General features: G+C 53.6%; 3 protein-coding genes, 1 long non-coding RNA gene, 1 other non-coding gene and 1 pseudogene across 9 annotated transcripts; 3 read left to right on the top strand and 3 right to left on the bottom strand.

The window, feature by feature from the left end:
• Window positions 1-909: 909 nt before the first annotated feature.
• Window positions 910-13,349, bottom strand: CAPN11 (calpain 11). The gene is made up of 22 exons (XM_043449515.1): window positions 13,331-13,349; window positions 12,997-13,244; window positions 12,562-12,631; window positions 11,334-11,452; window positions 10,348-10,481; window positions 9,979-10,147; window positions 7,431-7,514; window positions 7,252-7,337; window positions 6,999-7,073; window positions 6,713-6,873; window positions 6,329-6,498; window positions 4,509-4,520; window positions 4,012-4,223; window positions 3,664-3,703; window positions 3,492-3,560; window positions 3,349-3,406; window positions 3,171-3,235; window positions 2,820-2,888; window positions 2,181-2,259; window positions 1,969-2,085; window positions 1,469-1,527; window positions 910-1,351 (listed from the first exon to the last, which is right to left on the bottom strand). Exons 1-22 carry the CDS (start codon window positions 13,347-13,349, stop codon window positions 1,325-1,327), a joined length of 2,142 nt encoding a protein of 713 aa, XP_043305450.1. The 3' UTR covers window positions 910-1,324.
• On the top strand, window positions 13,348-13,571 carry LOC122429359 (annotated as a pseudogene).
• A 9,961-nt stretch (window positions 13,572-23,532) lies between these two features.
• On the bottom strand, window positions 23,533-48,879 carry TMEM63B (transmembrane protein 63B). 3 transcript variants are annotated; one of them, XM_043449594.1, is made up of 25 exons: window positions 48,609-48,879; window positions 44,918-45,058; window positions 42,166-42,348; window positions 41,808-41,887; window positions 41,484-41,522; window positions 40,421-40,511; window positions 38,721-38,758; window positions 37,633-37,775; window positions 37,483-37,534; window positions 36,658-36,766; window positions 36,022-36,092; window positions 32,194-32,274; window positions 31,608-31,731; window positions 30,875-31,008; window positions 30,657-30,794; window positions 30,362-30,515; window positions 28,993-29,099; window positions 28,668-28,754; window positions 28,429-28,494; window positions 27,053-27,215; window positions 26,361-26,466; window positions 25,200-25,367; window positions 24,848-24,963; window positions 24,648-24,728; window positions 23,533-24,348 (listed from the first exon to the last, which is right to left on the bottom strand). In XM_043449594.1, the coding sequence occupies exons 3-25, from the start codon at window positions 42,322-42,324 to the stop codon at window positions 24,163-24,165; spliced, it is 2,493 nt and encodes an 830-aa protein (XP_043305529.1). In that variant the 5' UTR covers window positions 42,325-42,348; window positions 44,918-45,058; window positions 48,609-48,879; the 3' UTR covers window positions 23,533-24,162. The 3 variants fall into 3 exon arrangements, with proteins under 3 accessions (XP_043305529.1, XP_043305528.1, XP_043305527.1); XM_043449593.1 differs by lacking the exon at window positions 44,918-45,058; XM_043449592.1 differs by lacking the exons at window positions 44,918-45,058; window positions 48,609-48,879 and adding an exon at window positions 48,003-48,153.
• MRPL14 (mitochondrial ribosomal protein L14) lies at window positions 48,211-61,137 on the top strand. 3 transcript variants are annotated; one of them, XM_043449597.1, is made up of 3 exons: window positions 48,211-48,347; window positions 58,000-58,091; window positions 60,495-61,137. In XM_043449597.1, the coding sequence occupies exons 2-3, from the start codon at window positions 58,021-58,023 to the stop codon at window positions 60,859-60,861; spliced, it is 438 nt and encodes a 145-aa protein (XP_043305532.1). In that variant the 5' UTR covers window positions 48,211-48,347; window positions 58,000-58,020; the 3' UTR covers window positions 60,862-61,137. The 3 variants fall into 3 exon arrangements, with proteins under 3 accessions (XP_043305532.1, XP_043305530.1, XP_043305531.1); XM_043449595.1 differs by having other exon boundaries at window positions 48,292-48,445; XM_043449596.1 differs by having other exon boundaries at window positions 48,326-48,449.
• Window positions 52,392-52,464, bottom strand: TRNAP-UGG. The gene has a single exon. It is a non-coding gene; the product is annotated as a tRNA-Pro (tRNA).
• A 24,590-nt stretch (window positions 61,138-85,727) lies between the features above and the next one.
• On the top strand, window positions 85,728-88,657 carry LOC122430133. The gene is made up of 3 exons (XR_006266237.1): window positions 85,728-85,900; window positions 87,362-87,509; window positions 88,523-88,657. It is a non-coding gene; the product is annotated as an uncharacterized LOC122430133 (long non-coding RNA).
• Window positions 88,658-122,540: the final 33,883 nt, after the last annotated feature.

Below are 122,540 nucleotides of genomic sequence, written 5' to 3'. Positions count from 1 at the left end.
AAGGAAGTCTCTGGCCTCTTAGTGCAGGAGGAAACAAAGCCAGCTACCCTTGGAAGCTGAAAGTACACAGAGCCGGGACGGATTCCAATTCATTGGGGGTTTGGATTCGTTAGACCCTATTCTAAAGGAATTTACAGGCTGTCTCTATGCAAGAGGCTGCAAAGCTCCCAAGCAGAGTTACCCGGGGCGGGGCGGCGGGGGTGGGGGGCGCGGGGGAGAGCCACGGGGAGATCTGGAAGGTCGAGAGAAGTGCAGCTGGGGGCACGGCTGGTGGTGTCAGCCTTCCCGCTGCAGCAGGAGGCTGGGGTCTAGGGGCGGGAAGCTGGAGGCATCTGAGGCTGGGACTCCAAGGTCAAGGACTGGTGGACTAAGGATCCCGCCATCCTTCCGATGAGGACAATAGCCAGGCAGCAGTTTTTAAACAATAAGGGTGATTTGAATTTGAATACCTTTTAAGGTAGGAATGAAACTAATCTGTGGCCACAGTCCCCCACCCATCCCCAGCCATACATCCAGGAGGCTCCGTGCATTTCTTTGACTGGCTGACTCCTGTAGGGTTTTTGAACTCTGAGACAGCAGCAGTGCCATCTTTGGCGATTCCAGTCTGAGGGAGGAGATGGGAGGGGATGCTCAGTGTCTGGCGGCTCAGCTCTCCCCTAGGATGTTGCTCCGGGTACCACGCTGTGATAGGGCATTCCTTGCCTTTAGCATCCCCGACACTGTCCATAAATGCCAACAGCGCCGTCTAGCTTCTGTGACGATATTGCATTTCCAAACGCCTCCTGGACAGGGGAGTGGTACCACCCCAACCGAGAGCTACCGGGTTCCCCCTTTTTGGTGCTAAGGAAACGACTTACACCCCTGCCAGCCTCTTCCTGACATAGAAACACAGAGACACAGAAGCCAGTGGCAAGCGTTGTTCATTATAATAATGCCCCCCACAGCCAGTGAGGGGGAGGAGGGAGGGGCTGTGAAACAGGGGAGCCTGAACAGGGTGGAACGCGTGGACCACCTCCCCAGCCGGGGACACTGGGGAAAGTGTCACTTAACCTGTAGTGAAATATGCTTGGAGAGGGAGGAAACTGTGGAGTAAATCCAGCCACCGGAAGTCTGGTTGGGGTAAAAGAAAAACACTTTGAATGGGGAGGGTGGGCCCGGAGGCCCACTGGTGGAGTAAGCCTGGCATCCGGGGTCCATTCCATCAGCAGAGACTGCAGAGCTGAGTGCCGCAGGGAGCACACCGATCCCAGGCCAGAAGCCCTGGGGTCTGGTGGTGGTGCTGATGGTGCTGGTGGTGGAAGGAAGTCGGGCTCCTGCCGTGACTCTAACCCCACATAGTTATTTGCAGCCACTGTGGGGTGAGAAGAATGTCAGAAGATGGACGAGGTGGGGGTGGGGCACGATGTCCGTGGAGAGGGAAGGGTCAGCGGAGCCATGGGTGGGGGTGCCTGAGATCCCTTCCATGTACCTGGTTCAGGTCCAGGGAAATCTGGCCGGTGTTCTTAGGGTCCATGGTTAGGAAGTACGCTGTTTCGGGGAGGAGGCAGAGGGAGGAGGGTTGGGAGGTGAGTCAGTGGTCACCCATTCTCAACTAGGGCAGAGGTCAGAAAGGGTATCCCCCTCTCCAGCTACATCCCCAGTCCAGTAGGGAGTTAATGATAAGGACTCCTTCCTAAAGCCTTGCTCTGAACCACGGCCAGTTCTGAGTGCTCTCAAATACTATCTCATTTAACCTCTACCATGGACCTATTCAGGCAGCACTGTTATCTACGCTTAAAGGCACAGAGATACAGTGACTTGGTCAAGGCAACAGAGCCCACAAGTGGTGGGGCGGGGATGTGAACCCAGATTGTCTGCGCCCTGTGGAGGGGAGTGTTCTGGAGCAGTGCTTCTCGTGCGGGTATGCGGGAGAAGGCCGGTGGGCCAGTGGCCCGGGGTGGGGTGTGGGCAGGTGCCCGCCTGACTCACTGAACATGGCCTTCAGCCTCAGGAAACAGCTGATGAAGCTGTCAAAGTCCATGATCAAGTCGTCATTCGCATACCTGGCCACCAGCACCTGTATCACCTTGTTGTTCAGTTTGATGCCTGGGAGAGAGAGGGGTGCGGAAAGAGAGAGTCCAGCCCTTTGGCCGCTGCCTCCCCCGTCCCAGCCCCCAGCCCCTGTCCTGCCCCTAACCCACCTGCTTTCTCAATTGCCAAGCGCATCTCATAGGTGTTCAAGGTGCCTGACTGGTCCTGGTCACACTCTCGGAAGATGTCCTAAAGGGACAGGCAGTTGTGGTAGGGCCGTGTGCAGGGCCCAATGCTTCGCAAGGGATGAAATGCTTTACGACCACTAGGCAAGCCCCCAGGGACCCCCTGCCCCATCCCCCGCTGGCCCACACCTGAGTGCCCATATTCCTACTGCCTGGTGACCGCCGAGCTGGTTCCTGGCACCTTGCTCAGGGCTCTCTGCCTGTATTCTTTATGTTAGTTGATACCTAGACTCTGCTGGTTATTGAACATTTTTTTTTTTTTAGCCACATTGCAAGGCAGGGATCTTAGTTTCCTGACCAGGGATTCAATCCACACCCCCCACACTGGAAGAAGTCCCAACCACTGAGACTGTCAGGAAAGTCCCGGGAACTTTTTGACTATTTCATATGGCAACATGTCAACAACTCCATCCCAGGGTGTATGTGTATGTGTGTGTGTGTGTGTACATGTGCACATCTAGTGAGGGGCTCCTGTTATAGTTTCATCTTTGTTAGACCTTCTAGTCCTCATTCCTCACAAGGACCTCTCTCACCCCCATAAACTGCCCCTTCAATGCCCTTTACCGTCCATTTCTTGATTTTTCTCCATAGGACCTGAAACTCCCGAAGCCCCAGTTTGCCAGAGCCATCTTTCTGAGAGGAGAGGCAGTCAAGGATATCAGAGGAGGGGGTGGGGAGGACATCCCAGGGGCCAGGAAGCAGAGCGGCTCACGGAGGTGGGGACCAAGACCGAAGGGTCCTGTAGGTAACTGTGGTAACAGCCAGAAGAACTGGCATCTTTCATCATCCCAGAGCCTAATCCCCATCCAGGAGGGCATGGCTGGCCAGAGAGGTGGCCACCTTGGAGCCAGGCTCAGGGGTAGGGTGCTGGGGCGGGATAGCACTGGGCAGGCTGGCCCACTGACGGGAAGATACGTCCAAGAGGTTGATCATGCAGCGGCACACGTCCAGGCTGAAACCATTGGTTTTGAAGTTTTTGACTGTGAGGGAGGTAGGGGGCAGAAAGAAGGGGAGGGGTGAGCTGAGTGTTGCTGGGGTGTGGGGAGGGACAGGGGTTGATTAAGGGAATGATTGTAGGGGGTGGAAGACTCACATCTGGAGACCACCTTGTTGAGCAGCTTCTGTAGCTCATACTTGCCTATCTCCTTGCCCTAGGAAGGGGGACCGTAAACGCCCGCTCTGGCCCCTTCAGCCCCCAGCCACCTCCTTTCAGCACCCCAGACCTCTGCCTCTCACCTCTCCACCTGCCACTATGTGAAACAAACGTATGAAGTCCGGGTCTATGTCATTCTCAGAGGTCCTCTCCTGGAGGGAAAGGGGTGGGAGAGGGACACGGTCCAGAGTGCTCCTTCACACCCCAACCCACACATTCTGCCTCGAATCCCCCAACCTCATGGCCTCCCCTCACCTCTTGGAGAAGCTCAGCGTAGTTGGCTTCATCCAGTTCCCTGGGCAGAAGTGGATGAAGGTGTGGAATTAGCAGGGGTTCAGGGAAACAGGGACTTCAGTGGGAAGGGTGGGGAGGTCATGTGTGTCTGAAGCAATAGGAAATGGGTGCCATAGGATTGGGGTTCCAATTCTGACTCTGCTACTACCTTGGACTTCCCTGCCTCGTGCCTCAGTTTCCTTGACTGTAAATTAGGGACAGAGTGTCCGGGGTGGGGGGTACTACCAGATGACTGATCCCTGAGCATGACATCCTACAGCTCGGGGTGGAGGGCAGGTGGCCTTGGAGCAGTGAGGTAGGGCCCCTCACCAGGTCTCGCTGTGCTTCTCAGTGAAGACCCGCAGCAGGAAGTCGGCGTCCTTGTGTGGCTCGAAGGTGGAGGGGATGATGATGTACTCCCCTGGGGGCAGTTGGAACTGGCTGCTCACCTCCCGCGAGTTGGTGAAGATCTCCGAGAAACCCAGGTCCTGGTACTTGACGAAGAAGTCCTTTTTCAAGTGGACATCCTGGAGGTTCTGAAACTGTACGTGCCCTGCAAGTGGGTCCAGGGTCCTCGGGGGGAGGGCAGGGAGAGAGGGACCCCCACAGTGAGGCCCAGCTGGGCAAGGTTAGGGGGAGCTGTCCGGCTGGCAGGTAACCCCAATGTGGTCGTTTCCTCCCCTGACTCCCACCCAGGGCCCAAGATGGCTGGAACCCTGACCCAGTGGCCCCCAGAGTCCTTCACCGAATTCCACCCCTGGCCCATCTACACGCAGCCAGGTATGGGGTGGGTGTCTGCCAGGCGTCAGGCCCCTCGTCTTCAGTACCTCCTTTGGGATCTGGGAAGGGAAGAGAGAGGAGGGTCAGATTCCCAGGATGGGTAAGGGGTTCAGGTCCGTGGAAGCCAGGCTGTATGTGTGTGTGTTGTGGGGGCTGCTAATAAGGGTCCTGGGACACCAGTGTGGGGAGGAGCGTGGGATCTAAGAGCTGTTAAGTCCCAGCTTTAATAACCTTTCCTTTTGCTTTGGACAGCAAAGTATGGTTTACGCCAAGTTTTGCCAAGGGGATATTTTATCACTTCGGGTTAAGGATGGGAAAGGAAATCCCCCAGAGGTGGTGAACTAACTCGCCCAGCCTCACACTTCTGAGCAGTTGGAGAACTGGGAAAAAACACGGGAAGAGCATTTTCCATGGAGTGCTCATTTCCCCCAGGAAGTTCATAGAAACCCAGAAATGAGCACAGAGAAGTCTATAAAAATGTGACTTAAGCCAAGATAAATACGTTGCTCTCCTGCAGAAATATAGGTTCCTGCAGAATTTATATACTAACGGCCCAGGGGAGCTCTGGGTGGGTGTAGAGAAGGTAGCCTTTCTGGGAGGGGTCGCATCTAACCTTAGAAATGGCTTCGGGTGTATCTGTCAACCTGGGGGACACACAGCCTAGGAGTAGGGCGGGCCTCAAATCTGCTTTTGTTCATGATTGAGCATACAGTAGGTGCTCCATGGATACTGTTGACTATGTAAGTGAAAGGACAAATGGGCGTTTCTAGGATTTTGCAAGGCACAGTTTGGGAAACACTTGTCAGGGGTTTTTCCTGGCCAGACTCCATGCTCTTGGTGGGGTGGCTATGCGGAAGTTTGGGGGCTGTGGAGAAATCTCTGAGTGTGTCGAAACCGGTATGAGTTTGGACTTGACCTTGCCTCTGGCTCCCGGTCTCCTTCTTTTTTATTAAAGGCGTTACCATTTGAAAAGCCCTTGGAACAATGCCTGGCACAGAGGAAGTACTCCCTAAGTGTTTTTTTTTTTTTTTTTTTACATTTTGGTTACACCACGTGGCATGTGGGATCTTTGTTCCCAACCAGGAATAGAACCGGTGCCCTCTGTGCTGGACCACTAGGGAAGTCCCTACTTAAGGGTTTTCGATTTAAAAAATTTGGAAAGAAAACTGTCAGCCCTGCCTTAAAAGCTCACACACCACTCAAGAAAAAGCCAGAAAAAATAAAAATAAAAAAAATAAAATAAAATAAAATAAAAAGAAAAAGCCAGGGCAGGGGGTTGGGGGGAGGGATAAACTGGGAAATTGGGATTGATATACACACACTACTGTAAATACAATAGGTAACTAATCAGAACCTGGCTTCCCCAGTGCTCAGCGGTGAAGAAACTGCCCGTAGCGCAGGAGACAAGGCAGGGGTAATGGGTTGGATTCCTGGGTCAGGGAAGATTCCCTGGAGAAGGAAATGGCAACCCACGCCAGTACTCTTGCCTGGGAAATCCCATGGACGGTCCACGGGGTCACAGAAGAGTCAGACACGACTTAGCAACTAAACACCACCACCAATAAGGATCTACTGTCCAGCACAGGGAACTCTACTCAATACTATGTAATGACCTATGTGGGCAAAGAGTAGGTATGTGTCTATATACAACTGATCCACTTTTTTGTACACCTGAAACTAACACAACGTTGTAAATCAATTATATTCCAATTTTTTAAAGCGGGGGAGCGAAGAAGAAGGAGAGCTAGGGGTGCGGAGGTGGTTGAAGGGAGGGTGTCCTAGTCCTGGGGCTGTGGGGTGGGCAGTGGTCCGGGGGGGTGAGGCCACTGCGGGAGCAAGAGTGGCCAGGGGCCAGCTGAGCGCCCACCGAGTAGATGACAAAGCCGATGGTCTCCAGCTGGGCTCCGTGGGGCCTTGTCCTTCTCCAGTTCTTCTGCATCAGGGCCACCAGGCAGGTGCAGACGGCTTTGTCATCCTCTATGTCGTCATCCTCCTCGGGGAGACAGATCTTAAACTGGGGGTTGGTCCAGAATGTGTCTGTGGAAGAAGCAGGTCAGGATGGCCCTGCCCTTCCCGGGGTGGACAAGCTTCCAGGCCACACGCCCGCCTCCTCAGCAGGGCCCAGTGGCATCTGATGGACCTTGCCCCGGGCCCCTGGGCCCCTGGCCCGGCTGTGCAGTGAGTCAGTGGCCCATCACCCACTCCCTGCCCCGAGTTCCACCCCCCACCCCCCGCCCCCCTCCCAGCCCACCCAGGTAGCTCCGGCAGCCCCCTGCGGTGCTGCCCCTCCGCCAGCTGCCCTCATAGAAGGTGGAGTGCCAGCAGCTTTTGTAGTCCCCGGAGAGCGTGTCGGGTATCACGTTGCAGATTTCCAGGAGGGTGAAGTTGCCAAGGAAATCTTGGTAGGACATCCTGTGGTGGGGGGGTGCGCAGAGCCATCAGTGGCATGCCACACCCACGACCCCCCCACCCCAGAACCTCCCCATCCAAGGCTCAGGTGCAATGGGCGGCAGGAGGATGAAGGGCTTGGGACTGACCAGAACTCCCCGTCCTCTTTCCGGTGCAGCAGCTGCCTCTGGACATCTGGGGCCACCTCCTCCCACTCCTTGGCGCTAGAGCAGAGACAGGTGGGGGGCAGAGCTCGTTCCCCCCCCAGGGCCCCCCTCACCCCTGAGCTACTTGAGGGTCCCGGTTAGATGGAGACTCTCTCGGTGGCCTGGCCTTGCTCCGTGGGGGTGGGGCCTGCGGTGTGCTCTGCCCCTCCCCCCAGAGTGCTGGAGGGCCACCTACTTGTCACTCCAGGCTCCATTCCACTCAATCCGGCCCCAGGGATTCCGGACTCGGATCAGCGTTTCTGTCCTGCCTTGGTAGGAGACCTGGGTGGGTTGTGGGCAGAGGTCAGGGGTGTAGGGTCAGAGAAGTTCTCCTTCTCGCGCCCCTCCGGGTGGGGTTGCAGGGGTCAGACTCACGTCCTGGAGGCCCGTCACTGAGTAAGCATGTCCTTTCACCAGCATACCCTGTGTCAAGGACTCCAGCTCACATTCGCTGGTGACCTGCAGAACACAGAGGGCTCGAGAGGAACTCAGGAGCTGGTCAGGGGGACAGGGGCGCCTGAAGACAGGTGACAACTCTCTGAGCTCCCTGTCTTAAAACTTATTTTTATTAGGGAAGAGTTGCTTTACAATGAATGTCGTGTTCATTTCAGAGGTACGGCAAAGTGAATCGGCTAGACGTGTACATATTATCCCCTTTTTAAGACTTTCTTCTTATTTAGATCTGGGTTCACTTTTTTTTTTTTAATTAAACTTTGCCTTTTCTTTTTTTTTAAACTTTGCCTTTTCAAATGCTTGCAGACTCACAAGCAATTTTAAGAAACGATACAGAGAGATTCTGTGTGCCCCATGTCCAACATCCTACAGCCGTAACATCTTCTAAAACTATAGTGCAGGGACTTCCCTGGTGGTCTGGTGGTTAAAAAACCCACCTTCCACTGCCCTGGACCAGGGTTCAATCCCTGGTTGTGGAACTGAGATCCCACGTACTGTCAGGCAACTAGGCCCACACCCTGCAATGAAGACCCAGCGCTGTCCAAATAAAAAAAAGTAATTAGTTTTTAAAAACTGCTAAAAAAAAAAAAAAAAGCTGTAGCATGATATCAAGGTTTTTTGTTCTGTTTTATTTTTTTAGCTATGCCATACAGCATACAGGATCTTAGTTCCCCAGCAGGGACTGAACCTGTGTCCCCTGCAGTGGAAGCGTGGAAGTCCCTATAGCACAATATAAAAACCAGAATGAATATGTTGACACAATTTGTTGATCTAATACAGATGTCTCTACTTTTACTAGTATTCATTTGTGTATGTTTTATGCATTGTTATCATATGTATAGTGTTCTGTATCTATCACCATCGTCACAATACAGAACATTTCCGTCACCGCTAACATCCCACATGTTGCCCTGTTACAGTCAACAATCACCTCTTATGACCGTCTTCCCTAAACTCTGACAACTCCTAATCTGTTCTCCATTTTTCAAGAATTTTGTCATTTCAAGGCCTTTCCTAAGTGACTCAGTGGTAAAGAATCCATCTGCCAATGCAGGAAACACGGGTTCCATCCCTGATCTGGGAAGACCCCAAATGCCTTGGGGCAGCTAAGCCCGCCACCACAACTATGAAGCCTGTGCTCTAGAACTGCGGCTACTGAAGCCTGGGAGCGCTAGAGCTCATGCTCTGCAGCAAAGAAAAGCTGCAGTGAGGAGCTTGTGCGCCACGACGAGAGAGTAGCCCCTGCTTGCTCCAACTAGAGAGTAACTTGCACAGCAATGAAGACCCAGCACAGCCAAAAATAAATAAATTTTTTAAAAATTTTGTAATTTCAACACTGTTATATAAGCAATCATACAGTATGGAACCTTTGGGAATTGGCTTTTTTCATTCAGCAGAATTCCCTTGAGACTCATCCAGGTTGTTGTGTGTGTCAATAGTTCATGTCTTTTTATTGCTGAGTAGCATCCCCTGAAATGTGTTCACTGCAGTCTGTTCAACTGTTCACCCGTTGAAAGACATCTAAGTTGTTTCCAGGTTCTGGTTATTACAAATAGACCTGCTTTGAACATTTGAGCACAGGCTTTTGTGTGGACCTAAGTTTTCATTTCTCTGGGATAAATGCCCAAGAATGCAACTGCTGGGTCTTACAGTGACACCCTTGTGCTCAGTCACTCATTCATGTCTGACTCTTTGTGACACTTTGGACCATAGCCTGCCAGGCTCCTCTGTCCGTGGGGTTTCCCAGGCAAGGATACTGGAATGGATTGTCATTTCCTCCTCCAGGGGATCTTCCCCACCCAGGGATTGAACCAGAGTCATTTGTGTCTCCAGCCTTGCAGGCAGATTCTTTACCACTGAGCCATCGGGGAAGCCTCACAGTGGCACTCTGGGTTTATTTATTTATTTGAACAAATATGTGTTGGGAATCTATTGTATGCCAAGTACCACCTTAAGTCCCAGGACCAGCAGTCAAAGAGACAAATAAGGTCGCTGCCTTCATGGAAGGGATTCCCTAGTGGCTCAGATGGTAAAGAATCTGCCTGCAGGGCAGAAGACCTGGGTTTGACCCCCACTCCAGTATCCACTCCAGTGTTCGTGCCTGGGAAATCCCACGGACAGAGGAGCCTGGAGGGCTACAGTGCATGGGGTCGCAAAGAGTTAGACGCACCTTCGTGGAATATGGAAACTGTCTGGAGAAGTTTGGTCATGAATATACACATTAAGAAGTATGACACCTTCTGACTGTGATAAATGTTGGGGAAAAAAATCAGAACAAAGTAGAGAGGAAATCAGGGGTAGGAGCAGCTAACTGACATTGAGAGGCAGGGAAGACTAGCCTGAGGGAGAGGTACTAGCGCCGAAATGTGAATGAGAAGGGGCTAGTTATGCAAGTATCTGGAGAAAGAACATTCTAGGTGAAAGCAACAACAGGTGCAAATGCCCTGAAGCGAGATCAAGCATGGTTTACCTCGATGGAGCAGCCCATGAGGGAAGATCGCTCTACGGCCTTCCTAAGCATCCTCTGCAGGTTCCTAGGGGGATTCTGGAGTTGGAAGCTCTGCGTCACGCCCCCCGTGAAGTCCTCAAAGCCCTCCACCGTGTTGCCCCCCGACAGCGCTTCATAGGACCCGTTCAGCCTGCGGGCACAGAGAAGGCACTGTCTGGGCTCTGTCTGGGAGGCAGCTGGTTGTGAGCTTGGACCTCAGAGGGGGCGGGGAGGGAAGTGAGGGATGCCCCGCGGTCCCCCTGCCTCTTCCCCTGATTCCAGGTGCTTCCGTGGCTGCCAACGGTCGGGGCAGGCTTGGAGGCCAGGCCCGTCGCTTGGCTAGGCACTCACTTGGCGTATGCCTTCTCCAGCAGGGCGCTCCAGAACTCCGTGCGTTCCGCTGAGTGCACAAACACCAGCTTGCCATTCTTTGTGGGCAGCCGGTCATCCACCACTACGTCCATCCACTCCCCAAACTGCCAGATCTGGGGGCAGCAAGGTGGGTGTCAGTGGGGTGTGAGCATCTGTCTGCCCCAGGCCCCCTTCCAAGGCACGCACACACACACACACACACACACACACACACACACACACACACACACACACACACACACACACACACACACACACACACACACACACACACACACACGCATCCTCTCCTTGCAAGAGGACTGTTACACAAGTGCCCCCTGGTGGCCAATTCAATGACATACCAGTGACAGAGAGCCCACCCACCTCAAGAAAAGCAATGAAAGACCTGAAAGGCCCTCCAGCCTCTAGTCAGGTTCTGCCATGGCCTCCAGAGGGATCCACCCGCCTTTGGACCTTGGCTGGTCTTTTATTTCTGAGGTCTTGTGATTCAGAAAAACTCTTGTGACTTTCAGAAATATTTTTATGGCCCGAGGAATTTGTCCACATGTTGCATAATTTAAAGAGCAGATTACAAAAATTATGCGAAACTCCCATGTCATAGATGTTGACAGACAAACACACACACATACATGCATATATTGATACATATATGTGTGTTTCTACTGAGAGAAGGAGAGACAGAGACACAGTGAGAAGCAGGAGAAAGAGAAGGAGGAGGAGGGTCACAAACCAATACAGCTGTTTTCTTTTGGGGCTTTAAAAGCTTATACGATTTCTTTAGTGAGAGGGTATTTCTCTAATAATTAGGCAAAAATCCACCCTAATAAATATAATTTTTTTTTCAAAAGGAAAGGGAAAATGTAAGCTTCAAAGTATGTACTAATTCTCTCTCACACAGCCTCCACACACACATGCACACGCCTCAAACACAAACCAACTCTGGCTTTCAGATCATCCTTCACCTGAAAATGGAAGATGCCAGCGTAGTTCTTCTTGAAGCTCTGCCCCTTGGGCACCACGCGGGACAGCAGTTTGGGGTACGCGGTGAGGGAGCCAATGGCGGCCAGCAGCCAGCAGTCTCCTGAAAAGACAGCAGGACTGCCCCCCTGCGCCTTCCCCTGTGTGTGGCCCCAGAGTCCAAGCCGAGGATGGGAACCAACTGTGAGAACCCATGCGAGAGTGGCTCTCCTTCACCTAATACCTTAGACTGAGGAAGTCGGAGCACCTGCAGGGACTTTAAAAATGTGTCCACAAGTCCTTCTACAACCCCAAGAGCAGAAGGCTAGTTTCCCCCCCTTCCACGGGAGTTGGATTGCACGCATGCAAGTTGTTTTTGTTTCTGGCCAAGTGGGCACGTGGGATCTTAGTTTCTGGACCAGGGATCAAACCCGTGCCCCTCTGCAGGAGAAGTACAGAGTCTTAATCACTGGACCACCAGGGGAGTCCCTGCAGGTTCGTTTGCTTTTACCAGCAGAACCTGGGGGAGGTCACTGCCTGTTTCTCCTGAGACCAGCTGGTGACGTCAGTCTAGCCTCCCCCTTGTTCTGTCTCAGGCCACTCACTCTGGGGGATGCCAGCTACCATGTGGGGACACTCGAGTGTCCTACGGAGAAGCTACGTGGCAAGGACCTGAGGCCTCCTGGCACGTGAGCGTGCCATCTCAGAAGGGGACTCTCCAGCTCCCGTGGAACCTCGTGAGAGACCCTGAGCCAGACCCGCCCAGCTCCATTGCTTCCTAATTCCTGCCCTGGAGAAACTGTGAGATGATAGATGTTTGTTGTTGCTTTAAGTCACTGAGTCTTGGAGCAATTAATAACTAATATGTTGCTGTTCAGTCGCTAAGTCATGTTGGACTCTGTGACCCCATGGTCTGTAGCCTACCAGGCTCCACTGTCCATGGGATTTCCCAGGCAAGAAAACTGGAGTGGGTTGCCATTTCCTTCTCCAGGGGATTTTTCCCAACCTGGGATTGAACTTGCGTCTTCTGCAGGCAGGTTCTTTACTGCTTAGCCACCTGGAAAGCCCGATAACTAATATAGCACCCTACTTATTCCCAGACCCAGATGGCAGCAGGTGGGGGGTGGAATCTGGCTTAGGGGAGGAGCAGGGAAACAGAAGAGCTGTCTGAGCCTTGGGCTCCCAGTTCCCCAGCCCCAGAAGACACCCCAGGCTTTCCCACTCCCCACTCACCGAGCACCCCCTGGCAGATGTCAGTTGGGCTGACCCCATTCACGATGAATTGAGGATTGCTTGTGATTTGCTGCAGAGAAGGCAGAAAGGTTTCAGAGAGCCCAAGCCATCCCCTCTTCACCTCCCTCCTACCTCCTCGGGGAATGCTGCCTGTGTCTTGGAGTTCCAGGGGAAACATGGATGGGGGAGATGGGGTGGAGGGAGGGAAGTTGGCATAGTTGTAAGCCGTGACAGCAAAAGTCAGTGAGTGACCTTCCCAGGGTCATCTGAGAGATTTTACTTAAGCACTTCCAGAGCTGTCCTTAACCCAAATGGGGGTGGAATCCAGGGCAGAGCCAAGAGAGGGCGGTGGGGGATTGGAAATCATGCAAGCGACTGGGGCATCACTACATGCCCCATCCCCCAGGAGTCCACGCCTCCCCTGCCGGTGCCCACACTGGGCCGCTGCCAGCTGATGTTCTGCACGTGTTTGGAGTTGGGTGCCAATTCCTTGAAGCCCAGTGACGTGGGTTCTGCAGGGAAAAAGGGGTCCTCGAACAGCTCTCCCCTCCGTAGGCAGAGTGCTCGCAGGTCCTCAAAGCTCTGGTTGTTGTAGTTCTGGGCGTTGTGGTGCTGGCCCATGCCCTTGGCCTTGAGTCGGTTCTGGCTTATGTGGGCTGCAATCCCTTTGTCAAAAACGGTCTCTGCTTAATAATCAAAGGACAAATAACCCATTAAAAATGGACAAAGGAGTCCAGCGCTCCAATCTGCTCCAGCCCAATTGCCTGACCCAGATCCGGCGCTACCATGCCCAGGTGCCCCGTGTGCAACAAAGAGGTGTACTTTGCTGAACGGGTGACATCCCTGGGGAAGGACTGGCATTGGCCTAGCATGAAGCGTGAGAAATGTGGAAAGACGTCTACCTCGGGGCGGGGGATCAGGTAGAACATGAAGGCAGGCCTTGCTATGTGGCCTTGCTCAGACCCAAATGTTTTGGGCATGGTGGAGCTGAGAGCCACACTTTCAAGTAAAGCCAGGTTTTGGAGACCTCTCTCTCCAGCTGCCTGCCAGGCTGCTGCCCTCCAGACCAACAGCAGGCCTTCCCCACAGGTACTGGGCTTCCCTGTAGACCCCCATCCCTCCATAAACCTGGATCCTTAGGAGGAAAAAAAATGGACAAAGAATCTGAATCGGGGTCTCTCTGAAGAAGATATACAAATGACCAATAATCACATGAAAAATGCTCAGTTATTATTCGTCACCAGGCAAACGCAAGTCAAGTTCAGTTCATACCCACTGAAAGTCAAGTGTTAGTTGTTCAGTCATGTCCGACTCTTTGCGACCCCATGGACTATAACCTGCCAGGCTCCTCTGTCCATGGAATTCTGTAGGCAAAAATACTGGAGTGGGTTCCCATTCCCTTCTCCAGGGGATCTTTCCGATCCAGGGATCGAACCCGGGTCTCCCACATTGCAAGCAGACTCTTTACCGTCTCAGCTATCAGGGAAGCCTGCTGCTGCTGCTACTAAGTCACTTCAGTCGTGTCCGACTCTGTGTGACCCCAAAGACGGCAGCCCACCAAGCTCCCCTGTCCCTGGGATTCTCCAGGCAAGAACACTGGAGTGGGTTGCCATTTCCTTCTCCAATGCATGAAAGTGAAAAGTGAAAGTGAAGTCGCTCAGTCGTGTCCGACTCTTAGCGACCCCATGGACTGCAGCCTACCAGGTGCCTCCATCCATGGGATTTTCCAGGCAAGAGTACTGGAGTGGGGTGCCATTGCCTTCTCCGGGGAAACCTGCTAGGACAGCTCTAATCCAAAAGATTGGTAATGAGACGTGTTGGTGAGGATGTGGGGAAACTGGCATTCTCAGACACTGCTGGTGGGGATGTGAAAGGGTGCAGCCGCTTTGGAAAATAGTCTGGCAGCTCCTCAGTCAAACACAGAATTACCACACGATCCAGCAATTTCACCTCTAGGTATATATACCCAAGAGAGCTGAAAGTATGTTAATACGTCCAGGACTTCCCTGGTGGTCCAGTGGTTAAGAATCCACCTGCCAATGCAGAGGACACGAGTTCAATCCCTGATTCTGGAAGATTCCATGTGAGTCGGGGCAACTAAGCCTGTGCGGCACTAGTGAGTTCCGCAACAAGAGAATCCACTGCAGTGAGAAGCCTGTGCGCTGAAACTAGAGGCCTGCCCCACTCGTCACAACTAGGGAAAGCCTGCGTGCAGCAACCAAGACCCAGCGCAGCCAAAAATAAATAAGTCAATAAAATTAAAAAAAATCTGTCCATACAAAAACCTGTACACAAATGTTTATAGCAGCAGGATTAGTCACAATAGCCAAAACGTGGGGGGAAAAACCCAAATGTCCCTCAGCTGATGAATGGACAAGCAAAATGACGGATACATGGACGATGAAAATAAATCAAGCAATGAGATGAACCTTAAAAACACTTGGCTAAGTGAAGACAGTGGTCACAAAGGACTACATATGGTATGATACCAATTATGCAAAGTGCTCCAAATGGGCCAATTCATATACAGACAGGAAATATAATTATGGTTGCCTAGGGCTTAGGGGGTTGCAGGGTTGGAAATTGATGGCTACAGGGTATGGGATTTCTTTGGGGGCAGAATGAGAAGTTTCTAAAACTGACTGTGGCGATGGTTGCACAACTCTGTGAATGTACTGAAAGCCATGGCATCCTACACTTTAAATGGGTGAATTATGCGGTAGGTGAATCACAGTTCAATAGAGCTGTTTTTTTTTTTTTAAAAATGATCTCCAAACCGTGCAGACACTGCCTTTTGGGGAGAGGGGAAATAACGGAGGGTAGAGGGGAAATAACGGAGAGTCGAGGGCAGCAGGGCAGAAGGAAAGGAGCGACTCAGGGGTGAGAGTCAGTTAGGGAATGACCCCGCGACTGAGTCTCTGAGAGGAAAAGTCAGGCCGGCTGACAGACCCTGGGTCAGCGGCAGTGGGGGGACCCGGGATCCGTCCTCCTGCACAGGGACTGCAGGCTCTTACCCGCTTCCTGAGGATTCCCTAACCATGGGACTGACTCCCCTCTGCCACCAACAGTGAACCCCAGGGCAGAGCACGGAGGAGGGGCAAGAGGCACTGAGACCTCAGAGCGAGACCCACTCTGAACGTCCAGTCCTACCCCCTGGGCACCCAAGGACGGTCCTCCCATCTCCCCATATTCTCAGCTGTTTCTGAAATAAGGAAGCACTTAGCGGGGAGGCTGGAAGGATGTGGTTAAACTGAACCCAGTGGGGCCTGGGGTGACGGAGGAACCCAGAGTGAGGGAAAGAAGGGGGCAGCTGCAGAGAGAGGCGGGGGTCCTGGGCTGTCCAGAGGGGAGACCGGATTGGGCCCCGGAAGGGGCGCTGCGTTCTTCAGAGGTGGGAGCCGGGGGCTCAGCTGTGTTTCCTCCCTTGAGCTGGTCAAGAAGAGTTAGAGCAGCTGAGCTGACGGGCCTGAGTGCCTGCTCTGTGCCAGGCACACCAGGCCCGAGAGAGGGCCGTGCGTTACCCACAGTTATCAGAACAGGAAGCCGCAGCACCAAGGTCAGTGGTTGGCCCAAGGTCTCAGAGTCAGGGTTGGATTCAATCTGACCGCAAACCCCAGGCTAGGCTCGTGACCTTCACGCCACACTGCCCTGGAGGGAGGCATGTCTCCTCGGCCGGAAGGCCTGGGGACACCTCCCCATCCTCCTCAACTAGGGAGGTCACAGGCTATTTGTGGCTGAAATTGCCTAATGCCTCCTTACTCTTCCCACCACCCCACGCAAGCAAACCCATTCTTCAGTCCCTCATCAGTGTCTCCTGGGATGTCCGTGGGTCCAGAAATGACCCCTATTCTCTCCGCTTATTAGCCTAACAAACCCACCCAGACTGCCCCTAACCAGCCCAGAACCTTGGACCACAGGCTGCCTCGGTGCCTCTGCTTGGACTCATTCCTGACCCCACGCTCACATCTGTCCACTGGGAAAAGTCCTGGCTCAATGCCACCCACTCGGTGAGGCCACCCCCCCAGACATGCCTGTGCAAAGTTGGGACTGTCCTGATGTCCAACACTGAGGCTGGCGGGTTTCTGTTTGTGGAAGACCAGAGTGGGAGCCAGGGGAGAGGGTAGGTGGGTGGGGCCAGAATCTGGGACTTATTCCCTCCACCCCCTTTCCCTCAGGCCTTTCGCTTCCAACCTAAGCCCTCTGGGCTTCTCTTAGGAATGATCAGGAAAGAGTTGTTTGTGTGTGTGTGTCTGTGTGTCCCGTGTGTGCATCTGTGGAGTGTCTGTGTGTGTAGTGTGTCTGTGTGTGTGATGCGTGTGTGTGTGCACATGTAGTACGTGTGTGTATCTGCGGAGGATGTGTGTGTGTGTGTGTCTGTAGAGAATGTATGTATGTGTGTCTGTGTAGTATGTGCAGTATGTGTGTATTTGTGGAGAATGTGTGTGTGTGTAGTATGCGTATGTATATGTCTGTGCTTCTGTGGAGTATATGTGTATCTATGTGTGCGTGTGTAGTATGCGTGTGTTTATCTGTGGAGTATGCATATATGTTATATGTCTCTGTGGAGAATGTGTGTATGTGTCTATGTATTGTGTGTGTCTGTGTAGTGTGTCAGTGTATGTGGAGTATGTGTTTCTGTGGAGAATGTACATGTGTTGTCTATATACTGTGTATGTGTCTGTGTAGTTGTGTCTCTGTGAATGGAGTATGTATGTATGTATATGTGTGTGTGTATCTGTGTGTGCACATGTAGTATGTGTGTGTGCATCTGTGGACTACGTGTATATGTATATGTGCGTATCTGTGTGTGCACATGTAGATGTGTGTGCACCTGTGGAGTATGTGTATATGTATATGCGTGTGTATCTGTGCATGCACATGTAGCATGTGTGTGCATCTGTGGAGTACGTGTGTATGTATATGTGTGTGTATCTGCGCGTGCACATGTAGTATGCGTGTGTGCATCTGTGGAGTATGTGTGTATGTATGTGTGTGTTTCTGTGTGTGCACATGTAGTATGTGTGTGTGCATCTGTGGAGTATGTGTGTATGTATGTGTGTGTGTTTCTGTGTGTGCACATGTAGTATATGTGTGCATCTGTGGAGTATGTGTGTATGTATATGAGTGTGTATCTGTGTGTGCACATGTAGCATGTGTGTGCATCTGTGGAGTACGTGTGTGTATGTGTGTGTCTGTCTCCATGGAGAATGTATGTGTGTATGTCTATGTAGAGTGTGTCTGTGTGTCTACGTAGTGTGTGTGTGTCTCTGTGTGTAAAGAGTTATGTGTGTATCTGTGGAGTATGTGTGTGGGAGGAGGATGTGTTTTTTCTTTTGCCCAGAGATGAAGAGGGTCCTGAGAGGAAGGATGAACCCAGAATTTGTGCTCGTTTCACCGCCAGGCCGGTCCTCACCCACTGTCGCCATCGCTGGCAGGAGAGGCTGTTCCTGACTGGGGTGGGTGGAGCCCAGGGCCCCCCGAAGAAGGTAAGTCAGCTCTCCTCGCTGAGGGGCGGGGGGTGGTCACGCCCCAGGGAACAGTGCCGTCAAGAGGTGCTTTGGCTGCCTTAACTGGGGAGCAGGGTGCAGGGGCTGCTGGCGTCCAGTGGGTAAAGGCCAGGGATGCTGCTAAACAGCCACAGTGCACGGGACAGGTCTTACGACAAAAAATTATCCTGTCTCTGAACGTCAAGAGGGTGGAGGGTGAGGAACCTGGGTTAAGTGAAAGGCCTAAAGCCCCCCATAGTGAGGGAAGCCTCTGTGCCCTTCCTCCAACGGGGCTCTCCAGAGGCCTCTGCCTGGCTGCCCCCAGGAGTGGGTGTGCTGAGCTCTTGGGATGGGGGGCGGTCTGGGAGGACCACAGAAGGTGCTGGTGTCCCAGAAAGCTGGAGAACATCAGAGAGGAAACCAAGGCGATGAGTCTCCCTAATCTCCCTGGAGCCCTCCCTCCAGTTCATCACCCAGCGGAGAGGTCATGGCTCACTGTCCTCACTCCAAACCTGCCTAAGGTCCTCGATCCTCAGTCCACCGGGTCTGTGCTCCTGACGCAGCAGCTGGGCTGGCAGGGAGGGCTCACACACAAACACACACACATGCACACACACACACACTCCACCACAGTTATTCCCCAAATGTCTCAGGGCCAGGCATGGGGGAGCTCAGACAGACAGACAGACAAGGCTGGCTGGAGGAAGGCGAGGCGGGTGGCCAGAGCAATATGTGAAAGCAAGGCATGAATAGATAGGTTGATTTTTGTCCTAGGTGCATGTCTTGTTTCTCCCATCAGATTGGGGACTTGTAGATTTAGGGGCTAGGTCATGTCCGGCTCTTTGCGACCTCATGGACTGTAGCACGCCAGGCTCCTTGGACCTCCACTGTCTCCCGGAGTTTGCTCAGATTCATGTCCACTGAGTTGATGACGCTGTCTAACCATCTTATTCTTTGCCGCCCCCTTCTCCCTTTGCCTTCAATTTCGGGAAGGGACCCCGATGCTGGGAAAGACTGAAGATTTAGGGACACCACCCTAATTCCCAGAGCAGAGAGTAAATGAAGTAAATGAAGATGTTGTCTAGATTGGGCTTGGGTCGCCCCTGGGCCTACACTTCCCGAGAAGCCTGGAGACTGAGTCTAGGGTGCCTTTTATTTCCCTATCGGCCACGGCCAAGGGGGCTGTCCTCACACAAGCCCGTTCCCCGGACGGCTTTGAGAGCAGGTCCCTCTCCTCTCCCCAACTCAGTGGAGACAAGGAAGTTGTTCTCCTGAGGGTCTGACCATCCGTGGTCTGTTCTTTCCCAGACTGGCTGAGGAAGAGGCCCAACTCCTGAGCCTCGGGAGCGTCCAGTCTGATGGAGGAGTCACCCCCAAGGACACACAGCCCCTTCCCGGGGGGAGGCCCTCATCTGCCAGGCACACGAGTGGGACAAACCCCATCAGCGCCTACCTGGAGGGTGCAGCATGCTGGTAGCCTGCGTGGTGCTTGACAGTTGAAGGTTCTGGGGGTGGGGCATCCGCAGAGGACCCCTCCTCCCAGAACTCTCCCAGAATCCCCTGGGATTCCTAAGCTGCCTCCTTCCCACTTGTCCCCCGCAGGCTGGTGCTGGTACTAATGGCCCCTTTCTATCTGCCTGGTCCCCACCCACCAGTCCAAGGGCCATCTCCCTGCGGGGACCGGAGACCCAGCACTGCCACTCTGGGGGCCACCACCAGGCTGGCTGTCCTCTCTCCATCATCTCAGGATAAGTCTGAGTCCCTCTTTTTTCGTCCAAGACTGCCAGGTAGGGGCTGTCCCTGACACTCCAATGGGATCTCTTTTATCTTGAAAGCCTCCTCGATTCCAAAAGCCACTGACATGGCGTTCACCCTGTGCATCTCTGACTTCACATGGCCTTCGCTGTGCCTCTCTCCTGTTCTTATAAAGACATCAGTTGTATTGAATTAGGGACCCATCCTTTTCTAGCATGACCCCATCTTATCTAATTGTTTCTGCAATGACCCTATTTCTACATAAAGTCACATACTGAGGTGTTGGGGATTAGGACTTCAATATATCTTTTCAGGGGATGACATTCAACCCATAACATTCTTCTTGGCATGGTTAGGCCACTGGTATGCCTCAGAGCAGGCGAGGGGGTGTTCCTGGCTTAATTCCATAACCCCAGAGGAAAGGGTCTGGTACCACGCCAGTCATTTTGGCCTATTTTGGGGTCCTTGACTAATTACTCTCCTTTCCGTGTCAGTTTTCTCAGCTGAACTGTACAAAGTTTGAATGAGGCAAGATGTCCTGTCTTTAAGCTCCCATAGCATCCTAAGGGTTTTTCCATCCTGCCTTAGCTCCACTGTGTCCAGGTTGTGTTAGCTGGGGCAAGGGACATCCTGGTCATGGGCCTCACGCTTCTCATCTATCAATTGGAGTTGATAGATGGGCTCCTCTGAGGACTCAATGACAGGTCCATCTCATTTCACTGAACTTTGAAGATACTGCATTTTTTACAAACTGAAGGTTTGTGGCAACCTTGCTCTGGTCAAGCAAGTCTACCGGGGCCATTTTTCCGACAGCATTTACTCCTTTTGTGACTCTGTCATATTTTGGTATTTTGAACTTTCCACTAGCAAAAACATTACAACTTGTTGAAGGCTCACATGATGCCTAACATTTTTTAGCAATAAAGTATTTTTAAACTAAGGTATGTGGATTTATTTTTTTTTGGAAATAGTGCTGTTGCACACTTAACAGACTACAGTGTACACGTAAGTTTTCTGTGCGTTCAGTTCAGTCCTTCAGTCACGGCCGGCTCTCTGCGAACCCATGGACTGCAACACGCCAGGCATCCCTGTCCATCACTAACTCTCGGAGCTTGCTCAAACTCATGTCCATTGAGTCACTGATGCCATCCAACCATCTCATCCTCCATCATCCTCTTGTCCTCCTACCTTCAGTCTTTCCCAACATCAGGGTCTTTTCCAATGAGTCAGTTTTTCGCATCAGATAGCCAAAGCATTGGAGTTTCAGCTTCAGCATCAGTCCTTCCAATGAATATTCAAGCCTTATTTCCTTTAAGATTGACTGCTTTGATCTCCTTGCAGTCCAAGGGACTCTGAAGAGTCTTCTCCAACACCACAGTTCAACAGCATCAATTTGTCAGTGCTCAGCTTTCTTTATGGTCCAGCTCTCACATCTGTACATGGCAACTGGAGAAACCATATCTTTGACTAGATGGACCTTTGTTGGCAAAGTAATGTCTCTGCTTTTTAATATGCTGTCTAGGCTGGTCATAGCTTTCCTTCCAAGGAGCAAGTGTCTTTTAATTTCATGGCTGCAGTGATTTTGGAGCCCAAAAAAAGAAAGTCTGTCACTGTTTCCGTTGTTTCCCCATCTACTTGCCATGAAGTGATGGGACTGGATGCCATGATCTTAGTTTTTTGAATGTTGAGTTTTAAGCCAGCTTTTTCACTCTCCTCTTTCACTTTCATCAAGAGGCTCTTCAGTTCCTCTTCGGTTTCTGGCACAAGGGTGGTGTCATCTGCATATCTGAGGTTATTGATATTTCTCACAGCAATCTTGATTCCAGCTTGGGCATCATCCAGCCTGGAATTTCTCATGATATACTCTTCATAGAAGTTAAATAAGCAGGGTGACAATATACAGCCTGTGCACTGGGAACCCAAATTCGTGACTTGATTTGCTGTGATATTTGCTTTATTGTGGTGGCCTGGAACGGAACCCAGTTATCTCTGAGGTGACTGATAGAAAGTGCTAGAACAGTGCTAGACCTAGTGAGCGCTCCCGTCTGTCTGTCTTGTCCTCTGGGTTGTGGATGCCCAGGAGGCAGCCTTACCCCTTACCCCTTACCCAGCCTTACTGGGTCACTGGTGCATAGTAGGTCCTCAGGATGGTTTGATGGGAGGATCAAGGATGAGATGCCCTTTGCAGCCTCAGGGGACTGCTGGAAACTGCACCCCTGCTGGAAACTCAGCGAATCTCTGCTCATCCAGCAGCTGGCTGGTTGGTTTCCTCAAACCCTCGGCCCAGCAGCAACTCCAGCCTCAGGACTTTGGGATATCCCTGGGGTACACATTTCCTAAGTTTGCGGATCTGACATACAGGACACACAGGCAATCTTTATCAGGCTTTCCGCTGTTTGCTGTCCTCACTGTTGGCCATTTCTTGGTGACAGTCTGCAGGCCCTTGGGGGTACTCATTTCTTCCTCCTTCTCCGTCTCCTCTGAGATCTCCTCTCCCCTCTGGGAGTTCTTTGACTTGCTTTCTTGCTTTCTGGGTCCTGCTAGTGGGCAGTGGCTGGCAGGTGTGTAGGAGGATGCTTCAGGGCCTTAGGGGTCACCTGGTCATGCTCCCTAAGATTACTGATGAGGAAAGAGATTCAGAGAGGAGAGGCAGGTCCCCTGGGGACACACAGTGAGTGAGTGACAGAACCAGGACTGGAGTCCAAGTCCTCTGGAGGGGGTGTGGAGAAGAATGCTCACGGGAAATTTGCTAGAGAAGGTGAATTTGAGTTGGATCTTAAGAGGATGGATCAGCTTTGAACTGGAGGGTCTGTCTGGGGGTACTACTGGGGCAGGGACAGATGGGCTGGGGGTCAGTTCACTGAGATGTTCAGGAGAACATTTCAAGATTCCTCCCAGTCTGGCATCCCTGGGCAAACCCCACACCCTCTCTGAGCCTGCATCCTTTCCCATAAAATAAGGAAAACCACACCTGCTTTGTAGGTCCTATTCATGAGCATAGTATTAATTACAGTTGACATTTATGGGGTGTTTACCTTGTGCTAGGCGCTGGGCCAAGCGGGCACCTGACATATATTATCTCATACAGCTCTCAGAGCAAACCCACGCCTGACCTCACCGCAAGCTCTGAATAAATGCTTTAAGAAGCACAGAAGTCACTTAGTGTAATTTCAGGCACATTAACAACCACTCGGTAAACAGCATCAACAATGACAAGAATGACAGTATTTGGTCCTTTCTTGTGGCCTCATTTTCTTACTCTTCCTCCTCCAGAGAAGCCCGCTAAGAATCTCTTTTTGGAAGCAGCTGTCCTGGAATCTTCCTCCTCCAGGAAGACTTCCTGGACCAGCATGGAATATGTGGCTCTCCCTGGCCTTTCTCCCCTAAATCTCTGTCCTATTTGTGTGGCTCTTGGTGATTCAGAGTGTGGGCCTTGGGTCCCTGTTCCCCAGTCTGAAAGGTTCCACAATTTCCTCAGGGCAGGTGGCAGGGGCGGGGTGGGGGGTGGACATGGGTGCAAGGGGAGGGTGCTGGGGAGGTTGGCATGGTGAATACAGCATGCCTCTGCCGCTACCCTCTCCTCTCCCTGATGGAGACGCCGAGACTACACACAGGAAGTCTCTTGCCCAGGTCATGTGGGGATGCTGATCTTGTAGGTCCTCCAGACCAAGAGAAGGTGGTTGGACCCCAGCCACGAGTCCAGGGCAGCATCACAAATCAGACACCTGTCTCGGAGCTTTTCATTTTTATTTTAAAGGAAAGAAAAAAAAAAAAAAAAACAACAGTGCAAAATCCCATTTTCCAGTGTCAGCCATGCCCACCCCCCACCCCCAGGTCAGTCCCCCTGGCTCAGGGCTGGACTCTTTTCTCCCACTCAGCACGCTCTCCCCTCTCATCCCACCCCGTAGGGGCTGGAGGCTCCACTTCCCTGGGGCGCTAGATCCCAGCGGGACTTGGGGGGAGGGGAGGTAAGAGCTGGGGGGGCAGTCCCTGGTCCGTCTGCCCCCACCAGGTCTCCAGCCGTGGCACAGGTACCCCTCTTGGCTCTCATTAACCCTTTCCTGATCATACTACTAGCCCAGGGGGGTACTGATCTGGGGGAACCCTGTCCACACCCCTCGTTGCCCCGGGGCCGGCTCGGGGCTCTCCTCACTGAGGTTGGGGGGGAGTTCCCACCCACCCTCCCTCCGTGGTGGGGGAGAGAGCGGTGAAGTCCCCAGGTTTAAATACCTTAATGAAAGCAGGGGATGGGGAAGGAAGGGGCTTTAGATCTAATAAATTATTAGCGTTTTGTTTTTAGTGTCCGTGGGGGGCCGGGCGGGCGGGGGGCAGGGCGTGGCCGCCAGGGCCCTCCCTTCCCTTACTGGCGGATCTCGTTCTCTATGAGGCTGTCCTCACAAGACTGGAAGTCTGTGTCCGTGAGGCCGTCAGGCTGCATCAGCAGCTCCTCGTCTTGGGAGGAGGACGACGGGGGCTCGTCCCCCGAGCTCCCGGGACCCCCGTCCCCGTCAACTTCTGAGTCCTGCAGCACCTGAGCGATGTATTTCTGAAGGGGGACAAGGGGGCGGTGTGAGCGTGGACAGCGGGGGGCCCCTCGTGGGGAAGGCGGGGGCGGGGGGGGGGTCTCCCGGCCTGTGGGGGGAGGGGCAGCAACTCTCCTTCCAGGGGGGACATGGAGCAGAGCCCCCACCTGGCAGAACCAGATCCCTTCCCTGCCCCCGGGCTCTGGGACAGGCTCTCCCTTTCCTGGATGACTGACAGGACACCCAGCTTCGTGGGGAAGACATGCTTCCCACCCCCACTCCCACCCCCACCCCGCGCTTGGCCTTGGGCGGGGGCACTCACCGCAGATTTGGGGACAGCGGCAGCATTGGGGGGCCGTCCATTGCTTCTGGGGTCCACGGAATCTGTCTCCGTGTGCTCAATCTTGAGGGGCCCGGAATGAGTCAGCGGGTGAGAGGGGAGGCCCTTGCCCTAAGCTCCCCAGCCCCACCCCCAGCCCGCAGATTCCGCCCTGGGCCGCCTCCCTGCCCCCTGGCTCCCACCTTGTAGTTGTGGGCACTGAGGTATTTGAAGTGTCCGAAGCAGACGTGGCAGAGACAGACGACAATGGTGATCACCAGGACGACGAACGTGAACATGGACGTCGGGGCTAGAAACCCTGGGGAGGGGGGGAAGGCAGAGAAAGGGCTGCGACCTCTCCTCCGGGCCCCCCTCCCAGGGGCTTCTGCTCCCTCCTGAACGCAGGCCCATGCTCCCCTATACTGCGGCTTCTCCCAGGCCCCCAGCCTGCACCCGCCCTCCCCGGGCCTGTGGTCTGCTCGGCCTGGATCCTGGCGGGAGTCTCCTCTGCCCCCTGCCCCCACCCCAGCCCCAGACGGTGGGGGCGGCCCTCACCCGTGCGCATGGTGGAGAAGAACAACAGCCAGAAGAGGCAGAGGATGGGCGCAGCCACCACCTGGTTGACAGCCCCCGAGTGGATCTTCTTGTCCAGCTTGGCCGGCAGGTAGGCGTAGTAGAGATTGTACCTGTCTACCAGGTGCTTCAGCAGCATGTACATGAGCCCTGGGGGAAGCCACACGCGCCCTGACCTCGGAACCAGCGCTGTCGGGCCTGCGTGTGTCTGTCACGGCTTGTCCCGGGCCTTGCAAGGTCACTGGAGGGCTGGCCCCCTGCTTCTTCTGCCCCAGGCCCAGTAGAGAATTGAGCCCCAAGCCCCTCGCAGGATCACGGAACCTCAGCTTCCCCTGCTTCAACCCCCTCACTCTGCAGCCCCTCACCAGGAATTCACTGTTAGAAATCTACTGGCTTGGGTCAGCAAGCACCCTCCTGCATGTTGTCTTTTTCCTATTCCTGACCCTAAACAGAGGAGTATAAGTTAGGCGGTAAGGTCTCTCTTCCTGGGGGTTGAGGGAATGGGACGTTTCAAATGGGGACAAGGTGGTTAGTTTGGGAGTCTGGAGCCTTCAATAACCAGGGAGGGTAGTGAATGGATTAGAGTGTTAGTGGGGGGGGTGGGGAAGGACAGATGGGGGGAAGGATGGGGGTGAAGAGAAACTTTGCTTAATTTTTTCAGAAGGAAGAGGGACTTGCCGAGGTCACATGGTGCAGTGACAGCAGGGTATTTCCAGGAATGGTAAGGACCCGAACCCTCCCTGAAACCCAAAGGTCTTTCACGAGTGTGCGGGGCTGTGTACAAGTGTGCCCATGGATCCTGTTTACGACTGTGTGTGTGTGTGGACTCCTCAGTGGGCAGGTGATCTGTGTCCAAATATAGCCACTTGCGTGAAGGCACTGGTGTGAAGGAATACGGCCGTGTTGGGGAGATGTGGCCCAGGGACCCGCACACGGGCCGAAGCCAGCCTGAGCTGAGATGGCTTTACCCTCCTCCCCCCCAGGCCGAGCCCCAGACTGAGCCAGGGACCAGGCGGGAGGCCCGAGGGGCCGGTCTCCCAGCCGGGGCCCTGTCCACTCGGGTGGCCTGCCTTGCTAGAGTGGAGCGGGAGAGGTCCTGGGTCCCCCCGAGCAGGGCCCAGGTCCCGGCGCGGCGGTGCCTACCGAAGGGCACGATGATGGGGCAGGTGATACTGTAGGTCATGACCACCGTGAAGACGCACATCATCCAAGCGTAGGCTGCGCCAAACTGGAACTCGTAGGCCTGATGCTGGGGGGGAGATGGGCAGGAGGGTCGCTCAGGGAGGGGAGGGGAGGGGGAGACTGGAGGGGCTCAGGCAGGTGGGAGGAGGGAAAGGGACAGGAACTCTAGGGCCAGGAAAGAAGCCGAGGGTGGGAACGGAACCCAGTGTCCAGGGCAGGGCAGGGCGAAGCTGATGGCGAGGGGGGCTGTGGCTGAGTCGGAGGTCAGGGGGGGTATGGTGATGGGGCCTGGGGAGGGGCCTTCCAGGGGTAAGGGGCTGGCTGGGTGGTGGGTTTGGGAATTGGATGCCCAGAGCCCTCTGTGTAGGATTAGGGCAGAGGGACCCTGGGTCTAGACCCAGACCTCCCCTAGTTCCCATCACAGAACACTAGACTGTCAGAACTAGAGGGGCCTTCAGGGTTAGCTACGCTATGTCACTGTACACACGGGAAAACTGAGGCCCCAGACGGGAAGGGGGTGACTGAGGGCCTTGGAACAAGGCTCCCCAGGTCCCGGCCCCCTGGGGCCCCCACGCTCTAGCACGGCTGCTGCAGTTTTTGATTGGGCCACCAGGGGGTGCTGTGCGGGCCGCGGCAGCCCCGGGCGGCCCTACCCGCTTCACGTTGCGCCTCTCGGCGGCGGAGCGCGCCAGGCAGAGCCGGATCATGTACATGAGCAGGCCCGGGATGCGCAGCAGGTCCATGGCGTTGCCGATAAAGGCGGAGGCAATGACGTAGTTCACGAAGAAGGCGCCGTTGTCGGGCAGGAACACGCACCTGTGGGCACCAGGTGCTCCAGCTCTGCACTCTTGGGGGACCCAGAGGCCCCCTGCCCACTGCCAGCGTGCCAGCACCCCCAAGGTGCCATTTTCCACGTGGACCCTCCAGCTGAGCCCTCAAAGCACCCATGTCTCAGGGACCCCTGAATATGAACGCCCAGATGCCTCCAAAGTAAGCCAAAGATAACCTCAGTGTGTGTGAGCCCAGAGGCACTGCTAGAACTTGTGCCACATAAGGACCCCTGGAGAGAGTGGAGAGACCCCTAAGGAGACCAGTATTCAGGGTATGATTCTGGAGATCTCCACGGCCACCCCTCTCCCTGTGAGACCCTGAGGGTGTGAGCCCCAGAAACACCCTGAAGGCTCCCTGCCTTAGATCTTAATTTAACCAAGAGTAACCCCCAGAGTATGAGCCTCTGACAACCTCCAGAACTCAAGCTCCAGAGACCCTCCCCCAGAAATCTTCAGAGTGGGGGAGCCCAGGGACCTTTGTCAGTACCCATGACACCTCAAATGTGAGCCCAAGGTGACTACAGATGGCCTAGAGCAAGACCCCTATAGCCTGCTCCCACATAAACAGCCATGGCATGTGTCCCCCAAGACCTCCCTCACAGAGATTCCCAGGGAAGGGGCCCCATAGAGAATTGCACATTCACACCTCTGGGTGATAGCCTGAGACTTCAGTGGTGTTCCCAGAGCTTGTGCCCCAGAAACACCCCAAGGTGTGACCCCCAGAGTCCCCCATGGTCATTCTGAGTGAGGTGTAAGCCCAAGAGCCTTCCAGAGAGACTCAAAGGGGTGATACCTGAGACCTTCAGGGAGCCCCCTAGGAACCCTCACATCACTCCCACAGCACAACCAAGATCCCACTATAGACCTTTCCAACCCCCCCAAGTGAAGCTCCAGCTCCCAATTAGTCCCACGATACAAGCCCCAGAGCCCACCATAGAAACCCCCCCGAGTGTAGGCCCCAAAGCCCCAAATATACCCTAAGGGTGACCTCAGAATCCAGAGAGGTTCCCAACACAGACCCTCGGACATCCCATGTATGCACCCAAGACAGCCTGTGGGGGCGACCTCTGGGATGCCTGACCATGATATAAGCCCCTCCTCCTCCCCACCGCAGGGGTGGGTGCTTTGCTGCACCCTTCCATGGGGGAATACTCCCCCCCCAAATCTGGTCTCCTTCCCTGGGGACCCTGGTCACTCACTCAAACCGGATAGCTGCCTCAGCCAAGAATTTCTTGTCAAAGAGCCAGCGGAAGAAGAGGTCCAGGCTGGGGAGGAGAAGAGAGGGGATGGAGGTGTCAGGGGCTGGAGTAGCCAGAACACCAGAGGGGACAGCGTCCCATCCAGGAGCTCTGAGGACGCGCCCCAGACCTGGGGCCCCTGGCTGCTCTTCTTCTTGCCGTCCCCCACCCCAGCTCCCACCCCTTCCTCCGAAACCCACCTGCTCAGTCCCAGCGAGGGCAGGAGCAGCACCATGAAGATGAGGAAGGTGTAGCACTTGTGCATGGTGGTCCTGTTCTCACCGGAGCTGGGGTGGGAGGGGGGCACGGATGGGGGCAGAGGTCAGGCGAGCCAGCCCCATGCCTGCTCCCCCGAGCTCCTGCAGTCCCAGGAGGGTCCCCTGGGAAGGAGGTGGCCTTCCCAAGGTGAGGATCCCAGTCACCATCCCTCCCCTGCCAGCTCTGGGACTGCCCGGGGCGTGGGGGGTCTGAAGGTGGAGGGTGTGTGCCCAGGAGTGTCAGTGTGTGTGTAGGGGTGTGTCTCACCGTGTCCAGTGGGCTTCAAAGAAGGCAGAGTAGTAGACGATGGTGGGGAGCAGGGCCGAGAAGCACCACAGCAACAGGGTGGGGAAGAACTGGGTGATGATGGGGTTCTGCAGAGGGCAGCAGGGAGGATGTGTCAGGCAGGGGTGGTCTAGTGGGCCCAGCTGGTGTGGCTTACCTGCCCCCCTCCTCCACTGAGCCCTGGGGCCCCCCAGCTCCCAAGGCCTCATCGGAAGTCCAGAACATTGGGACTTCCCTGGTGGGAAGTCCCACCATGCCTTGCAGTGCAGGGGTAGCAAGTTCAATCCCTGACTGGCGAACTAAGATCCCACATGCCTCAGAGGAACTAAAAGCCTGCATGCTTTGTGGCATGTGCCACAACTAGAGAGTCCACATCCTGCAACTACTGAGTCTTGTGTGCCACAACGAGAGAATCTGCGCACTGCAACGAAGGACCCCACGTGATGCAATGAAGCTCCAGTGTGCCACAACTAAGACCCAAGGCAGCCAAATGAATAAATAAGCCCAGAAGCTCGGGGCCAGGGCCATCTGTACAATCCCTGCTCGAATTGTATTAGTAGTTAGCATTTATGAACACCTACTATGTGCCAAGCACTGATGATGGACTTTTTTTGGATCATGTACTTTTCATGTATTAATTCTTACAATAATGATATTACCCCATTTTAAAAATGAGTAAACTGAGGCAAAACAAGGTTCCATAAATGAGACAGTGAGAAGTAGGGGTGGGGGTGATTTGAACCCAGGCAGCCTGGGTCTTATCTATTATGCTATTACCACCCAGTGATTTTCAAAGTGCCTTCTCATGAACTTTGAGGTTCCCAGGAGGCTTGTAGGGGGAGTGAGGACAGAGGAGCAGAAGCTCCCCCCTACCACCAACCACTGCCACCTGAGCAACCTTGCTTTTCCACACTGAGTTTCACGTGAGATTTCCTTAGATAAAGGGCATCAGAATCCAAGTTTGGAGGCCAAGGATCTGGTCTGGCCCTTCACGCTTTGATTGGAGAGATTGAGTGGTTTGGAGGAGGGCCTGGTTCGAGGTCACATGGTCAGTTAGGGATGGACCCAGGCGCTCTCTTCCTGGGGAGCCCCTCTAGGTGAGTGTGAACCAAGGGAGGCCTCTCCCAGGGAAGGGTGGCAGGGAGCCCGAGGGAAGAGCACAGAGCGGGTCTGCAGCCCACGGTGGTGTGGGACCTTCTTAGCGGGGCTGGGCTAGAAAAGCAGAACAAGAGCTCAACTGGGCAGCAGGGAGCCTGGCTCCACGCCCCTCACATGCCCTTGGCCGGGGGGATCGGGGGCCTGGGGTCTGTGCCTTGGTGCACAGTGTGGAGGGTTGGGGTGTGGGCCTTACGTTGAGGTACTCCACAGGCTTGGTGACGTTGAACTTGTCCATGGTGGTGATGATGATGGCCGGGGTGGTGAGGAAGAAGAGCAAGATGAAGAGGACGACATTGATGACCAGGCAGCGGAGCCACCAGATGAAGCCGCGGATGGAGAGGTGCTCCCTGGGAGGGTGGAGGCGTCACCCCGGGGCTGGACGCCTGACCCGACCCCAGAGACACCTAGGACCTCCGTCTTCTCCCGTGCCCCACTGGTGCCCCTACTGGCCCCACGGAACCACCCCAGCGCCATCCCCCTCTGCTCACCAGTAGATGTTCTGGGGGTCGGGGGCGTAGGACACGGTCCAGTTGGAGATGTGTAGGGACTCGCTGCAGGACGAGGAGCGGGGCTCCCCGCGGCAGGTGCAGCCCTGGCACTTACACACGTTGAAGTCCTTCAGGATGCTGGGGGAGGGGGGCATGGTTACCGGGGACCCAGAGCCCCGGCCGGTCCCTCGGGGCTGGGGCGGGCGGGCAGGGCTCACATGGCCGTGATGGTCTCGTTGTGGAAGGTGACAAAGGCCATGCCGAGGGGCTTCTCGTTCACTTTCTCCTTCTCCCGCTTGTAGTCCTCCTTCAGCTTCTGCTCCAGCTTCGTGTAGTACTCGATGGCCTCCACCTGCCAGGACGGACGGGGAGGTGGGGACTGGGTCAAGCTGCTGGTCCCCTCCCTTCACCCAGCTGGCCCCGCCCGGGGCCGACTGCAGCCTGGGCACTGCTTAAGCTCTCCGTTCACCCACTTCTCCTCACAAGCACCCTGAGAGGTGGGTACCAGCAGCCCTGTATTACAGATGAGGAAACCGAGGCATGCAGTGGTCCAGAAACTTGCCGAAAGCCACAGAGCTAGTAAATTCAGCAAGCTGGCCTCTTGGCTGACCTCTTCTGATATGGGTTTTGAAAACTTGGTTGCTGTAGGTGTAGGGAACAGACCCAACAGTGGGACTAGGGCTTCCAGGACGTAGGAACAGAAGGGAGGGGCTGCCCCTGCCTGTGGTCCTCACCCCAGCTCTGCTTCCTCGGGGGACCCCTCGACTTTGTGGTATTTATGTGTAAGGCCTGCTTGTGTGTGTGTGGGTGTTCCTGAGGTTGTGGGACAGGCTCAACTGGGGGGTGCATCCGTCTCCACTGTGACCTGTCTCCCCAGGACCCCCCATCCCCCCCCAGCCACGGGGAGCCGGGGGGCCCTGAGGCCTGAGCCGAGCCCAGGACGCCCCATACCTGCTCACAGCCACGCACCACACAGCAGCACAGATGACCACAGGGCTTGGGGTTGATCATGGTGGGGACATTATCCTTGCTCTGGAGGTTTGTGAAGTAGAGTTTTCCCCGCTCGGCCTTCTTTCTGTGGGAACCAGGCGCCTGGTCACCCACCCCCCAGCTGGGTCTGCTGGAGGATGGGTAGGTGACCCAGCTCGGGGGTCATGGAGTCCACTCCCCAAGGACAAGAGCCACTGTGCTCTTGGGTTTGCTTAGGGTGCATGGTTCAGACATGTCCCCAGTCCAGGGTCTCCCCATCATCCCCTGAGGGCCAAAAGTTCTTCCCATAGCCTAAATTTCTCACACTGTAGCAGAGGAAGGGTACATCTTCAAATGGAGTGGGGGAGGGACAGTGGAACCCCTTCCTCTAACCTCCAGGACTTGCTCTTTCCAGAGCTGAACTGACAGGCGCTCCGGGGGTGAATTAAAATCAAACGCCCTGGGAAACAACTGGAAGGGGAGCCAGACTCCTGAGTGGCAGCCAAGATGCGCCCCACAGTGGGCAGGGGGCCCTCCAATGTCGCCCTCCCACCCCCAGCCCCACTACCTCTCTGCATCGAGGAACATCAGACGAGCCACGTTGTAACATGGGCGGGCTTCCAGAACCGTGCAGTTGGGGTAGGCCTCCCTGAAACACAGTCCACTATCACCCTTGGCAGGGACCCTGTCCCTCCCTTGTCCCCAACCTTCCTCCATGACCCCATCACCTTTCAAGACACACAGCCCCAATTCAAGCTCCCTCTTTCTGAGTCTGCAAAGACGACAATTCCCAAGAATAAAACTTTGAAATTGCTCCTCCTGTTTATCCACATCGGGGGGAGCGTGCACAGGTTAGCCTGGGCATGGACCCAGATGAGAGCGCGTACTCACAGAGTGCTGGGGACATCACAGCTGTGGTCTGATGCCTGTGTGGGGCTGGGGATTTTACGTGCAGAGAAACTGCCTTTAGCTACGGTCGTTCTCTTAACCCTGCTCCCAGGAGACCTGGTGACCCTGAGTTCAGCACTGAGCCGTGACCATTGACTGATCCTAACTAACCCATAGCCCTGGGCTACAGAATGGTCTCTGGCGCAAGAATGACCAGAGGTTGATCCTGAAACCTGACCTGAGACTGACCTCTAAACACTGACCAGAGACTGATCCTTTATCCTGACCCAACTGACCCATAACCGAGACCCAAGACTGACCTCTAACCATGAGCCAAGGTTGACTCCACCTTGACTTGAGACTGACCAGACAGACTCTCAGTAGCTGGTACCCAGCAGGGCTTGAGGGAGGCTTACAGCCTGCATGGAGGAACACTTCCGTTTTCATCCTGATCACACACTGCTCCCTGATCCTAATCCCTAATCTAGATAAGAGGTCCTGCCTTTTTTTGGTTTGTTTAATATTTAAAGAAGGAAATACCAAGTGTTAAAGATGTGGAGACATGATTCTAAAGTAACAAGATGGACCTCACAAGCCCATGAGAATTTGGCAACTTAAATCTGGGATGGCGTCCTTAAAAGGCACTTCCCAGGAGGCTCCGGACTCTTCCCCTGACACAGGATGTAGGATACGAATAGTGGGTGTGTGCTCAGTTGTGTCCGGCACACTGCGACCCCACGGACTACAGCGTGTCAGGCTTCTCTGTCCATGGCATTTCCCAGGCAAGAACACTGGAATGGGTTGCCATTCCCTACTCCAGGGGATCGTCCCCACCCAGGGATTGAAGCCAAGTCTCTTGCATCTCCTGCACTGGAAGGCAGATTCTTTACCACTGCGCCACCTGGGAAGCCCCCTGGAACTGCCGCTGCTCAAACCATTTCAGGTTCCTCTTCGGAAGGGCTGTCAGCCCTGTGGCAGGCTAAATCCTCATTTTCACCCAGCTAATCTCTAATCCCCTAATCCCTACCACACAGGTTCCCTGATTTTGCACACAGGTCCTCCCCTGATTCTTCTGGGTTAGTCCTCCAATCCAGACAGACCCCAGGCCTGGAACCCAGACCCTGGTGGGTACTGACAACTAGCAGGGGCTCCACAAGGACAAGGGCTGCCTCCTGCTCAGCACCACGTACCCAGGTGCTGGGTCAACAGCCCTCACATAATCAACAGCCTTCGCGTAGTAGGTGCTCAGCAAACACCCACTGTGCTGTGCTGAATGGATGGGTCAGTGAAATAATGCTCACCATGACGCTAAAAACGCCAACGAGGACTGCAGTCTCCCCAGCCCCTGCTTATAGGCTGATCGCTAGACTTTTTTACATTATTTTTATTTATGTATTTATTTGGCTGCATCGAGTCTTTGTTGCAGTGTAGTATGAGGGCTCTCCAGTTATGGTGCATGGGCTTAGTTGCCCCATAGCACGTGGAATCTTAATTCCCCAGTGAGGGATTGAACCTCCGTCCCCTGAACTGGAAGGCGGATTCTTAACCTCTGGACCACCAGGGAAGTCCCCCTGACCGTTAGTTTTATTTTATTTTTAAAAATAAATTTATTTATTTTAATGGGAGGATAATTAACTTCATAATATTGATTGGGATGGTTTTTGCAAATGACCGCCAATTTTAGTCGGGCTGTCTCCTAAACAATACCACAGACGGACCCCTGAAACAGACATCTTGGACTGTGAGTTCCTCACGGACATGACTCAAGCCTGGCTCTTCTTTGTCTCCCTGGGACGAAGCTCATAGTAGGTGTAGGACAAACGTGTGCTGGATCCATGGATGCTCAACTCCCAGGGTTCATTCCCTCACTGCGCACAGGGCTCTGTTCTCAGGCCACCCTGTCAGAGCCCCCGCCGCCCACCCCATCGGAAACAGCAACCCTCCATGACCCCTCGATCTGCCCCTCTGCCTGCTCTGGTTTTCTTCTAGGTACCCACCCCTACCTGCCAAGGTCATTTCTTTGCCATCTGGTTCTCCCTATTAGAATATAAGCAGATGAGGGCAGGTTTTCTGCCATACCCCCAGGTTCCTGCTCCAGTGTAACACAAGATGCTCAAAAGATACCTGTTACTGGGACTTCCCTGGTGGTCCAATGGCTAAGACTCTGCGCTCCCAATGCCTGGGGCTCGGGTTCCATCCCTGGTCAGAGAACTAGATTCCACATACCACAACTAAGACCCCGTGCAACCAAATAAATACATAAATAAAAGAAAGGGTCAATTTAAAAAAAAAAAAAAAAGAGCTATCTCCTTAAAAAAAAAAAGATACTTGTATAGACAAGTTACCAGAGGACTTGTCTGTATAAGCTGACAGCTGACTCCATTTGGACAGTAACATTAAGATGTCACTTAATTCTCAGCACACACTGTCCTTAATCTTGACCCAGCCTGCCCCCTAACGCTGAGTACAGCTTGAACTCCAGATGGGACCCCAAATTGTTCTCTCATACTGACCAATGATTGATGAGCTAATTATAGCTGTTGTTCTGTAAACTATGGGAGGGCAGGACCTGTTTCTAATTGATTTATGCCTGGTACACAGAAGGGGACCAATAAATGCACGTTGAATAAAAAAGAGGATTCACTCAAAAACCCCGGTCACAAACCAGTCATTCTGTAACACAGAGGCCTGGGATCCGACCACAATCCCATCCTAACAGCTGACTGCTCATCCAGGCCAACCGACCTCACTAAGTCCTGATCCTCACTAGAGACCAAGCCCTGATCCAGACCACCAGTGGCCCTCGTCAGGACCACCGACCAACTCCTAATACTGTCCCCAGACCAATCTCTAAGGAGACCATGGACTGGCCCCTAAAGCTGGCCTCTGCACTGCTAAGCCCTGAGAACTCGATGGTCTTGCATTCATTTCTGTAGTCCCCAGGCCACCACATGGACCTCAGCGTGCCTGAGAACATCCGCTGAGTGGACAGATGGACAGATGCTGTATACAGACTGTTCTGGCCACTGGAGGTGGATTTCCTTTGCTTTACTAAGACAGACTTCTGGCTGAAAAGCACCTCAGAGAACATGCAGCCCAGCTCTCCTGGGCTCCCTGAGGATGCACTGAAGGCTGAGACCCTTCTCCCTGCCAGTCCGCGTGCACACAGTCTCTAGAACAGCACGCACAATTCTGAGAAGACCCAATCCTCAAGGGCCTGTGGACCCGGGGTACATAAACCATGAGCTGGTTCAAGCCAGGAGGAGGAAAGGCCCAGGGACTCACTTTTCAAGTATTTCTCCAGCTCTTTGAGGGACCTGAAGTCCAGCCCAACTGCTAGACCACCTTGGAGTCGGAGAATTCTTCCTTAGCATAACTCCCTACCCTGCACCACAGACCCCTAAGCCCCCCCTGGAGAGAGAGGCCTCTGATGATGCTCTTGGAGCTGGAAGAAGGCAAAGAAGGGTCCACAGGTCCTGGGGTTGGGGAGGGGGGAGGAGCTACTCACTCAAAATGCTTCTTGATCTTCTCTGACTCTGCATATTTGGAGATTCCATTGATGAAGAGAGTCCGCTTCACCTGGGGAGTGAAGGGGGCCAGTTTGCCTTCCTGAGGCTTGACCCTCAGAGAGAGGGTGGGGAACGGGGGAGCAGAGAGGGGCAGGTGGGTAGGAGCACACCTCGGGATAAGCCAGGGGCAGTGTTTCTAATAGAAATCAGTGAGCAGAGTGAAAGCCCCCTGGCCTCTTGCCCCCTGAGGGCTTCTGGGGGCATGGAGCGGGTGCCACTCGCAGATCCTCAGGGAGGCCCCAGCCCGGGTGGCATGGAGTGCCTGTTCAGTACTGGTTTGGGGAATAAATATAGGAGAAGAGGGACAATCACTCCCACAGTCATTTCCTGCCCCAGGGCCTTCTATGCACCGCCTCACTTCACCGCACCCACCCTGGGAGAGGGACCGTTCTCTCCTCCTACAGAGGAGGGGACTGAGCCTGGAGGAGGTGACTTAACCGGCAGGATGGGGGCTCCTGGGCTGCTGAGCCAGGATTCAAAGCCAGCTGGCCTCACCCAGGGGCTGACCACACCTCAGACAGGAAGAGTCCCTGGAGGGTGGGCTGGGGGGGCGGGCCTGGCTCTGCTGCACTCACCAGGTCGTCCTCCTTGTAGCGCATCTTCGAGGTGTGTCTGCGCATGCTGTAGACGGTCAGCAGCAGGTACAGGAAGGCGAAGGAGGTGTGCAGCCATAGCAGGTTGTTCCTGGCGGGACAGAGGGGTGAGTGGGGTCACCGGGGCTGGGAACACTCTCAAACACCCCCAACCTGCCAGTGTTCATGAAACCCTGGTGGACTCCCCTGGTGGTCCAGTGGTGAAGAATCCGCCTGCCAGCGCAGGGGACACGGTTCGATCCCCGCTCTGGGAAGAATTTCACATGCTGTGGGCCCTGCAGGGCAATTAAGCCCGTGCGCCACACCTACTGAGCCCACATTCTAGAGCCCGCGCTCCTCAACAAGAGACGCCACCGCAGAGCAACTACAGTAGCCCTTGCTCGCCGCCACCAGAGAAAGCCCTCTCGCAGCAATGAAGACCCAGCACAGCCAAAAATAAATAAGTACCAAAAACAACAACCCTGGTGCAGGGCCCCTTTAGAGACTCGGGTCTTCTGACACCCTCCCAAGGCAGGCCCCACACCCCACATCCTCTAGACCCCGAGACTGTCCCATTCCAACCACACTGTCCCCAAGAGGTCATCTCTTCACGCCTTCCCTGCTGGGTACACTGCCCTCCAGCCACCACCAGCCAGTCCTCCCTGGGATCTTCTCCTTCTTGCTCCATCCCAAGCCCTCAAGGCCCCACCGTCATCTCTGCAGCCTCAGTACCTCTCCCCCGAACACCCCCCTTTTTCCTTGCTCCCCATTCCTGCCCAGACTCTGCCCGCAGACCCAGGCCTCGCTTGACCAGCTTCCCACTCTTACCCTGATTTCAAGTTGGCAATGGTGGTTCTCCCAAAGCTGTAGGCATTGTTCTCTGGGGGGTGGGACGAGGGAGAGGATGACGGAGGGATCAGGGCACTTCCCCTTCCATCCCCTCCTCTTCCCACTGCGCCCATCCTAGCCCTCACTGACCCAGCAGGTCCCCTGAGAAGTTGACGGGCAGCACAATGCCTACAGAGAGGACACCCACGGCCACCAGCAGCCCGATGATGTGCCGCTGGAAGGACAGGTAGTGCACGGCGTCGCCTCCACATTTATCCCGGATCTCGTCATCCCTGCGGGCATGGGGACAGGGGGATGCGCTGAGGACCAGCGTGCCGGAGGGGCCACGGCTCATCTGCCCTGGCCCACCTCAGCCCACATCCACCCTAGCCCTGGCTGATCCGGCAGCAGGATGGGGTCGAAAGAGGGGAGGGGGGCTCTGGGTCCCCCATGTCCTAGGAGGGGAGAGAGGAGGGAGAGGGAAGGGGAGAGAGAAGAAGGAAGGATGCAGGGAGAAGGGGAGGGAAAGAGAAAAGAGAGGAGAAGAGAGGGGTTGGGGGAGAGAGACAGAGAGAAGAAAAAGAAGGCAGACTGCAGAGAGGAAGAGCAGCAAGGGGTGGGGAGAAACGAAAGGGAGAGGACCAACCGAGAAGGGTGGATGAGGACAGAGGCAGGAGGAGACAGAGGCAGGAGGGCGGAGGGAGGTCTGGGAAGCAGTGGTGCCTTAGTGGTGTTCCCCCTTAGATTTGGGGAGCCCTGGGGGCCCAAGAGCCAGGGCGGTGGCGGTGCTGACCTGTCCCGGCTTCCTGCCTCTCTCAAGGCTCACTGCCTGCCTGCCGCACTCTGGCTCCATCTCCTGACTTCTGCCTGCAGGAATACTGGCTCCTGCCTGCAGCTGGCTGGCTGCCCCCAGCCTGCCTGTTGCCCCCACCCGCTGGCTGCACATGGCTCTGAGGTGGCAGCGCCAGCCCCTGCTTGCACAGGGCGGCAGGGGCGGGGAGAGCTGAGGGCAGAGCAGGCCCTCCAGGCAGGGGCGGTGGGGCACAGGAGACTGTTGGGGGGTAAAGTGAGGCCAGCTCAGAGGAACAGCAGGGGCCTGGGCCCCCGGAGCAGGGAGGGGGGTGCTGGCTTGGCTAGGAGCGCTAAGGCCCTCAGAGATGCCGGCCTCTGGACTTGGTAGGGAGATGACAGGTCTGTTGTTTCTCTCTTTCTTTAGAGCTTGAAGACTGTTCACTTACTTTATCCTGAAGATGGCTGTCAGCCAGGAGCAGAAACCCTGGGGGGTGCAGAGGGCTGTCAGCTGCTGTCCCCATCCCACCATCCCCCGCCACCCCCGAGCCTCCCTTCCCCCTTCTAGCCTCCCTCCTTCCCCGACCCCAATCTCGTGACCACCTCCAGGCTGTGGCTCACCTTCCCACAGCTCCCACAGCCCACACGGAAACCAGCTCATCCCAGAGAGGGGCGAGGAGGGTCGCCCAATCTCAGGGAGGAAGAAGGACCAAGGCCACATGGGGTCACCTGTGGACTCCTGGGCTCTGATTGCAGGTCCCCGCAAATACCCAAGGGCAGCGGAACCAGAGAAAAGGTCCTGCAGTTGTGTGGGCCAGGGTGGGGATGGGTGGGGATCGGGGTCCGAGGAAGGGACCTCAGACCTGCAGCTTCTGCGATGTGGAGAGTCTGCAACATGGCTGCCAAGAGCAGAGGAGTGGGCCACACTGCCCACGGTCCTGCCACCTACCTTCTGTGTGCTCAGTTGCTCAGTCGTGTCTGACGCTCTGGGACCCCATGGACTGTAGCCCATTGGGCTCCTCTGTCCATGGAATTTTCCAGGCAAGGATACTGGAGCGGGTTGCCATTTCCTTCTCCAGAGGATCTTCCCGACCCATGGATCGAACCTGCATCTTTTGTGAATCCTGCATTGGCAGGCAGGTTCTTTACCACTAGCAGCACCTGGGAAACCCCAAGAATACCCCAGAGGGACCATCCCAGGGTCACTGTGAGCTGTGATCTCTTGCTCTCCAGCCCCCAGGCTTGTCTTCAGACAGAGACCCCACTCAGGGCAGGGTGGGACTATGTGGGGAAAGGCTGGGCAGAGAGACCCTGACCCAACTTCCTACTGGGAGACTTCCAGCCAAGATACAGGACCGTGCTATCTGTTGCCAACATCACCTAAGTCTGGGGACCATCTGGACAGCTCTGGCTGGGAGGGGTGATACCTCTGCTTTGTCACTTACCAGTATGAATCCAACTCAGGAAGCTGACAGGCTTCTTCTGCTACGGGGGCCACAGGAGCTGCTGCTCCCGGGGCCCCCAGCCTAAGCTGGACTGACCAGGGCCACCCTATAGCCTGAGGATTAGAGTTCTGACCAGGGTTAGAGTTCTCACCCTGGCAGAATGACACGGGGCCAGACAGGTAATGCCAGAGTGTTGGGTCTGATCTAAAGGGGCCTGGGGTCTGCTATGCCTCCCCAAGTACATGCCTTGTCTACAGGGGCCCCGCCCCTCAGTCCAATCTACAAGCAGGTCAGCTGGCCCCAGATTGCCAGGGGCCACCAGCCTACAACCTCTGAGCAGCACAATGGATTCTGCATGTTTTGCTAAGCAGGCCTGGAAGGTTCATGATTACTTCCAGGAAAATGTCTAAGGAAAAGAGGTCCCTAGGATTGATCACTGGAGAGGGGTACAGAACTCTACTGGGGAAAATGACATTTAGAAACCACAGATGTTCAACTTCTGCTGGTTTGGAGGCTGCCGTGGAAGACAGAGCCCCGAGTTCTGGGTCTGGGGGCGACCTTGTGGCTCTCGGATGAGCATCACCCTTGCTGGGCAGAAGGCCCCATCACATAGACCCCTGACTCCATATCACCTGAAGCCAAGGCTGCTGAGCCCACGTGCCCTGGAGGAGGGGGTGCTGAGAAGCTGGGGGGAGGACACTCACATTGTCCCTTTGGTCAAAGTCGACGGAGCTGGAGACAGACGTGAGACGCTCATACCGGTCGTGACTGTCCCCGTGCATAGCCGAGGCCACACTGGGGGTGGGGAGGCGAGAGATCAGAAAGAGTTCCTGGGGAGCCGGGGAGAGTGGGTGGGCTCCCACTCCAGAGCTCCAGACAAGGCACAGAATGCTCAGAGGCAGAAGCGTGCAAGAGTGACTGCCCTCTCTCTGCCTCCCTTGAACCCGCACCTTACCCTCAGGGGCCCCGGGGGGATGTGGGGGGCACTGATGCAGGGATGGGGGAAGGGTGGGAGGGGGAGTCTTCATCAGCACCCCATGATTGCTGAACGAAGGAAGTCAGCAGGGCCCTGAAGTTCTGGAGCTGACCAGCGGGGGCTGGGGGAGCAGAGCCCACCCTGGGCAAAGGGCAATGGTGAGGAGGGGGGCACGTGGTGATGGGGAAGGACAGGCTGGACCAAGAGAACCCCAGAAGGGCCGGGGGCTAGGGAGGCTGGGAGGTGTCCCCCACCCTCCCCCTTCCCTGACCCCAGCAGCTGCCGCAACTCCAATGCCAGGCCTATAGACAGAGACGGTGACGGACACAGAGGGCCACGCTCAGAGCTTCTCTGGCCGACCCCCTCCCAGGCCTCCAGAGCAGGTGAGCGGGGAACCCTGGAATAAGAAGAACTAGCTGTTAGGGGATGAGAAGCCACTGGAGACACCCAATCTTGTCTCTGCAACCAACAGGGTGACTGTCGGGTGGGTTCCCAAGGAAGATGGTTCCTCCGCCCCAGCCAACCGGGGCGGTGGACGCCCACGTGCGCGGGGCACACAGGGAGCCACTTCTCCCAGGCCGGGAGCCGGAGGGAGAGACGGGGGAGAGAGGCAGAGACAAGCTGGGGAGCCCCCTGCTCTGCGAAGCACACCACCTGCGTTAATCCGAACACGAGCCTGCAGAGGGGAAAACGGAAAAGAGACACCGGCAACGTGGTAGGAAGAGAAGCATGAAAGAGAAGAAAAAGGAAAGCTGGTTTAGTGGGGGCGAGGGGGCTGCTGCCCCACATACTATTCCTGTTCCACTCGGTCTCTCTCCTGCCGCCGGCGCCTGGGGACAGAGAACAGACAGGGTTAGCGGGGGCTGGGATGGGTCTCCAGGGACTGGCGAGGGACCAAGGCCCAGCTGTGGGCCCCGGTGCCCGCATGCCCGCTCTGGGACCGGTCCCTCTTCATCCCCGCCCCTGCCGCCCCCACCAAAGAGGATGAGAGTGGGCTGACTCTCCTCCTATCCCTGAGGAGTGTGGACAAGGTATGTGTGCATGTGTGTGTGTGGGCGTGCGAGTGCGCACACCAGCCTGTGTGTAGGGGTAAGGGGAGGGTCCCAGAGCCTTACCTGTCTGCATCTGTCACCAAGGCCAGCCGCCCGTAGTCCCAGGCCACCTTCCGGAGGATGGAGAACAAGAACAGCAGTGCCTGAGGAAGGAGGGGGTGGTTGGCAGGAGGGGAGGCCATTCACCCCCTGGACTAGGTAGGAGGGCAGGGCAGAGGGGCAGGATTTTTGTCTGAGAAAAGGATGACTCTGGGTGGGATGAAGGTCCGAGGCTGGACTTGGGCTGGGTGATGGGGATTCCCACCTGCAGCCACACGTGGGGAGTCAGGGGCAGGTGGGGGAGTGGTTAGAGTGGCAGGTGTTAGCCAGCTGTGATGCAGGGTGTGGTGCCAAGGGTGGAGGGGGGCATGTGGGCACTCACAAGGAAGCACATGAAGTCCAGAGCCAGCACGGTGGGGACGCCCCCGAACGGCAGGCCCTGCAGGACGGTGCTGCGGATGCGGGCGCTGTAGCAGTAGTCCTTGGGGTTGCTGTTGTTGAGGGCCATGGTGCCCAGTGTGGCCAGCAGGAAGGGCAGCATGGCTGCTACTGCCTCATGGTTCTCCTGGGCAGAGGGCGGAGCGGTCAGCCAGGCTCAGCCCCTGTCCCCTTCACGGTTCTGCCTGGGGCTTCAGCAGGGTGGGCGTAGGGAGGGGACAGTGAGGACAGATCACCGGGCTGCCTGGGTGGGTGGAAGCTCTGGCCTCTGGAGATAAGGGCCCAGGAAGGGAGGGTTGAGTCACACGGCCTTACTTTCCCTGGCTTTTGGGCTCTGGGTCTGGGGAACTCAGCCTGGGTCTGGACTGGTTTTTCTAAGCTGGAAGATGTCTCTGAGTCTCTAGCAATTTACCTCCCACCACGTCCATATACACACATACACACACACACCCATTCTCTCCAAACACAAACTGGCTCTCTCTGTCTCTGTATCTCTGTCTGTCTCAGGCAGGGGGCAGAGCTGAATCTGAGGGAAGATGGAGAGGGGTCTTAGGTCTGAAGATCCAAGACTAAGTGGAAGGGTCTCCAGGCCAGGGGAGGATGGGTCAGGAGCCAGTTACCTGACCCTGATTGTCTCTTCCTACCCCTGTTAGAACAATGGCATGGTTTCATCTGCTCAGTTTTCAACTCAGTTAACCACGTTTCCAGTATAACTGGCTTCAAAGTGAGATATTTAACTTTAAAGTTGACCCTCTGTCCTCAGAGTAGGGGTCTGAGGATGGGGTCGGTGGGAAGTCTGTTAAAAAGCAGGACTTCTGCATTTGCGCCACCTGTCTCACTCAGCCCAGCCACACCTGTTTACCCTCATTCTTTTTCCTGGGCCATGGCAGCAGCTACACCTTTCTCCCCTCCAGTTTCCTCATCTCTTTCCAATTTTCTCTGCACCTGAGTTGTAAGGACTACGATTCCCAGCGTGCCCTGCTCCTGCCCCCAGAGCAGGGCAGGCTGGGAATGCCATGCCCTGCAGCGAGCTTTTCCATTGATTGGCAAAGGAAGGAAGAATGAGCCAGGGGCCTCTTAACCAGCCCAAGCTCCCTGCAGCCAGGGAAGTGCCCTCTGGCCTGCTTCCCTGACACTGCCAGGCTTTCAAGCCTTCAACGGTCCCAGTGGACGGGTGGGGGGGAGGAGGAGGGATGGGGCAGCTAGTCCTGATGCCTGGGTTCTGGAAGTGCCTGGGGACCAGCTGGGCAGGGCTCTGGGGAGGCTCCCGGGGTGGAGGAGATGTGTGGGCGCGGCTTCGTGGCCCCACCCCCTGCCCTACAGGAGGGCCCCTGGGGGCCCCTTCTGCTGACAACACAAGCTCTGCTTTGTGGGGGGGGGGTCCCCAGGGAAGAAAGGAAACCAGACAAAGAAAGAGAACAACAAATCTGGGATGGGTGACTGCAACTCTGGGAGCAAGCATCCCCTAGCCCCCTGGGTGGCTCAGAAAGTTTCCCCTGCCCACCCACCAATCCCAGATTTTCAGCTGCCTCTTCCTAACATTTCAACTGCAGGGCAAGAGGCACCAGAGGAGAAGCTGGGGTTGTCTGTGTGTCTCACTTGGTTCCAGGGACTGAAAAGCCTGGGTTAAGAAGGCTAAGGGAATAACTGCCCTGTGTTGTATGTCCTCCCTCTTCCTTTCCAGCCCATGTTGCCTTAAAAAAAAAAAAAAAATTAATTCAGTAACTGTAGCAGGTGCCATGTATAGAGTGCCCAATGTTTCAAGAAGACATACATTTTTCATTTAATCATTAACTCTTTGGAGTTGGAATGTCATTCCCATTTTAAGATGAGGGCATAGGACTCAGAGAAGTTAAGTAAGTTTCCCAAAGTCACACTGCTCATAAAATAATGGACCTGGGCATCAAACCTAGGTCAACTTCTTTTTTAAAGCCTGAACACTTTTCAGGGCACCTTGATGCTTTTCTGACATGCTTAGAACAGGATGCTGCAGAAGCTTTGTGAATGCTCATTATGTGTTCTCTGGCTAGGGAACACCAGAGCACTGAGAGAATGTGTGTTTAGGTGTGTAAAACTTGTGTTGATATGTGTATCTGTGTGTGTGGAGGTGGGGAGCTGGGTGACTACACAGCTGTCTTTGGAAATGAAGAGAGTTGTTAGTGTCTAAGTGGAGGTGTGTATGCAGGTGTGTCTGGGAGCCTGGGTATGTAAATACAAAAAGCCCCAGGAAAGGTTAAAGGTAGGTATAGGTATCTTAGGGCTGTAATAATTGGGGAGGGGGGCCCTCTATACTAGTCTCCCCACCTCTAACTCCCAACTCAAACACATTTCAAAAATCAATCCAGCCCACACATACTCCTTGCCTGTTTGTCTCTGAAATTCCAAGGCTCCCCCAGGTCAGAGTGTAATGGGTACAAACCCCTAGAGTTACATGCCCCCCCTTCTAGCCTCTCCATTCGGAGGAAGGTGGAACATTCTGGGAGCTCCTACAGAAGGGAACCCAGGAGAGTAGTGAGGGTCAAGGTCTGTGCTCCAGTAACCGAAGTCACCACGTCCATCTGCCACCTCCCTCTTTAGAGTCACAAATCACTCCCTCCTCAGTTGCACCGCTCTTCCCACCTGCACCCTGAAGTAAGCAGGGCACACTCCCCATCGGCAGGGGAGGAAGCAGGGACCCGGGAGGAGAAGCCACTCACAGGGAGGTCACAGGGCAGGAAAGGGTGGAGCCAGGGCTGGTGGCTCAGCTTGCCAGCTCTCCGACTGGGTTACTCCAAGCTCTTAATTGTGGAGGCGGGGTTGCTGGGCTGAATTTCACCCTGGGCAGCTGCTCTCAAAGCCTTCACAGAGAGCAGCTGAGAGAAGGGAAGAGACTGAAGCAGAACATTTGGGGGAGAGAGGGACATTTCATCCACTCTACAGGGTTGTCTGAGCCAGTGGTATCCCAGAATTTCTCTGGTCTGACACTGAGGCTTTAGCTGGAAAGGTGTAGGGAGAATGATGGAGGATTTTATTTCTAGCTCACTGAAGGTTATTTTATCATCAAGAAGTGTGTGCATGTTGCTGGGGGGGGGGGGTTTAGGAAGCTATAAATTAAAAGTTTTTTTCTTAAAGAGTTACTAGGGAAGATTTAATTTAGGACTTGGGATCATAGGAAGGCAGTGTGGTCTGTTGGGAGGAGATAAAGATGGAGACTAGTTTTGTTACTATGTAACCTGGGCCTCAGTCTTTCACTCTGTAACAAATAGATATTAATATCCTCACTCCATCCCTACCAACTTCTGAGATAGGGGTAAAAATGTATCCACAAGTGAGGATAAAAGTAGTAGGAAAAGAATGCATTTATCAAATACCTTTTTAATTCCTATTTTATGCCAGCACTGTTTCAAGTGCTTTACAAATATCATCTCATATACTCCTCATCACAACCTTAGGAGGACGATGAGGTTCAGAGAGGGTATATCACTTTCCCAATGACACACAGCTAGTCTGTGATAGATCTGGATATGGACTTAGGCAACCTGGCTCAAGTCTATGCTTTTAACTACAGCACTTTGCGGCCTCAGCTAACAGAGGAGTCACTTCCATCAGGAGGCTGGGGGCTGGGGATTGTCAGTTACAGCTCTGGAGAAATGCCATACCCTATTTCTACCTGTTTGCCTTCCCTCTTGCTTCTAGCTCCCTGGGTTTGTGATTTTGAGTTCTGAGGCAGGTGGAGGGGACAGGCAACAGAGCCTGGTGGCTAAGAGCATGGGCTCTAGGATGAGACAGATAATGGCTTCTGACCTGAGCACATTACCTCACCACCCTGGGCCTTGGTTCCCTCATCTATAAATGGGGATAATAATTCAGTCACGTGGTTGTTTTGCGAATTACACAAGATGATTTAGGTGAAGCTCTTAGTACAGTTAAAGGCGTAAATGGATTCTAAAACAAAAATTAGCTATTGTTATCAATAAAGTGTAGAATGAAAGGGATTGGTTTAGTGGAGAACTGGTACAGATCAAAATAAAACTCCTCAGTCTAGCTGGGCTTCTTGTCCAGACTTAAGAGCTTAGACTGCTTTCAGGACTCAGCCAGTGAGTGACAGGGGAATATTTCTAAACTCTTCAAACAAACTGATCCATCCCCAGCAGGCTGGCCGGGGTGGGGGGTGGGGGGTGGGGGTGGGGGAGCATGGGAGGGTGATGATACACCAGGATGGGTCAGAAGTTCAGAGAGAAGAGCTCGTTATTGATCAACTACCAGGCAGGGTGCCAGGCTCTTTACCTGTACTATCTAGATTGATCCCCATAATTAATCTTGTAAGGAGGTGGTAGTGAGCATACTTTTTATTTATTTATTTATTTTGTGAGCATACTTTTTAAATTGACACTAAGGTTCAGAGAAGTTAAGTAACTTGTCAAGGTCACACAGCTAAAGATTGGCAGAGCTGGAATTTGAACCCACATCTCCAAGACTGTTATAATTGGAGGGAACTTGTAAGATGTCTAAAAGGGGCTTCTTCCCTACTCACCATCTGCCTTCTGCCTTGCCACATCCCTCCCCACCCAACCAGAGGCCAAGACCCAACAGCAGGTCCCAGCATGTGCCGCCTGGGGCATGCCAGGGCCTGGACCCTCTGGTACCCTGGAGGATAGTCATGCCGCCAGTACATCCCTGCTGATAGACCCCGCTGGGAGGGCCACTCCCTTCCTCACACGTGCCTGGGACTCCTCCTCAGGAGGGGCTGGGGATGCAGACCCAGGGAGAGGCTGGAGAGTGGTCTTAGGTACGGAAGTTCTGGTCCTCCCCATTGTGCACCCCCCAACCCCCTCGCCCCCTTCCAGGAAAGTAGAGTGCGGAGCGGCCAGTCCTCCACCCAAGGGACCCAGGCAGGTGGCAGCACAGAGCCGCAAGGGCAGCCGGCCCTCTGACCTCTCCTCTCCACTTCCCAAGGGTCCTTATCTTTTGGGGGAAGAAGGCGCCAAAGCTTTGGGACTGTCCTCCCTAGGAGGTTAAGGAGGGTTAGGGACAAAGCACGCCCCCTCCCCTCAGCAGGGCCTTTGCCCCTCTCCGGTTCCGCGAACCAATCCTTTCTCCACCGCACCCTCCAACGCAGGCCCGGGCGGCTCATGAATGAACTGCACTGTGTGGGGCGCAAGGAGAGGACACGCTCCCGGGGCCAGTCGCCTCCCCAGCCGTCCGACCAGTCCCCAGACCGGCCGAGGACAGCGGCCGGCCTCGCGCCAGCTCTCGCGAACCCTGCCCTTGCCCGAGCCTGAAGCCCCTGCCCCGGGCCGACTTCGGGGGTACTCGGCCCCTGGAGCCGGGGAAAAGATAAAAAGACGCCGAGGGCATTGGACTTGGCGACCCTGGAATCCAGAACTCGGGGGCGGGGGCGGCAGATTCCCTACCGCGGCGGCGGGCTGATCCGGCGCAGCTGGAACCCCGGAGGGGCGCGGAGGGGAGGCGCACCTGGACCGGGCAGGTGGGGAGGAGAGTGGTGCTAGGGGGCCGGGGGCGGAGGTCCCACCCCTCGGATCTCTCGAGGGGTGGGGACAGAGGGCGGTGTACCTCTGGACCCCAGGCAGGGGTCGGAGGACTCACACGATAGGCTCAGGATGGTGCCGGGGTTGGGGGCAGCGCGCGGCACCCCTGGGTCCCGCGGGCCCCGGGCACCTCTGGGTCCCGCAGGAGGTTGAAAGGGAGGGGACGCGCAGCTGAGATCGGGGTTTTTCTTTAGGGTGGTGGTGGGATCCTCAAAAGAAAGGAGACGGGGCTGGGGAAGGGTCGCGTACTCACCCCCAGGCGCAGACTCGGCTCCGGCTCCGAGCCCCGGGTTGGGGCGGGGCGGGGCTGGGGGAGGGGGAGGGGGAGTCGCTGGGCGGTAGGAGCTCCGGGCTCCTGCGGCGGCCGCGGCAGTGTCTGGGGGAGGGGGAGCGGGAGGAGGGAGGGGGAGCAGGAGGAGGGGCGGGGCCGCGCAGGCCACACCCCCACGCCAGGACACGCAAGGCGCGCGCGCACCCTCAGATCGCCGCCCTCCCGGCTGGGTCCGCCGCGCAGGCGCAGAGCGAGAGGCCGCGTGGGGGGGAAGGCGGCGCCGGGCCAGTGGGGCCCGCGGCGGGATATTCCTAGGCGGCGAAGGCGGTATGGAGTGTGTCTGGGGGGAAGGGACGTCACGCTCCTGACTTTCTGCTTCCCGTCTTCCTTTCTTCCCGGCTGGAGCCGTGGCGCGCTCCCCCGGGGTGGGTGAGGAAGGGCCGGAGTGCGGGGATCGTGGGCCTTCCAGGGGCAAAGGGTCCCTACGGGGAGGGAGACCTCTGACCCGGACCCTGCTCTCTCCCACTCTCCGAGGGCGGCCCCGCTCTCTGGGGCCTCTGAGACCCCGCGCCCCTGGCCCGCGCTCACCTGCTTTTTCTAGGGCTGGGGCGGGTTGCCGCCAGGCTTCACGAGGTGGCCTAGGCCGATCAGTCTGGCGCGGCTCCTCTGGTTTGTCTTATTTCTCTCCTTCTCCCTTTCCTTTCCCGACTTGGGTCTTGAGATGACGTTGTGGCTCTTTTGCCAGGCGCTTCTCTGATTTGGAGAGTGAGCCCACCGCTTTCACGGTCATGCCGATGAGTGGCTCCCCCGGCTCCAGGGGGTTCCCTGGTTTCTCATTTCACCCGAGGCTGCATCTGCCAGGGATTAAGACTGGAAAGATGAGAGAGAGGGGGGTGGGGGTGTGTGTGTCTGCGCGTGTGCATAACTCCTGTATGTTACCCAAAAAATAGACGACAAAGGCATGCGGAATACCAACTTGTTCGTTTAATTGTGGGCTCATGGAAGGCTTTCTTCTCTTCAAGCTTGAGAACAGGCTTGCGGACAGAAGGGAAATACTGCTTTACATGGTGGGCAGTAAATGAATTTTGCCACCTTAAGAGATTCATGGACTGAATTTATAAAGAGGTTAATAAAACAGCATATGATGGAGTCACTGGGTTACTGGGGAAAACCTGGAAGGTTGGGAGATACTTGTGGGGTTGCTGGACAGAAGATGGGCACTGCCTATTTGGTTGTGGTTGGTTAGTGTGTCTGCTCTCTGCTGGGTTTTTCAAGGGCTCAGTAGCAGCTTGTGGAAGGCACTGGTAAGGTTTACATACAGTTCAAACTGAATTCCCATTGCAACTGTGCCATTGGTTAGTTGGAAATCAATTTAGTGGATCATGGCCATCATTTAAGAAAAAGTAAAGTAGAATAGAAAATATTAGTGCATTGTACCTAGGGAGGGTAAGTATTGTTTTTGGACACCTGCTTCAAGTATACACACGTGAAAGTGTGAGTATATTAGGAGTTGTGATACAGTGTGTTTCTGTGCATCATGAAAGTTTGAAGTGCGTTGATTTCCTGTGTTCTCCTGTTTGTGGTCTTACCTTCATCAACCTGAGTTTTCAGTCATTTAAAATTGTCCGTGAGGATGCAGTCAGGACAATAGGGATGTATAGTAAGGAGCAGGGTAGGTTGGTTTTTTCAGAAAGGGCTGTGCTAGAGGAAAGTTCACTCTTCACTCATGGAATTATGTACAATGGAAGAAAAAGGATTTTGTTGGAGTAGGAAATGTTACTTAGGAAGGATAGAAAGGGAGATGGGGTTAAGCTATGTTTGGCAGACTGCCTGGTGGGAGAAGTCTTTGCAGGCTTGGATTCTGGGAGCTGTTTTGGGTAGGAGCAAGCAGTTTGGATGACAAGGAATCTGTTCTCTTTGTGTTGTTGTTTTTCCCTTGTGTAGAATTGTCCGTTTTACCCTTAGCGCTTCTTGGATGTGTATTTCCTATGGAACTTTTTACATATTGTGTTGATTTTATGGTAGTAGAGCTGGTATGATCCCTTGCCGAGTAGCACTTGTAATGGGGTATCTGGAAAGTGAGAATAGAACCCATGTTACCTGGTTTGGGGACCCCTGAGGATCACTGAAAGGTATTTCTCATGTATTATTATCTTTTTAATAATGCAGTTAGGTATGTTAACGTGTGGTGGATTCCGGATCGATTTCTGCCTGTGCCTAGTTAAGGGTCACCACATATTAACAGAGGAGACATTTCAGAAAGCCTGAAGTGAGAATTGAATTGAGTACCCTGTGGAATACATGAAGGGACGATGGCCACAATGTTTTCTTATTGCCCCTGAATATGAATGGTGCAAACCTTCCCTGGAATTCATATTTCAGAAGGGAGCCTGTTGGGCACCGAACATGATTACTTAGACTCTCCTCAGCATTTAGCATCTTACATGATGTAAGAGTCCTTTGAAGCCTGTCTCACTCCACTCTTGTCTTGGTGTTATGACACCTGGACCCACATAAGATGGATTTTCCTGTTGTTTTGTTACTAGAATAGTTTTTATGGCCATGAAGGGGCTGGGGAGGGTTTCAGAAATCAGGTTACAATTGATCTTCCTTTTTAGAAGCTGACGGTTTGTTCTGGGTTGTGGCTCACCCTGGTGCAATTTTACACCATTGTGTGTTAACAATGACAACCAGCTTGTGTGAGAGAGCTATGATTCAGATCCCAGAAACTGCTCTGGGTCAAGTAATATGCTCTCCTTTTAAGAAAGGTGCCAGGGGACTTCCCTGGTGGTCCAGTGGTTGAGAATCTGCCTTGCAATGCGTGAGACACTGGTTTCATCCCTGGTCTGGGAATTAGGATCATGTGTGATGTGTAACGACTAAGCCTGTGTATGGTAACTATGCAGCCAGATAAATAAATTACAAAAAAAGGTGCCAGGTAGCCTGTTATTCCCCAGTGAAACACAACTCAGAATGGGAAAGTCTCCTTGTCAAAAGCTTAAAAAAAAATCATCTATGTCATTAGAAAAGAGAGAGCACTTTCCATATCTACCGTTGTTTTTTTTTTTAATTATTAATTTATTTGGCTGTGCTGGGTCTTGGTTGCTGCACGGGCTTTCTCTAGCTGTGGTCGGCGAGCTGCTCATGGTGGTGGCTTCTTTTGTTATGGAGCACAGGTTCTAGGGCACAAAGGCTTCAGGAGTTGGGGTATGTGGGCTTAGTAGTTGTGGCTTCCAAGCACAGGCTCAGTAGTCATGGCACGGTGCATGGGCTTAGTTGCTCCGAGGCATGTGGGACCTTCCCAGACCAGGGATGGAACCTGTATCTCCTGCATTGACAAGTGGATTCTTATCCACTGTGCCACCAACGAAGCCCTTCTGTGTCTACCTTAAGCTGAAACACACTTTCAGGACTGAGTGATCTTTGACACGGATAGTGCTGCCCTGAGAATTGGGGAGTGAAGCTGTTCTCACTGGGCAGAATCCAGAGAGGGATTCCCCTACTTGAAAACAGCCCCTTCTGTGGGTGAAGCTAAAACACTTTCATTTCCATGCCTCCTTGCTCTTCCCAATGACCCCTGCTTGACAGAGTCACTGAGGCCTAGAGAAGTGGATTCCAAGGTCACAGACTTGGCAGGAGAAGAGGGGCGGTAGGGGTGGAGGAGATACCTTTTCTGTGGGCTTTTCATCCCACCCCACCCACCCTCCTGCCTTGCCTGCCCATCTGACATCTCCATAAACCTAGCTCCTTGTCACCGCTTGGTAGCGGTGATTAAGTAGAATTTAACTTCGGCTTGTACAGTTTTTCTGAGATGACCATACCAAGAATGTTACAAACTTCTGGAACTATAGGTGTTTGCACATCTGTGAGGTGGGGATGGCAGGGGATCAAAACTATAATAGATTAAAAATCTACATATTGAAAAACCAACTTGAATAATCAAAAGCTGTCAGATATTTTTAAGAACCATGATTTTAAATACTCCTGTAACAAAGTGGAACAAATGAATATACAAGTTAATAAACACATATAGGTAAATAAACAGAGAGAAGAACCCTGGAAATGTTTTTTTTTGTTTGTGAGTCAGCTTGAGAACTGGATGGAATTCCCTGGTGGCCCAGGGGTTAGGATGCCCAGCTCTCACTGCTGAGGGCCCGGATTCAGTCCTTGGTCGGGGAACTAAGATCCCACAGGCTGTGCAACCTCACGAAAAAGAAGCAAACATCCAGGACTTTCCCAAAAGAAAAAAAAATGGAGAGTTGGGGTCCTCATTGGTAGCCATGGTAGAAACAGCACATTGAGCTATTGAGGGATGTTTGCTTCTTTTTAAAAAAAAGTTTTGGCTATGCTGCATGGCATGTAGGATCTCAGTTCCCCAGCCAGGGATCAAACCTGTGCCCCCTGCAGTCCAAGTGCAGAGTCCTAACCACTGGACCCCCAGGGAAATCCTGGATGTTTGCTTCTTGATAGTAGAAACTGTGAAAACTCACACCTTTGCGGGCATATCAGAATCAGCTTCAGAATTGGTCCTAGGCTGTGCTGTGTGTAGAGCAGATATCTATTGAAAAGATGGCTGTTTTGAGTTTTAAAAGATGATGTGGCAGCTTTGAGAAAGGAGAAAGAGTACTTGGACTGTGTGGGGTATGTTCATTTCTATAAAGTTTATTAGTGGTTAAAGCAGCACTTTACCTGCTCAGGTATTGTGCGGGGTGTAGTAGGAACAGCTTTCTACCCTTCTTCCATCCCTAGGACAAGTCGCTTAGCACTTCTGACTTAATTTCTCCATCTGCAAAATGGCACTCTGTTGAACCTTGAACTGTTCAGAAATCCTTAGTGGAATCAACCCTCCCCAAACGGTTGCTGTTTGTCATCTGTCTGTGTTTCCGTTGGGTGCTCAGAAATGAAGTCAACCAAGAAAGGGATCTGTGTGAAAATACTTTGAGAATTGTGAGATGGTGTATAAACACAAAACTACTGAAAGAGACTCCTTCCCCAGCAAAACAGTAATGAGTATTTAAGCAACAGATAAGAGTACTTTTTGGTCCAGAATGATTGGGGCGAAACCTGCAGCAGATGGGAGGAGCTGTCTGCATGACACACACGGTGAAGGGTCCAAGGAGGTCTCTCTGTCTCTTTTTTTAAATTTTATTTGTTGAAGCTGCTAGGCCTCAGTGTTTTCTTGCTTTAATGAAGAAGGACATTTATATCTTTATGCTAGGCAGAGTTTGTCTGTTTTGTGGCTGGACCTTGCATTTAATTTCTCTTAGTGTTTCTTTTCACTTCTGCCACTTACTAACAGAATGGCCTTTAAACTGTCTTTTGTGATTGTGCTGAACTCTTTGTTTTTTCTCTCTTCTTTAGAACCTGGACCTAAAGAGGGAAATTGTTAGGGTAGAAACAATGTATAAATGTATATGGATCTGTGATACTAAGTACAGTATTTTGCTGACCCTGAAGCTCAAGTAGGCTTCCCAGTGGCGTTAGTGGTAAAGAACTCACCTGCCATTAAAGGAGACGGAAGAGACCCTGGTTCCATCCCTGGGTCCGAAAGATCCCCTGGAGGAGGGCATAGCAACTCACTCCAGTATTCTTTCCTGGAGAATCCTATGGGCAGAAGAGCCTGATGGGCTACAGTCCATGGGGTTGCAAAAAGTTGGACATGACTTAAGTGACTTAGCATGCATGCATGCAAAGCTCAAGTAATGGTACTTTCTAGCTTTCTACAAAGCATCCCTCTGCTTTTCTAGTTCAGTCTGTCTGTATTAACATTAGCTAAAAACGAGTTCTCCATGTCTAGTAAGCTCCCCCAAGCCACTGGGAGGCTGAATGAAGGGCACAAGAAAGACCACCAACCCTCTGATATTGAGTCTGTCTAGAGCCAGAGGGTTAGTTGCAATTGCAGGTAAATAGTGTTCATTTAACAGACACTTACTGAGCTCCATTTGTGTGCCTGGCGCTGCTGTAGGCCCTGAGCAGGCGGCTCTGGGCAGGGCATGGACCCTTCCTGCCCTCACAGAGTCCAGTGGGACCCACCCTAACCTGAAGTGATGCCAAGTGAAAAACTCACCTGTGTGACCCTGAAATCTGCAGTCCTCCCTGACCTCCACAACTGAAGGGAGAGCTTAAACCAGGATGGAAAATAAGCACAACTCTTGGGTTATATTAAGTAGTTTCTGTCTGTCTCTCTCATCTTCCTCCTCTTGCCCTCCCATTCCCCCGCCACCAGAGGTTGTGATTCATGTGCTAAACCTGGAGGACAGTGCTCCACGCTGACCAGGAAGCGGCCTGAGAAGCCATATCTGGCACCATAGTCTTCCGAATACTTAGCCACCTCTGCGTGAGAGTGCGGAGGAGGAAATACCATCGGAGTTAGCTTCCTGTGCAAACACAGGACTCAGGATAACGTTGTTTGTGAAACAGAGCAGTATATATAGTCTGATCCGAAGTGGATCAGGGCCTGTGTCTATAGGATGGATTTATCCTAAGAAATAACATCAAGGTCAGTCAAAGTTGCTGTGAAGGAAATTACTGCCTCCATCACTCCTCCCTGATCTGAACCAGTTGTTCAATGGTGGGATGAGGTGTTTTTCCACAGTGGGCAGTGATGGCGCCAGGCCCAGGAGATGATTCCAGGGGCCTGTAGACGTAGCATGGGCTCATTCTCCCTCGACTAACACCATGGGTCTCCTAAAGCTTGTTTGCATGTGTTGTGTGAGATCCTGATAAACAGATAAGATTTCCCTGTGTGGATCACGGGTGCGGGAATCTGTCTATTGGCTACCTCATTTATTTTATTCATTAAATATTTATTGCATTCCCACTCTGTGAGGACCTGCTGGGATCTTTTGCTGGAGTGGCTGTGGAGGGGACCACAGCTTTTTTCTTTTTAATATACAAGAATATTTGGTTCTTTTATGCTTTCAAGTTCATAGGAATGCTTACTGCTGTCCATTGGATGTCTTTAAGTCCTTTGGGTCTGGAGGTCACTATCAGATCTGCCAAAGACCTAGTGAAAAGTCTCTGAATTGGGCCTTTTCTTGTGAAAATGGTGGTGCTCCCTGGAGATGGGAATGTGTTACTCTTGTGTTTGAGTGCAGTACAAATGATCCTGTGTGTGTGTGAGTTCTGAATTCCTGTAGAGAGTTCAGATACCACATTGTCAAGATCTCTGTGGTCTGAGTTTTGGATAGTGAGTAGCAAGAACTGGAATGTTAAGGGATATCAGCCTTATCTAAAAAAAAAAAAAAATTCCAAATTTATTCCACGTCTGAGTTTGGTGATGAAAGTGGGAGCCACGGAGTTCCTTGGCACAGATGCCCAGATGTCCTCGGAGTGCAGCAGGGGCGGCAGCGGATGCGGCAGCCTCATACAGAGCTGCTCGGAGGAGGTGTGTTTGGAGCCAGGGCTGCTGAGTTGGGCAGAGACAGCCCAGAGGGTGGGGGTGGCCTTGAGCGAGGCGCAGAGAGGCGGCCTGGGTGTGGTTTGTGTGCAGACCGCCCTGCAGACTCCCGGGAGGCGCCTTGAATGGGAGAGTTTGTTACACCCAAGGCAGGGAGAATTCTGGGGAGCCCCTGGGCTCCTCTGCACTTGTTGGATTCCCATGAGTACCATGGAGGAAATGGTGCTGAGTGGAGAGGCTGGGTGTTGCAATCCTCAGGAGAGGGAATGTGGGTGCCGCCAGGCTCGCTTGGGGGTTCTGAGAAGCCTCTTCTCTCCCAGGAGAGCGAGCAGGGTCCCCAGAGTGAGATGGGGAGGCTTGGCCGAGACTGGATGTAGTGGCTACCTGGACCAGAAGGACTGCTTTTTAGAGCTCTCTCTTTTTTAAAAAACAAAAAACAAAAAAACCCCGCCAATTTTCCATTATTGTTCAGTGTGTGGAGCTCTTCTTGCCACCTACACTACAAATTGTCTTCAAAACCTAAATTGGATAAAAGTGAATAAGTTTCACCTGCTGTTTGTCTACGTTTCAGTCGACTCAGGAAGCACTGAGTTGGTGGGGCTGAGTAAAACATGCCTTTGATAACAGTATTCCCAATGGAACAAAGATGATCTAACGATTGGAAAAATATTAACATTTAAATTGAAGTTACCACGTTAATTCCACTGAATAAGAGAAGGGAAGCCAGCTACTGCCGTTCAGATTTCCGCTTTTGTCGCTCCTGGCTGTGCAACTTGGGCAGATCATCTAACCTCTGTGGACCTCATTTCCTCAAGTATAAAGTGGGGTGAATAATAGTGCCCATTTCATAGTTTTGGGGAAACTTAAATGAGATGATAATGGAAAGCACTGAGACACAGTATAACTACTCTACCGAATACATTTTCATAAACAAAGCAAGCAGGAAAAGACCAGGTGACCCTCAAAGCTGTTCCTCACCCTGAGCCCCTGTGTGAAGTGGGCTTTGTACGGCAGAGTGAGGCCACACAGTGTGGAGGGAAGACCCTTGGGCCAGAGCTGGGTCCACTTCTGGTTCTGCTTGTGCCCTTGGCTAGTTACGGGGCTTAATGCAAGTCCCCGTCTCTCTCTCTCAGTTTCCTCATCTTCAAAACGGATGTGATGTGATGACGACGATGATGGAGAAGGCTGATAGGTATTGAGTGCGGACACGGGGCTCTGTGCTTTGTGGGGTTTACCTCATGACTGCCCTGTGAGTAGGTGTTACTGGTGGGGAAACCCTCAGTTACAGTTGGGGAAGCCGAAGCTCATAGTTCTTGTCCAGGGCCACGGAGCTGTTACGGTAAAGCTGGCGTCATCCGATAGTCTTTGATTCTGTGTGTCAGTTGTTAATAGTTCCATAAGTTGACCATCTTCTCTTGCATGTAATTTTCTGATCATTTGGGCCACTCCTCCTTGGGTTGTCTTAAGGAAACAATGGATAATAAGCTTGAGCTTTGAGGTTAAATCATAGTTAATAAGCATTTCTGGAGTGTTTAGGTATTTCTGTGAAAGTAAATAGTGAGTTTTCCCCACCTTTATTAAATAAAATCTTATCTAAGGTGCTTTGAACTTAGGCAAGGCAGAGCTATGTGTAAATACTACAGTGGTAGAGGCTTTCTCAGCAGAGCTCTTGAATGAGGCCCTCTGTGGCCAAACATTTGGGTGGAAAACAGGCACGTTTTGCAGCTGGAATTACCAGTTGGTTGTAGGTTTTTCTTAAACATTCCCTTCACTGATACCCAGGTATTGCGGAAACCTGGGGATGGGCCATAGTTTTTGGTGCTCAGGAGCCGCGGGGTTGAGGTTCTGCAATCTGGAGTCACCAGTGTTGGACTGGTGTTTACTCTTTTATCTCCACCTTGTTCTCCCAAACCCCACTTTCAGCTGCCAGTGGGGTAGGTAGTTTCCCTGTGTTATGCTGTCGTTTGGGAGACTGATCCAAATAGAGACCGAGGTCACTGACTTGACAAGGGCGTCCTTTGCACTGCTTTGCCAACCCTGAGCTGTCCAGGTGTCTGGCTTTTACATTTGAGGGAAAGGTGATGTGGTGGCGGACAACCTGGGTGGTTCCTCCAGGTAATCTGCTCTCCTCCAAGGAGTGGAAGTTCTGATTTCAGGAGGCACTTGAGTGTCAACAAGGGACCAGTGTCGTCTATGGAGGATGTGGGAAGTGGTCCCTACCTGGCTGTGTCCCACGGGATTCCTTTTTTTCCTCCTGCCTGTGGAAGTGAGGTAATGGTGAAGGCACTCACTGCGCTCTTGTGTTACCCACAGCGAGAACTGCTGCGGGCCATTCCAGCGCTCTGACCCCACTTAGAATATGAATCAGCAAAACTGTCGCTGGAGTTCATCTAATCATCTGCCTATCTTTTAACCACTAAGATTTATATTTAGTAACTAATGATCCTGTGCTCAAAGTGCCATCTCCCACACAAGTCCCCAATAGTCTTTAAAAAACAAAACAAAAACCAAATACACCAAACTACTGGCTCTGAGTGAGGACACTGACTTAGAAATAAATCCTTGTCTCTTTCCCTGCAGGAGTTGCCATCTTGGGATCCCATGGCTTTCTCTAGCGGACTCTGGGGCCCCTGCGTCCACATGAGCAGAGCATTCAGCCAGCGCTGTTTCAGGTAACTTTTCCTAATGAGTTCTTCAAGCTGTGTCTTTGAGTAAGCCCCCTATCAGGACTGGGTATTGTGGTGAGTAGAGTGGCAGTGGACCCTCAGGGAGGTGGGCTTGGGGTCCGGGGAGACTAGAGGACTAGATGGAGCTGGGGTTTGGGCAGCTCAGGTCGGGGGGCAGGTAACGGGGCGATGGTGCTGTTGGAGACGGGACTGGGAATGGACCTGGAGGAAGATGAAACCTCCTTGCCTACCAGACTCTTCCAGTGAATCTGCTGTCTCTTGACCCTGTTGTTCCCTAAGTGCATTAAAACCTTCTCTTTTTAAGAATAAATATCTATATATTTATGTGTGTAATGAATAACTTTGCTGTGCATGTGAAATTAACACATTGTACTTCAGTTTAAAACATATATACAAGTGAATGGGCATATATACATATATACAAGTAGAGGGCAAAACCCTTCTCTTTTAAAAATATATGTATTTTTACCTCACAGGCTAATTACCACTCAAGCATGATGAAAGTGTGGCAGCCTCCCCCTTCCCGTTTAGATGCTAAGCCAGGACTGAGAGTGCAGGTTGCATTCTTGTTGGCAAACATGCCTTTTGGCCCTGTTCGTGCACTCATTCCGCAGGCGTTTACTGAACCCTGTGCCTGGGTTTGGTCATAGAGAGATGAATAAGACTTGCTTCCTGCCCTGGCAGAGTTCTCACAGTTGGCCATGGGAGCAAAGTTGGAAACAAATAACTCTAAGAAAAATGTGACCAGTATAATAATAGAGGCTTGTACAGTTCTTTGGAAGGCTCAAGACAGGGGCCGCTAATAGAGGAGGAAGCGGGTGGGAGGGGGAAGAGGCGGACAGAGGCCACCTTCCTGGAAGGGAAGTGGGGGCAGGCCCTGTCCCGGCCCCCAGAGAGGGCCGTGAGGCTGGGCAGGCTTGGACAGCTCCAGGGGTTCCCGGCCCCAGGGCTCAGAGTAGATGTGTGAGTGGCAGAAGGTGGAGGATCTGGGAAGACAGGTACATTAGGACCAGGTTGTTGACAGTGTAGACAAGGGGGACCACTGAACAGTCCCGAGCAAGGGAGTAGCCTCTGTTTTATATTCTAAAAAGAGGTCTTGGTTGGCAGAGTGAGGTGCGCAGGGAGCCGGTTAGGACACTAACATAATGGTTTGGTGTAAGAGTGTGAGCTGCTGGATGAAGGAATTTGTTGATGGGGTGGAGGGGAGGGTCAGAGGTGTTCAGAAGGTGGCGCCAGCAGAGGTTGGATGGAGAGAGGTTTATGGCTCGTGAGCTAGAGTTTTTGGAGAAGCCACTGTCTAGGCAGAAAGCCCATCAGCTGGAGGAGGCTTGCAGGGGAGGTGATGAGGTTCCTGTGGGACCGACTGAATTTGCAGCCTCTGTAGGACACATGCGGAGAAGGCAATGACACCCCACTCCAGTACTCTTGCCTGGAAAATCCCATGGATGGAGGCACCTGGTAGGCTGCAGTCCATGGGGTCGCGAAGAGTCGGACACGACTGAGTGACTTCACTTTCACTTCTCACTTTCATGCATTGGAGAAGGAAATGGTAACCCACTCCAGTGTTCTTGCCTGGAGAATCCCAGGGACAGGAGAGCCTGGTGGGCTGCCGTCTATGGGGTCGCACAGAGTTGGACACGACTGAAGTGACTTAGCAGCAGCAGCAGCAGTAGGACACATGAGGAGCTTGGAGTGGAACTACAGGACTGGAAGATAGGCGAGGCATGGGGCTGGAGATGGAGTTTACTAGTCGGAAATAACAGGAATAGATGACATCGCCCAGGGCAGGCATGTAGAACGAGAGAGGACCCCGGGTCGCCCCAGAGAACCAGCACTAGGGTCCTAGTGACAGAGGAAACTAGAATTCCCACTGTCATCAGGTGGCTTAATAGTAGCTCATTTGCCTTTAATAGTACTCTTTCTATTGGGGGGAAATTAAAAGATTGTTAGCTTATTTTCAGTTTCTGCTGTGCTGTGTCAAGGGACTCCCTAGGCAGACATACCCACTCGGATCTAATGGTTCCAGCACCAAGCAGATGGGACATCTGGGAGTCAGTGTTTTCTGGGGGAGCAGGTTTTGCAGGCTAGGCAGGGGCAAGGCCTGGCCTGTAAGGTATTCCCTTAATCCTCCGAGGCCTGTTGGAAACCAGAGGCTTTAAATTAGGGCTGCCATGCCGTTCACTGTAACAGAATATTGGGTGGCCTTTAGAACCCATCCAGATCAAGGTCCTGACCCGGCAGCAGAAGCTGTAAGGAACTTCTTACAGTGAGGACACCTCTGGTGTCAGGGCCCTGCTGATGTGCGTGCTGCCAAGCTGGGCCTGGCAGAGGCCGCTGCGCCCTGACTGGCAGAGCTGCAGGCCTCAGACTTTCTTCCTCTTCCACCAGCACCACTGGCAGCCTTGGCGCAATTCAGAAGATGACGCGGGTGCGTGTGGTGGACAACAGCGCCCTGGGGAACACTCCTTACCATCGCCCTCCTCGCTGCATCCACGTCTATAACAAGAAAGGGGTGGGCAAGGTGGGCGACCGGATCCTGCTGGCCATCAAGGGGCAGAAGAAGAAGGCGCTCATCGTCGGGCACCGCATGCCTGGCCCCGCAATGACCCCCAGGTTTGACTCCAACAACGTGGTCCTCATCGAGGACAATGGGAACCCAGTGGGGACCCGAATCAAGACACCCATCCCCACCAGCCTCCGCCGGAGGGAAGGCGAGTTTTCCAAGGTCCTGGCCATCGCTCAGAACTTCGTGTGAGCGGAGCCCAGGTGCTGGCCGCGGGGGCTCGTGGATGGAGCCGTTCTGAGAACTGTGCCTCTGCTGAGAGGGAGCCCGGGAACAGTGTCCTGTGGGAAAATAAACGCTTCCATGTACGTCTCTTCCTGAAATTTCTGGGTGTGGCCATGGGGTAAATGGCACTGGAACGGCTAAAAGGTGCCACTCGAGACGGTTGGTCTTTGCCCTCAGTAGCCTGTGAGCTCACCCGGGATTATCAGGTGCTGGAAAATTGAATTAAAAGCTGAATGTGCCAATTTGTAGATGAACATTAGAACCTCACTTTCTAGCCAGGCAGACTACTTACTTGCCTTCCAGAATGTCATCTCCCTGCGTCAGAGGGCTGGAGGTGCTCAGTAAAGATGACTGGATTACTGGGTGAGCGTGAGTGAAGCAGGGGACTGATTCCTCCAGTGGACCATGGGCTCCCAGCTCCGAGAGAACCCGCCCAACCTGCCTTCCTCCACCACGGGTTGCCCTCTGCTAGGCCCCAACTGCTGCTCTGGGCCCAGAGAGGACAGCTGCCTGCCCTGGTGTTTGCAGAGCCCCTGGTGGTGGGGCTGTGCCGGGGATTCAGTGATAGCTTAGCTCCCATTTGTTTGCTGGTCTCCTTGTGGAGGTTCGGGCAGGGCTCATTCCATCCATTTAAATGGAATCTTTTCCATTCATTTCTACAGTCACTCTGCACTCCCAGTGCAGGGGAGCTAAGATGCTGCATCCCCACGACGTGGCTAAAAAATAAAGTCACTCCTTTATTCGTTCAAAATGTCCTGGGCACTTCTTGTTATTAAACATTCCAGTGGCCTCTAGAGGCAGAATAGCCTGATGATTAAGAACACAACGCTCTCTTCCTGACTCCACCACTTGCACTTAATGCCTTTGGGCAAGTTATTTCACTTCTCAGTCCCTCGGTTTCCTTGCCTGTCAAGTGAGGATATGATGATGGTATATGCTTGATTGGGTTGATGTCAGACGTCAGTGAGTTAGCACCTCTGAGTGCCTGGCAATCATAAGCATGTGATAGGCGTCAGTTGTTTTCCATCATCACTGCTCCGAAGCTGCCAGTGCTGGGAAACAAAGTGAGGGTAAGCAGAGGCCCCTGTTCTCCTGGGCAGATCGATGCCGGTCACCTAATGACTCCGACATGCACAGGTCCCCGGGTGTAACAAGTGTGTGTGATGGCGGGGTGAGACTTTTTCAGTGGGACTGGAGGCAGTTTCCCCGAGGAATGGTTGCATTGGCTGCCTTCTGAACGAAGGGGCGTTGTGATACAAGTCAGAACAGCAGTCACCTGGGGGGCGGGGGAGGAGCATAGACTGCTAAGGTCACAAGGGAACCTTACGGTATTGGGAACGTTCTAAATCTAGATCTGGGTGGGAGTCACATGAGTGTACACATCTGTAAATAATTACTGAGCTATGTATTTCAGTGCACTATATGTACTTTATACCTTAGGAAAAATAAGTGGACAGGCATTAGCTTAGTGAGAGGAGGGAAAAGTGGTCCAGACAGAGGGAAGATGTGCAAAAACCCTGTGGCAGAAGGGACTGGGTAAGTCCCAGGGACTCAAAGGAAAAGCCACTGTGGCTGCAGCAGGTGAGCAGGAGGGAATGTGGGGAAGGACAGGGCTGGCTGGGCCTGGGAAGCCTGCTGCATCCTGAGGGTGCTGGGCTACTGGCGTAGGGTATTTAGCAAGCAGGGTGGGGTGGTGGGAAGGAAGATACAGTGAGACTGACTGTGGAGGGGCGCTGGGGGAGGCCAGAGTGCACCATGATGTGCTGCTGTTGGCCTGGGGTGGAGGAGGGGAGCAGAAGCCTTTAGTGGGTGCAGTTAACTGGGCTTGGTGATGCTGGGGAAGGGCCAAGAATGGGTCCCTGGTGTCCGGCTCCCTTTGCTGGATGGTTGGTCCTGCAGAACTCTGAACTGGGTGCTCGGGGAGAGGCCCAAGGGTGGGGGAGGAGGAGCTTCGGGGGATCTGCACGGAGGCACCTCTGTGAGGTGTCCCTCAGGTAGCTGGATGTAAACAGTCTCTCCAGCTGGGATAGCGCTTAGGGTGTGTCCTGAAAGCATTTATGTGGATGTGCATTTTTGGAGTTTCTCATGGTCCTTAGGTTTGGCAGCCCCAGATCCTGTGTTTTCCGCAAGGACTTGCCTTTCAGAGGTAACGTGATTCCTCAGGGTGATTCTTGCAACTAGTAGCTAGTATCAAGGGCAAATCCTATCAGTGACTTCAGCTCAGGGGGTCCTCGCATGATGTCTTGGGGTCTTTCATGGTTGGGGAGTCGTCGCCGTCTTGGGCAGAGTCTCACCGGCTGTGAATCTAGGTGATGACCGTCTGGTTTTCCCAGAATCAGTGGCTTCACTTGGAGCCTCACCAGCTCTGCCTTGACTGCTTGGAAGCGGAGGCTCTTTGTTTCCACCTTTCTGGTTGAGGTGTGCACCGGTCACCAGGGCTCCTCTGACCAAGCCTGATTTTAGGAGTAACCGCCCTCTTCCCGGGGCCCTCTGGAAGGGCTGGGAGACTGGCTGAGGTCTCTGCCCCACACTGGGGCCTGCTTGCTCAGTGGGGAGTGTCTCTCTGCTGCAGCAGCTGCTACTCAGCAAGCCCTTAAGGCCTCTGCTTTCTGGGCTGCTTCCCAAAGGGCTGCAGGAGAGAGAGAGACCCCTGTCCTGAGAAAAAGGAAGGGCGGGCTTGTCCTTCTCAGCCTGGCACCACCTGCTCTGGGCATCGCCTTTGGTCTGACCAGGGCAGCTTGACCAGAGCTGCCCTCTAGCTTGGAAGGGCACTTGCTTTCTGGGGTTGGGCTCACTTCTCCTCCTGTCCTTAGTCAGCAGAACGCGTGTCCATCCTTTCACGGGTCTGCAGGGCACCGGCCCGCCTCCCTGCTGTTGAGGTTTGCCCAAGTCATTCAAATGACTGTCCTGCCGCCCACTCCCCCGCCCCCTCCTTCCCCCCATGACTGCCTCCCAAGGTGTTCTGTGCTGATCCTGGGAAGGTGGTGGTTTCCAGGGGCCGGGGGCCAGAGCCGGCGCCCTGACCGTGACCGTGACGCAGGGCCTCCGGTGCACAGCCCAGAATAGCCTAGGCTGCGCTCTATCCCAGCTGCCCTATCACTTTGCAAACTGGAATCTAATTTGCTGTCCACCCTCCCCACCCCAGTCTCTCAGTCCGTACCGCTTTCTTTGCTCATGAAATATTTATAATCACAGATTATGTTTCCCTATGAGTATAAACTTGCTTTTGTTCTTTTCCCTTCTTCGCACTTAAGAAGCTGCCTCTGACGAGTCAAAGAGCCTCATCTCTCTGGGTTCATAGACCTCATCCACGAGTCTGCTGCAGCCTCCGGCTCCACCCCCGGGTTGCCAGACAGACCTTGAACATCGGGGCTTGTGGTTGGGAGACTGGCTTCCAGTCGGGCCTGTGCGGCGAACTAGCTGAGTGACTCTGGGCGAGTCAGCACCTCGGGGAGCTGGTTCCTCCAGTGGTGGGCGTGCCTCCGGGGTCACCAGGCATGGCCCTTGCCCCAGTCACCTGGAAGGGTGTGCCCTTGGTGGCAGATGTGGACCTGGCCAAAGAATGTGCAGGGATCAGCCTGTGGCCATGAAGACTCCTGGAGAAATAACCCAAAGCCAACCACCTCCAGCAGGGATGGTGAGGCCACACCACTGCCTGGATGGCAGGCAGTCCCTCAAACCCTCAAGCCCAGCCTTGCTTTAGTGAAATAGGGGGATGGGGGGGTGGTGGGCACTGGCGGGCAGGACCTGTGAGAGGCCAGCCTCCTCCCCTCTGCAGGGGCGGGGCGGGGCGTGGCTGGGCCTCGGCTGATCACAGCCTCCTTGGCCTCTCTGCTCCATCCTCCTATTGCCTTTCTTGGCCTCTTACGTTCTCTCTCAGCTGCTGAGAATTCTTGTTTTGATGAAAATTGCATGATACTGGAATCAGACGCTTAACTGAAATTCAAATCTGTCCCAACAGCTGCTTTTCTTTCCTTCCCCTAATTTTGTAATTCAGTCTTTAACAACAAAAAAAAAAAATTCAGGATGTCATTTTATTCTTTCCCACCTGGAGGCTGGATCACAGTTCAGTTCCCCTCAGTATTTTGGACATTTGCTGAATTGTTTTTGCCAAATGCTAGTAATTTCCCGAATTAGTTGGACTTCCTAGGCTCAAAGTGAAAATGAGTTCGCTTCTCCATTTTTCACCATCAAGCCAGTTTCTTTATGATTTCTTGAAGCCAGTGGTTTCCAGCCAGATTCAGTGATAACCAGCTGTCACTTGCTTGATATTATGACAGGCTATCTCATAAGACATACCACTAGCTTTTTAAAATTTAATTTATTTTTATTTTGTTGGCCGCACTGTGCAGCATGTGGAATCTTAGCTCCCTGACCAGGGAATGAACCTGTACCCCCTGTCTTGGAAATGTGGAGTATCAACCCCTGGACAGCCAGGGAAGTGCCCCCCCCCTTTTTTTTAAAAAGGAAGTGAATTTAAACTTATTTTGAGAATTTCATCAGAGCCCTTGGATAATTGGGATACCCCTGGGTATTATGAAACTGTGACTAGAAGTTGATTTTAGGCCAAATATTTACATGACAAATAGAGGCAACTCTTGGTCAGCTGAGACTGATGATCTGGTGGGCGGGCGATCAGAGCCACCCTCCCGGCTCCCTGCTCTGGGCTCCTTGTTGATTTGTCTCTCTCCTGAGGAAGAGGAAAGAGAGACGTTCTCTCCCAGTGCTGGCCTTTCCTGGGGATGTTGGGCCGGGCCTCCCACGATTTCCAGGGCTGGGAGTGGGCGGTGCTGCCCCAGCCCCACAGGCTCACCCAGCGCCCTACCCAGCTGGCACAGAGCAGAGCTTCCATGTGTTCATGTACCTTACTGGCACTGTCCTTACCCAGTTACATTGACTCATCCGTTTGCTGCCAGTTCTGGTGAAAGGTTTGCTCATGAAGAAGAATGAAACCCTTGCTTGAAATGAAATTTTAGAGTTGTCTGCGGATTTTGTTTCCCCAGGCAGGGTTCCCACAATAGACAAATGATTAAGAATTCCTTGCATGGGTGCTCACTTCGCAGCGCATATACTAAAATTGGAACAAGACACAGATGTAGAGGGTAAAGTTATGGTACATGTACACAAATGGATACCAAGGGGAGAAGGGGGAAATGGGATGAATGGGGAGATTAAGACTGACATGTGCACACTGCTATGTATAAAGTAGTTAACTGTTGAGAACCTACTTTATAGCACAGGGAACGCTACTCAGCGCTCTATGGTGACCTAAATGGGAAGGAAATCTAAAAAAGAGGGAGTGTATATATTTGCTTCCCCGGTAGCTCAGCTGGTAAAGAATCCGCCTGCAAAGCAGGAGACCTCAGTTCGATTCCTGGGTCAGGAAGATCCCCTGGAGAAGGGACAGGCTACCCACTCCATTGTTCTTAGGCTTCTATGGGTGGCTCAGATGGTAAAGAATCCGCCTGTAATGTGGGAGACCTGGGTTTGATCCCTGGGTCAGGAAGATCCCCTGGAGGGGAGGGCATGGCAACTCACTGCAGTATTCTTGCCTGGAGAATCCCCATGGACAGAGGAGCCTCATGGGCTACAGTCCACGGGGTCACAGAAAGTTGAACACAACTGAGCGACTAAGCACAGTATATATATATACATATATCTATATATAAACTCACTTTTCTGTATAGCATAGCATTGTAAAGCAACTATACTCCGATAAAAATTTTTAAAAATTACATGGTTATCCATTTATTTGAACAGTGTTTGCTGCAGATCTGCTGTCCCATAGGCTTCCCTTTGTAATGAATTAAATTGCTTTTTAGTAGGTAACTGCTTGCAGAGTGATAGCCCACTTACATGTATTTTTTCTTCTGTTACACATAAAAATTGATTTTAGTCTTACCCATTCCCTTTATTTATAAGATGTATTTATGGTTTTAAAAAGTCTGATACTGAGGCAAGACTTCAAGATCAGTACTTCAAGATATCTGAATCATGATATCTGGTATCAGTGTCATGATATCTGAAAGAAATTACCAACTGACATATAATGAGGAGTATATGTTGATTGTGCTATTTTTCCAACTTTTCAAAAATGCTAAATTTTTGGGCTTAGAAACAGCATCTGTCTTGTTCGTGGCTGTCTCTCTGGCGCTCAGCAAACGCACAAAAAAAATATTGAGAGCTCAAAGGTTAAAATTTGGATTCTTGGGATGAAAGAGATAAAAAGGAATGACTTAAAAAAAAAAACAACTGAAGTCTAGGGTCTTCCCTGGTGTCCAGTGGTTAAGAATCGGCCTTCTAATGCAGTGGGACACAGGTTTGATCCCTGGTTGGGGAACTAAGATCCCACTGGCCTTGGGTAACTAAGACCTCTCGCTACAGCTACTGAGCCCACGTGCTGCGGAGCCCTGGCGCCACAACTAGAGAGAAGCCTGTGTGCCGTGACAGAGAGCCCACATGCCGCAACCGTGATGCAACACGGCTGAAAATAAATAAATACTTGGAAAAAATTCTGGGAGGAGGAATCAAGATGGCAGAACAGAAGCACGTGGAGATCACCCTCTCCCACACACGAAAAATTCTGATGAACACCAAACCTGTGTTCCAAACGTGTTTGCATTGGCCAGGACCCTGGCTGGCCCCGAGCTGTGGCTCTCTACTGGCCGATGGGGATGGGATGGTCCCGGCGGCAGGAGCTGTGGCCGCCAAGTCCACTCGCAGCTGCCCATGCGCCAGCTGCTAGCCTGGCCGGTCTCACCTCCCTCCCTGCGCTTGGGCCAGGGCTCAGGTCGTATTCTATACGAATATGGTTAGAGTATTTCCTTTGTTCTTCCTCTTTTTTAAAAAAATGTTTGAATAATTAACTTTAATTGGAAGCTAATTACTTTACAATATTGTGGTGGTTTTGGCCATACATTCACATGAATCAGCCACGGTGAGCATGTGTCCCTCATCCCGAACCCCCCTCCCACCTCCCTCCCCATCCCATCCCTCTGGGTTGTCCCAGTGCACCGGCTTTGAGTGCCCTGTTTCATGCATCGAACTTGGACTGGTCATCTATTTCACATATGGTAATATTCATGTTTCAATGCTATTCTCTCAAATCATCCCACCCTCGCCTTCTCCCACAGAGTTCAAGAGTCTGTTCTTTATATCTGTGTCTCTTTTGCTGTCTCGTGTATAGGGTCGTCTTTACCATCTTTCCAAATTCCATATATATGTGTTAATATACTGTATTGGTGTTTTTCTTTCTGATTTACTTCACTCTGTATAATAGACTCCAGTTTCATCCACCTCATTAGAACTGATTCAAATGAATTCTTTTTAATGGCTGAGTAATATTCCATTGTGTATATGTACCACAACTTTCTTATCCATTCATCTGCCAGTGGACATCTAGGTTGCTTCCATATTCTAGCTATTGTAAACAGTGCTGTGATGAACATTGGGGTACATGTGTCTCTTTCAATTCTGGTTTTGTTCTTTTTTTTCTGTTTTGTTTTGTTCTTTCTCTTTTTAAAAAATATTTATTTGGCTGCATTGGGTGTTAGTTGTGTCATAAATAAGATCTTGCCTTGGCAGGTGGGCTCTTAGTTCCCTGACCAGGAATTGAACCCGCATCCCCTGCATTGCAAGGTGGATTCTTAACTCCTGGACCACTGGGAAAGTCCTGCTACAGTATTTCTCTTAACTCTGTAATTCCAACACCTGGCACATAGTAGACGTGCAGTAAATGTCAAACTAATAGATTCCCTGTGTTCAAGTTGGTGGTGAGTATTTAAAGGAGAGGAGAGTTTTGTGTTTCCTAAGTGTCACTGCTGGTTGAGGTGTAGTTTGTTTCCGGGAAGGCGTAGGGTACCTCTCTCACCAAGGACACGTCACAGCTAACCCAGCTGTGGCCTGAGTTCATTTCCAAACAGAAGTGGAGGGACTCCTACCCGTGTGGTTTGAGCATTTCACTATGACTGTGTCAATCTGGCGGCTGAGGAGCCCCCTGAATTTCACAGAGGAAAGCAGCAGATTCAGTCGGAGCTTGGGTTTTCTGGGGCCCAGTCCAGTTCTTTTCACCTCACAGCACCACTGAATACTTTCTTTCACCACGGAGTTTAGAGACATGATGAACTTTCTGAAAAATACATTTGCCTGGGGCTTTACGGTACCCAGCCCGCAGGGGTAGGAAGCTGCATTGCTTCTGATAAGCTTGGAGGATTGGGGCTCCCCGGTGACCGTGATATTTCCCGAGGCATGGTGTGCAGTGGTGATGGGATCAGGAGGAAGCAGGCTTGTGTTGCTGTGGTCTGAAACCTTCCCTCCAGCCCTTCATATACTCACTGGGTCCCAGGGCTTCAGAGGCCCCTCACGGCCCTCTCCTCCCCCTGAATAGCCAGGAGCTTCCTCACTGGGGTCAGTATGATCTCTGAACTTCACTGAGGGCAACCCTCTACTTCTGCAGTCCTTTTGCTGGACAGATGTCTCTACCTTTGTGATCTTACCTCGTGCCTACTGTGAAGGCTTCCTGCAGCCTCGATGATGACGCTGGGTGGTAGGCAGCGCTGAGGTCCCTATTTTATACATGGAGTAAGTGCACAGTGGAGTTGAGTCCAGTATCCCTTCTTATTACTCTATGGGGCCTCTGCTATGCCTGGTACCAATCCCCCCACCCCAGCAGAGTGCTTGTCACACCTCTTTGTAATTGATAACCCCCCTGGGCTCAGAAACAGCATCTGTCTTGTTCGTGGCTGTCTCTCTGGCGCTCAGCAAACGCACAAAAAAAATATTGAGAGCTCAAAGGTTAAAATTTGGATTCTCAGTTTAGGAGTCAGTACAGGTGTCTAGTATAGGACTTGGCAGACATTGACATTTATGATATATTTCCAGGGATTGGTGCTGGACAGGGTTGCATGCATGCATGCTAAGTCGCTTCAGTCGGGTCTGACAGTTTGCGACCTTATGCACTGTGGCCTGCCAGGCTCCTCTGTCTCCTCTTGCCTGGAATTTCCCAGGCAAGAATACTGGAGTGGGTTGCCATGCCCTCCTATAGGGGATCTTCCTGACCCAGGGATCAAACAGGTTCTTTACTACTAGCGCCACCTGGGAAGCCCACAGTTTTGCATATCTGCATGGAGATCCTTCCCCAGTGGACTTTGCCCACACTGGCTGGATGCCCAGCGATTCCTGCTCATATGCTATCTTCCCATGCCAAGTCTGGACTGATAACCCTGTTAAGCTGGAGTTCATGTTTGCGTCCAAAGAATCTATATGTGCTTTTCTGGAGAAAACCCATGATGAAACGTGACTTTTGGCCGTACCCTGGATATATCTTACCAGGATTAGCCAGGCATGAACAAGGAACCCTTAACTGGAATTTGTTTTCTTTCTTTTCCAAATATAAAATATTCCTAAATTTGCTTTCAATCACACACAAAAAATTTTAAATATCTTCAAACACATTTAGAAAACAGTAAAGATAGTTACGAAGCAGTTTATGAGGCTGTGGTTTCTACAGGGTTCAGAGGGCAGCCATCCCTTCAGGCAGGTGAATGGGAATTATCATGAATCGTTGGTTCCCAAATAGCGGTGTAGAACTGTAGGAATGAAACCCACATAGAACTCCTGCAACTCTGCACTTGACTTCTGTTTATCTGCCGATTGCCCTGACTTGAGCCCTAGTGGTAGAGCAGGTGATGGAGAATCGAGAAGACTGCAGCTTGTTAAACGGTTGAGATAATAGAGCAGCAGAGTCAAGGCCATCAGAGCACTGGGCCCTTTGGCTCACAGAGTGCAGATGGAGGGACTTGGTCTGCAAGAGATGTTCTGGGCTGGGGGTCAAGGTCAGCTGATTGTGGGGTGGCCTGCAGGTTGGGTCACTTTTGTTTAGTCACTAGGTCATGTCTGACTGTCTGTGACTCCATGGACTACATGTAGGCTGCGCCAGGCTCCTCTGTCCATGGGATTCTCCAGGCAAGAATACTGGAGTGGGTTGCCATTTCCTTCTCCATGGGTCACCTTGGTGAGCCACTTTTCCCAGAGCTTTGAAACCCTGCTCATTCTCTGTGACTGTCCTAGCAGTAACCTTCCTACCTTACAGACCCACAATTTGGGGTCACTGTGGGATTTGTCTCGCTGTTCCCTGTCCGGTTTTATTGATAGTTTTCACAAAGTGCTGCCTATTCCCTTACAGCACAGTGGTCTTTCACCCCCATCCCATCCCAGGGCCCCATCCCAATTCCCCAACCCAGCCTAAGCACACTGCTGCCCAGTTACTGTCAATATCCAGCCACTCCCCCTGCCCCCAGAGGCAGCTCTTTGTGTACAAACGCCATCTCTTCATGCATCACCCCATCTAGAGGCCTGGGGTCTCTAGCACATGGTAGCAGGGGCAGAGACCCCAATGTATTAAGAAAAAGCAATGTATTAGGGGCTTACTTTGTGCCAGTTTGTGCCAGGCACTTGATAGATTCTGTCCCAAGCAGTCCTCACAGTGATACTGCGGTCCCTGTGCCTGAGATATGGCTGAGAAAGCCTAGCTGAGAAGGGTCAGGGGACAGGTGGTCAGGCGCGGGCTGGGGTTTGAAGTTGGCGCATCTGACCTCATCTTTCCTGCTCTTTCTGCGGCACTGACTCTGGTGGAAATATTTTTTGGTTACATGCCCTCGCTCAGCTATTAAAATGGTCTTCCGGAAGCGCCAGCTGCATGAGGGCTGCGGACACTGGCAGTCACTCCCGGTCGCCTCCTAGGCCAGCTCCCTGCAGCCGGCCAAGGGCAGCTCTTCCCGCTGGAGGCCGGCTCTCTGCAGTTTCCTGTCCGCTGCAGCCCCCGGGGTCTATGCTGCGAGGAAAGCAGGAAACGGGCCTCTGCCTTTCATTGCGTTTGCCCAGCTGCCCGCGGGCTCCTTGGTGGTACCCAGTCCTGAGTGGGTTCCCAGACAGAGAGTGTGGGTCCTTCCCCACCTCCCACCAGCACCCCCCCTACACCCGAGGAAAGGCTGTCTCTGCTTCTCCAAACCCATCCCTCAGTTGGAACACCTAGGCAAAGCCAGTGGGGTAGGAGGTGAGGAAGGGGGCAAGGGGACTTCTTCAAGAGGAGAGGTGGGCTATAGCTAGAGGCCCCCCCCCAAGGAGCTTTTTGTTTATTTGTTTGTTTTTAATTGGAGGATAATAGCTTGACAGTGTTGTATTAGCTTCTGCTGCACAACAGGAATCAGCCTTAAGTATATTATATGGCCTCTGTCTCTGGAGCCTCTCTCCCACACCCATCCCTGCCCCATCCCACCTGTCTAGGTCATCACAGAGCACCAAGCTGAGTTCCCTGTGCCGCAGCTGCTTCCCAAGGAGGTCTTTGGTTTGAGAGACCTGAGCACCTCTCCGCAGATATATGGGTTCTCCCCTTGCTGTGCAGGGTCTTTGGTAAGAAGATGTTAGCAAGGTGAATACCAGGAGGTCACCTTAGCAGCAGGAGAAGACCCGCATGTGGGCCTCCAGGGACGCCGAGGCTTCAGGAAGTTGACTCCCATCCCTCATAGGACAGCGGAACAAAACTGCCTGGGGGAAGGTGGGGCTCTGGGGGAAGACCCCAGGAGGGAAGGATTTAGGGGTTCATCTGACTTAGACTGAAAGATGACTCGAGGAGAGCAAGCCATCACTTGGAGCCATCCCCTTGTCTCTGCATCCCTGATCACCCAGTGATCATTCAGTGGTGCCTTCATGCCCTTCAGATGCTGGGGGTGTGCCCAGGGGCCAGAGCGACAGTGAGCACTTTGAGGACCACTCTCTGCCCAGCAGCCCGCTTCCAATCAGTTCGTGCACTGGCAACTTGACTTCTCAAGACCCTAGGAGTCAGGGTCCAATAGTCTTACTAGGTTTCACCCTGTGCTACGGATTCAGGAACTGAAGCTCGAATTGAAGGAGTAACTGGTACCTGTCTAAGGTGCCGGGGCCAGGAACTGGGGTGTTCAGTCTCCATGATGCTGCAAGAAGGGAGGGCGGGGGAACTGATGGCTGAGGCCCTGGGGCAGGCAGGAGGCGTGGGGCGGGATGCCTGGCACAGGTGGTTTTATTCTGTCTTCACAACAACCTCACCAAGCAGGTATTAGTCATCTGACTTTGTAAAGTGGAAACTGAGGCTCAGATATTACTTAGTTGCCCACAATGAGGGTTGGAGCCAGACTTTTGACCTAGATCTGACTTGAAAGGTCATCTCAGCACTAGATGGAATCCTTGTTGGCACAACCTCTGGGAAGGAATATGCTTTATGCCGCCCGCCCTGTCCTTGTGAGCTAATCACACGGTATTATGCAAAGACACAGAAGTAGAATGGGACAGCACTTTATAGCTTTTATAAGGCCCTTTGGAAACCTGAAAACAGTGAGGTTTTCTGGGGATCCTCTCCCCAGAATAGTCCAAACACATAGATAACTCTAGGTGAGATTTCAGGGGTTCGAGGCTCCCCAAAACCTTCAGTGGCTCCCAGTTGAGAACTCCTATGACACGTGTTGTTCAAAGCGGTGACTGTCCACACCCTTCACAGGACACATCATAACACACAGGGACGTCTGTATGTGGATGGGCATTTCAGCCTCATTTTTATTTTCTTATTTTTATTTTATTTATTTGGCTGCCCTGGGTCTTAGTTGTGGCACACGGGATCTTTGATCTTCCCTGTGGCACGTGGAATCTTGAATGGCAGGCAAACTCTTAGTTGCAGCATGTGAGATCTAGTTCCCTGACCAGAGATTGAACCCGGGCCCCTTCCTTGGGAGTTCGGAGTCTTTGCCACTGGACCACCAGGGAAGCCCCTCAGTCTTCTGTTTAATCATGAGAACTGTTAACAACATGTAGAGGGCAGTTCTGGAAGCAAAGTCCATCTTTGCCATGGAGTAACACATGGCAGTTTCAAGGAAGGATGGCAAGGCTCTAAGCAGGCGCGGCTCCCCAAGACATATCGTTGAGTGGGGAAAAGCACGTTGAAGAGTGATACACGATGCACACACATCATTTATGGAAAATCAAACAAAAACACTCAGCAATATTATTTATGCCCTACACATGCAGAAGAATGCCTGAAAATGCATGGAAAATGGGCTTGAATGATATATAAGATGCTGCTAGTAGTGGGCAGAGTGGAAGATCCTGGTTCCAGGTGACACAGCTCTGTCTGAACTGCTTTAACATTTTTATAAGGAGACTCTATCCCTAAATTATGTGTATACCGAAAACTAATTTTCAAATGCAGCACACCCACGGGGTATATGGGGGGAGGATGATGGAGGGAAAGGATTCTGAAGGAGGTAGGGTAGGGTAGGGGGAAAACATTTGTGTCAGACAATCCTGTATTCCAGCCCTGACCTTGACAATTACCTGCCTGTGACCTTGGGCAAGTCACTTTAAGTCTCCAATTTCTTCTGTGAAATGTGGATGATAAAATCTGCCTTCCAGGGCTCTGGTGAAGATGAAGTAGGATAAAGAACTCTTAGGACATAGTAGGTGCACAATGAATCACAGCCATTATTGTTATTTTAAATTTTAGCTCCCCAAATATTTGAGTTCTTATTAGGTGATAGGTGGGTCAAGGGCTTCAGGAGCATATCTGGTTCAATCGGAGGTGACTTTCTGCAGGAGGAGGAGTTACAGCTACTAGAATGTGTGAGAAGCAGGGCATCAGTGAGTCACAGAGAGGGCTGTGTGCAGCAACCAGGAGGGATCATATCTATGTGCCAATTATCACTAATGATATTACTATCTCCATATTACAGACAATATGAGAATCTACATAGGAGAATACAGAGAATATAAATAAGTTGCCCATGGACATATAGCACAGAACTGATCACAAGGGAGGGATGGGCTGATGCAGAGACCTTGGGGAAAATGAGGAAAACTGGAGTAGTTCGGTGGCAGGGGGGAGTAGGAAAGAATGGGTCTTGGCACCAGAGAGACTCCTGAAGATAGGGACAGGGACATGTCATGGACCAGCCTGGCCTTGGTGAGGCTGGGCAGAGACAAGCAGAGCAGGCCATGGGAGAGACAGCAGGACCTAAGGTCTTATAATCACCAGGTGCTCCTTTGTTTGCTGGGCTTGAACCCGGCCCTTGGCAGTGAAGGCAGAATCCTAACCGTTGGACCGACAGGAAATTCCGCAAGGTGCTCCTGACAGAGGCCGCCCTCCAGCAGCCCTCCAACTGCCCTGAGGCCCAAGAGGAAAGAATTTGGGCCAGCCCGCAGGGAGGATGCCAGGCCACATGGTCCCATGAGGCCGCAGACTTTCCCCAGGAAGCTTCCAAGAACTGGGTGAGTTGAGAGCTGGCTGGAGGTGTGCATTTAATTGTCAACGCATGCCCTGTGACCTGGCAATTCTGCTCCCTAGGTTCCCTGGCAGGGCCACAGGGGACACGGGCGAGGGAGCTCCTACAGGGTTGTTGAGGGGTGTTGAAGGGGACGTGGGTGCCTATCACCAGCAGAGTGGGTAAATACATGTGGAGGGCACACACCATTGCAACATGAGTGGGTTTTAAAAAATATGGTGCTGAGTAACAGTGAGAATATATGGTGTATTAAATATGAAACTAGAAAATACAGGCTGAGGTTTTCCCAAGAACACATGCAAATGGTTGGCTATGAGGGCCAGGAGGTGGTGAAGAATGGGGTTAAAAGTGAGAGAAACACAGGGAGTGCTGTGAAAATTCATCCCCTCCGCGGGTGAGGGGGCAGCTCAGTGGTCAAACCGCATTTCTGTGTGCATCACGCCACCTAGTGGGCACAGGGCCTCAGAACACCCTGGGCCAGGGCGTTGCCTGGCTGGGCCCTGGAGCAGAGGGGTGGAGGGCTGGCTGGGGTTGGTTGCGGGCCTGGCTTCCACGTCTGGGGTGGGAAGGGTTCAGACAGGCTTGCCCTACTCCCAGGGGGCCTTCCCACATCACGTGAGCTCCTCCACACAGCTTAAACTGTTCCAGAAGCTTCCTTGGGTTCTCATTGCCTGTGAGTCAGTTCGTGCATCCTTGGTGACACTCGTGGTCCCTTATAATCCGGACCCCACCCTGCCTTCTCAGGCTGTGATGTCTATGCTCCACAACCCTATTGCCTTCAAACAGGCCACGGACTTCTCGCTTTGAATGCTCTTCCTCCTACTTCTCCACCTGGTAAAATCCTCCTCACACTTTAAAAAAAATTTTTTTTATTTTGGCTGCACCGCATGGCTTGTGGGCTCTTGGTCCCACACGGGGGATTGAACCCGGGATGCAGCAGTGAAAGTACTGAATCCTAACCACTAGACCACCAGGGAACTCCCCAGAGTCCTCCTCACTCTTAAAGGCCTTGTTCAGTGGTCAGTTCCTCCACAAAGACACCCCTGGCAAACTGGTCACCCCAAAGCCCCTGCCATTAAACCCATGGTCATTAATCAGGTACCAGTTCCCCACGGAACAGCCAGCCCAGTGCTGTTAATGGGTAGAGCAAAGAAAACAGGGGGGCTTTGATGTTAGATTAGGTCCTGGAGTCTCAGCGTGGCCACTCACCAGCTGTGTGACCTTGAGCAAGGTAGTTAAGCATTTGCTAAATGGAAATAAAGCCCTTATCTTGCTGTTGTTCAGCCGCTAAGTCCTGTCCGACTCTGTGACCCCATGGACTGCAGCCTGTGAGGCCCTGCCTGACCTGTCTCCATCCTCTCTCCCCACGGCTGCCCACACTCCAGCCTCACTGCCCCGCCCTGCTCTTCCTTGAACCCACCAAGCCCCTTCCTGCCCCCTGGCCTTTGCACCTGCTGCTCTCTGCCTAGAATGTTCTCCCTTCTCATCCCCCTCCACTTCATTTCCAGTGTCACCTCCTCAGAGAAGCCCTCAGCAACTCCCCTTGAAATCCCCGCCCCTGCTCGGCTTTGTCTCACCTTCTGTGTATTTTCTTCTAGGGTTTACCGCGACCTGGGATTTCCCGACTTTTTTTTTTTTTTTTGGCTGCGCTGGGTCTTCGTTGCTGCAGGGGCTTTCTCTAGTTGCTGCACACGGGGGCTACTCTCTAGCTGCAGTGTGCGGGCTTCTCCTGCCATGGAGCAACAGGGACTCCTCTGTAGGGCACGTGGGCTCAGTAGTCACCCCATAGCATGTGGGATCTTCCTGGATCAGGGATCAAAGCTGTGTCCCCTGCATTGGCAGGCAGATTCTTAACCCCTGGACCCCCAGGGAAGTCCCATTTTCTGACTTCTTGGTCGTCAGCTCTGGGCGGATGGGGGTCGTGAGTCTGGGATTATGGGAAATAAACAGACTTGCAAGGTGTCACTCCCGACCTGGGCTCTTCCCTGGGTCCTGCTGCTTACAGAGAGCCCCTCAGGGCAGGGGTGTGTCTCACTGTCTCACTCAGGTTTCCCTCGTTAGCACCCAGCCCTGTGCCCCAGCCGGCGTGGACCCTTAGTCTGGCTTTCTGCCTGTCGGTCCTTGTTCTTGCCCCCTCTTTCCCCTTAGCGGCTCCTCATGGCTGACAGTTTCTAACGCGGGTCAGGTTTGAGCCTGGCATCTCCCAGAATGGGAGTGCCCTGAGCAGGACCAGCTCTCTCTATCACTCAGTTTCCAGGTCAAACATAGGATTTTTAAGTGAGGAGTTCAGGTTCCATTCCTGACTGGAGTTTTAGAGGTCTTGGGTGGTAAGACAGTGACCTAGAATGGTCTGGTCTAACCGGAGGGACTTAGAGAGGCCAGGAGGTCCCAGTGATGCCCACCGACCCCTCTCAGGTCGAGGAGCTTGGACTGTGAGTTGCCCAGGCTGAGCGGGGTCCACACAGTCTAAGGAGGCATTGCTTGACCCAGAGGCAAATTGGTCCCTGAACACAGCTTGCCCTTCCTGAAGCTGAACCAGAGGCCTGGTAAAGGCGGCAGTGCCACGGCTGTGTCACCCATGCGGAGGCTGGAGGACAGCCCCTGGCACCAGGAAGCAGGACACAGCCTGCTGGTACCCAGAGGCTGGCCTGGAGTCAGTCTGCTGCTGGGGGGCGGGGGGTGGAGAGAGCCCCCAGGGTCCTGCCATCTACCAACCCACCGAGCAAGTGAGGCGGGCTTCATACCCCTCCCCTCACAGATGAGGGGTACTTGTGGGGGTGGGGGGTGGGAGGGTAGAGAAAGTCATCCTCCTTGAATTTGAAGATTTACAACAAAATTTCAAAAAGTCACTTTGGGAACTGATGTGAGGGCCACTGGCACCTTATTTTGTTAAGCGAAGACATAAGGATAATTTATGAAATATACATTACTGTGTGTAAAACAGATAACCAGTTCGAGTTTGATGTATGACTCAGGGCACCCAAAGCCGGTGCTCTCTGACCACCTGCAGGGGTGGGGTGGGGGGAAGGTGGGAGGGGGAATCAGGATGGAGGGGACACGTGTATGCCTGTGGCCGATTCACGTCGATGTATGGCAAAAATCATCACAAATTTCTAAAGTAATTATCCTCTAATTAAAATAATGAAAAGAATAATTTAAAATTAATTTTCTATTATCATATCCTAAAAGGTGAGCATTGTCATACCAAAAAAAGAGAAATAAGAAGTAGTCATTCCCCAGAGGGACTTCCCTGGTGGTCCAGAGGTTAAGACTCTCCCTTCCAATAAAGGGGGTGCAGGTTCGAACCCTGGTCGAGGGGCTATGATCCCATATGCCTCGTGGTCAAAAAGCCAGAACATCAACAACAGAAGCAATATTGTAACAAATTCAGTAAAGACTTTAAAAATGGTCCACTCAAAAAAAAAAAAAAAGAAAAAAATAGAAAGAAATAGTCTTTCCCCAGAAAGATTGATAGGCATTCTTTTTTTTTTTTTTTGGTAGGCATTCTTATGCTGACATTTTGAGCTGTGGGCAGGTGAGAACACAGCTGGGGATCAGCTCTTGAGAATGTTGGCTTAGCGGTTTGAAGGGGTGTGTGTGTGTGTGTGTGTGTGTGTGTGTAGGAAAGAGTTGTGGAAGCTGGTAGCTGCCTAAGTGGTGTGATTAGGGGGAAAAGGGAGCGCTTCCCACAACCTAAATAGTTCTCGGACGAACCCACAATGTCTCCCTTTCTCTGTATCATTTAGACTTCCTGTGGATTAACTGGTTTTCTTTTTGAAAGTGCAAATATCCCATGGGTAGGGTCCATTAGGCAAGCTGGACAAGTGTCGGGTATGTAGACAGCCTCCGGGACGTGTTTGTCCAGGGGCCGTCTGGTTGGGATAAACATCAAGGGTGCATGTAGGAACAGCAGGAGAGAAAAGGGTGGCCTCACTGAGCCCTCAGTGAGGCACATCGGGCACTGTCCCTCAGGCTGTCCCACATGGGTCCACTCTCTGAATTCTCTTAGCAACACAGACAGTGTCTTCTTTTTCTGTCCATTTTCTAGATGAGAAAATTGAGGCCCAGAAAGGACACAGTGTGTGTCCAAGGTTACACAGTCTGTGCTGGAACCAGTGTTTATGTCCACATCTGTCTGAATTCAAGCCCAGAGCTTTTATTTCTCTAGCAGGCCAAGTCTCAGAAATGTTTTAAAACCACTTGAGGGGAATTCCCTGGTGGTACATGGTTAAGACTTAGAGCTTCTGCTGCAGGGGGCACCAGTTTGATCCTGGTCAGGGAACTAAGATCCTGCATGCTGAGCGATGAGGCTAAAAAAAAAAAAAAAAGGCAAAAACATCCCACTTGCATCCCATGTCTGTGTCAGGACAGTGTCCAGTAGACTTGTTTTTTATTTGTTCTGTCCACCCCTAAACACCGTGGCTGACCTTGTTGCCTGCTTCCAGGCCAGTGGAGGGAAGGGTCTCAAACTGTTCTGGTCTGGTCCAGACTCTGTCCTTCAGTCACTATTTTTAAACTTAAAAAAAAAATGGTGAGGGCTTTCCTGGTGGCTCAGTGATAAAGAATCCACCTGCTGATGCAGGAGACATGGGTTTGATCCCTAATCTGAGAAGATCCCACATGCCTCGGAGCAACTAAGCCCGTGGGCCATAAGTACTGAGCCCGTGTGCTGGGACTACTGAAGCCCATGCGTCCTGCAGCCTGTGCTCTGCAATAAGAGAAGCCACTGCAATGAGAAGCTCTCACTGCAACTAGAGGGTAGCTCCTGCTCGCCACCACTAGAGGAAAGCCATTTCTCCTCCCCCCACCCCTGGCAACCACAGATCTGCTTTCTGTCCCTATGAATCTGCCCATTCTGGACATTTCATAGAAACGGGATCACACGGTATGTGGCCTTTTGTGACTGGCTTAGCACGTGGCTTAGCATGAGGTTTTCAAGGTTCATCCACGTTGTAGCAGGAACTAGCATGTCATTCCTTTTTGGGACTGAGTCATATTCCAGTGCATGGATAGACCATATTTTGTTTATCTTTTTATCGGTGGATGGACACTTAGGTTGTTCCTACCGTTTAGCTACTGTGAATAACGCTGCTGTAAACATTTTCATCCAAGTTTTTGCCTGGACACCTGTTCTCAATTTTTTTTTTTTTTTGATCCCTATTAGGAGTGGAATTGTTGGGTCATACGGTAATTCTATGTTTAACTTCTTGAGGAGCAGCCAAACTGTTTTCCACAGCAGCTGTAGCATTATACATTCTTACCAGCAGTGAGTGTATGAGGGCTCCAGTTTCCCCATCTCCTTGCCAACACTTGTCATTTTCCTTTTTATAGCCGTCCTAGTGGGTGTGAAATGGTATCTCATTGTGGGTTTTGTTTGCATTTTCCTAATGACTAATGACATTAATCATCTTTACTCCTTGGGAGGCCTGAAGCAGGTCCCTCATCCTCTCATGCCTCAGTTTCCTCATGTCCAAATTAGGATACATCTAAGGAAGATACGAGGATGAAATGAGTGAACCAGGGTGAAGAACTTAGCATTTGTGTCAGGCGCAGACTTGGGGCTCCTAGACCGTCTCAGGCAGCCCCTGGCCCACCCTTGCTCAGCTAGTTGGGTGGCTGGCTACTCAGAGGACCCTCCTGGCTCTGACCAGCTGGGACTCTGGGTAAGTTAAAACTGCTCCCTTCTGTCTCCACCACCCTGGACTCCACAGGGAACCACAACCCTTAAGGCTGGGCCAGGGCTGATTTCCGTTCAACCCAGAAGACAGTTACTGAGTGTACCAGATCCCCTGGGACCTCTTTTCCATTTCCGAGGACCAGCTGCCCTTCGAGTGTTTTCCCTTCTGTGCTGAACGTTTTACATGTGTTACATACAGACCTACTTCATTTAAACCTGTAAAAATTGTTACAGGATGCTATTATCATCCCCACTTTACAGATGAGAAAACTGAGGCCCAGAGAGGTTACCGAATATGTAGCCATTTAGTGCAGAGGGATAAGCTCTGGAGGGCAGGGGGAAAGGCAATACCCAGCTGCTGTCGTTCAACAGAGAATAGACATTCTCCAGGGCCACACTATGACTAGTTGTGAGGGTGTTTCAGAATTTTAATTTGTTACTGACTTTGGTCAACTTTGTGGGAATGATTCAAATTAAGAAGGAAAAAAAGAAGGAATTCAAGTCCATCCCTCTAATACTGTCTCTCTCAGCTCACTTTCTCCTACTCTGCTCTCCTGAGCAAGAGGTGGGTGGAGGTCCTGCCTGCAGGACAGCGCTGGATGCCCTAGCTGAAGACCCTGCCCCACGCATGTGGGTGCAAATGGGGTACCAGCTGCTGCCTTGCCTGGTCTCCCCACCATCTGAGCTCCCAGGAGGCCTGGTGGGGAGCAGGTGTCCTAGGTGGCCATGGGGGAAAGAGGCATGAGCTGTGCCCCTTTGTGATTGAGCCCCCAGTATCGACAACCAGCAGACCCCTGGAAAATGAGAAGCACCATCTGGGGAGGGCTATTGCTCTCTGAGCGTGTATGGGGGTGATTAAAGACACAGACCCAAGGCAGACAGCCTGCGATCAAATCCTAGCTCTGCTGTTTACAAGTTAAGTGACTTTGAGAAAATTATTTACCCACTCAGAGCCTTAGTTTCCTCATCTGTAAAATGGAAACAATAATAACACTGGCCTCTTAGGATTGATGTGAGAATTAAATGAGATAATATACACAAAGTAGATAGAATGCTGCCTTGGATGTAGTAGGAACTATACACGTGTTGGCTGATTATTACTTTTATTAACTATTGTTGTGAAATAGAGTCTGTGCCCAGCTAAGACACTTGGCTCAGGTCTTACCCAGCAGTCCCTGATGGAGGCCTTGAGTCTGGACGGATTCTCCCACACAGATATCCTGTGACCCCTGTGTGCTCCTGGGGGAAGGATAAAGGCTTCTGCCTCCCTCTTGCCCCAGCCCTCCCCCACTGGCTTGCATCTTGCCCCCACAGGGTTTCTGGGGCTCCCCTGAGTTGGAGGCGCCAGGAGTGGGACTGGGGGCTGGAGCGGGGATGGTCCCACGGACACCACCCTGGACTCTGAATGAAGACAATCTGTCTACCAGCCTGCAAGCCTTCTGGGGAGAGGGGGGGCTGGCAGCTGGCTCTGTGTCCTGTGCCTGTGAATAAGCCGGCTCCCTCCCCTGGTCCTGGTGACGAATGAGCATTTATGAAGCACTGCCTCATTTAATCTTCATCCCCATTCCCCTGCCAATGGTTTTGGTCCTCATTATCCAGATGTAGAAGCAGAGGTAACCAGAGGTGAGTGACTGCAATAAGACCAGACAGACTGGGTCAGGGAGGGGCTGGGCCAGTGGACATTCCTGGAATGTAATCATGAGTGGAGCTACTGGGTTTGATTAAGCACAGCCCACCCCTGTCCATGCTGCACACAGCTCAGGGTCGCTGAGTCCCCACCTCCCTGCAAGGCTGGCCTTCTTCCTCATTTTTGTCCATCCTCCAGAGGTGAGGTCTGTGATTGTCAATGCCTCTTCTTTTTTAAAAGTTACTTTTTATTTATTCAGTTGCACCGGGTCTTTGTTGCGGCATGAGGGATCTTCAACCTTTAATTGAGGCATGTAGGATCTAGTTCCCTGACCAGGGATCGAACCTGGGGCCCCCTGCATTGGGAGTGGGGGGTCTTAGCCACTGGACCACCAGGGAAGCCCCTGTCAGTGTCTCTTCTCTTGCTTGTTAGCTTCAGGGGCCTACATCTCCTTTTCCTGCCTCTTCGTGGCCTTTGTTCCTGTTGGGGTCGGGCTGCTGTCCTCTTGTCATCTGCAGGCATTCCTTGTATCCTCTAGTCTAGATGTTAATCCTCGTCTGTTTGGACATGGCGAGGATCCGCTATCATTCTGTCATCTTCGGGCACTTTGAAACCTAACTCCTCTCCCTCCGGCCTGCTGCCCGGCTCCTCTCTGAGCGGAAGGCACAGGTGAGGCCCTTCTCACTGTCTCTGCCCTTTTGGTAAATGCCAGGCATCCAGGAGAGGGTAGAGTCTGCGCCAGGAACTTGCTCTCAGCCCAGGGATGGGGCACAGGGGCACGGAGGGGTGCCCGGCCCTGGCCTGCCCCCGGGGTTCCTGGTCAGGGCCTCTGGGCCCAACTGGTCAGGGTTCCTTCCTTCCACACACACCAGCGCTCGGCTGATCACCGTGTTGGGCCTGGGGCCTCCAGCTTGATCAAGACCCTGCCCTTGGCCTCAAAAATGCCCACTCAGTGCGGCAAACAGCCTGGCCGCTGCCCAGGGTGGTGGCTGGGCTGAAGCCACACAGAGAGGACACTGCAGGACGCAGACTTGGACCACTGCCAGCGTGGGCAGGGAGGGCTTCCGAGAGGAGGTGCCTTTGGTCTGGGCTTTGCAGGAAGCCCGCACATTCTCCAGGCCTCTGCAAGGCCTTCGTTCAAGCCCGGACGGGATCGGGAGCCCAGCCTTTCATCTTCCTTTCCAGGGAACATCCCTTCTAGGTCTTTCCCTTTCATGGAGTTGAGGGGGTCTTTGCTCCTAGCTTCTCCTTCTAAACAGGGGTCAGGATGGCTCACAGGGAAGGGAGGCGGCTTGGGGATTAGCAGATCTGCCTCCCATCCTTGCTGCCCGAGTGACCTTGGCCAAGCCCCACTTCCTCTCCGCAGTCCCCTGGTGTGAATGTGAGCATGGGGTGGAGACGTGTGCTCCCAGAATCCTCTGGGATCCAACATGGCAGCCATGCATCGTCCCGTCTTCTCCACAGCCCTCAAGGGACGGGGACCTGGAGGTCACCCGGAGTCCGTGGCCCCAGGCCCTCCGCGGCGTCTCTGCCCTGTATACCACCTTGCTAACAGCCCCGGGTTTGCTCTCAGACCCCTTCCTGCACTTTCCTCACAACAGCTCCTGTGAACAAAGGAGGTCCCGTGGGCCAGGTGCCGTGCTGGTGTTTTACACCCATGGCCTGGTTTACTTCTCACAAATCTGCAAGGTGTGTACAACGCCTGTCCCCTTTGTGCACGTGATATGGTGGGGCTTAGACAGACTGAGCCACACGCCTAAGGTCACCCAGCTTTTAAGTGGCAAGACCAAGGTCCCAGCCCAGCTCCGCCTGCTCCAGAGTCCTTTTTCTAATTGCCTTCTCCCACATACCCATGGTAACTCCTTCCTAGGTTCCACCTACCTGGTTAGCATGCCCCAGCCAAGCCCTCCCTGTCGCCTTGATCCCCAACCTCTATCTCAGGCAGACATTCGGCCTCTCCCAGGCCCACTCCTACTTTCCCCTTGGCCACCTGCTTTCCCGGTGGACCCCCATCTGCCCCTTCTCCCAGCCTCTCTTCACTTCTCTGTACCCCCTAGAGTGTGGTCCAGGGGCTGGGTGCCCACAAAGGGTATCTGAGACCCCTCATGAAGCCCCCAGGCCTGCATCACAGGCTGAGAAAGGCCTTGGGTGGGGGATCCAGGTTTCACATTCTGGGGTGTCGTCACCCCACCCCCCATTCCTGAGGTTGAGCAGGTCAGCCATGGAGGAGGTGGCCCTCTAGGGCCCAGAGGGGCTGGGGACCTGGGCCTTGGCAGCTGGCCTGGCACATGCCCGACGTGGCCAGCCTGAAGGTGACGTGCCTGTCTCTCTGGAAGCTGCTGGCTTATCAGAGGGGAGTGAAGGGGCTGGGACAGCCCGTCTCCTGGGACGTGCCGGGACTCACGTCACCCGGGGGTGTGCATGTGTGCGTGCGTGCATGTGCCCGCCCAGGGCAGCCCGGCTGGGCCCCGGAGGAGGGGTGGTGGGAGCTCTCGATTCACCACAGGCTTCCCCTGCGTTTAACAGTGCAGTGTCTGGGACCCAGCAGGCCTATGGCCTGCTTTCGCTGTTATTCTTTTATAGTTAGGAGCTTAAATCACATTTTCTTTCCCCCCAAGGCAAACCCATCTTTCACATGGAACCCCAGCTGATCAGCATGTGTGTACGTATGTGTGTGTGTCTGTGTGTGTGCTGGACCAGGAGCACAACTGCCCAGGCTGCATCCTGGCTCCACTTCTCTCCCAGCTGCAAAGTCATCCTTCCGCAGACTCAGCTGCCACTCGTCAAGGAGGCCCACAGCACCTGGAATGGTTGTTGAGTTTGAAATGAAACCCGGGCTGTGCTGAGTGTAAACACCACCGTGCAACAGAGATGTGCATGTGGGGGGGTTGCTGGTCAGCATCTTCCATTTCTACTGAGCGCTGTGCCAGGGCCTGCAAGAATGGCTGATGGATTCCTGGCTCCTCTTGTTTAGGATTTAGCTCGTGCCCTTGAAAATGAATTGGGTTGCCTTGGCCCCTGAGATGTAGAAGCTGGTGGGGTGAATCCATTGGGTGAATGAATGGACGAAAGAATAAGTGAAGATACCTGATTTTGCAGGTGTTGAGGTAGAAGGTCACTGCCCAGATGGGAGGTTATGTGGGTGGGTGGGTGGAGGTGGGGCTGGACCAGATGGCTTTTGAGGTCACTTCCCATTGTTGGTTCTTTCCAGGTTCTGTGACGTGAGCTGACTTGTCCCATCTTTTCAAGAGCCTCTCACCCCAGACCCTCTGAGCAGCCAGTGCTGTGCTGGGCACAGTATTGTGTCTACACAGTCCTGCCCTCAGGGTTTCCTGGGTCAAGGAGAATTCCCAGTGAGCAGAGCCAAGGCTGATGCAGGACCTACGTGCTGGGCCACGGGTGAGGCTGGGGAGCGGAACACTCTTTGGGAGGTCATGGCTGGGTGTGGGGAAGGGGATTTTCAGTCCTCTGTGGATCAGCCTGGAAGGCTTCCTGGAGGAATCTGTGTTGAATCTCAGTGAGAGCACGCCTAGTCCCAGCCATCCCAGGTTTTTGGTAACTAGCATGCCCCTCCCCTCTGCTGGCCATGCCCCGCCTATGACCCTGGAGGGCAGGAGGGAGGGGTGCTGGCTGTGGCAGGCGTGGGAGCTCAGGAGCTGGCAGGTGTCAGTCCTTGCCGGCCCATCTGGCAGTCTCTAGGGGGGCTGGGGCTCTTAGGTGTGGTTCTGATGCTGTGTGGTCTTTGTTGTTCAGTCTAAGTCCTGCCCTTAGCTGGTTCTAACCTCTTAGAACCTGTTATCTCCCCTACAAATGAGTGGTCAGCAAAGGGACCACCAGTGTGAGCTCTGGGTGGGGGTCTGCTCGGAGCTGCAGCCCAGCCCCAGACCTCGTGCCCTGGGCTGAGTTGGGGGGTGGGGTGATCCTTCCTCTCTTTGCGGGGTCACCTCCTGGAGGGCCTTCTGGGGGCTGGAAATGACCCCCAGCAGAGTCGACTCCCTGGGTCTTGCACCCCCCACCCCCACCCCAGGTCCCTGTGCCCCGTTTTGTCCCCTCGGTATTACATTCCGCAGAGGAAAGTGATCCCTCACTCAAGGCCTGAGGATTACAGGCTGGAGAGAAGTCGGCGTTGCCCTGGGAACGCTCACGTAGCCCTTTTCCGTTTTCCCATCAGTGCCCTCCTCCTTCTGCCAAAGGCTGGGGGCGGGGGCGGGGGGGGGATGATCCTGGCTGAGGTTGGGGGGCTGATCAGCCCTTCCCTCCCTCTCTGAGGGTCAGCAGCCCTGGAATGGGGGTAAACTGTGCTGAGCTTCTAGTAGGCCTTCTCAGGAGGTGGTTAGGGGTCAGGGACCCTGGGGTCTCCAAGTGTCTGGGCTCCCCTGCCCCCTCACTTCTACCCTGACGCCCCTCCTAGGCTGAAGCCCCTCCACCCCTACTAAGCTGGGGATTTCCGCAGGCTGAGCCAACCGCCTGACCCTCATTATGGCGCCTTCATCCAGTTGGGGTTAAGCTCCCGGTGGCCTTCCCTGCCCCCCGCCCCAGAGGCCAGGCCGGGGGTCAGAGATTCAGGAGGCTCAAGCCTGCTGGGTCCCCTCGGGGAAGGGCTGTTGGCTCGTCTTCTCCCTGGGGCCCCAGGGGTGGAGAGGCAGCTTGCCCTGGGGGTCTGGGTGGACAAGGGAAGATGTGCAGGGAATGCTCCGGGAGGAGAGGGTGGTCCTTCAGGGAAGAGGGAGCTGATGGCCTTTAGAGGGCAGTGAAGTCGAGAGATTAGAAATCCCAGGGGCTGCTTTCACAAATGTAGAGTCATCTAGAAAGAGTTTTAAAAATACTCAGCCCCACGCCTCCTGATTTTTATTTCATCAGCCAGGACTGGAGCAAGCATTGGTATTTAAAAAAAATCCTCCTCGGGTGGCTCTCATATTCAGCCAGTTTGAAAATCACTGCTCTACCTGACGACGCCCCATGGTACTGCCAAGGAGACTGATGAGCCATCAGAAGGCCCTTGAGGGAGGTAACTTCACCAGCTGGGCAAGACTGGGTTGGAACTTGGGACAGGCCACTTCCTCTTGGCTTCCTCCATCTGCTGGAGGCTTGCCAGGTCTCACGTAATTATTTGGGTCCTTCGGAGCTGTGTGACTGAGAACAAGTGTGCCTGGTGATACTAGGCCCCAGTGATAAGAAGAGAAGGAGATGATGCCTATAAGGCCCCAGCAGCACTTGGGGGAAGGGTAGCCATTGTCCTTCTGCTGGGGCCAGGGTCTAGGCAAGGCCTCCACCATCTTATCCATCAAACAGGCGCGACCCTCAGAACTCCAGCTACTCTCAGGTAGAGTAGGGTAGTGGATATCCTTGAGGTTCCCTGGGCCCTGAGAGGGAGCTGGGAGGTGCAGGGGAAGTGCCGGAAAGAAGGGTTCCCTCACCCTTGAACCTCACACCTTTCTTGTTGGGGGTGTCACTGTATCCTGCAGATATAGAAATGGCCACCAGGTGTCACCCTCAGCTCATGCTTGAAGTGAAGGCAGTGCAGAAAGAGGGAAAGGGGCTGGGTGGAGAGGAAGGCACGTCTCCGGGAATGAGTGAACTTGGAGAGTGCCTGATGCTTTGGGGGCGGGGGGGCGGGGGAGAGGCTGTTAATTTCTGCAGGAAGGTGCTCTGCAAAGGTTCATTTGTCTGCCTTCAGAATTCTCCTTCCCATGCTGATGGCAAATCACAATTCAACAGGTTCTTTATAGGGCACCTGTTGCACACAGGGGTGGGGGGGTGGAAGGGTTGGGGGACAGGGGTGGAGGGGGGAGGTGGGGGGAGGCTTAAGAATCTTACTGAACACCTACTCTGTACCAGATCCTATACACACAGGAGGCCACTCAATATTCATAGCAACCTGGTAAAGTAAGTACCATGATTAGTCCCATGTTACAGGGCAACTGAGGCTTATACTGATTATGTGTTGGGCCCAAGGTCACCCAGCTGGACAAAGTTGGAGGCTTGTCTAGAGCCTAACTTCTTTCTCCTTTACCCATTTAGTCAGGGGACAGGAAACCTGCAACGGTCTTCCCACCAGGCTGGGAGAGGATGTGGTGGGTGGCGACCCAACCCTGCCTGGCTCTGCTAATCAAGAACCAGCGAGGAGCTCAGAGAGGCCTGCTGCCAGCCTGCCGGGTGCGGGTTGATGGGGGGGGGGGGACCTGTGCTCACTGGGGTGGGTGGAAGTAGGGTTTGGGTGCAGGCTGGGTGTCAGGCAAGGGCAGGCCACAGACACAGCAGCAATGAGGGGCTCTCACCACCTGCACACACACTCCTTGGAGCAAACTTCCCAGCTCAGAGTTACTTCAGTTTCCTCACCTGTCAATTCTAGGGGCCAACTTTGCTCATCCAATACCTTGTCCCTGTCCCCTGCTGGACTCTGAGCTGACCACTCCTTGGGTCAGGTACTAAGATGGACATGATCTCAGCCATCCCTCACCTGCAACCCTCCACCTTCAGCTTAGATCAGCTTTAAAGTTTCTTTGATTATGCCGCTTACCAATGAAACAATTGCTGAGCATGCATCTGTAATAGAAACATATTTTCATATTGTTTACTTTGTAAAACACACACTAAATGGAAAAAGATGAGATGAAAAAATAAATGTCCTAATATTTTCCTTCTGCACCTCCGTTACCCACACTCCCCCCCCTCCAAGGGCACTTTAGATCCAATTGCTCCAGGAAATGGAGGGTAGTCAGTCCAACCCAGCTCAGGAGGGAAGTGCGGTCAATGTTCTGGAACATCCTTGCCCACCCCTTCATGGCCCAGCACCAGAAGAGAGACACTTCAGTGACAGCAGGTGGGAGCGCGGGCAGACGGGGAGCATGAGCAGGGCCATGTCAGGGAGGGGCTTCGACAACCTGGACAAGAGGCAGGTTTTCATTTTATACCCTGATGCTTACAAAGTTTTGTGATTAATTTTTTTTACTGTCCCAGAACATATAGAACCAGGACATTGTGTTCTAGGTAGTTATCTGATATGTGTCCTTCAGGTAGTTCTATTCTGTTTCCAACAGTTTAAAAGTCCACCCCCTCCCCCGCCTCCTGGAGTTGGGAGCACTCCTTCCAACACACACACACTTGGGACAGGAAGGACAGACACAGCTTAGGTGCCTTGTCCTCAGAGGCTTCATCCTCCACTGCCCCTCCCTGGTTGGAGGCCCCTGTGTCGTCCTTGCCTGGACAGGCCCTCCTGCAGGGTCGGCACTTGGGGACCTGCGTGAATAGGAGATGGAGGAGAGGAGGGGCAAGAGGCTGTATCTGGGGTACAGAAGTGAGCCCCCCCTGACTGAGAGAAGTCTTGAGAGAAGCCCCCTGTCCCCCAGCCCAGGCTTGGGGCTGGAAAGGACCAAATGGCTTACAAAGGCATCTGGCTGCCGGCCCTCCCCCAGGGTGGCAGCCATGGTGGCTGGCCCAGTGTGGATGCCTTTGTGTTCCTTGACTGTGTGTCTGTTTCTGCAGTCACTGGGTGCTTGTTCTGTGGGGTGAGGGGTGTGGGGGTGGGGGCATGGCCTGTGGCTGGGCAAGTACGTGAGGCTGGGCACGAACAGCCTCACCTACCAGCCCTACTCCTGCCAGGTACAACCAGCTGCTGCGGCTGCCCGCCATCCGCCTCCTCCCTTCCCTGGGCCTGGCCAGGCCGGGGGGCAAATGACTTGGCGGGCACCTCCCCTCACTTGGACCCACTGGGGCAGGGCCGGCTCACCTGGGCACAGCCATGGGTCCCGGATAGGTGGGTGCTCTGCTCACCCCTCCCCCACTCCTCACCAGGGAGATGGGTGGGGGGGGGCGGTGCTGTGGCCAGGGAGGGGGCGCGGGGCAGAGCTAGGGCCCCCTTCCTCTCCTAGACAGTGGATGCCTACAGCAGGGCAGAAGGGGGGGCCGAAGGAATGGGGGAATTTCTCTGTTTCGGGCCAGGAAATGATTTCCATGCAAATAAGATGCAAACTCCTTAATGAATTTGCAATTAGGAACGGAGGCTGCCAGGTCCGGGCAGCGCCTGCGGGTTTTATGAATGGGCCCGCGTGGGGCGGGGGTGGGGGGCGGCGCGCCGGCCCGCCCCCACGTTTCCCTGCCGCTGCGCCCGCGACATGCCGCGCCGCACGTTGCTGCCTCCCGGCCCCGCCGCGACCTGGCCCGCCGCCAGCAGGTCAGCTGCTTCGGACCAAGCGCGGGAGGCTGCCGGCCAGAGTCCTCGCCGCGCCGCCGGCGGCGAAGCGTCGGGCCGCGGCACTCCCCCTGGGGCCTGGCAGGGGTCTTCCCTCTGGCGTCCCATTCCTTGGTGATTGGAACGGTCTCCTGAAGCTGGAGGGAGTGAAGTGAGCTTTCAGGCCCTGAGGATGGGCAGGCCTGGGAGGTCACTGACCACAGGAGGAGGGTAGGCCCCTAACCTGGCTGGGGTTGGGGCAATGACCTTGGGAGGGATGGATGTACAAGGAGAGGAGAAGAAAGGGGTCAGTTCCCATCCCAGCACCCGCTGCACCTCGCCAGTCCTCAGTTCCCATCTCCCTAACCTCAGCAGGCCTTGCCCACCACCCCAGGGCACCTGCTTTATTTTTTTTTTTCCTCCTGCAGGGCCACCCCAGTCTGCTCTGGGCCTTGCTTTGACCTGGCGGAAGAGTGGGTGTCCTGGGTGGGTGGGTTCGCTTGGGTCAGCTCTGGTCCGGAAGGAGACTCACCAGTTTGAGTCTGAGCCCTATTAGGCCACAGACTCCATCCCCTCCCCTCCCCCAAGCTTTCAGAGTAAATTAACCAATTACCTCTAATTAAAGCGCCATGCTTTCTGTTCCCTCTTGGGCCTCAGTCCCCACCCTGGGAGTCCTCTTACCCTGGCTGCTCTGGAAGGGAGCCGGGCCAATAAGGTGGAAGCCAGTGAATCAGTGAGTAGAGCTGGGCGGGGTGTGGAGGGGAGGAAGTCACAGTGCCATTGACTTCTGGGGAGTGGTCTGGGAACTGGGCCTTTGTAGGGCTTTGGAAGGATGGGAGCCCCAGGCTGCCTTCGGAGGTTGGACCTGTGTAAAGCCCTGTGAGGGTGCTGAGGCCTTGGGGGCGACCCTCCTCGGAGGACTGGCGGGGCAGTTCTAGAAGTTGCCGGTCCTGGGTGGCACCTGCTGCTCGCTCACCCACCATACCAGGAGAGACTCAGCCCTAGGGGGCTGATGGGGAGGGGGTCCATCCTCTCTCTAACCCAGCTCCTCCTGTGCAGTGAGAACCCCTTCGTTCCTCTCCGCCTGCCCTCCATGGCCCTGAGGCGCAGGCCCCAGCGCTTGCATGGCCTGCACCACCCTAGCACCTCCCTGGCCCCACGTGTGAGACGTGTTGGGGAGGATGCCCAGTGGCCAGAGGCAGGGTGATGGGCTGTTGACCCAGGTCTCACCTCTTGGCAAGCTGGCCTTTCCTGAGACGGGCAGTACCCCGCCAGGCTGTGACTCAGGCCCGTACCCTACCTTGAGCCCTGCCATGCCAAGGATCTGTGTACGTGGGGTGGGTCTGTCAGCTGTAGACTCCTCTCTCGGGTCACTTTCTCTGCCAGCCCTAAGGAGCCAGGCGGTGACCAGAAGGTTCGGGCCTTCCAGCTCTGGGCCTTCGAGCTCTGGCTGTTTCTCCCAGCCCACCACCCCAGTAGAGGCTGACGGTGAGGGAAGGCCCCCTTGCAGGGCACAGCAGTCATCAGACCCTGCGGGGGTGTGAGCCACCCAGGACAGGGGTAGGACTCGGCACACAGGGCGTCCTGAGCCCCCATCTGCCAGCTTGGTTGCCCGTCCCTGCTCAACGAAAGCTGGCTCAAAACTCCCCGCCTCCAGCAAGGTTTCAGCATGCCTCCCTTACTTGTGGCCAGCCCAGTCACTACTGTTCACTGGCTCCTGGTTTTCATTTGTTTCTCTGACTTTTGTCCGCTTCTCCAGAACCTCCGCGAGTGCCTCTGCACGACTCTCGTTCTTTCCTGCATTTCCCAGTGGCCAGCAGAGGGCGCCTCCTAAAAGACTGCGGGACCAGGGAGGGAGCGGATCCGCTTCCCCGGATCCAGGCACTGTGTAAAAGCCCAGGCTCATGGGTACGTTTGTGTAAACTGAAACTGACCCAGAACACCTTCCTTCCTGGCGATCTAGACTTAACCAGCCGGCAGAGGGCTAGAGATTAGACCACAGGTTAAACCCAGGTGGCTGTCTCCGACGTGAAACCAAGTGGCCCCCCCCCAAAGGACTGAGAGGATAAGGGAGCCCCCCCCCCTCCACGCCAGCAGCCCGAATGGGGAAGGGGCACCGGAGGTCGCCGGCTTTCCTCCCTTGACCCTGGGAGAAGAGTTGGGAGGGGCTGCACCGAATAGCTGGTGTCCCACCCCATGGGAGGGGCTGCTGTGCACGTCTGGGCCACTTCTGGGTTCTTGGCAGCAAAGGGAGCTGGTCTGTTTGGGATCCTTCAGGGAAATACGATCCACCCCTTGGTGGCTGCTCACCATTACATTCCTGGGGAGCCCTTTACACACAGGTGTATGGGACACATCCGTAATGCGGGTGAATTCATGGTAGCCTAGGGGGGACCCTCCAGACACTAGCTCCTTTCGACAGGGACTTAGGCTCCTGGGCAGCAGCCTGTTCTGGGCCACCAGACCTTTCCGCTATCCTATGTTCGCGTGTGAGATTCTGGGCTTCCCCTTCTGGAAATCCTGGGAACTAGACTCTAACGTCCATCCAGTCCGTTCTCCTTCCTCCAGCTGGGGGGTAAGAGAGAGGAGAGTGAGGTTACAGCACCTCTTAGGGACTCCATCATCATGCAAAGCGGAGTGGGAAACGGTCTGCTGTTGGGTCATTTCACACAAAAGCCTGGGAATGTGATCAGGACGGGAAGAGGGGACAGCAAAACTGGTTCTTTCTTGGGTTTGGGTCCTGGGTTTTGGGGAGGGGACAACACGGAGAAAACCCCTCTTGGTCGGCTGGGTTCCTGGACGTCCGAGCAGGAAACAGAGGGCTGGCCGGAATGGCCTTGAAGTAGGCTGCGACGGCGAGGGGGGAAGGGGAAGGGGGAAGGGAGGGAAGGTTGCGCCCACCCAGGGTCCCCCCGCCAGCCCCTCTCCCCAGCTTCCCCCCGCCCGGCCCGCCGCGGCCCCTCCTCCAGACCTGGGCACCGCCTCCCCCTCCCCTCCTCCTCCCCCTCCCACTCGGCGCTGCAGCTGCTGCCGACGGACCATTCTGCACGTAGCGAATGGAGGAGACGCACAAGGGAGGCCTCAAGTGCGCGCGCGCGGGAGCCGGCGCCGCGCGGGCGGGGGAGCGGCTGCGGGTACGCGTGCGCGTGCGGTGCCGGCCCCGAGCGCGCGCGCAGGGCTCCGGAGCCAGCGGCTCCTCTGCGCGCCCAGGTTAGGGATGCTCTGCGGTGGGGTTCCCGCCGCTCCGGGTCCTCCCATGCACTCTGCCTTCCAGGGAATCCCACCTCTACCCAGCCCCTTTTCCATCGTGCACCCCAATAGCACCGTCCTTCACGCGCAGCAGCGCTTCATGGTGACTGGGTGCTGAAATGAATTGATGCTCTGGCCCTCCTCATCCTCTGGGTCACTGCTCTACAGTCCGCTGGGCCCTGGGCTGAGAGGCAAGAGAGGGCTGAAAACTCTGGTCCCTTGGGCACTCGGTTCACAACCCTATAGACCCACAGGGCTTCCCTGGTGGCTCAGACGTAAAGAATCTGCCTGCAATGTGGGAGACCTGGGTTTGATCCCTGGGTGGGGAAGATCCCCTGGAGAATCCCCGTGGACAGAGGAGCTTGGTGGGCTACAGTCCATGGAGTTGCGATGAGTCCGACACAGCTGAACCAGTAAGCACGTATAGTCCCACCTGTGCCCGGGGAGAGCTCTCAGCCTCCTGGAGACTCTCACCCTGACACCTCTCTGCACCTGAATCCAGGGCAGGCCCCATAAGGCCGGTAGAGACCCTAGACAAATGGCTGTCAAGGAAAGACAAATGAGTTCTTTGACCTTTATCTCTGCTGGGACGGGAACTCCCAGGGGAGTGCCGTTCCCCGTCACCTCCTCCCGGTGTGTCACCTGCACAACTCCCACTCCCTGGGGCATCCAGGACAGGATTGGGCTCTGTTCACACCGCAGGCAAAGGTGTGGTACGGTGAACACAGATGTCCTGGGATGGCCGGGGAGTGCAGAGAGGCCATGTCAGCCTAGGGTAGGCAGTATTCATCTTGGAGGTGTCTTCTGAGTCTGCAGGGCCCCCTTCCCACTTTCTGAACCCCTGATCCTGGTGGGTCTGGAGGCTGCACCTTCCTTCTGTAGATGGCCCAGGTTGGCACCTCATTCTACCCTCTGCACCACTCAGAGGTGTGGGGTAGGGCCTCTTCGGGCTGTGTGGGCCCTGGGCCTGGCAGGTGCAGGGCCTTGCAAAGAGGAGCTTGAACTGCATCGGTCACCTGCTGGACCTCCTGTTGGAGGGCGGGGCAGTGAGTTGAAGGGCTGAAGGTGACTGAGAGTTCTTTGTCACATGATAACTTGACCTTGCCCAAATTTGATCTCTCTAAGCCTAAATTTCCTGTCTAATGGGAGCACAGCCTTATCTAGTGGGGCAGTTTAGGACTGAAATGTAGTCTGCATATAATGCCTCACGTGTTGGAGGCAAGTGCTCAGCAAAGCTTAATCTTTTTTTTTTTTATTACTGTGCGCGGACTGGCTGAGAGGCTGGGGACATTTTCTTCAGCTGTGTTTCCAATGGGTAGAGTGAATTCAAATCCCAGAACTCCTTGGAATTTGGAGGTTGGATTTTGTGAAAACTATAGAGAAACCAGTAATATGTCATACTTTTGTCATCATCCAAGAATGAACCATTTCACATTAGTTTTCCAGACGTTAATATCCGAGACCTTAAAAAGAGATATTTTGGATGGAAATCACTAGTGGATATTACACACTTTCCTGCCTTCTTAATCAGAGGTTAGAGAACATGTGAGTCCTCATGACTCAGAGTTGTGGTTGCAAGTGTCCATCATGGTCCTGGTTGTAACACAGTGAAAATCCAAGGTCTTGTTTGACTCCACACTGAAGGCCCATCCCATGATGTCTTTATTTTCATAGTTCTCGTGTCTTTTCATAGTTCTTCATCACTTCACCAGCTCCCTATTAGCTGTCACTTCCACCACCATCACTGCCTCAGGTCGACCACCATCCCTCCTCTTTCTTCTCAACTTGTTTCTATTCCGCTGTGGGCTGAGATAGCAGAAAATCACATCTGTTAGAAGACGTGAAAAACAACCAATCTTCTGAACTTGACAAATTATATTAAAATTCGTCTGGAAAAATAAACATGCAAAAAGAGCTTGGAAAATTCTAGAGGAGAGGCATTATAAGGGGCAAGTAGAGCTACTGAAATGTTGTATAAATCTTCAGTAATAAAACAATTGGGTACTGGCACCCAGAGTGTCACATCAAAGGAACAGAACAGAGCCCAGACACACACTGTGAACAAATGGAAATTGAATATACGGTAAAGTGACTTTTTAGATCAGAGGAGAAAAGATTCAATCAACTTGAACAACTGGCTAGCTGTTTAGGGGGAAAAAAAAAAAAAGCCAGTTCTCCACTTCATTCCTCATTCTGAAATCAGCCTCAGATGAATCAATTATTTAAATGTGAAAAGAAGCCCATGAAATTACTAGAAGAAAACATCAACAAAAATTTTTAAGTGTGTTGATATATTCTTAAACTGGGGAAAGGAGGACAAAATATAGAAGTCATAAAAGGAAAGATTTTTAAAATAATTTTATTTATTCATTTATTTGGCTGTGCTGGGTCTTCCTTGCTGAGCGGGCTTTTCTCTAGAGGCAGTGAGTGGGGGCTACTCTTCACTGTGGTGCACTGGCTTCTCATTGCAATGGCTTCTCTTGTTGCAGAGCACAGGCTCCAGAGCATTCAGGCTTTAGTATTTGTGGCACATAGCCTCAGTAACTATGGCTCCTGGACTCGAGAACACAGGTTTAGAAGCTGTAGTTCACGGCATGTGGGATCTTCCTGGCAAGGGAGCGAACCTGAGTCTCCTGGATTGGCAGGCGAATTCTTAACCGCTGAGCCCCCAGGGAGGCCCACAAAAGGAAAGATCTTTAAAAACTAGTTACATAAGCAAGTAACATCTTAAAGTTTACAGGCAAATAACAAACCAGAAAAAATATTTTCAATATATCTGACAGATAAGTTCATACTAATCAATAAGGAAAAGAGAAGCAAATAGAAAAAGGGGCAAAGTTCATGAACAGGAAAGGGAATACTAAAGGCTAACGAACAGGTGAAAATTCCTACCCTCAGTCAAAATACAAGAAATCAAAAGTAAGAGATGATAAGTCTCCTTATCATCTTTTCCTCCTTACGATGGACAACAACTGAAATAGGAGACCCCTCACTTTGTGTACACAGGCATCCTCAGAACTGGTGGGAGGGCAACTGCACCCAGGAAGAATTAATTCACAAACCACTTGCTCAGGGGCTCCACACCTACAGATTTATTAGGTATGCTGTCACAAATGTTGCGAGCGTTTAAAGTATCTGTACAACTGTATTCATGACAGTTTTATTTCCGAATCTTAAAAACTGGAAGCAACGTCAAGTCCATCGGTAAGGCACTGATTAGCTATGTTCTGGAGCATCCAAAATGCCAGAGGTGTGTGCTGGGATTAAAAAGAGTGAGGTACTCAGCTGGTAATGAATCTGCCTGCAATGCAGGAGACCCCGGTTCTGATTCCTGGGTTGGGAAGATCCCCTGGAGAAGGGATAGGCTACCCACTCCAGTATTCTTGATCTTCCTTGGTGGCTCAGCTGGTAAAGAATCCGCCTACAATGTGGGAGACCTGGGTTCGATTCCTGGGTTGGGAAGATCCTCTGGAGAAGGGAAGGACTACCCACTCTAGTATTCTGGCCTGGAGAATTCCATGGATTGTATAGTCATGGGGTCACAAAGGGTTGGCCACCACTGAGCGACTTTCACTTTGACAGTGTTATAGGCTGATATTCCCTAATGAGAAAGTAAGTGGCAGGACAGCTCTGGTGGTACTAGTCCACAAAGGGTAGACCTTTGGGCAGTATTGAATCTTGAGAAGCCTGCTGGAGACCCAGAATCTCAGGGTGGGGGATGGGGAAGGTGGGATGGAGCGCAGAACACGTGGGCTGGGAACCTGGGGCTGAGGTAGAGCAATCTGTTTTAACATGCTCTCTAGAGACTTCTGACTTCATATTTGAGAAATACAATGAGGAGTATGTCACTTTTTGTGTAAAAATAAGATCGATATAAATTTATCTGTCCTCTGTTTTGGAAATTTCAGGATTTATTCTAAGCAGAACAAGGTAGGGCTAAGGTGAACTTTCACTTTTCATTTTATCTGCTTCTGAACGCCTCAGATGTTTACCCTGAGAATATGTTACTTTGATTTTCTAAAAGACTTCATCAACAAGCTACCGAAACAGAGAAACAAAATATGGTCTATACACACCACGGAATATTATTCAGTTTTAAAACGGAAGGAAATTCTGACACATGCTACAAGGCAGACAAGCCTTGAGGACATTATGCTAAGTGAAATCAGCCAGTCACAAAGGGATAAATACTGCATGACTCCGCTTTAATGAGGTACCACATTCATAGAAACAGAAAGTGGAAAGAGGATTGCCAAGGGCTGGGGGGAGGGAAGAATGAGGAGTTATTGTTTATTGGTCCAGAGTTTGAGGGAAGATGAAAAGACTTCTGGAGAAGGATGGTGGTGGTTACACAATAATGTGAATTACTTCATGCCACTGAACTGTGCACTTAAAAAGTGGCTAAGACAGTGAACTTTACCTTCAGTGTATTTTGCCATGATTAAAAAAATGTTTGAAACAAAGAGAGCTACCTGACCAAAAAGGTGTGTAAGGTAGGGCTAGGGTTTGAAGCTGGCAGGTTCTGGGAGAGCCTTTCTCTAGATTACAGAGTATGAACTTGAGGGTTGGGCTTGATGACAACTCTTTCTGCTGTAGGGTCGGGTTGCAGCAAGTCTTGGCATCTGATAGAGAGACCACATCCTTGCCCACACAATGGGAAACAGACCTAACGAACTTGCTCCCTTGAGAGATGGCAGTGTGGACAGAGAGTGGTTTGGATGGAATACAGAGACCTGTGAGGTTATGGGGAAGCTGGGTCGTGGCCCCCTTCCCTGTTACCTCTGCTGAGACCCTTCCCTGGGCTAGGGAGGGGCTGACTCTCCACGTGGGTCAGAGCTCTGCAGAGAGGGTGGTGAGCCCACTGGCTGTGGGAGATGGCTTATGTGGGGAGAGGCGAGAGGAGAGGGCAGGATGAGCAGCAACTGCTAGGATAGGGCACAAATTTCTTGGTGACAAGTCTGTGTTCAGGCATCTGGCTGGTGCAAGGACTGTATTTGAAAGAGGGATGATGGGGAGGGGTGGTGGGATAAGAGGGGTGGGGGCACTGGCCAAGCCGGACCAGGCTCCAGTCAATTGGCTGGAGCCCAGAGGCAAAGGACATCACGTCGGCTGCTGTCTGCCCTTCTGCCAGCTTGGGTGACAGGGCTCCTGGCCAGGCTCTAGGGGCTTCTGCAGGTGGCCCAATCTGGCCTAGATGCAGGCCTGCCTGTGCATCCTAGACCCTCCCTCCCCCAGTCACCTGGAGTCTGGGGCTGCCAGGAACCAAGCAGGGGGACCTGTGGCCCAGGAGGGGACGGGAGTTGGGGAGGCCCTGTAGCCAGCCTGATCAGACTGAGGGGGTAGTGCAAAGCAAAGCAGAGGGGAGAGGATCTGGAGACTCTTCTGAGCTTCCATGTGTTCTCTGGGACTAGGACAGGAGACACGATAAGGGGAACTCTGATTGGAGACTTTCTGCAAGAATCCCCCACCTCCCAGGGCCAGCCTAGGGTCTGCATTCATCCTGCCCTCTTTTAGTATGCTCCTTTCAGGAAGCTAGGGGCTTCCCCGGTGGCTCAGCAGCTAAAGAATCCATCTGCAATGCAGGAGACACAGGAGATGTGGGATTGATCCCTGGATCAGGCAGATGTGGGATTGATCCCTGGATCAGGCAGATCCCCTGGAGGAGGAAATGGCAACATACTACTGTATTCTTGTCTGAAAAATCCCATGGACAGAGCAACCTGGCAGGCTATAGTCCAAAGGGTCACAGAGTTGGCATGACTGATACTTACTCATTCACTTTCAGGAAGCTGGAGACAGTCTCTGACTTCACAGAGCTCACAGTCCCACTGAGGAGTGGGGGTTGGGGGGCGCCCTGACACTGGCAGACTCAGGTATGGCCAGTGCACTCTAGGGCTGGATCTACTCTGCCCTGCAAAGTCACAGGCCTCAGTCTCCCCTTCTGTACAGGGAGTGGCTAGCTCAGGGTGCTCTCAGCCATGGTGATACTCAATTCTCAGTGCTAGATGGGGAGTAGAGATTTTCCAATACCACCTGAAGTCTTTGCTTCCACTGTGGCCACCAGCCCCAGTGATGCATGGTTTCATGGTTCATTTCCCTGAAAGAGGTGTGGGAGGTGAAGAGGTGACGAGGGGAAATGGAGGAAGAAGGCTGGGGAGAGCCCTGCTCTTGGTGTGGAACGGTGATTAAAAGAGTGGGGTGGGATTCCCAGGGCCCGTCCATCCTGTTTCCTGCTTCCTTCACTCCCAAAAGTCTCTGCTGCTGGGCAGGGCTGCAGTGACCCATGGGGGTAGCAGGCCTCCCCTCTAATCTATGGGAGATGTGTGCAGAATAAGGACGAGCTCATAGGAGTTGAGACCCACTTCCTTTGCTGATTTGGACTCATGGAGCAAAAGCCTGCCTGGTCCAGCCTCCCCAGATACCTCACACAGATGCCTACAGGCTCGTCCACCCTGCCCCAGGCTCAACTGCGGATTTAAGGGGAACTGGACCTACAGACTCTCCTCCAGTTGAGGACGGCTGGGTGTGATGCCAAAGAATGCCTGCTCTCTCCCCTTCCAGGTCCCGCACGTGTCCTGTGGGTCCGCTGTTCCCAGCAGGTGATTTAGCATGAGAAACTGGGACTAGACAGTGGGAGAGACCACCCAGAGAGGTGAGTAGGTGTACAGAGAGCAGGCTGCTCTCTGCGGGAGCCCCTGCAAGTGAGTATAACTGGCCTCCCTCAGGAGCCAGCTTTGTTGGGAAGTTGCTCCCTCCCACCTCCAATCCTCCAACTAAGTCTGAAAATCCCAATGATGTAGATGGTGCATGAGTCACCTGTTACAGAGCTAAATGAGATCCAGTTCAGATCCAGTTTGATGGGAAAGACACCATCCTGCCTCAGGGACCTAAGTCTGAGGGGAAGACACAGCCCTGCCCTTTGGGAACCTCAGTCTGGGGGTAGATCAGCTTTGTCATCAATGTCCCACTTGACGGGGAAATGCCGTGTGCTCTCTACTTACTCCTCCCTGGACCGATCCTCTGCTTTCCTGGAGCTTTTCTTCTCCAGAGAGGATGGGTCAGGGCCTGGGGGAGGGGGCATCGGGAACTCCGGGCGCCTCTCTTTGGCTGACTCCAAGCCGGCTCACCGTGCCTGCGTGAAACCGGTGAAGCTGAGTGTGAGGGATCCACTGAGTCATGGTGACTCAAGGGTGGACTAGACCCCCTTCGCCCCGACAGCAGTGGCTGTGTGAGAGTGGACCGGAGAGCCAGAGGTAGGAAAGGAAGCGGCCTTCCCCGCCCCCGCGGTCCTCTCTGTGCGCACTAGGCCTGCGCATGCGCGTGGGAGAGCTTGTGTCGCTCCAAGCCCACGTCCTCCCATCTCCGCAGACACGAGGCGCGGGAGTGAATCACTGAGCAAGAGGTGGATGTCTGGAAGCCAGATGTGGCCCAGCTGTTCAGGGCAGTGAGCCCAGCCACCCCAAGACCAGATGCGGCGGTACTTCTCTTTCTCTCCACTCTCTACCGCCCAGGCGCTCAGGAGGACTTCTGGGGAAGGTCCCCTGCCCTGGGCTGATGGAGGATTCTGTCTCTACTGTGAGGAGTTATCTCCCCGCATCAGGCGGGTGGTCTCTGAGGGAGTTCCACACAGGGTATTCACCTATGCCTGCACACCTTTGCTTAAGACTGAGTGCTTAAGGCAGAAAGCGGGCTGGGGGCAGAGTCCACGTTTGTTGCTCCTATTAGAGGGTCTGAAGGAGGACGAGGAGGGTGCTCCCTATAGATGCCCAGAACTGCAGGTCCCCGAGAACAGAGGCTGTCTCCTGTCACGCTGTAACCCCTGAAGGCAGACATCCATACCACTTCCCCATCGGATCGGGAGTTCCCTGAAGGCAGACTTCCTTTTTCTCCACATCAGACTTCAGCTCCCCCAAGGACAGGCCCGTCTGTCCTCATCACCCTGTGAGGTCAGGGCTGCCGCATCTCCCGCTCAGGCTGCTTCCTCCTGTTTCCCTGGGGGACTCGAGTCAGCTGCCATTCCCTTTCTGTCCTATCCGGCCACCACCTCATTCCTTGAGGCTTCCGGGTGTCTCCTGTGGTCCCTCCTGTGGTCATTTCACTCTCAGTGGCTGGGAAGGCAGCAGATTCCCAGCATCTCTGGCATGGCTGGTGACTCAGCCCTTCTTCCCCTGCCTGAGCAGCCTCAGTCCCCACATCATGTGGGGAAATCCCTCTGCCTCCCTCCTCTGACGTCTATGCCTGTCCCCCAGGTCCTCCCAGTCAGGACAGCTCCCTCCGAGCCTCACATGCACACTGTCATCCTAATCCACCAGCAGAGATCATGAGGAGGGAGCTTGTCACACACACACACTTGTGGCTTTGTCTCATCTTCACTAGCCTGGGGTGCATGCATGTATGTGTGCTCCGTTGCTTCCATCGTGTCCAACTCTTTGCCATCCTGTGAACTGTAGCCCACCAGGGCCCTCTGGCCATAGAATTCTCCAGGCAAGAATACTGGAGTGGGTTGCCATGCCCTCCTTCAGGGGATCTTCCCAACTCAGGGATTGAACCCATGTCTCCTGCTTTGCAGGCAGGTTCTTTACCGCTGAGCCAGCGGGGAAGCCCCGCTTGGGATGCAGATAGGAAATGTCATCTCCACTTGACCATGGGCCCAAAGAAAGTGCTCAGGGTCACACATCTCTTGGGTGGTGGACTAGAAGTGGAACGGGCCCGAATATGCATGTTCCCTAGCTCGGTAGCAGGATGGCATGGTTTGCTCAGCTTCCGCTCTTAGGGAGCCCCAATCTGGGGTGTCTGTGATGAGGAAGCACCTTTCCTTCAGACCCTCTGGTCTGATGGAGGAGGCATGGCCTCTACCCTCAGGTCCCCAGCAGGTGCTCATAGTCTTCCTGGGGAGAAGGAAGAAGGGAGAACCCAATGGCCATGGTGGTTTAAATGATGATGCTGGGGCTGCCTGGCTGGACATGCTGGTGGCTTGCAGCAGAGTCCAAGTGCCAGGGAACATGGTTTGCCTGAGGGAGGCTGGGATGGTAGACTTCAGCCAGCCAGATGTTCTAGAGGGCATTCTAACGACTTGGTGGAAGGATACTCTGAGCTCTGCTAGGTGAGGGCGAACACCTTCTCTGTGTGAGGCCACTGTACTTCATCACTGTGCCCATTTTATGGGTGAGGAAACATTGGCTTAGAGGGGATCTTCACTTGCCTTAGAGCATGCAGTTCCCGGCCTTGAGCCCATGTCTGTCAGATCCCCAAACTCTCGTTCCCCTGGGTAGGAAGCTGAGCATTGCCCAGTCTCGTCCCTGTTCCCATTGTATTCTGCTGGATGTGGTTCGGCTCTTGCCTCAGGCTGCGTGGTTTGGACCCTGATTCTGTACCTGCTTGCTGTGTGGCTGTGCATAAGTTGCTCAACCTCTCTGTGCCTGTTTTCCCATGTACTAAACGGGTATGGTGTAAAAGTACTTATTGTATTGAGGTATAACTGGTTTTTGTGAGCTGACCCAGAGTAATCATAGGAAGAGGTTGGCCTCTTCCCTCTCCCCCACCCCAATGCCCTCAGTCCAAGAGAAGAGTGGGTGAGAGCTGGGACCTGGCAAGATGGGGCTAAGGTCTCTCTGGGGGTGGGACATTCCCCAAGGGGAACTCCGGGCCTGCTCAGGGCCCTCCTTGGGAGTTTCCAGAGGCAAGAGGAAGCTGAAAGCCTTACTCCCTACCGATTCCATCCGTCCCGGGCTCCCAGTCCTCTCCCTATTGCAGAGTGTGGGCATGTGGGCTCCTGGCACGTACCCAGTGATAAGGGCCACCCAGCAGGCAGGACGTGGGCTACGTGAGGGGCCAGCGGAGGCGGCTGCTTCGGCCGGCAGCTGCCTGCCCAGCTCAAGGGGCCAAGGCCGGGAGGCTGGGCTGTGGGGTCCATTGTCTGGCGAGCACAGACTCAGCAGCAGCCGGCAGCGGGCTCTTGGCAGAAGCTCTGGTCCTGCTCCCCCCACGCAGGCACGCCCTGGCCCGCACGTCCTCGCCTGGGCCTCCAGCCACCATGGTACTGCCCGCTGTGCTGGCCACTGCTGCGGCTGTCCTCCAGGGGGCACTGCTTGGGCACCTGGGAAGTCCTTGCAGGGTGACTCAGGGCCTGGGTCCACCAAGGTGGAACAGACCAGGCAGAGATGCAGGGCAAGGCGATCCCCGGATGCAGCCGTGGAGAGTTACTGAGATGTCCACCTCAGATTTCGGGTGGACCAGGGGGCGGGGAGCTGGTGCTAGCCAGTGGTGTGACCTTGGGCCTCCTCTCTCAGGTCACAGTTACCTGCAGGATGGGGACAGGAGAGGCCCGTCTCCAGGTCACATCCTGTGATTTGCAGTGTACCTTTGCTCTTCCTGGCTCAGCTCGGCCCCAGTTGAAACCAGAGCACAAGATGGGGCATGTTCCGATCTGTGTCTGCCTTTTCCTGTCTCTGTCCAAGTGGGCTGCGGGCTGGGGTTTCCACCGCCCGGTGCCCTTGAGGGTCATTGAGGGGAGGCCTGACGATTCACTTCCCCCTGAGAACCGGCAGCTCCGGGCCTCCCAGGGCCAGAGCTGTGGCCTCTGATCAACAGGTTAAAAATAACCCCCACGGGCTCTTCTGCCTCCATAGGAATGGTGTTTGTGTTGGCATCTGTGGCCCCTCGGGCCTGCCAACTTCCACAGCATGTGACATTGTCAGGGGACTATAGGTGTGAGGCAGTCAGCCAGAGGGGCTCATGCTGCCCCGACTCCAGGTTAGGGCTGGTGCAGGGCTCAGAGACAGCTGGCAGGGCCACCTGGGGCCACGGGGCTGCCATGGGGCTCCCACGGGGCTGGGGACACATGAGGGGCAGGGTGAAGCCCACTTCTGGAAGTAAAATGATGTGGGTTGTGGGCCGGACTGTTAGGTCCTGCACAGAGCAGAGCTGGGAAGACGTGTCATTCTTGGTCTTCAGATCCCAGAGTCAGAATCAGGAATGGCCAGGTGGTGGAAATCAAGTAATTCTAGACTGGAAAAGAATTCCGAGGGACCCTTGCTGTCTGATCTCTGCCCAGACAGGAGAATAGCAGCAGCCCACAAGAGAATAGTTATGGAGCTTGTCCTGAGTGCCTGGTTTCAGCTGCCACCCACTGAATTAATCTTCCCAGTGGCCCTTTGAGCCCAGCTCTGGGATATTTATTTATTTATTTTTAAATTGAAGAAGAAACAAAGGCACAGAGCAATTAAGTAACTTTGTCCAAAGTGTTAGTTGCTCAATCGTGTCCGACTCTTTGCGACCCCATGGACTGTAGCCCACTAGGCTCCTCTGTCTGCGGAATTCTCCAGGCAAGAATACTGGAGTAGGTTGCCATGACCTTCTCTGGGGGATCTTCCCGACCCGGGGTTGAACCTGTGTCTCCCGCATTGCAAGCAGATTATTGTCTGAGCCACCAGAGCTTCAAACTAACCCGCATGATTCCTAAACCCAGTGATTCCCAAATCATTACCTTGTGTGTTTTTGCAGAGGTGGGAGCAGAGACCTGGGGACTCAGATACGGGCTGGAGGTTCTGCTTAAGGTGCGGGACCCTTTCATTCTTGACTGTCCACAGCTCCCTCCACGTCAGGGCTTGTCTCATGGACAGTCAGAGTTCTCCCTTAGGCCAGCTGGAATCCCAGTGACTATTTTGTAAGATCGTTTTTTTCTTGTTTGCTGCTCCAAGGAAATATGACAGCTTCTAGTTCCCCTGGTAAATAAAGTCCCTTCTTACCCTGAATTCAGTCTCGCTCAGATTATAAGCCCTGGGGTTTTCCTGGGGAGTTTAAGGAAAGGCATCCCTGTGAATCGGCTCATGGACCCGCTGAGGCTGGCATCAAGGTGGACCCCCAGCCTACCCCTCCCCAGACAGGACAGGCCAATGCCTTTTCCCTCCCTCTCAGTCATGTGTTCACCCTCCTTGCGGCCTCTGTGGCTCTGCGTGGTGTCTCGCCAGCTTCTTGTGACCACGCGTGGACCTGCTGAGGGTCTGGTCTCACTGCGGTGGGACAGCGGGCTATGCCCTGGCCGTCCCCACCTGGCTGAGTCTCCCTGCTACCTCCATCCCCACCTGTGTCCATGGGGCCATGATGCAGTGGGAGGGTGGCTCTCCCAGGGCATTAATGTTCCTTGATTTTATGTCCCTGAGGGCTGGAGCTGTTGCTGTGGGATGAGGAGGCCAGCCAGGTCTCTCTCTAGACTCACACCACAGGTCACCCAGTGGCAGCTCTGTCCCTCACATCCCAGGGTAGGATTTCACGAGCGGCTGTAATGAGCTCCTCGGATTTCCTGCGAGCTGAACTGCGCCAGGTACTGAGGAGGCACGTCGCGGAGTCGGCTCCTTGAATCCCCATGACACTCAGAAGCGCGGGCTCCAGTGTGATCCCCGCTTTCCAGGTGGGGAATCCCAGGACATCGACGGGCTCTGGGCTGTGTTGGCGCAGTGCCACACTGACACCATCATTTAAAAAAAAACATAAAAAATCACTGCTCATTGCCCTTGAGTAGTGAGGAAGTAAGAGCCATTCCCGGAGCATAGACAGAAAAACTGAGTCAGACATGAACAGTGGGTCAGGCTGGCCATCCTGCCTCCCTCCACCCAAGCCTGGCTGGCTGAAACCTGAAGCATCTTCCCAGAGTATTTCCCTCTTTCTGGATATCTCTCTTCAGTATACCCACTTATCTGAACTTTCCTTCCTTCTGTTTTTATCCATCCATCCGTCCATCCATCCATCCATCCATCCATCCATCCTTAGCTCCTCTTGGAGATAAATCCTTCCACCAAGGCTCCTCCTGGCCTTGCAGCTCACACAGAAGGAAGTGCTCCTTGAGGGGATGTCAAATCCTTGGGTGACTCCTCTCCCCCCAGACACCCCATCTGTCCCCCCTCCCCCCCACCCCCAGGCACACCGTGAGTCTGAGGTGATTCCACCAGAGAGGCCTATCAGAGTTAAGTTTGAGCAGAGGGATGTGCATTTTTTTTTTTTTTTTTTTTGCTTCTGTACTTGAAGGTGGTCTTGCCAACTATGTGCTATCATGGATCTAGGCTGCTTCTAGCTTATTGATCTGCTCGGTGTCATTTCCATTTCCAAGGTCACTCCAGCCACTGGAGCTCCAGCCAGAGGTAAGGAGAAAGAAAAGAGTGAAGAAGGGCCTGCCCCTTCCCTTTAAGGGAAACTTCCTGGAAATCACACACACGGCTTCTATCCCACTGGCCACAAGTCCATCCTCCAGCCCCACTATGGCCCAAGGGAAGCTGGACCAGACAGTCTTTCCCTCGGGGGTCTTGCTGAAAACTGGGAAAAGAAGGATGAATGGAGGTTGGGAGATAGTCTGCCACCAGGGCCTTGGTACCTTTAGACTGCAGCTGGCAGAGGGTGGGTGAGGGCTTCCTAACTCTCTTTCTCAAACAGCTCTGCTTCGCTCCCTTCCCTGAAGCCTCAGTTCTTCCTAAGACTTGGCATTTCCTACCCGGAGCAGGTAAGGGCAGCAAGACCGGTTGCCATGGACCTCTGTCCATCCATTGCCAGGCCAGGGCACTCATTTTCAGTGCCACCTGGGAGGCAACTCGTCTTAGTCCCATTTTACAGTTGGAGAAATTGAGGCCCAGAGAGGTTGGGTAACTTTCCTAAGAGCACCCATCTGGGTTCTGAGCTTAGTTCCTCTGTGTGTGTTCCTTTCCCACAGAGCCTTCCCCAGAGGAGTTCCCGCCCTGGGCCCTCTTGGGATCTGCCAGGAGGAACTGGAATGGTCTGGGCTCCAGGAGGGCTTGTCTGGGAGGAGAGGGCAGGCGGGCCGTGACATCAGTCCGCAGGTGTCTCCTCAGCACTTACTCAGTGCCATGGTCAGCGGACGTGTCTAAACAGGGTCTGCTGACGGGCTTGGGGATTTCTGCTGGCGCCAGGAGCTGGCCACTGCAGCCACATCCTCAGACGCCACTTTCTCCGGCATGTGTGTCCTGGACCCGGGGGGTGAGGAAGGGCAAGTATAGGGCACCCTCTGCCACTTCCCCTCTCTTGCTCCCACCCACCTTGCCTGAGCCCAGGCCCCAAAAAGACTGCTTTGGGGAGGGCGGAGAGGGAGGGTGTGTAACCAACTCTGGGGAGAAGGGGCAAGATTCTGGACTTTTCAAGCAGACCAGGGTCATCCAGGCCATCCCCCTGCCTCTGGGAAGGATTGTCCTCACTTGCTGTTGACCCAGGAGGGTGAGGTCACTGCTCTGCCCTCGGTGTCGGGGGAGGTACTCTGAGCGTAAGCACTGTGGTCACAGACACGACATGAGGTTAGTAACGTTGCTGTAATCTCTGCTCCCCAATCTCTGGCCAAGAGGAAAGGCTCCTGAGCCGTGAGTCACAGCTGGCAGCCGACTGCGGGGTAGGCCACGTGCGACTCCAGGGGGTGTGCTGGGGATGGCCCTGAGACCCAGACATGACCTCTGGCCTCTGGGACTTCCCACAGGAAATAGGTGATGAACAGGAAGAGCCGATTGGAGCCTAGAACCCTGCCCCCGCTCCCCTCCGACTTCCCTGTCACCTCCACTGGGAAGTCTTCCTTGGTTAACAGCCCTGGGATCGCTCTGGGGTGGACTATGGGCTCCCAGCTCTGGCAAGGTTGGTTCCAGCCCACCAAGCCTGGGCACCTACAGGTTCTGTGCTAGGAGCAAGGGTGTGGGCAGGAAGGTGGAACTTTCATTCAAGTCATTCATTCATTCATTCATTCTTTTGACAAATGTGCCAGGCGCTCTGTAGGTGAACCCTATAGACTCAGTCCTGCTCTCCCAGAGCCTGGAGGAGAGACTGAAAGCAGACAGTCACACAAATAAAAAATAATTACAAACTGGACCCAGGGAAGGCAGGGTCTGGAGGTGAGGGGGTGGGGATTAGGGGGCTTCTAGGGGCTTGGGCCATTCCCGGCGGGCGCAGATCCCCCTGGGGAGCCCGCCCCCACCGAAGAGGGTTCTGCAGGGAGATGGCTGGCTGACACGGTGGCACGGTGCCCGCCAATGGGGGCCGTGCCAAGCGTGATGTGATGTGTGCTGATCCGTCTCCACTCCTTACTGAGGACCAGTGTCTGCTGCCCCCGCAGCACAGGGAGCCTGGGGCAGTGCTCCCATCAGGTCTGGGGGTGTCTGGGGGAGGTGTTGGAGTCAGGAGACAGAGGGGCCAGTCTCAGGGAATCTGGTCCTTCACCCCAGCTGATGGGGTCCCTGGTGCTGCCCGGGGTGTCAGTCCCTCTGCATCCCACTTGCCCCTGCAGTGGACAGAGGGGGTGGCCCTGTGGCCGCTGCTGCTCCTCTTGCCCCATGCTTTGAATCTCCCCCTCCAAGACATTGTTGGAGACGTTTTCTTGCCCTCTGTTGCCTGACTCTGCCTGTTTGGGCCCTGGTTTCAGGAGAGAAAGAGTGAAGGATCCAATGTATAAAAGGGGGCTCAGAGACAGAGACGCTTCCATGCCTCCGGAAATAACCAGTGCACAGTGACAGGGCTCTGTCTCCATTTCCCTCCTGCAAGGTCCCGGTTGTCTGAGATGGGTGGGAGGAGGTCCAAAGTCAAGGGCAGCTATTGTATTTAAGAATACAGACTGGACTCCCTGGTGGTGCAGTGGATAAGAATCCGCCTGCCAGTGCAGCAGATGCAAGAGACGTGGGTTCTATCCCTGGGTCAGGGATAGAAGATCCCCTGAAGATCCCCTGAAGTAGGAAATGGCAACCCACTCAAGTATTCTTGCCTGGAGAATCCCATGGATAGAAGAGCCTGGTGGGCTACAGTCCATGGGGTTGCAAAGAGTTGGACACGACTGAGTGACTAAGCATCCACACACCTACTGAGCCTGCATGCCTAGAGACCGTGCTCCACAACAAGAGAAGCCTCTGCAGTGAGAAGCCTGAGGACTCCAACTAGGGAGCAGCCCTCACTCGCTGCAACTAGAGAAAGTTCACACACAGTGATGAAGACCCAGCACAGCTAAAAATAAATAAATTATAAATTTAAACAATTGTCCTCTAAATAAATGAATAAATATAGACTCTTGGCTCCTACTTGAAAAGTTATTATTAAAAACAATAACCTAGGTCAAGCACACGGCTCTGCGTGTCAGCTCTGTTCTGAGTCCATTAACTAGTGGGGTTCTGAGAAAATGTTATCCCATCTTACAGATGGGGAAGTTGAGGCACAGAGGGATTTTTAAGGAAGCTGCCCAGAGTCACATAGGCTAACGATTGGCAGGGCAGACCAGGCAGCCTGGCTTTGAAGCACTGCCTCTCTGGCACAGGGCTTTCTAGGGAGAGGGATGGACTTGTTTTTTCATTCATGTTCTTCTTGGGGAGTTCTGGAGCTGGACTGCCTGCCTGGGGTTCTGGTGTTCTGTTTGGGTGAGGCAGGCCTCAGCTGCACCTCTGGGAGTCTCTTAGACTCCAGCAGGCCCTGCCCACTCTCCTCTGGGCATCTCTGCTCCTCTGTGGTTGCTGCCTGCATCCTACTTTTCCTTCCCCTGCTCCCAGGTCATGTTCACTTTCTCTAGCTGTGAGCATCTGAGCCCCACCAGTTGTCCTGGGCTCTGCCTACCCCAGGCTGCCTCGGATCAGAACCCAGTGACCAGGGAAAGGCGAATCTCCCGTCAGGCTCCAGCCTGCGGCCTGTGTCCATGGCTCCCTCTGTCCCCAGGGGCTGTGGGTATGACATCACTGGCCCCCTGTGAGCTGCCATTTATGACCCAGTAAATCACTCAATGACCCCCACCTGGACCTTAAAGAGGGCCGGAGCCCACTATGACACCCCAGTTAACCATACCGTCTGTTTCCCTTTTGTGGTGAGCAAGAGCCCAGAGTGGGGATGCTGTGGGGTGGGCTCTGAGCTGGTTTTCTTCCCTGGAAAATGACTTACCACCCACCCAGACCTCTGCCGTGCCCAGGATGTCTCCCCTCCCTCACAGGGGAACCTGGGAGCCCTCTGAAGGGCACAGTTTTCTGTCCCATAGTAGCTGGCTTCTGCAGCAGGCTGGTTGTGGGTTCAGCAGTGACTCAGAGGGGATGCGGGGCACCCCGTTGTGTAGGAACTTCCTGGAGATTGGGGAGGCCATAGGTCAACGTCAGCAAAAGTTTCTGAGTACAGCAATGGGCAGGAGGAGGATGGGAAAAGGGAAGCCCGTGGTTGGTGAGGTCATTCTGGGCAATCCTCATATTCTTTCATTGATCCATGGGTTTATGGAACACTTCCTGAGGGCCTGGCATTGACTGGATACAGAGAGTGAGGGAGGGCTTTTGGGGAGCTTAGAGGTCAAGGATCTTCCTGGAGGGTGTGGACTTTACTGTAGTTCAAGGAGTAAGCCCATTTCAGCTCCAGCTCTTTCCTGAGGTCAGAACCCTGGTGAGCGTGAGAGTCCATGTGAATGCTGGAAGGCGGAGTTGGCAATGTAAATTGGAGAGGGATTAAGTTGAGATAGGAATTAGAAGCATTAGGAATAAATGGTAAAACGAGTCTGTGATCAAATTCTGAGTTGGGGTAATCAGAGGGTAGTGTCTGGAACCTGTGAAGTGGTCTTGGGGCCCGAGAGCCTCCTGGGGAGTTCATGACTGGACGGATCCCACTCTGGCTTAAGCAGAAGGCATCGTCATTCACTTCTCTCCCAAATATATGGCAATTATACAGCACGCACATTGTCAGTGTCTATTTCTGCACTACAGCAGGCATCACTAGTTGATCACAGTGCTCTTTCCTTCTAAGTCCAGAAGCAGCCTCATGTACTGGTCCAGGTAATCGCTACCAAATGAGCAGAGTTGATGGATGAAATGAAAATCGATTTACCATCCTGGACTGGGATGCAGACATGCACAAGGGTCTAAGGAAACTCCAAGAAGAAAAACTCATAGAAGGGGAGAGACAGTTGGGAGACAATCTTGGCCAAGTGACAATGCTTCACTGTTGAAGGGCAAGTATGGGCAGTTCTAAGCCGAGTTCTAATCCAGTGATCGTCACTGGATATGCTCTGGTCCAGCTCTCTGGTAGACGCATATCTGGGTCTGAGAGAGAGCAGGAGTGAGAGCTGGCAGCAGAATACAAAGAGATATCCATCAGGATTCCATTGCAGAGAACAGAATCCACTCTGGTGAACTCAAAATGGAAGGGGTTAACAAAACAGCTATAGAACTATTGGGAGGGCAAAGACATAGATTCAGAGTTGAGCTTTCAGGAGCAATTCTCAGAGCCACATTGCAGAACTGGGCCACCAAGGGAGCTTTTGCCTCTTTGGTAATCATGATAGCACCAACTCCAGAACCACAGACAGTACTATGATCCAGAAACTGCTGCTGCTGCTGCCAGCTCCACACCGCACCTGCTGTGATCCATATAGGAGATGGATGCCCTAGAGCTACTAGAGTTCTTGACCCCCTCTGCCAGCAGAGAAGCAAAACAACAACAACAACACAAATTGCACCCCCCCATCCCGAATCCCAGAATGCATCAGGAGCTGCAGAAACACAGACTTGCAAATTTCACACAAGTGCAACTGATTGTCTGAGTCAGGATTACATCCTGAATCCTAACAACAGGCAACACTGAGAAATGTGGTTTTTTTTTCACTGTTTTTGTTGCTGTTGTTTTTAACTCTTCCTGTCTTAGAAGGCACCTAGCAGAAGGTGGAGTGGACACTGAGAGCCTGTTCACCATTTCCAGTGCACACTGTCTCCTAAACTTCTGTGAGATGCTAGGCACAAGCAGGGCTGTTTGGAGATTCTCTTCTAGGGGAATGGGAGGGGGAGATGCCTTCTATTCTCTTTACCACAGACCACTGTTTAGCTTTGGCACCTAAAGCGCTTAGGCACATCAATGTACCATTTACGGGTGATCCAGGGCAGGGTCAGTTTTGGCGCCAGGTCATTGCACCTGGTGAGAACTCCAGGTACATCCCCATAGGTCAGTCTGGGATTGGTTGGCGGGACTTTGGAAGCAGCAGAGACCAGCACATACTGGTTGTTAGGGTTTAGGTGATTTTATTTAACTCCTGGCTGGATCCATCTTTGGAAACACTTCCGTGAGCACCTACTATGTGCCAGGCACTGTGCTGGGTGCTGGGAATATGGACAGGAGTGGAATCCTTTGTGATACCTTGTCTAGACAAAGAAGAGACATGGACAGCAGATAAAAGGATGCGTGTGGTGCATCAAGGGTGTACAAAGAACAGACCCAGGAGAGCGAGGGGTCTTCCTAGGAGAGGTGACATTTGAGATGGGCCCCCAAAGGCTCGAAGATGCTGAGAGGAGGTCTGGGAGGGACAAAGGTATGAGTGAGAAAGGTAGAAAGGAACGTGGGTGGGGCAGGAGATGGGAACTGGGTGTTTTCAAGATCCAAGACTCAGCCTCATCTAGGCCAGGCTGCCATTCCTGTGCTGGACACCTGCGCCTGGCCAGTCCCGCAGTGCGTTCCCCGCTGTCCTCTGGCTGTGGAGAAGGGCTGACTGCCTCTGCTCACACAGGCTCCCGGGAGTGACTCACGGATGAGGCGGGGCTGGGGGAGTCACGGGCTGCTGCCCAGGCCCTAGGCACTGTGGTGGCCTCTCCTCCCGGAGAGGGAGCAGCAGGAGAACTAGCCTATGTGGGCAGGGCGGTCCCCATCTCCCCGCTCTGAGTCTCCAGGCAACAGAGGGAGTCATGGAACCCCCCGCCCCCTCCTGCAGCCCTCCTGCACTCTGCTTTCTCCTTGAGGCAGGGGGCCCCTCCCTCCCGGCATGCCGCTCCATCTTGATGCCAGGCCTCTCGGCCTGGGTGGCTAAGGGTACCCATGGTGGGGTCATTACAGGACACGGCAGCCCGAGGGGCAGGATGGAGGAGGCCCAGCAGTCAGCTGGAACCCATCAGAGGCCAAAGCAAGCCCTGGCAGCTGGCAGGAGGGGGAGGGCGGCCCATGAGAAAGGTGGCCCTGCGAACTTTCTTAACCCTTCTCCATCCCATCACCAGGGTATGTCCTGAGATTGTTCCACCATGACAGGTAGCTCCAGGTCCCTGGTTCTTCAACCCAGGTTGGTGGGAGTCGGGGAGAGACCCTGCCCTTGCCTCGGGAGCTCTTAGTCTGAAGAGAAAGAAACAACAGAGTCCCTGTTTGCAGGGAGACCTTAGTCATACGAGGAAGATGCAGCTCAGCCCCAGCTCACCGTCCTGCCTCAGGGAGTCCCGGTCTGAGGGGACACAGCCCCGCCTCAGGGAGCCCCAGTCTAAGGGGAGACACAGTCAGGGAGCCCCAGTCTGAGGGGAGTCACAGCCCCACCTCAGGGAGCCCCAGTCTGAGGGGAGACACAGCCCTGCCCTCAGGGAGCCCCAGTCTGAGGGGAGACACAGCCCTACCCTCCTTTAGCTCAGGGTCAGAGATGGGAGAGGGAAGTTTTGTCTTGGTTTTAAACTGAGAAATCAATGTAATGGCACCACTTTTGACTTTCTGTGTGATTTTGTGATGAACTAGCAACTTGAACACACGTCCGTGTGCTATAAAAACCCAGGAGTGATGTGCCTGCAGGTCCAGAGGGCTGTCACCAGTGGACAGCTTTGTCTTGGTCACACCCTCAAGGTCAGCTGTCCCACCCTGGCCGCCTGCTCTTCTGAGACAGACCCCCTCCTCATCTCGAAAACCACTCAGCCCATGGGTTCTTTTCAAGAGCTTGTTCAACTCCTTCTTTGGTATCCACGGAACTTATGTAACTCACAGCTTCCAATTAACAATTAGAGCTGGTGAGCAAGAGCACAGAAGGAGACAAGGCTACGTGCAGCTGGCCCCTCTTCAGCTGTGGGGTTTAGATTTCCCTGATTTATTTTCCACAATTAGCAGCTGGCCTTCTCCCAGTGACTCTCCCAGGGTTCTTGTTGGGGCAGCCACTGGCCGGGCCCAGGGACCGGCAGAGTGGACTGCAGGCACCGCTGCCCCTGTTGGGATCACCGGAAAGGTCAGGCCTCTTGGTGATTGGACCGCCGGGCATTAATCATCACGCTCTTCACGGGCAGGAAGGGGGGCCAGGCCACACACAGGCCAAGGAGGAAAGGCCCAGGAAGGCCGATGCCTTTGCCAGCCTTTGCCACGCTCCTCGGTTTCCGGCCTCATTCTGACTCCTGAGCCTCAATGTCCACATCTGTTAAATGGGTGTGAACAGTGGGGCTTGGTGGTCCCTAGAGTTTGTTACACTTGGACTTCACTGTTTTTGCCTGCTTCCCTCCTTACCCTGCTCTGGGACCTCCCCACACCCTGTCAGTACCACAGTGGGGGGATTCATCATGACCTCCATCAGAGGCCAGAGTGATCAGCAAACATGCCACTGGTCAGTCTAGTGATACTGGCTGAAGGGCTGCGGCCCATCTCTTTTAATCCTGGTCCAGCACTGTAACCCCCAAGGACAGAGTAAACCTATAGGCCAATGGGACTTTTGGGCCACAGTCCCTGGAACTCCTCTGAGTCGGCCTCTGGGCCTCACACTAGAGGGGCCCCCAGCACAGGGAGGTGAATACATCCAGGAGGCTTGAGCGTGGCAACTGTCACACTTTTACTAAGCACCTGCTCTGAGCCAGGTCCTGGGTTGGAGAGGGGGGTGACAGAGATGAGCGGGCAGATGTGGCTCTGCCCCTCATGGTGCTTAGAGGCCTGTTGTGGGCCCTGACATTGATCTGCCAGATTTAAACCCTGGTCTGATGCTCCCTTGGGTGAGGCACTTAGCATCTTAGCATCTTACGCCTTGATTTCTCCCTCTGTGAAATGGGGATGCTAACAGTACCACAACCATGGGCTGTGGTGAGGAGTAAATGAGCCTATGAATGTAAAGTGTTTAACATTCAGGGTGTAGTCATTACAGCTTTTATGTCATGAGCACCAGCTCTGCTCCAGGAACTGTCTGTGGCATTTGGTATAAACCAGAGCCCTTCTAGGGAGGAAGAGAGATCACTTCCAGCTTCGCTGAGGAAAGAGTCTTCATGGAAGAGTTGGTGTCACAGTTTGGTCTAGAAGGATGGAGCTAGGGACTTCCCTGGTGGTCCGATGGCTAAGACTCCAAGCTCCCAATGCAGGGTCCCTGGGTTTGATCCCTGGTCAGAGAACTAGATCCCACATGCTGCAACTAAAGATCCCTTGTGCCACAACCAACACCCAGCACAGCCAAAAAAAAAGATGGAGCTAAATATGATAGGGAGCAACAGGGAAGGGCATTCCAGGAGGGAGGAACAACATGACAAAGGTATGGAGGTAGGAAAGCAAAAAAAAAAAAAATGCATTGGTGGAACTCTGAAAGGACCAGAGGGACTCACTTATATGGGCGAAAGAGAGTTAGAAAGTGGGCTTAAGCCAGATGAACGACCAGACCATAGAATGTGGCTTTTCTCCTCTAGGCAATGGGGAGTCACAGAGGGTTGTAGAGGGAAGGCATCTTGCAGGGAGATGAAGTTGCTGTACTTAAACAGTACAGTAGGGTCAGCTTCTCTAGATGATGATAACAATGAGAATGTTAAGAATGTTAATGAGAACCCTTTAGTAGATGTAAAGTTCATTGAGCATTTTCGTGTGTCCACCTTGTCTGATCATCATGGGCCCTGAGAGGCGGTTTGAGCAGAGATGATCACCTCAACTTTAAAGACAGAGGAGGGGTTACGACTTCACCTTTCAATGCAGGAGATGAGGGGTCCATCCCTGGTAGGGGAGCTAGGATCCCACATACCTTGCAGTCAAAAAAACCAAAACATAAAACAAAAGCAATAGGGGACTTGCCTGGTGGTCCAGTGGCTAAGACTCTGTGCTCCCAATGCAGGGTACCCGGGTTCAATCCTTGGGTCAGGGAACTAGATCCCACATGCTGCAATTGAGACCTGGTGCAGTCAAATAAATAAAAACAATAAATATTATTAAAAGAACAGAAGCAATATAGTAACAAATTCAATAAAGGCTTTAAAAATGGCCCACATTAAAATAAATAAATAAATAAAGGTAGAAAGAGGAAGCTGAGCCAAAGTTATCCAGGGGGTGATGGCAGAACCACGGGGAGTCTAAGTCCCCATCCTGCGCGTGGGAACCAAATCGTCTTCTTGAGCCCCATCCTCAAGTTCTCTCTTGTCAGGTGGCTTCTGCCTTGTCTTTAGGGCTTGGCAGGTCTGTAAGCGTGTGTGTGTTACAGATGAGGATGTTGGTGCAAGGATCCCTCACGCCGCTCCCTGGTCAGGCCGTCACTGGGCCTGTAGCACTTCTAGCCCGCTTTCAGGGGTCTACCCACCTAGCCTGTGGGAGATGGGCATCTCATCTTGTCCTGAGAACACTGGTGACTTGAATGGGGGAATGGGAGGGCAGGCAGAGTCCTGGGGGCATGGGGTAAGTGCATACCAGGCTCTGCCCTGTCTCCTCTGGGTTCCTGCCCCAGGAGTCTGATTTCTGATGCCCCAGTCTTAGCTATTTCCTCTCTCGGAATCCCACCTGCTTGGCTGATACCCCCTCTGCCTCCCACACTCGGAGCTTCCTTCTCTGATGTTTGTTTTCTAGGTCCTGGAGTAGGGCTTGGGGATGATGAAGGAAAAGGTCAAGCCCCTGGCCCCCTGAGCCCTGCTTCCTGTCCCCCAGCTCTGGCCAGGCTCGCCCAACTTTGTAGGGGACACAGCCCAGGGCCTGCCTCTCGGCGTAGCCCATGTGACATCTGTTGGTACTGTCTGCCAGGGTCTGCCTTTCCAGGGTGATCCAGCAGCCCTGGGGGGTAACAGTGAACCTCCTGAAAAGGGCGTATTAGAAATGAGAGAGTGCTCCAAGCAGAGGGCTTTACAGGGTTCGGAGCAGGTGAGGTCTTAGAGCAGGAGAGAAGGTGGCCAGGAGACTTCCTGGAGTGAGGCTCCTGCCTGGAGCTGAGCCTCGAAGGGTGTGGGGCTTGGGGTAGAGGAGGGGGCTAGGCAGGAGATCCCTCCCAGAGGGTGGGGGGGGGCGGGGTTTGAGTGGGGAGAACAGAAGAGGCTTGCATCATCACCGCCCTGAAGGCTGGTAGGTTAAAGGCCCTAAAGGCTTTTCATTCATTCATTCACTTATCCGTTCAGTCATTTGCATGTATCCAGTACCTCTTCTGTGCCAAGGGCTATCCTCTGAGCTGAGGGCTTAGTGGTGAGTAGCACAGACGTGTCCCTTCCCTCTTGGAACTCCTGGTTTAGCCGGGCAGCCGGAGGAGTAAACAGCACAGCCCAGCACACTGATTCATGCCAGCGGAGGAGGGCTGCAGGACTGCAAGAGCAGAGAGGAGGGCTTCAGCTTCAGACCTGGGCAGGGTGGAGAGACCCGTAGAGTGATGAGTGAGCTGGAGGAGAGGAGAGCACTCTGGAGCTGGTGAAGATCCTGGCCTGAGGGGGCGGTGGAGGGAGGGACGCTAGTGGCAAGGGCCAGACCCCACGTGTTGAGCTACATTAAGGAATCATCTGGAGGGCACTGGGAAACCTCTGAAAGGCTTTCAGCAAGGGCTGGGTGGAATCTAATTTGTGTTTTGGAAAAATGGCTTTGGCTCAGGTGGAGATCTGGTTGGAGGGTGCCCGAGGGCTGTCCTGTACCAGATTCAGCTCTAAGACAGGGAGGGGAGCCTCCTGCCCTGCGCAGGCGGGATGGCAGTCTTCTTGCTGTGACTCCGCGGGGTCCAGTGGGGACTGTTGCTCAAGTCTCATACCACGGAGGTCCTGGGTGGTGGCGGGTTTTCTGGCTCATTGGGTCCCTTCTCGGGGCTGAGGTGCATCTACTGGGGCATCTACCGTGATGGGGGCCTTCCTCTCCAGAATCACTGGGGAGAGACAAAGTGAAGGCTTATCACTTGGGTGAATGCTTCCTGGAAGGGGTGGGGTAGCCTCTTAGAGGGGGCAGGGAAGGGCCCTTCAGGTTAATCCATTAATACTTGCATCTCCTCCCCTCCCTCCAGGTGAATCCTTTGGTCTTTAGGAGTTAAACGCATGTAGTTCCCTTTGCTTGGGGAGGGTGGCATTGAGTGGGATTCTAAGCCCAGCCTGTGAAAGCAGATGGGACCCGAGATGAGGGTGGAGATGAATGTCATGGTCAAGGGGACAGGTGGGGTGGGCTGGACTTTCAAGTCTGCTGCCCTGGGATGGATGGGAACCTTGTAGAGTCTGGGCCTTTGGGGTCATACCTGAGCTCATCTGCTGGCCGCCTGTGTGGGCTGGGGGATGGGAGACCAGTGGTTCAGGAAGCTTCCTTCTCCCCCATTTCCCCACACAGCCCTTCCTCTCAAGGGAGAAGGGAATGGGAAGGGAGAGGAGGGCTATTTGGCCAGGCCCCCAGTTCAGCTGAGCCTGGGAACCCTGCCCGGGGTGCCCAAGACAATGCCGGGAATGGAGGCCAGCCTGGCCAGAGTCAAGCCTGGGAGGGGGAGGAGCTGTGCCCGCTTTGCTCGCAGTTCTGGCCTGGGAGCTGCACAGTGGCCCCTGGCACCAGCCCAATCCTGGGCTCCCCACTCAGTCCCGGGCATCTGCTCACCCACCCCTTGGCAGCTCCCAGCCAAACCATTCTCCCAGAGGGCTCTTTCCTACCCAGCTGGGTCCCAACCTCCTGAAGCACAAGTGTGTATGTGTGTGTGTGCCTGGATGAGTGTGCCTCGGTGCCTGGGTGTATATACATGTGGGTGTGTGTATGTAAGCATGTGAGTGTATGTGTCTTTGAGTGTGGGAGTGTGTACATAAGTATCTGACTGTATCTCTGTGGGTGGGTGTATATATGTGTGTGAGTATATATAAGTATGTGTGTGTGAGTGTGTGTGTGTGTGTGAGTGTGTGTGTGTGTGGTGGCCAAGTGGTGAGGAGACAGATGCTGAGCCCACTCCCCCGCCCCACCCCTCCCCTAGCCCTTGTGGTCCGGCCCGACCTCTCATCTGGGGACACATGCCTGGCATTTCCTAGGACAGCCCTCATTCAAACGATTTACCCCCCTGCCCCACTAGTGCCCTTTATTTTTCCAACCCACAGAGCCTCATATTCAGTGTAGAAAATGCAGCCCCCGTTTCTGGAAGCCTCCTTCTTCTCTAGGGCTGGGGGTGGACCCCACTGTTCTCTCTACCAGGCCAGGGAGGGGCCACTGCAGGTTCTAGGGATCGTGGACCCCTCTTCTGGGACTCTGGACCCTGGGGGCATTGCGGGGTCAGGCTTTCCTGTTCCCAGCCCCAGGCCTGGCCTGGATTTCCCTGAAGGAGACAGCGGGAGGGAGCTCTGGCCCACAGAACTGGGATTTGGTTGTTAAACCAAGTTGCAAGTTCAGTCCACTTTCCCGGCCAATTTTTCTTCCCGCCTCCCTTTCTCCTCAAGATAATAGAAAGGCCCGGGAGGGGTTCCTTTCTTCCTGGGCCAGCTGGGGGAGGCCGGGGGCCCTGCCATTGGTCCAGGCCCTTGTCATTGCAGGCACACCCCCCTGGGCCTGGGCCAGCTCCACCGCCCCCCCCCCCACAAGGGGGAGCAGTTACATCAGCCGCTCTCGCTCTGGCCTGACTGGAGCCTACTGTGGGAGAGGCCTCAGACACAGTCCCTGAAAGAACCCGCTCATCCTGAAGAAGGAGCATCACCCTCGACTATGCCTCCTGCCTTCCACTCTCCCTGCCCCTGCCAGGCCTCGAACCCGGCAGCAGCTGGGGTCAGCTGGCTGGGGATGATGCCTGGATGTGAATCCCGGTTCAGTCACTTTCCAGCTGTGTGATGTTGGGCAAGTCACTTACCCTCTCTGAGCCTCGGTTTCTCCATCTGTAATTGGAATGATCATAGTGCTGTATTTATAGGTTTGTTCTAGGGATTCAATGAATTAGTATTTGTAAGGGATGAGTGCTTTCTCTTTTACTATATAAGTGCTGGTTAACTAAATACATCACTTTCCTAAATAATGGCCAGCTAAGGACCAGGTGGATAGGTGGGTCACTGACCTGCTAACCTCTAGCTTTGTGTCTCAGCACTTACTCCAGTCCTGGCAATTCACTCCTACCCCAGATTGACCCAGGAAGACTCTGACCTCCACTCCTTTCCTCTGCATCATTTCTCACTGACCATGGTACTTCGGGCTTCCCAGGTGATGCTGTGTGTGTTAGTTGCTCAGTTGTGTCCAACTCTTTGCAACCCCATGGACTGTAGTCCTCCAGGTTCCTCTGTCTATGGGGTTTCCCAGGCAAGAATACTGGAGTGTGGGTTACCATTTCCTTCCCCAGGGGATCTTCCTCACCCAGGGATCAAACCTGGGTCTCTCTTATTGAAGGTAGATTCTTTACCGTCTAAGCCATCAGGGAAGCCCAAAGAACCTGCCTGCCAATGCAGGAGACATAAGAGACGTAGGTTCAACCCCTGGGTCAGGAAGATCCCCCGGGGAAGGAAATGGCATGGCAATCCATTCCAATATTCTTGCCTGGAGAATCCCATAGACAGAGGAGCCTAGCGGGTTACAGTCCAAGGGGTCACAAAGAGTTGGACATGACTCAAGTGACTTAGCATGCACACGCATACACTTCAGGTCCTGGGGTAGGGATTTCACAGTGGAACATGGAGTCCAAAAGGGGCTCAATAGAGACTGTCTCTCACTCTGAATGTCTCCAGCTGCTCTTCTAGAGGTGCAATAGGTTGCTTCCAATGCCTTTGAGGTCTTGGCTGTTCTGGAGGGAGGAAGTGGCAGCTTTGCCTGCTGGGCTAGAGACATAGGTTTTGGTTTGAGGATGAAAAAGATTCACTCATGAAAACTCATCCACCTTCCTGAGACAGTGATCTTGATCCACTTCCAGACCCTTGTGCTGGGCTGGGGGCCGTAGTGCTGGCACTGCTTTCCCCTTGGCAGGACTGGCAGAGGGATGCTCTGTCCTCCCAGGCTCCTCCTCCAGCCTCTCCCTCCTCCCAGGATTCAGATCCCACCAGGGGGACAGACCTCTGTCATGGGTCCCCTGCACTTCTCCTCTTTGAGGGCCGCATGGAATATTGGGCCGCTGTGAGCTGCAGGCTGGAGCCCCACACTGCCCATCACCTCTGCCTGGCCCCGCCCTGGCCTCCTGCCCCCAGCCCCTCCTGATTGCTCACTTGGGGGCTGGAGACCGAGGCAGAAGCTAAGGAGGCTTTTCCCTGGGCTGGGGGCCTGTCTGAAGCTTGACTTCTTCTTTTTTTAAAAATATTTATTTATTTGGCTGCAATGGGTCTTAGTTGTGGCACATGGGATCTATTTCACCAACAGGAATTGAACACAGGCCCCCCGCATTGGGAGCATGGAGTCTTAAAGACTAGACCACCAGGAAGTTCCCAGGCCTGACCTCCTTGTGCTCAGAAACGTCCAGTTCAAGTCAGAGCTCTAGCGTGGCTGCAGGGACCCTCTCTCTGCTCTTTCGTGCCTGGCATTGGTGGGGGGGGACGGGGCTGAAAGAGACCCAGGTGGTCTTGGTCACCAGGGAGCTCCAAGATGAGTGAACAGTCCTCCAAGGGAAACCGAGGGCCGTGAGAGTGCTCCCTCCCTCCTACAAGGGTCTGCTGAGCCCACCATAGGAGCAGGCCATGCCGGGCCCTGCCATCAGTGAGGCTCACCCTGCTCTGTGGGACCCACGCAGTGCTTTCTTTCTATTGCATCCTGCAGCTCTGCCCACTGGGGGCTCCCTCAGGCCTGAATCTCCACCCA

The sequence above is a fragment of the Cervus canadensis genome, chromosome 28 (genome assembly GCF_019320065.1).
Source record: "Cervus canadensis isolate Bull #8, Minnesota chromosome 28, ASM1932006v1, whole genome shotgun sequence".
In the NCBI taxonomy this organism is placed as follows: domain Eukaryota; kingdom Metazoa; phylum Chordata; class Mammalia; order Artiodactyla; family Cervidae; genus Cervus; species Cervus canadensis.
The sequence above is the reverse complement of the archived record's forward strand: the minus strand, read 5'-3'. Positions and strand labels throughout refer to the sequence as shown.

Excerpts from the sequence above, each read along its gene's own strand:
- MRPL14 (XM_043449597.1), top strand. The coding sequence starts at position 58,021 with ATGGCTTTCTCTAGCGGACTCTGGGGCCCCTGCGTCCACATGAGCAGA. Across the intron at positions 58,092-60,494 it reads TTCAGCCAGCGCTGTTTCAG|CACCACTGGCAGCCTTGGCG; the intron begins GTAACTTTTCCT and ends CTCTTCCACCAG.
- CAPN11 (XM_043449515.1), bottom strand. Across the intron at positions 11,453-12,561 it reads CATCTGCCAGGGGGTGCTCG|GAGACTGCTGGCTGCTGGCC; the intron begins GTGAGTGGGGAG and ends CTGTCTTTTCAG. Across the intron at positions 1,352-1,468 it reads TTTCCCTGGACCTGAACCAG|TGGCTGCAAATAACTATGTG; the intron begins GTACATGGAAGG and ends CTCACCCCACAG.
- TMEM63B (XM_043449594.1), bottom strand. The coding sequence starts at position 42,324 with ATGCTGCCCTTCCTGCTGGCCACACTGGGCACCATGGCCCTCAACAAC. Across the intron at positions 36,767-37,482 it reads ATTGCCAACTTGAAATCAGG|GAACAACCTGCTATGGCTGC; the intron begins GTAAGAGTGGGA and ends CTGTCCCGCCAG. Across the intron at positions 24,349-24,647 it reads CCGCTGTCCCCAAATCTGCG|AAATACATCGCTCAGGTGCT; the intron begins GTGAGTGCCCCC and ends GTCCCCCTTCAG.